Below are 121,977 nucleotides of genomic sequence, written 5' to 3' on the forward strand. Positions count from 1 at the left end.
CATGCTGGCCTCTTTACACCTCTGGTGTTGGAAAAGGAAGTGAAACAGCCAGTTCTCATGTGTACGTTCAACAGCTTTGAAAAGCCCCCCGATTGTAGAAAAACGGAGCAGAGCTGCGAGGTCTGGAGCTGGTTTCCTACCCAAAAGCCAGGCAGGATGCTGAATCCGTAGCTGCAGTTTGGTTTGACAGAGGGCCAACTCCAACACCGCAATTCTCATCTGCTTTAATGTCAGCTGAACATTTGTGTGCCTTTTTGCCATCCGGCACCATCCAAGCCTATACCAAAGACTGAAGTCCCCCCAGCTTTGCGCGGAGAGGTGGCACAAATTGCAGCATATTTTTGACACCGGGATCCAAATGAGGACCCCAGTCCAGCAGCTACTCAAGGACATGTCCCATTCCAGCCTCCCTTGGGCTGTACATATCCTTAGTTAGGCACATGTTGAAATAACTGACTACAGCCATGCTTAAGTGTTGAGAAAAAGTATCCAGCAGGACAGAGAATCGGCTCGATCAACCATACACAATGAGATGTGTTCAAGCCAGCTAATGGGTAATCCTGTGTGTACGTACCACAAATACACAATATAACTCACTCTCCTTCTTGGCAGAAGAGTGTTATTGCCTCTTGGGAAGCAGGCAGTCCTGATCAAAGGCTATCCTTGTAGAATAAATAATCAAACCACACTAATGTGTGTGTATGTGTGTATATATATAGTTAACATGGATTTATGTGACATTGCATATGCTAATGTCAGTCCATCTGAGGGGGTAGAAACTGATGGGGAAGTTGTAACTACATGGAAAGAACAGGAATTTTCCGGTGAACCTCAGCGTGGCAGAGAGACTGTTCTCGGAGGTCGTAAAAGGCTTCTGCAGCCTGCTAATTATACACTAGACAAATCTTATTACAAACAAGTAATAAGTATAGGCACGTTTGTTGGTTTTGCTAATGACATTAATGTCTTTTTTGATGATTTGCAGAGCTACAGAGGGCCAGAGACTCAATTTGTACTGATCTATCTCCCACTCTGATGAAGCCTAGGGAACTCTGTTGATGTTTGATAGCTTTTTGCCATCTATCTTTAGACAATCCAAGGTCTGTTTTCTGTACTGTAGTTTGAGCTGCTTCTTCTACCGTATAATACTGACACACACTCAGAACTCTACTTAGTGGATCTGTGTATTATTTTCTAGTACATAAGTGGTGGTACGTAGAATTACACATTACTGTTGTTAAAGGGAATTTGTGCTTTTACTCCTCCACCGTTTCCTTATCTCCTTTAGCAAAACGGCTGTGACACTGAAGTCTGCTGTGTAGATTCATTTATCTTTCCCCTGTGGAGTCCCAGAGAGTTCAGATACCCTGGTTAAAACCACTGACTTTGCAATTTAGGGTAAAAGTCAGTCAGTCATCCTCAGGGAGAGACAGACTTGGAGCTGGTTAAAACACATACTGAAGAATTACCAGGATTTGCTGGGCAAAGACAAGTAAAGTTTTTTCTCTCACGCACTATGCACATACCTCTGTGACTGATTTGGTTTGAGTTTCAATGTCTGTTTGCACAGACCTGGTCATCGGTCCCACTGCCCTTCTCTGCTTCCTGTCTGAGAACAAACCGAGACAGTCAGCAGAAGCAACCTCACGTCCTTTAGTATGAAAATCACTGAACACAGTTTGTCCCGCCAGGGAAATCAGTGCTTTAAGTATGTGAGTAATCCACTGACTTCATAGGAGTATCTCTGGATGGATTTTTTAAGCATGCTCTCAATGGCTGCAGCGACAGAAAGACACTGCGCTAAGCACACGCTTGCACGCTGCAGGCGAGTGCCAGGGAGCTCTGCGTAGGTGCTGCTGGCCCGTGCTGCTCTTTGGGGAGCCCTGACACACTGGGGCAGCGAGCTCCTGCCCCCCGGCTTTCGATCCATCCGTTCCTAGCATTACGCATCCCTGGGAATACACTCAGAAAATAGAGATGAGGTCATTCCCAAGAGTCTGCTAAGGTATTTGGGGCCCTTGACACTGAGAGGAGCTAAAATCTTATACTCTGTGAACAGTTTTTAAAGGGAAAGTGGAACTCTTTTTATAGTACATTAGCCATTTGTTAATCTTGCATTGGTAAATGATTAACTACGTTACAATTTGTTTATCCTTATTGTTAGACATTGTGCTAACTTATGTTCTTCAACTTTATTTGCTTCAGGAAAGGCTTTGGGAGTAACAGTTACCTATGCACAATCCAAAATCAAATAATGAATTAGTATTGTTTATGCATATTAACAAATTTGAGGCTGATTTCATCTCTGTGCTGTCCTTTCAAGAGATCCATCAAACATGAAAAGCAACAGTTTGCCCAAAAGGCCGTGAATTTGACTTGATGCTCTAACTTCAAAACTTTTGTCCAGGAAATTACACCACATGCTCCTCTGTGGGTCCAGAGTTAGAACAACAAGCACAGCGTGCAAAGATACATCACCAGTGAGGGTGGGGGGTGACTCTAGCTTTGTCCTGTGTCCAATTTGTCTTGCGATAAAGAAGAAGAAAGTGCAAGCTTACCCTGGAGTCCAGGACAGGTACAGAAAGCCTTCTTCAGAGCTACTGAATCAACAATCACATCCCCCAGCCCATGACCTTATGATCCTGTACTTACGTGCTCCTCTCTCCCAGACACTTGTACTGGGCTTCCCACCAGGTGTGGGTCTGGCGACAGCATACCCCATCAGAGATGGCAATTTATTTTCAAGTCACAGTTTATGTGCTGACAAAGAACTCTCAACTTGTTGTTCAACCAACATAAACCTGCCCGAGTGTAGATGGTGCTGAGCTGACAAATGTGGGTTTCTTGATGCAAAAGGATGTGCTGTGCTCCAAATGCATCATCAGAATCACAGATTAGAGATGTCTTTTTAAAAATGTGCTCTGAACATGAGTTTTTGCTTCCAAAAATAACTTGTATTTTGCTCATATTAGAAGAGCAGGATGTTCTTTCCTGTCCTGAAGGGATAAGGAGGAAATGACAACTATGGGGTTTTTTATATGATATGAGCTACTATTCTTCTGGACTAGTGCTGTGAATCTTGATTTTTTTTTCCCCCAGCCTTAGCATTTTATTCCCCATGGACCTCATTTTGCTTCCATTCATGCTGATGTTACCCCAGTGAAGCGTTCTGATTTCAAAGGAATTCCTCCATATTTACAATCTCTTCCATCCTGAGGCAGTAGGCATCAGAAGGGAGGCAACTTACTGAAGATGACAAATGCTGAATGTCTCAAATCCCTTTTCAAATGAGATAAAGTCAGTTGACAGACACGAGTGGGGGCAGAAAGTATCCTTTCCTGTCCTCTGCGTTTGAAGGAAAGAGACGGCTGTTCGGAGGAAATGTGAACGTAATGGACTGTACATTTGTGTCCCATTGTACTGAGGTCTGACAGGAAACACTTGGGGTTCGATTCAGGAAAAAGTAAATAGTATTCCTTTATAATACTCTCATAACTCCGGTTATCCTGCAGTATTTGACTACATCCCTGTCTTCATATATTCTCACAGCTCTGTCCAGAAGACCAGAAGGAAATCTGGCCACTGGGGAGCGGGGGAGGCATGGGAAGAAATTGTGCAGCAGTTTCCAGCCGACGGCCCTCCTAAGTGACAGCAAAAGTCCAGCAGCTCTCTCCCTTTTAAACCAAAGGGACTCCAGAGCAGCTGCCATTATTGACTGTCACCATGGCAGTTCCTTACAGGAGGAGAGCTGCAAATACCGAACTTTGGGTAATTTCTGAGCAGCCTCCGCCAAGCCCGTGAGAGGGCTTTCTCGCCATCAGCTCTCACCGTAATGGGTAGATGGCTGCAGCGAGGCCTCCCACCACGTGCGTGGGTCTGCAGACTCCTCAGCAGGTACTGGGGAATCCCTTGGCCAGAGGTTCACCCTGCAGCAGCATTGAAAAGGCTCCAGCTCTCAGCATTTAGAAACTTTGCTCCTCATACAGCCAGCTGAACCAGAAGGGATCTGTAGGACCAGTGCTGGTCCCTGGAAATGCCTTTCATCACTCTCAAGGGAGCCTGCCTCCCGGGGTGACCAGGGTCAGGGAGCTGTTACGGTCCTTTGTCTGTGGGGAACATGCAGTGCCACCAGTGTTTGGCCTTTTGCTGTACAGCTCTTGAAGCTGCAAAGATTGCAAAAGAAACCAAAAACCCCCACATATAACCCAGAAGAGACGGATTGAGGACATAATGCCCTTGATTGAAAAAGGAGGCACCCAGGAAACCTTGTGGTATATATATATATATATAACTAGAGCTAAAGTAATTTGGCATGCATGTCCCCTGAGCTGCTTCCTAAACCACAGCTGCATGAGGAATTATCTAGCTCTTAGCTGAAGTAACTCCTTAAAAAAACCCTCCAACATGTAGGTCATTAAAGTGCTAATAAAAAAATGTTGATGAATCTCTGAGCAGTGCTCTGATTATCTCTCTGTGGGGAATGAAGAACTCATTAACATGAGCTCCATGCCACTCCCTCCTCCTTTCTCAGAGTTTGGCATAAAGCAAGGAAACAAATGTTTGTGGTTTGGCCAAGTTTCTAATGAGTAGCTCAGCTAGGTCCCCTGATTAGACACATGGCTTTACAGAGGGTGGAAAGGCTGCAGTAAAGTGGCAAAGTATTTCTGTCAGATCGGGTCCCCAGCAAGGAAACGCTTTACCTGTTGTGTAGATTTTTTGCAATGTATTTAGCAGGAAACGTAGAGAGAGAGGGTTTCGTTGACATGGCAGACAGGGAGCAATGCTGTGAGGTCCAGAGAGAGTAACAGAGCCGGGTATATGTCTGAGGACCCACTCTCCAAAAATGCAGTGCTGTGGTAGCTTGCTATGGGTTTGGTTTCACTCGTTAAGTGGTTTTTTTTGATACTAAACTACAGTCTGACCCCAAAAGAACAGTCCTGGCTATTATCTGTCCTCCCTGCTCTAGATGTTACCTCTCCTACTCCACAGAAGGATGTCTATGCAGTGGCCCCCAGGCACCGCAGGAGCTCGCAGGCAGGCAGCACAGGCAGAGATCTCCATTTGCTGCACCATCTGCAGGAGCTGCAGCACGGAGACCTGCCTAACTAGAATTGGCTGAGGCCAGTGACTCTCCAGCAGCACCTGGCAGTTTGGAAGGAGGGAACAAAACCTCCAGAACTAATGGGAGAAGTCTCTTCCATGCAGGGAAGTTTCTTCTTGATCCTGCTTGTAATCCATTTATGGCCTGAATCATGAGGACTTGTCATCTCCATAATGTTTCCAGGACTAAAGTAAAACTCATCCACATGCCCAGGAGAAGAAAACTCACCCTACAATAAACACGAAAGACATCTTTACATGCCTGAAAGCATACTGCTGATATAGCAACTGCTGCTTCTGAAATTCAAATCTCAAGGAGCATGATCAATGTCACGCAGCACCTTAGCACTCAAATCAAGCTCCTGAGACATCAAGTCTGTCCCCTGCTGTTGCAGACAATGCATCTTATAATGACTTTAATAAACTTCATCTCCAAAAGCAGTGAGATTTTTCCATTCCCAATACCGCCCCTGGAAAAGGTGGAATTTGATTGCTCTAATGGTTAACAACCCTCCTCAAGTTTCCAGACGAAATCTGTGTGTGGCCAGTTCATACCAAATTGCTCTTGTGCCAGCACTGTCTCTAGCTAAGCATTTGTCTGGGCCAGAGCACAGAAGTTGAGGCAAGTCCCGATCCACTGATTTCATTGAGCCTCACTTTCAAAACCACACCTAAAGTTTGTAATTTCTTGGCCTTTTCAGGTTGAAAGTTTATTAAAACATGATACAGCTGTAATTTGTTCTAAAAGGAAATAAAAAAGAGGGGATGAACATGCAAGGAACAGACCTACTAATTCCACGAGTGTTATACTGAATAAATACGCAAATTGGAGAAAGCCAGTTGCTTCAACCTTCACAGCACACTCCGCATATAGGTATATATTCTTCCTGTGCCCAAGGTAAGTTTTAGTTTCCTACAATCACCAGATAGTTAGAGGTCTTGTATTAAATAACAGATGCTCTACGACATCATCCCATTATTAGTGGCTGGTACCTACAGGTTCCCATAGCACTTGTCCGGTCAGGTGGAGCCATCTCAGCACTGAGTATATATTTGCAAAGTTCAGACATGTTCTTCATCTTCTCCCTCTCCAAATCAAATAACCCGTGGCTGGATAGTTTGGTGCCTCAAGCACTTTTTTCTCCGAGGACCTCTCTAGCTCCCAAGGGGCCTTGCTTGCCTTTCCGTGATGGACTTGTACCTCCTATACTGATGTGGTAGCAGCAGCCAGCAGGGCTGGAGCTTCTTCGGTGACTCCATCAGAAGAGGGTCTCAGGCAGGCAGTGTCTTCACCCTGCCCTTGCTCCAGCCCTGCTCATTTCTCTGTGATTACAGTCCCCGAGAGGCTCTTTAAGAGTGAGCAGTACACAGAATTAAAAGGTTTTGTCCCCGAACCTACATGAAGTTAGTTGTGTAATTTTACACCTGTAAGCAAAATTGCTGATTTCAAAGGGAACTTTTAAGCCTTTCAAGCATATTTTAGACAACTCCTGAGTTTTAGAAATAATTAAGAATATAATTAAAATATAGACTTTTTTGCATATAAAGGACAGCTGTCACCCAGTGCTTCTGTAACTTCAAACAGCTGGCCAGAACCGCTCAGATGTAAGCAAACCAGCCCCGAAACCAACAAACTAGTAACTTTGGGTGGGGAACCAAGGCAGAGATGATTTCAGCCGCAAAGCAGAACAATTACAGAAAGCCAAAAAAAAAAAAAAAGGACAGACAGCTTTTGCCAAAATGAGATTTGCATTTCGTGCAGCTTTTTTTTAGCCAGGGCTGCTTTCTCCCCGCCGATGGCGCGAGAGCCTTCTCTTCAGCAGCTCTGCTGAGCTCTGCTGCCTTCCGGCCCCAACGGCTGTTTAAATCTCTCAAAATTTCACTTCAGAACAGGTCTCTTTTTTTTCGGCTGGGGTTTTGTCAGGGTTTTTTTTTATTCATTGTTTCCACATACACCTCATTTTATTCCCCACCGCCACCTCAGCTGCGCACCGGGCGTTGCAGCGCCCATCTCCTCACGTCAGGCCCCGCTCGCCATGGCCCTCCAGAGATAAACGTTCCCCGGAGGATGCCTCGCCGGGGACGAGCGGCCTTGCCCGCCCCGCACTGCAGGTACAGCCGCGGCCGAGGCGCGGAGAGTTGGGCCGGGGACAACAATGGAGGGCGGCCGGGGAGCAAAACATCGGCGGTGCCGCCGCCCCTCGGCCAAGTTTGAAGCCGGGGGAGGGTGAGGGGGGGGCGGCGGCCGCCGCCCCCCCCTCACCCTCCCCCGGCTTCAAACTTGGCCGAGGGGCGGCGGGGGAAGGGAGGCGGGCGACTCCCCGCTCGCTGCCAGATAGTGAGCCGCAGCGGGCGGGCGGGCGCGGGGGGAGGAGCCCAGGTGTCCCTTCCTGCCACATAGTGCGCCGCCCCTTCCCCGCCCGCCCGCTCGCCGCGGTGGTGCTGGGGCTCCCGCCGCCGGCGAGGAGGGATGGACTGAAGCACAAAGGCGCGGGCCCGCTGAGGTAACGCTCCCGCGGTGTGTGTGTGTGTGGGGGGGAATCCCCTCCTTTCCCGCCGAAGGCGGGCGGTAACGGCCGTTGCGGGGCTGTGGCCGAGCCGCTGCCGCTGTTGGGGAAGGGGGAAGGGGCGGCTGGAGGCCTGGCGCGCTCCCCTCGCCCCGTTCCCTCAGCCGCCTCACGGCTGTGAGGGTAGCGCGGGGCCGCGGCTGCCGGCGGGCTGAGGCGAGGGTGGGGGGGACACACGGGACTGCGGTCGCCGTGGGGCGAAGGGGGAACTTCTCCGTGGGTGTACGCCAGCCCTCCGGCCGGGGGAGATGCTGCAGTGCTGTCTTTCTGCCTCAGCGCTGAGCTGAAAAGGAGAGGGCTTTAAATAATGCGCCTCTGCTCGGAAACTCTGCTAATCAAATAAAACCTCGAAAGTAATTATAATAATTACGGACTGTCCCTGGTCCACCGCAAGGCTCCGGACTCCCTACGAGTCTCGGGAAACTTCTTGAAATGTATATTCTTTAGGCTTTTTATATGTTTAATCGCGCACGGCTCCACCTTTGCCGTCGATAATGGTGCGGGGAGGCCGGGAATGGGATTTCCAAGTGCAGGCACACGCATTCTGGTCACGGCAATGCGTACTTACCGGCGTGACGAGCATCTGCCCTGCGCCGCTCGCTCCTGGGGCATCCACTGTGGTCACGCAGCGCGGCGTTTTGTTAACGGTTTGGCGTTATTTTCATTGTGTGTTTAGATTAGCAAGGACAGAATTCGAGATTGCTGCCTTGAACTTTAGGCTCCAGAAATGAGGATTACGATGGGCCTTTTGGGAGTTTGTTCCTCAGTTTTGGTCTCGCCCCGAGACAATTTTCATCTCGCATTAAAAAGCTTATTTAGGAACTCGGAGCGGATTTATCAATCGGTGTTCAGCCCGGACTTCAGGGCGGGCAGGCAGGCAGGGTCTGCATGGCCGAACGATGTGATTTCAGCAGGGAAGCCTTGGACTGGCTCTGTAAGGAGGGTAGAGTATGCCTCAAAAGCAGCAATCGCCGCAGCCGGTCATGGGGGTGGGTCGTTTCTGTTTCTGTTTTCTCAGCATCGTTATGTTACAGGCGAGTTGAGGCTGAATCTGCTGGTTTTCATCCCCGGGTCCTGGACTCGTGTCTGGAGGGTAGTGATGTGATACCAAGAAGAGGAAAAATGTGTAGGATTATGCTTCATCTGCATGGTGCCACTATGTGGAGGAGTTAAGTTTTAAAACAAATAGATGAAATCAATGGCAATGAATATCTGGGCAGAAAATAATTGGCCACGGGTTACCAAAGCATGAATGTGTGAAATTGCTGAATTACTAATTGTGTGGGAGAAGTTGTTGCTTAAATCAGCTTTCATACTAGAGGAATGAAGCTGATAAATGTGACCTTAGCCTTTAAAAAAGGGCTTTGGCATGCCTGGGGCAGCTTCAGGCTGTCTCACCTGCCTCCTGGTCCGGTTGCTGGCGACTGGAATAAAGCGTAGGTGTGGCAGATGTATGGCTCTGTGTGATCTGCTGGGAAGGGACAGTGGTGGCTTTTTGGGGGAGCAGCGCCAGCCAGGGCAGTTCTGCGAGTGGCTGCTTTGGCAGCAGATCTCCCTCTCGCCTCCCTGCCAGGGTTTGCCGGCACGTCTCTTGTACTGGGGAGCTCTCTGGTCTCCACATCCCATCATGTAAGTGGCCTGGCTGGAAGCGGTGTGCAAACTCCTCGTTCGAGCCTCCTTGGTGGTGTCCAGTACTTACAGGGAAAGAAAGTGTGAACTCTGGGAATGCTGTGGGCTCTCTGGCTGTTATCGCACGAGCTCCTCAATGCTGCTTTGAGTAAGGAGTGCGTGTGCTCCTCAATGAAACAAAATGATAATTGTGTGATTAATAGCGTGTACCAGTTTTAAGTTTAGAAGTTTTCATGTTAACACTTCTAGTGATATGTTGTTTTTCAGAAGACATTATTACTCGCGTTTAGTTTTTGCTGGAAGAACTTGAAGCCCTAAGCAGGGAGGAAGAAGGGGTGGGCTATTTAGGGGTTGAGTGTTCGATGATCAAGGTTAGTACGTGATGATGATGATTAAGCACGTCCTTAATTCTTGACCAATAGATGGAGTGCTGCTACGCTTTAGGATATCTGGGGATTTAAATGTCTCTTGGTTAAATCAGTCATTATGTTTGACTTTTGCCTGAGGATTGAGGGAGCTGACATTTTTATTTAAGGAAATGATGATTATAGGGTGGTGCAGTTCAGCTGTCGTGTACACCGTGATCATCTAACCCAAAGAGATGGGTTAGGTCCAGGTGGTGCCTCGTACACCAGGGACTTTGCATTGCTTATGGAGAGGGTGGACTTGAGCAATCTGGGTGAATGGGGATGTTTCACTGTCAGTCAGCGAGGTGTTCTGCAGCTCTTCTGTCAACCCTTTGCTGGTTATGAAGTAAGCGCTGGTTGTTCGACAGGGCTGGATGAACCGAGCTGTGTTCAGTGTAACTGTGCTGGAACTGTTCCTGTTGCATGTGATGTTAGAGGTGACATTGCACGCGGGGCTGCCTGCTTTTGTTCGGCTCAACTTGTTGCAGGCCGGATGACCTGGCATAAGACACTATTTGCTGTGAAAATCATCAGAAATTAACATGTAAGAGATGAAAAATGAAAAATATTTTCAGATAGGCCAATGTTAGTTTGTTTCCTTTTGTAAGTGGAATGTTTTACAGGTTGGAAACTGAAATGAAAGAAGGCAGAAGGCTGCTAGTTTTTTTCCTTGTTAAAATCATTGTTGCTAGTTAAAACTGTAACAAATGTACTCGCCACACTGTGGATGGTGTTGGAATGGTAATGCTTTAAAAAAAAAAAAAAAGAGTTTTAATTTAGGAGAATAACTTGTGTGACTTTGAGCTGGTGCATAAAATTGCCTTTGATAGCTTTTTTTAAACTAGATAAACATTTTTGTTTCTTTAAAAAAAAGTCCTGTAACTTCAGCAGCCATAGCAACCCCTGGCTATTATTTCTCTTGTAAATCAATTTTGCATTTTTGTAGTGCTGCTGTTTCAAAAACCAAGTTGGTCATTGTTTTGGTATTGACTTAGAAGAATGCAATCTATATTATTTAATAACATTGCTTCCCGTTACGTCACAGGCTTTTCTTCAAGCTATGTTTTGAAATGCTGGTTGCTGTATGAGAGATGGTGGTAGATGGTGGTGTGGCTTCTGGCAGGGTTCTTGGGGGGTAGTTGTCTTTTGTGTAGTTGTTTTTGGCAGATGAAGATGAATAAAAGCTACTTCACCCTTAGGGAACAAGCAGTAACTTACTCATTGTGTGTGTTTGTTAGATCTGTTTGCCACAGAGTCTACTCTGCTTCCTATATTAACTTTGAGTCACTTGGCAGATGGGAAACTCTTGTTTCTTTTCCATATTCAAGATAACACAAGTCATCGTATGTCATCGCAAATGAGATTTTGAGGTATTTCTTTTAAAGATATCCTAGCAAGTACATGGCTGTTTTGTGGATAATTTGTGGTCTGGGTTATTAGTTAAGACAAACCAATTTTAATAAATTTGTTTAGATAAAGCATCTTTAGTTATGGCATGCTCTTAATGTAGGCTATGGGGAGTGTGTCACTTCAAAATAATCAGTAAACTGGAAAATGTTTACTAAAAAGTTGAGATTTTCTTTGGATTCATTCAAAAGTTAGATAGTGAAAGAAGGCTTGAGAGCTTCAAACCTCAGTGTGAGGGTGATGGCTTCTGGTTGTTTCTTTCCCCCACAGATCTTCACAGTTTGGTAAATGTGATGTAGGTACCTATTTAGTTAGGACTCTGGGAGCATATTAAATGTAGCGTGTGTCTTATGGTAGTGATGTCAATTCTGCTTGACAAGGATGCAGTCAGCTGTTACAAAGTGCTAATTAGGGAAATATTATAATAGCCTCATTCATTGTTCCGGTCTCTTAAACTGTTCTGGTCTTGGCTTAGGAAGAAACTCTTTTCTTGCCTTGTATTGTTTAATGTGTTAAAATCCTAGTGACATCAAAGCAGCAGGTAGTTTTCATGCGAGTTAGCAGGTTGAGGTGAAGATCAGTAAATCGCAAACTGGTGTGAGAGCTCCAGGTCGCTTTGTAGATTTTCACGTTGTGTTTTTGTGACCCACAGCAGCTAACAGCTGGTAAATCCCTTTTCCCTTGTGCAGTCAGAACCTCCTGAAGTTACTTCTCCAGCTGAAGTACATGGCAATCTTGGATATCATAGAGTTGATGGCAGCTTACTGCTGCTCTTGTTCAGGACAGTGCAGCGACAATGAGTACTTAGCACAGTGTTGGTGTTAATGGTAGCTGGCACTTCAGCCAAGAGCTGAACTGTCTGCTCTGTTGGTCGAAGAAAGAGGATTCTGATGAATTGCTTTGAAAAATCTGTGCTTGTTGTCTTCATCTATACCTGTAACAATTGGTCTCAAGATTTTTTTTTTTTTATTGTTGCATGTATTTAATTATTAAATGATGTGGGGTTTTGGTAGAAAACAAGCATTCCTATGCATATCATCCATAGCTATTACACTAAATACGACATAGTTTAGAGGCCAGTTGGACCTGCATCTGGTGTTTGTGCATGCACAGTAAATGTCAGTTCTGGAAGCAGGCTGCTTATCACCCGACCAAGTGTTACTGTGCATGTCCTTCTGATGGTAAATAGAGTGCAAAATAGAAAAGCTTACTTATTGGATAAAGCTTGCTTTACTTGTTCTAATACAGTAAAAACAAGAAAGGAAAAATATAATTTGAAATTTTTTAATTCCTCCCCCCCTTCCAAATGTGGACTGGCTTTTGTTGAAGAAATGCTTTTTTTGATAGCTTTAGAAGTCTTGACAGAATGCTGTGGAATCAGTTTGGTACTGAAGTTGTCTGTGTGATTCAAATAAATAATTTCTAGATCAATGAAAATCATAAGTTGCCTGGGTTCAGAGAGACTGCTGATATTAACATAAGTTGTTTCATATAATTCAGTATCCCAATACTTCCCTAGCAACCCATGTGATATTTTAGTCTTTATGGATTTATATACAAAAACCTCTGTATTTATAAAGAGCATCATTAAGGCCACAAAGTCAAGTATTTGAAAGCTGGGTAGTGCTTTCCAAAGAAAATATCCTTGATTTAAAAATTAAACTATAGCATTGGAGAGTATACTTATGAGCCCTCATGTGAGGAAGAGTAGAATGTTTTGGCTCAGATGCTTCAGATCTAGCAGACACTTAGGCTGAAGGTTGCCTCTGCTATCTTATGACAAATTAGGTGAAATTGAAAATAGGATTTTGGGACTGGAACAGCAGACAATACTAGGCAGTGCATCCAGCTCTGTCTAGAACTGAATACAATGACACAAAAGTAGTGACCTCACAAGTACCTTTGTGTTTTCCTGACTCAGATACACACCATTTTTAGGAGTGCTAATGAATTGCATAACAATTTCTCCAGGCTCCTGGTCAATGCTAAAACAGGATTAAAACACAATTTAAGCCAGCTCTCTCTTAATACACCAATTATTACTACACACCAGACAACCTACCATATTTGCTGTGTATCCTAAACCACAAAAACTAACCCAAAAAACTTCATTCTTAGAATGTACAAACTTTATTTGGAGATTGCATGATACAGTAGCCTGTGGAGGGTAAGGTCAAGTATTCTCTTATTATTGTTTTCAGCTGTATTATCTGCAATTTCCATGATGGTGCTGAAACTTAGGGTGCAAGAAGCTGTGTATAAAATTAATACCTGGCACTGCCATGTTAACTGAATGCAACATTAGCCTTTCTGATGTAGTATTACTGCCACAATAAATGAATAACTAGTCAAATATCTATTTCTGTTATTATGATTAAATTGTGATAGTGCCCACAACAAGCCCATCATCCTGTTTCAGATCTTGATTGTGTATGAAGTGTTGTACTAAATACCCAGTTAAGGAGTAGTTGTCTTTGTAATGTTCACAGGTAATCTGTGCAATTTTTGGCTTTCAGTGGCAGCTGGCTTTAAATGCCTTTTTGTCTAAAAGTACATGCAAAGGCAAAACTCTTCTGGTGACTCAAATTTTTTTTGGCCCAGCTGTCAGGGTAGAAAGCAGAAAGCGAAGATGTTCATGGTCTTTAATTCATTTACTAAACAGAAGCTGTTGTCTCTTAGGGCAAACTGTGTATTTTCAGGCCAAAGGTTGTGTAATTTTCTTATTCCTAAAATTATTTAGGTTGTGAAAGAATCCATGGGTATGTGTGGATTTTTTTTTTTTTCCAATCCCATCAATGGACATAATACTGAATACAAATCAGATCTCTTACTGACGTGCTGATTGTTATGGGTTGACTATCCAGAGCTATTTGTCTTTGATACATAGCTGACTTGGCATTCAAAGGACACATGCATGTTCTGTGTTAAATGGCTTAAGGACTGGAGTGACACAGTTGGAGAGCTTGGCAGATACCTCTGCGCGTGCATGATTTGGAACAAAAAACTCTATCCTCTAAGACAAAGTGTCCGAAGTAGATCGCTCAGTCAAATTTTCATAAATATTTTTATTGCAAAGATTTAATTCTGAGCAGCTGAGGAAGAAAAATGAAGTTGTGATACATGCTTTAATAATGGCTAGTACAATGTTCTGTCAAGCAAAGTATGCCTGTAATCAGAAAAGCTGTCTTTATACGTTTGGCTTGTTCCTTATCAATCTGATCAAAATCATGGGTCTGGTATTGAGCAAAAAATAAGAAATGCACAGAAGAACTTGCAAATACATTGAAATTTGTGGGGGTTTAAAATAAATTAAAAAAAAAAAAAAACAAATGAGAAACCAAACCTAGTGGTCTGGCAGTTGGGTTCCCCCATCCTTTTTTCACTCTGTTTTGAACTTTAAATAGTTTTGCAGCATGCAAAGAGATTGAATACATCTGTGTGGTGCTAGCATGAGTGAGTCTGTACTTAAAACCAGGTTAGTTAAAAAAATAATAATAATGATCTTGAAGTGAATCCAGGTAGCTTCCTAGTTAAAACGTATCAAATAACTTAAAGCTTGTGAACTCAAGACAACTCCGTTTAACTATATAAAATGGTTAAGCTGTAAAACATCAGGAGGTTTGTTTTTTTTTTTTTTTTAAAGGTGCCTGGATAATTTGCCCTTAGGTGGTAGAAGGGCAGTGTACGTTCCCTTTTTACATCAGATGTTTTCCTGTGGGCCAAGCACTTGGGGGAAAAACTAAAATAATGCTTCCTCTTCAAATAGTTGTTGCATACATGTTATGTTCTTTGTGTATGTTTGCTCAAGCTTAGATGTTTTTAAACAGCAGTGTCCCTAATTTTACATGCCCTAAGACAACTCCTGGTTAAGGGCTATATTTCAAAGACTGCTTAGTTCTTCTCAAGCACTGCACCATTAAAGACAGAAATTTTTGCTGTCTGGTCAGCAGAAAATGTTCTTTTTCTAGCCGTTCCTCTGTCTTTTCAGCGATGGACCCAAAGTGGCCAGTGGAGACCATTGAGGGTGGTGGGATGCCTTCTATACCACAAAAGTGTCCTCAAGCAGGGGTGGTCATCATTTCAGTCCTACACTTTGTGAAATCTTTGCTTAGATGTGAAGATTGCCACATCTTTCCTCAGTTGGCAATCACATACGACATAAGTCGGAGTGAAAGGGAGGGAGAGCTCTTAGTGGAGATGTAGGAGGTAGGAACGCTCTGCTCCATAGGCACGGTGAGCAGGAGCCCAAGCTCACCCAGTAGTTCTGGTGCCAGCAGTTTCAGCTGCCTGGTCTTTTCCTATAGCTGGAAAAATATGCCTAGCCCATATGTATCTGCAGAACAATGTGTGTATGGGCAACCCTTTTCAAGAACCTCAGTTGCTATATGGCACTTGTCTCTAAACTTGGGTCTGTGAACTGTTTCACAGGAGCCCATAAGACAGAACAAAGTATAGTAGTCTTATTGTCCCAATACTTGTGTTAGGAGATCCTGGCTCTCCACTGGAAAATTTCTCTGTTTTCTTGTTGAAAACTGTTGAAATCCCCTCCTTTGGGGGGCGGGGGAATAGTAAAAATTTTTAAAAAATCATATTTATTGCTTCCTTTCCTATTAATATCGGCTGGTATGTTGCATAAGACTCTACTGTATGTGCAATGTTGACTAAAAAGAATTAGTTAATGGTGGGAGTAAGAATAACAATGTCATATTTATAACCTGGAGTTAGCCTTTAACAAGAAAAAATAGCTTGAGGTATACCATGCTACTATCAAACATGCTGCATATGTATAGTAACAGATATTGTGTGCAGTAAATTTATCTTTGTAGTAGAAACCTGATGATGTTGCTGCTCCCAGGGGGTAAGTTGAATACATTATTACTGAGGCTGAGCTAACAGAGCTTTGCTTATAGTATACATACAGACAAGACGGTTCTTCACAGAGAGGTGACCTTTGCTGTATTTTGGTTTCAGATTTCACAAGGACCTATTTCAAAGTTTTTTAGCTTCAGTCCACACCCTGCTGGTAGTTAGCTATAAAACTCTCTTTGAAGAAAGTTAAAAGAAAAAAATAATCTGCCCTTTATTACTTTAATAAAGTTAGATAAAGGTCATTTGTTTACTCCTTTTGTAATATACACTGCTGCCACTGTTGCTTGTCAATATAACTGATAGTTCAAAGATGAAATTAAAGCTACAGAATTACCAGTTACAATGTGCAAATGCATAGTGTAAATAATTCTTTTTTATGACTCTTCTGTTTATTAGTTAACTTGAAGAATGTGTACTAGCATATATTTGTGCTGGGGAAACTATCATGGTTGACATGGCATAATGTAGTGTACTCCCTCCAAGGTTATTCCACCCTCTCTAAACTTTTTTGGGGTTACTCTCTCTCTCCAAAACCAATTTAAAGAAACAAATCAAAGCCCTGTAATCCTATTTAAGAACCCAGTCAAATAAGAAATCTGTATGTCATTGTTCCAATATATATATAATCACCTCTTTAATATAGTCATTCCTCTCTAGGACTCTGATTTCCATCTGATGAAAATATTTGGGTTGTACTTTACAACCCAGCTAAAGGGGATATCCTGCTCTTCCCTCCTGGCTATGTGGTCCTGCCTCATCCCCTCTTGTGTAAGCCCTGCTGCTTGCTGAACTTACGCAATTCACTGTGAATTGCAGCAGAATACCTCCTCTCCCCCCCTGTCTGCATTAGCTCTCTTTAATAAGCTGAATTAGCTCAAGAGAGGGTTGAGTGAGAACTAGAGTGGGTGCAAGGTGTCGAAGGCAGCGGTGAGAACCTGTGGGGAAAGGGGGGAATAGGGAGAAGGGGGACTGTCGGTGCTGAGCTTCAGGTTGGCCCCAGCCCCTTAATCCTTAAGTGGTGACAGCTCTGCAGGGTCCCACCTGCAGTACTGCGAGGCAACGCGAAAATTAAGTGGAAGGTGTTTGTGAGTTGAGCCTTCTGCAAGGGGACTTGTTTGTAGGAAAGAAAGAATGAAAAAGCTGTTTCTCTAGGCTTTGAGATATGATGTGGCAGCCACCAGGTTATGAAGTTCCTCTTACCCTCCCAGTACACTCAAAATCTGAGGGGAAACAAGTCATGTTTAAAGGGAGACTCTTTGGGATAAATGCAACATTTTGGAGAAACTACGTAGACTTTGAAATTATTTTAATTAAAATAATCTCAACATGCTGGTCTTAGCTGCTCTTTGGCTCCCATGTCATGCACCCATATCCCAACTCCATGAGGCTGCCAGTGAGTGGCAGTCCTGGGTGGCATGGAGGTGTTGGAAGCTTGGGGTTGCTTTCTGTAACAGCCTTCCCTTGTCTCCAGAGCCTGCACTATATGTGCACAGCACAAGGTGCACAACTAAATTTTCTATTTTAAAATAAAAAGGTTTTCACTATCGAACAGTGTGTACCATTGCTGCTTTTATTCTTTTGGTTCTATTTCATAGTCATGTATAAGAAATGGAGGCTAAATATTGCCATAGGAAGACTTCATTGTGTCAGGTAGACCACAGTGTCTATATGTTCAGGAACGTATAGAACAAATTATTTCTTTGGTGAGAGGAAAGGATGTGGTTGTGCTTGGTTCTAGTAATGAACTTATGCATATGTTTACAAGACAACTTTATATATAAAGAAGTAAGAATTACACTGAAGAAAATGTATACAAATAAATTGGTTAGCATAGCTCAGCCTGCCTCCCAAAATGTTGTGTAACTATAACTTGCAGTCTCTTACATGCCTTTGAAAATGGTATTGCCTCTCTTCTCCTTCCCTCCAGGTTCTCGTCAGTTGAATGATGTGTAAGAAAACGTAGTGTTGCTACCAACAAATTTGGCAGAAGGATTGTTTTAGAAGTGTAATGCTGAGTTTCCAACAGCAGAAAGCTGTTTGCTGTTTAAGTTGACTGAAATTGGTCCAGTTAGTCTCTGTGCAGGTGGTGAATGATAGAAATTCACAGTGTGAACAGCTGTCCTGCAGATAGCACTTTATGGTCTTCAGTGCTGGGTCCTCCTAGCTTTTTCCCAGACCTCTTTCTTTTCCCTTTTTTCTTTTTCCTAGCTGCAATGAAGTACCATCTTCAAAAGTTTATTTTCTCTGTTCGATGTCATTTGTAGGCTTCAGTGTAGATACTTAAGGAGTCTTATCAAAGTAATACTGGCTCAGTCAGTAAAGATGCTTTAGTTAAATAGACTATGGCTGTGTTTAAAAATAACAACTCTGGCTGTGTCAGCACGTTGGACAACCTGATACTGACTTCAACAGAAAGAGCTTCTGAAAATTACTTTGCCTGTTGCACGTATCGCCTCCAGTGTGAACTTGTTTTCTGTTGGTAGCGTTTCAGTGTTAGGTGAACCAAAACAGAGCCCCTGATTTTTAAATGTGATTAGCCAAATGGCTTCAGAGAGAGCTTGTTATACTGGGCACCTTTTAAATGCACAAACAGGAGTAGCAGCACTTCTGCTCTTGTTCTGATCATCAAAGCAGTGGTGTCTGGGGTTCGGTGCAAACACTGTCTTCATCTAAGCTCAGTAGTTTTGGGTTCTCAGCCATTTGATTTCTGTAGGAAAAAGGTGGTGTGTGCACTCTACCAGCCTGGGGTCTGTCTGTGACTGCCACACCTGCACATGTGTAGGCTGTTGCTTTCTTGTAATAGTAAAGCCTGCGGAGGAGCTCATTAGTAATTGCTGTGCAATTGTCTTGTCTCACCCCAGCCCTGGTTTGGGTCTGATTTCTGCTGCCTTTCTGAAGACTCATTTCAAGCATTAGTATTCTTAAAAAGTCTTGGTTAATAAGATATAGGCCATATGCAAAAAAAAAAAAAAAAAAAAAACGGTAAAACTTTTTGAAAATACTATGTGTATCTGATGTTTATTCCGTTTCTTATGGTTCTTGTTCTGTGTGGGTTTCTGTCCTTTTTTGTTTCTTGGCAAGGAAGACAGTATTACATTCTTGTACCAAGAGGAAGGGTATTAAGCTTACTCATAAAAAGAAGATTTATTATCAAATGTAGTTTTTCATTTTGTCCATTGGAATTATTTTTTTTTTAAACTCTAACCATACCCAGATTACTGGCTTCATTCATACAGTTGTTGTATCAAGTTTGGATGCTCTCTTTGTTAAATTATGGTTCCTGAGGGTTTTCTGTTACAGAGGTTTCTTCAGTCAGGGGAAATGAGGGTATAATAAAGAGGATCCAAGGACCGGACATAATGATTCTATATAACTGAAACAAACAATGCCAGATTTGGCTGATGGTGGATTTTCCATCAAACTTTTTTACTGGCATTTGTTCATTTTGCTTTAAGCAGAGTTTAAAACTGAGGCAGTGTGAGTGCCCAAAGTAACTGAAAGACCAATAGCAGACAATTTGGGCAATACTTTTAATCGCTGTATCCTATCTTCATGCATTTATCCTGAATTCTGGCTTACTCAGGAAGTCTCCTTGATTCAAATGCCACTAGAGCAGTAAATTCAATGGGAGACATCCAGATTCACTGAAAGGACTATAACTGAAGCCAGTATAATAGACCTGGCTGTGTCTGAGGTTCCTGAAACCTTGTTCCAAGTGTTCAGCTCGTGCTTGGTGGGAAGCAGTGCTGGTTTCTGGCACAGTGAGTACCTGACCTTCACTGCTGTTGCCTCTGACTTGCTACGACTGTCTGCTAGCTGTTAATGGTATCTTTTGCCTTCTACTACCGTTATAAAATATTATTAATTGTAATATGCTAAAATAGGGATAGAATCATCAAAACGTACTTCAGGATGCAAGCAGATTTGCTGAGAGATTCTATAAATAGATGACAGTGCCTCCCAGCCAGAAACACAGTGTGAAGCAAGAAGGCAGAATATGCCAGTGGTTTTCTTTCTGATGTTGAGCACTGCCAGAAGAGGAATGATGCTGAATCTGTTTCTCACAGCCTCTGTGATGCCAGAACATTGGTCTTTCAGGGTAGAGAGTAGGCAGCCCTGCAGTTTTCTGCAGATACTTCTCAAGCAGAGAGGAGGAAGAAAACCCATAGTATTAGCTTTGACAGTTACAAACTAATAGATACCACAGTAAAGCTGCTGAAGTCAAAACTGTAGCCATCGTTTTAATGTCCTTTTAATTCTTTTAGAATGTTTTGGAGCTATTTTCCCCCCCTTGTTATTCTCAATAACTTCTGTGTATTCACGCATTGGTGAAATTGGGTGCAACAATTGAATCGTACCCGATAAACAAAACTGTTTCCTCTCCCCATCTGTTTTTGCACATGCTCTTTGACGTACCTTACCCACTTCTTTATTCATAGGCATCTGGGAGAAACTTTCCTAATGGTCTTTCTCTTAGTCAGGTTCAGCTGCATAACTTAACTCCTGTTCTATTCTTATGTGTTTCCTACCCATGTTAGAAGCCACTCTTTAGTAGAAATGAAAGCCCTTACAGTGGCTAATCATGTAGCACTTTGGAAGATGAAAACTAGATTCCTCATGGAGCAAAAAGCTGTATGTGATGTGAGATTAGCAGTTGCAGTGCATTAGCACTGTGCATTATGGTCAAATTTAATGAACACAGCATTTTTAGTCTTTTATTTGTACCATAATATGCTTGTGGTACAATAGGATTCTGCTTGATGAAAAAAGAAAGCTGACAGAAGGGGTAAAATTACATATTGCCCCAAGGATAAACTTTTGGAAATATTTCTGTGGATTACAGCAATGGGTATTACGTAAGAAAGAAAAAAAGTTTGCCCTGAAGTGCCTAAATTATTAAAGCATTTGTAAAAGTAGGATTTGTCTGTCTAGAAATTTATTGCAATGTCCACTTCTGACCAGAGGCAAGACAAGTATGGATGCGTTGTAAAATCATATTCATCTACAGGAGCCTGTGGATTCTGAGGGTTGCAAGGTTGTATAACTTGGTGTGAAAAACATAAAAGGTTACAGCTGATATCTTCAAATTATTTATCTATCTTGCAGTTGTGTGAAATTAAGCTTCCTGAGAGGTCTGAGTGACAGTATGTAGTGTAAGAGGATCTGATCGTCTAGTTGTTTGTTCTTTGCAGTAAACTGAACTAGCACAGACTTGACTGAAAGTGTGCAATTGTGCAGCTTTCTAATTGAGCGCTCTCTTTAGCGTATTTGATAGATTGGGTGGGGTATAAAAGCAGAAAAGTAGAACTGTCTTGGTTGTGAGATGTAGTGATTTCCTTGTAGTATCTCATGGGGGGGAGTTTGCACTGGACTTGGATCCACAGCTACTGAGACTTTCTCTTTAGCCACAGCATCTTTCTTTGGCTCGGCCCATAAGGGAGCGGAAAAGCGGGAGGTATTCACACCACTCAGCTCGGCCAGCTGAGTCTTTCCCCTTAATCACATTCCTGCTTTGAATTGCTTTTTGGAGAACTCTCTGTGGATGCCGGAAGCCTTAAAACAAGGCAAACTCAACTCAGGCTTGGCTGGCTAATTAAGGTGCCACAGTAGAGTAGTGAATAGCACACTTGGGTTATTACGCCTGCATACAAATTCTTTGGATGGTGGGGCCTGGATACATGAGTCTTCTCGGCTCTGTGCAGATAACACCCAGATAACAATTCTCTGTTTAGTTCTCAGCTCGTTATTCAGATTGCTGTCATATTTAAATATTCCATCTGCATATTGGTTTAACCTCTGGAAAGACTTGGGCTGTGAGGTTTTGGTGTTTTTTGTTTTTTTTAAAACTTTAAATACAAGTTGTGTAAATGCTACAGTATGCTATCTTTTTCCTTTTAAGATATTTTATCCCATACTGATGCAACAGCTGCTGGTGTTCACCCTTTCTGGGGACAGTGAAACCCTTCGTGCAAAATAGTTGGCACCTAGTAAACGAATGAAGGTTTTGCCATTGATTTATTAACGTGTCCAGAAACCACCTATATGTTTTGGGTTCTCAAGCAGTTCAATTTTTTTTTGTCTGTCGTCTTAAAAAATAAACAAATGCACATACATCCTCATTTGTTTCTCCTAACCCCCCATCCATAGGTAGGCTTCAGAGTCACTCAAATCAAAATATTCTCAAATCGGGGTTTCTTTTATGTTTGAAGAAAAAGCTTTGCTAGCAAGGCTTCTGTTATAAATAGTAGGTAAGTGCACCTACCCAGCAGGGCTGCTCTTTTTGAGTGAGGCTGTAGCAGTTGAAGTTTGGAAGCAATTTTTAGGCACCAGATAGATAGTCTGCATGTGGGCAGAGCTGCTCGCCTGCATCACCCACGCTAACCGAAGTAGCTGGAAATGCTTGGGTGAGAGCATAGCTGAGCCTTGGTGCTCAGACGCTTCAACAGCCTCTCTTGCTGAAATAACCTTTTCCTTGTGCAGCAGAAGCTCACCTCTGGGCTCAGATTGCCTTGTTTATCCATCCTCGCCAAAGTTTCCTCTCTGAACAAGCTGTTAGGTCTAACCGCACTTTAAATCAATCTGATTCCACCACTAAAGACAGTGTTTATACAACTATATATATATTTTTAATCCTGTTGAAAATTATGCTAATTCAGATGTAACGGATGTTTAAAGTTCTTGTTAAAGGTCACTTGGGACATTCTAAATAGTTGTGAAAAAATCCAGTTGTCCAATCTTCCTGCCTCCAGGAGCAAATACAGTTACGTACCTGTTGATTAGAAATTGGCTGGTTGTGATAGGATTTTAAAATTGAAGCTCCGTTCACATCATCTGACACTGTATTTCTTAGGTGAAAATATAACTTTTTCCCTGCTTTGATTTTCATTCTTCAACTTTTTCATCATTTCATATGACCTTTTTAATGCTTTGCTTGGAAAAGACAGTCTAGATCAATCAAATACTTGAGCTTTACCAATAAATGTAGGTGCTCGTAAGTGGCAATGTCCTCTGAAAGAGTTATTTAGTTTTATTTTTCAAAGGCCCAATCAAAAGATAATTTGTAGGAGGGGGTTGTTTTCTTTTCAACTGTTGATTTTAAGTGATGTCACTGGTAGTTAACTAACCTAGCTTCAAGTACTTTAGTTCCTTCGATAAATACATTGCCAAGGCAATAACCTCAGTAACCATGAACCATTTGGGTTTTTACTAGTTTAATTTTATGAGCATGAACGTAGAGTGAGAGTAAAATGATTCTAGAGAGAATTTTTCTTAAACGTTAAATTCTCTATTCATATGAATATGAACTTGTCTGATCTAGTTCAGGAGTGCACTTGTTAAGAGGACTGTTCTTAAATACTTCAATACCTGGATATCAAATATGGTAAAAAGCTTCTGGGTTTAGATGTGGAATGATGCAGTCAGTCTTTCTGTGCTTTTTCTATCCTGTTGCAAAGAGTTTTATTCAAACTTTCTTGAGGTAAATTGATAGGATTTTATAAATCGGCAAGCATGAAAATTCTTATTCAGACTTTACTAATTTTGAATTTAAAACTTACTTATTTCTATTCATTTTGTTGATTGCTCAGGGTTTTATCAGAATTAAACTAACTTTTATGTTCTAAGCAATGCTAGAACACACCAATTAAATCTTTATCATATATTTGAGTTACCTTACTGAGAGCTCTAGAAATTGGTAAGAGATTTTAAAGACAAATAGTGATCAAAAAACTTGGGTATATATCACTTGATTTTTTTTTTTTTTTCCTTTCTCAAAACACTAAAAATAATTGATTAAAGTGTCTTAAGTTTCTCCAGTCCTGCAGGCAGAGTTGTAATAACTATTTTTGTACTTTGAAAATCAAATTACAAATCAGGTGCAGTCCTAGGTAAGCATTGTTTGTAGTAAAGAAGCTTAGTCTAGACTTAGTTCTAACCTGCAATGTTGCTTTCTGAGAGCTGGTATAGCAATGAGCTGCTACAAAGCAGTGTTTCTTCAGTAACATGTTCAGTTTTTCTTTGATAAGGGTATACTTGAATTATTTTTGTGGTAGGTGTGTGAAAGGGGAGGGTGTGTAACTTTTTTAGTTCTAGGAAACATTTTTTTGTGAGTTAAGAGACTTAGAGAAAATATAGAAGACAAGTGAAATCATTATACATAGAGAGAATTTTTCCTTAAACATTGGGTTCAAGATGTAGGCCACATCTGTAATCATGTTTTTAAAAATAAGTCCATATTAAATCGATTCTCTGCCAGCAGCATCTGGTTGCACTTTATGTACGTGTTTTCTTTCATAAAGAAAGCAAACCATATGACATAACCTAGTCAGATAAAAATGATTGTTTATAATACTTTGTTTATTTATATAGCACCACAAGATGAAATATGTCTTCATCTGAAAAACCTTACAGCAGATTACAAAGGTGAGCAGATGACATCTGCATTTCCAGATGGCCGGTCTGGGGTACTGTGTAGTGTGGTTAATAAGCTCTGCTTAAAGGGATATAAAATTAGTGGCCAAATTGCTAATCGAATGGGGGCTAATAGTTCCAGGTGCCTTCATGGGTAGTGTCCCACATCCTGTAGTGGCCCTGTGATGCTGGTAGCCCTCCAAAAGCATTGCATGAGGTCGGAAAGAGCAATACTGTGCAGTGACAAACCTTCACAAACATGGCACATTTTAGGACTGGTAGCAAATGCCTGGTACTGCTCACTGCTATGAGTAAAATTTGGGAGCAATGACTTGCTTTTAATGAAACAGACTGCATAGCAGTTGTTTGCATGAATTGTTCGGACTAATTTCAGCAGGTTGATCTTAATTATGCTCTTAAATTGGCTTCTTCGCTTACAAAACAAGCTGTCTGTGGGGCTTGTGAAGAGGTCCAGCTTGGATTCACCCTTTGGGCTCAACTTGGGAAACAGCCAAAAGGTAAGAATTGGAAATACCTTCTGAACATCAGAGGCATGATTTCCTGTAATAAAGAGTATTGGGCTGTGATGCCCTCAGAGCAAGGGGAGCTACACAGTCGGGTTTCGGCTGTTGTAATCCTAAACAACAGATCTCTTCAGCACATGCCTACCAAGGTATTTAAGGGTGTCAGCCATGTCTTTCCCACATGAAAGTTGGGCCACCTGCAGCTGTGGAAAAAGCTGTAGATGAAGCAGTGTTTAATCAAGCATGCATGGTACTATACTCCTGATTTTGAGACATTTGGAAGGAGCCATTTCCATATAGGCCAGCAGATAGTCAATTTGGAAATAGCTTCTTGTGCCAAAAACTTGATGGGAGCTTTTATGCCCTGCAAGACCTTGTGTGTCAGTGAGGGATATACTGGGGAGGGAGGCAAGTGTCATCTACTGTAGGGTTTATTTCTTCCCTTAACAGGCTCTGATTAAACATGCACAAGGAAAGGATGTTTTGACAATTTGTACCTAGATAAAATATCCTTGTGTGGTTAAGAGTCTCATCTGAGATCCAGGGTGTCTTTCATTTGGGATTTTTTAATTGATTATATATACATTAAAGTTGCTTAGAATATGCAGTATTCAACAAGTAATACTTTCTCTGACTCTTTCCATTGCAACTGATTAGCTTATCTGTTAACAGCATAAATTTTTTTTTTATTCAGTCATGAGAATGGCAGTGGTTAGGGTAGATTTTTGTTGCAATACCAGAACAAAACAGGAATTTAAATACTGTGGCTATTAGACCTTTTAAAATTAGGCATCCTAATTAACAGAGCTAAACATGACTTAATTACTTAATGTAATTAACAGAATACCTATTACCTTTTTAGTTGCTAGGCTAAAAGGTTTTTAGCCGAGTACAAGCTTTCGCTGTGCACGATGACCCTTTAAAGGCCTTTGGGACTCTATCCAGCTGGCAGCTTGGCATTGCTGAACAGATGTGGCTGGTCTCTGGAGAGCTGATCTGTACTGCTAGCTTTATTAATTCCTGACATTTGTATTGATCTGTGGGTCCAAACAAAAGTAAAGAGTTTCATGTGGAAGTGGCATAATGTGTACGTTCCTGTTGGTCTTTTCCTGATATGTTCAGGATATATTTTGGTAGGTCTAATATTAGTCTTAGCAGCTCTTATTTGTTGTTTGTACATGTGCATGTTTTACTGTTCCTTGGCTTCATGTTCTGTTCCTGGTGATTCATAGAGCATTAAAATGCACAGAAATCATGTTCTCAGCACTTTGGAAGACCTCTCCAGATAATTCTGAACACTGCTTGTTCACGGGAAGCAAGTGGGCGTGCTGGAGGAGCATTCAAGTTCCCTGAAAGTGCTCGTGAATACTGAGGAACTGCTTTGCAGCTCCCTTCTGAGAAGAGAGTTCTTCACTTCTTCCAAATAGTATTTAATAATTAAAATCTTGAGGTTGGGAGGAAGTATATTTTCCTGTAATAAGGACAGATGGTGTTGAAAAAGCAATTGAAAATTTGTGCTGATGGACTGGAGTTTGATTTCTCCTGGAATCTAATTTATATCCGCAAAAGGTGAGCTGTAGTAAATTGGGATTAGTATGACAATAAACTCGAATCATGAGTGACAGATTTTTCTCTTAGTCTGGGGAGAGTTATAGTCAGATGTTCTGTGTATGGGAAGTCTTTGTGGGCCACCAGTTAATGTAGTATTATCAAAGTACTAAACTGAAGATTTTTATTTTTTTTATGCTTACCAAATTTAAGAGGAAACTTGATATGGTTTTAGGAGTTTATGAATAAGAACAGTATGACCAGAAGTTGGCATGTTGGAGATGCTGATCACAGGCAGTTGCAGACGATGTTCGGATTATCTGGTTATCAGTGGAGGATGGCAGCGGGCTATGAATTTCCCTCTTCAACCACTCTCTAGCACAAATAAACATGGGAATGACTGCAACAAAGGTGCTGCACCAATGCACATTACTGACCTCAGCCCAAGAAACGTACAGCGCTAGCCAATTTGTGATATAATTGGGGGAAAACATTTATTTAAATACTTACTGAAAACAGATGTTTGGGAGGTTTTTGTGGGTATGTTAAAGTCTTTTAAAAAAAATTTTAAAAATCCTGAACTGTAATTATAATAGCTGATAGGTTATACCTTTCCAATCCTTGGTCTCTGAGGCTGTGCTTTGATAATTTCTCCAAGGGAAGCTCTTGCTGGTCAGAAAGTAGATTCAGGTTGAGACCACCCAATAGTCACTGGATAGCAGTCATGCCAATATGTATGTTTTCATTTAGTATAAACATTTTGAACTTAATGACTTCCTGTTTCTAAGGCTGAGAATAATCTTGCTTAAAAAGGAAGGGGGGAAGTATTAAAACAGGAAACTTGAGTACATGACTGCACTTTGCTAGTAAGCCTATAGGTTGGTGCAAACTCAGGAGAAAGTTTGTGAGATGTTATGATATTACAACTTGCAATTCCTAAGGTGTTTGTCAAGCAGTTATGGTTGTTTTCATACAAAGACACAAACTTGTGCATTTTGCTGAACAGAAATGGAACCAGCAATAAGAGTTTGTTGAATGGAAGTGAGGAAGGGGCGGATGGCTGGGAAGACAGCGCGGGGAGAATACAGATGGTGTGTGAAGTAGTGTATTGACTTAATAAAATGCTACAGTGGATAGGATTTCTGTTTCACTAGGTAACAAGTCTCTGTTTACATTTCCAAACCCAATCTGAATAGGCAAATATTACTATAAAAGAGTAAAAAGAAAAGCTTAGATAAAACCTCAAGATTAGACTTGAATCATTAAAACATTCAACAGTTGGACTCAAGTTGAAGATGTCAATTCTATCCTAGATTTGCTTTCTTTTCTAACTGAATTTGATGCACAAGTTCTTGATGTAGCAGTGTTGTAGAAGCAGCATATAAAAGTGACTATTTATTTTGTTTCTTGAGTTTAGCAGTGGAAGCAAATGAGTTGCAAAGATTGTGTAAATTGACTGAGGTGCATATACCCAGGAAATCTTACACTTCTGTAGTACTGTTTTGTTTTAGACCTGGACTTGGATTAATTCTGCTGGCTGTCGACATATACCTCGTGCAGTCTTGCATCACCACTTTATGTAGTGCTCTGTTTGATCAGCGCATGTTTTCTTCCCTTTTTTAAAGTAATTTTTGTTGGGATCTAAGTGTGTACAATAAATGCCCTTAGCCGAAGTTGAGGATCTTGTTAGAAGGGCAGCTACTGAGAGGTGAGGAGGGGGATGGCATGGTTTGATTTAACTTTGCAAGAGCTGGGAGGGGGGAATTGAAACCAAATGAGGTCTAATCTTTACTTTCTTGAGGGAGGAACATATAAAACTAAATAGCATCCTTTTTGCATAGCAATAATTTACATTTGTACTGTTCTAACTCTACACTTGAGTATCATTTCAACTTACGGTTTTGAAGGAGGAAAAACAATCCATCCCAAAAGGGCTTTCTTAGAAGTGTGCTGGAGGAGCCTGTGGAAGTGAGTCAGTTTGACTAAGTTGCAAATAATGTTCCATCTCAACTGGGGAAAAAAAGAAAACCCCTTGATTTCTGAAGGGGAAAGAAAGGTTAACTGGTCATGTTCTTATACCCTGATAACTTCTATTTTCGAGAAAGCTTGACCTGTGTATTGTGAAATGAAGTCTCTTCCAGAGTCAAAATGTAAGAATTTGCTTTTGCTTTTGGCAAAATAAATTAAACTAATTGAGCAATCTTCTGAAGTTTTGCATGGTCCAGGCATTTATCAAAGTAGGGATTTGTCTTCTGAATTTAAGTAAATTTGGGTATTGTTCTTGTTTACATCTTCTGTAAACTGACTGTAACACTTAGGTGTAGTGTTAATGGTCCTGGGTTTTTTTTTCCTTTCCCCCTTTGGAAAACTGGAATCCCTATGGTAAATGACAAACAAGGATTGCGTCAGTAAACTTTGTTATAGTAGCTGTTGCAGCAATATCTGACAGGATCTGTCTTTTTACTCAACGTGGTGATTCAACCAGGCAAAACTGTGCAACAGCAGTATTTTCATTGGACTGACCCCTAAATCTGTTCATTATCTATCATTTAAGAAGTTGAGCATTTATTTTCCTGTATTGTTATTTTTATAGAATTTCTTCATATCTTAGAAGTAGTATAATCTCAACATGAAATTTAGTATCTTGCGTTTTACCTGTAAGCGGCAAAAGATCTTAAAAGGCAAAGCCTGGGGGAGAAAGCAAACACTGCTGTGCCATACAACAGACGGACATTTTTGTTGCATTTATTCCTGAAATAGCTACTGTCATCATGTAGCCACTTAAATTCTTTATTTGTTCTTTTCCAACTGATAGCCTAAATTTCTTGAGTGGTGGAACTGTTTCCTTTAAAGCCTAATCTCCCCTTAATAGTACTGTCTTGAAGTGTGTTAAAACAACACATGCTGAAATTTGGCTTTATAGAATGGGCAGTGGTATAAAGAATTTCTCTAGTACCAGACATGAAGACGATGGCAGTGGTTCCTGCTGCCCCCCTGGCATGTCTAACCTGGTGTGCTGGTTTTGGCTGGGATAGATTTAATTTTCTTCACGGTAGCTACTATGGGGCTATGTTTTGGATTTGTGCTGGAAACAATGTTGATAATGCAGGGATGTTCTAGCTGTTGCTGAGCAGTGCTTACAGAGTCAAGGCCTTTTCTGCTTCTTACACCACCCCACCAGCAAGTAGGCTGGGGGGGAACAAAAAGTTGGGAGGGGACACAGCTGGCACAGCTGACCCAAACTGACCAAAGAGATATCCCAAACCGTATGATGTCATGCTCAGCATATAATGCTGGGGGAAGAAGGAGGAAGGGGGGTGACATTCAGAGAGATGGTGTTTGTCTTTCTAAGTAACTGTTATGTGTGATGGAGCCCTGCTTTCCTGGAAGTGGCTGAACACCTGCCTGCCCATGGGAAGCAGTAAATGAATTCCTTGTTTTGTTTTGCTTGTGCATGCAGCTTTTGCTTTACCTGTCTTTATCTCAACGCACAAGCTTTCTCACTTTTACTGTTCTGATTCTCTCCCCCATTCCACTGGGGGGGAGTTAGCAAGTGGCTGTGTGGTGCTTAGTTGCTGGCTGGGGTTAAATCATGGCACCTGGGCATTCTCATCTGCTTCTACCTGTTCAGTTTTAGCCCTTCTCTTGATTTCTGCATGGTTTTTGCTGTGTAAGAAAGACGTAGTCTGAAATGAAGAAAACCCTACCCGCTAAACATACCTGGAGTGCCTGTTAGGGACTCATTTCCACAGCAGGCATTAGGAGGTTAGCTACTTGCTGTGGGTATGCCTTTCTTCCTCTCTTTGAAGCGATAAGTGCCCCTCAGCACAGGAATTTTTGAGTACAGCCTTTATGGACATTTTGAATACAAAAACAATCACACTTTACTGCATTATTGTCATTCAAGGAAACAAAGTATTGTTGCTTCTACTGTTTTTAGCAAGGCAATAAGTGGCAGCGTTCTTCTGTTTGGGGAAATACGATTATTCATCTCTATTGGAATATCTTATAGAGTAAGTTTTGTAAGGAAAGGCTTTGAAAGTCAACATGAAAAAAATGCTAAATATATATATATATCCCATTGAATACAGAATGGTATTTAAAAGAAGCGTGTTCTTGCCAAAGATGAGATCAAAGTTATTTGACGTTTCCACATTGTGTTTACAGATAAAACCATTATTCTGATTTGCATTCAGCGTGATGCATGTGACAGGCCATTATCTGGATTATTCAATGTGTATAATTAGGCATTTACTTTCTTTTCCTTTCAGAGTATCTGTGCAAGGGTTTAAAAATTTGAAGTAATAATGATCTGTGCACTTTCATACAGCATTTGCATAATTAATTTGGGAGGTTGGTCAGAAGGACTTATTTTGAAGCTTTTGTGCTGAAAATAGGTTCCATTAATTTATAGGTAGAGATGGGTATTGACATGCAGTCTGCAGTGGAATAGCATAGTGAAATAATATCCTGGCCTGTGGTAACGTGTCCGGGATTTTAGGCCTGGGCTGTTATCTCTGGGCTGCTGGCCTTCAGGCAAACACTTTTGGTAGTAAGCTCTTAATACTGGTGTTTTGCGTTGCATTGGCTTTTCCTTTTGAAAGTGGACAGCTGTGCAAAAAGAATTGTCCCTGCCCAAACCAACGCAGCTCATATGCAAACTGTGGAGCATTCTCTCTGGAGCTGAAATTAGCTCACTCGAACACCTGTATTGAAACTGCTTTAGAAAGATTTTCTTTTCAATTCATGGTTCAGTTTTTCTCGAATGTAAAGGAGACCTGGATTTATTTGGAAATGTGCACTTAAGATAACTTTTTTTTCTTAAAAACCCTTTGTATACCCAGAGAGAAACTATTGCTGTATTGTGAGAGTGATGGATAACAAGACTTGTTATGCCTCTTGCAGATACATACACACATTGCAACTTCCATTGCTAAGCAGTGGGTTATGTGGCTGGTTGGTAGAAGGAATGTTTCATTTCAAAGTTTTGGAAGTGCACCACGTACTTACGAAGTTTTAAATTCTCCAAAGAATTCTGATTATTTTGGCTCGGAGGAACCAATCTTGTGGAGTTCCCTGGTATAGCTGCCCTTTGGGTCTGCCTGTGTCCTGACTGCGATCCCTGCACGTGGGGTGCAGCACTGGCTGGGGAGAGCATCTGAAGCAGCCCCATGTCTTCAGCTCCGCTGGTGGAGAGGCTCGGGGGGACCCCCTCCGAAGTCCAGTACTCATCGCAGCAGAGGAACCCGCTTGGGGTTCATGGTGTGGAAGATCCTGAAAATCAGCACCTTTTACCTGGCCCTCTTTGAGTTCTTGGAAAGAAAGAAATGTTTGCTGCCTCACTGGTTAAAAATTTGTTTTCCCTCTGAAAGAAGAACCATGAGATGTGGGCAGTTGGATTTTTAAAAAGTCATAGGGGAACTGTGGCACACATGAACGAGCAGACTATAGTAAGTGCCAACTGTATTACAGGTTATTTTTAGTGTCTCTTCCTGCACTGTTGAGAGGAGTAGACTGGTACTGGTGGTGAGCAGGAGTGCATCCTGCTTACACCTCTGTGCTCTCCCTCCTCAAATGGATGGGTGTGCCTCGCCAGTGAGGTTGCTAGTTAAATTGCTAGTTCAGGATGCTCAAGATTCAATTCCTTAATTGATTTGGAGGGATTTTGCTACATGCACCTTCTGCAGATGATGCCATTTGCTACAGAAGCAGCACAAACCCAAAAATTTTGTTCCCTCAGATTCTGCCCTGTTTCCTTAGAAACTGATTTCATACCATAACTGTGGACTGAGAATCAAGTCGCTTCATGTTCTCTCTGTTAGAAACACGTAAAATTAAATTGATGCACACTAAGTGCAAATATATTGGTCCTCACTTCTCTGCAGTGAATCTTCTCTTGCTGATCATTTGCCAACTCAGATGCTCTAGAGAACAGAGCCCATTAGGCTGTGATTGCTATTCCTTTGATTAAGCTGCGAGGAGTTGTCCTTGCTGGAAGTAAAACTTATTTTTAGTAGCTTGCATGAAATGTTCAGCTTGTGTCTCAAGAAAAGGAAGTTCAGTTGCCTAATTGATTATTGTCCATGTCTTCACTTCTAAAAGAAAAGAAATATTACAAATTCTGGGGAAAATTTGAACAGCTTGAAATCACATAAAGGGGCAAAAAAAAGTCATCGTTAGTGGAGGTATTGCTCAACTGGTAACAGATCTCCTGGTGTTTTGTTTCTGATAAATAATTTGGCAGTGCTTCCCTAAGGCAGAGATGTGTTGCATCTTCACTATGCTTCAGCTCATTTTAATAACGTGTTTATTTATACTGATGGTCCTTTGTGGGTTTTGGAGATGAGGAGGCAAAAAACTGGGAAGGAATAACGTTCAATCAGTCTAGAAACTGGCAACTGCAGAATGTTTGGTTTTGTTAATGTTGCATTAAGTCCTCATTTTGTGGATGTGGAAGAGGTAAATGTTAGCAAGGGAAGTGTTTCTGCCCCGGCTTTGTGCCCTTAATTATTCTGGTCCAAACATTTGTGCGGCCACAGAGCTTTACGCAAAATCTATTTTGCGTTATTTCATATGTGGTGGTATTTGGGTGAGTTATTTCAGTAGTTATTTTTTCACATAGACATGTTCCATGAATTAAAAATGTAGTTGTTATCTCTGTACTGTGTATTTCTTACTCTAATGAGTTTACGGTGGTAAATGTACGGAGGTGAAGCCTCCTGCACATTTGTGATTGAACTTCTACTCCTTGGTATTGCAGAAGAGCCATTGAAGAAACAAGAAGATACTTGACGTGATCATTAAAAATCATTATGCCTCTGGAGGGTCACTTCTTTGAATTAAATTCAGAGGTTCAACCTGAAAATAAACAACAGCAGGTAGTTCTCTTTAAGCAATTATCCCTCTAGAAAGGTATTTTTCTTCTAGTACTTGTTTTCTAATTTATGGTACAGTGTAGTTCTACGTTGGTGTTTTTCCCTTATCACAGGTATTAAATTAGCTCATTAAACTGAATTAAGTTTTGAAATTAATCAGATGTTTGAGTCAAGCATCACAAAGCATCGGGAATCTTCAATTCCTAATTAAAAAGTTAGCTGCATGTCATGCATTGCACATTGCTTTCATTAATTTTCTCTGTAACAAAGGGGCCAATCTGGCTTTCATTGAAACTTGATGCAGATTTCTGGTGCATGTCAAGTGGAGTAGAATAAAGCTGCAAAATAGTTTTTAATGTTAAGCTATAGTTGACTACCTTTTGATCAAAAGAGATGGTTTGCCTTGAAAAATAGGGTTATAAAACGCACTAAAAGGGACGCCTTATACAACAGCTCAGATAAAACCCACCTACTTTTATCGGGTTTTAAGAACATGTGGTTGAAAATAAAAACCAGTTTGAGGTAGTTGCTTGTCTTCTGCAGTTTGCACTTTTTCTGCAAGCATCTTTGGCACGTTTGTATCTGCAGTGTTGGGAGGGGAGTTGCGGCATGGATATTTTGATGAAAGGTGGAGGAACGGAGATGCAGCAGTCCTGCACTAGCAGTGAGCTACTGGGGGAGGGAGGGACACCATCAAAATGAGTACAACTTCAAAAATAAATGTTTGTCTATGTTCCTTTTGAATTTGTCTCTGATCTTAGTTTGGCAATAGTTCATTTTATTTGCAAAATTGTCACTTTTTGCTTTCTAAATAAACACTTTGGTGCAATTGCTACTGTCCTAATCCATCATATGTAAACTTTCATGCTGTTTGTAAGGGCTTTTATGAAGAGAAGGTGGAAACTGAGGGGAAAAATAGTAATTTCACTTTTTAAAAAGAAAAAAGGCAGCACTAGAAAATGGTAAATGAAGAAGTTGTCTGACATCAGTAGAGGTCACAAGGAAGACTGTGCAAGCTCCCCAGAGGGCACAATAATTTTTTTGAGAAAATAAGAACTTAGAAAATAACTGTACAGACAAGACGGGAAGATAGTAAGGGGATTTTCTTTGTTCATGAACAAATTTAACTTTCTTCTCAGTAAAGTAAATACAGTCCAGATGGCTGGAAAGTACAAGATGCTCCCAGGGGTTAGGGTGGAGGTTGGATGAATTAAGCTTTGTAGAAGTCAAAAGTGAACAAGTGAGATACAGAAGTTTTTTTTTAAAAAAAAAAAAAAAAAAAAGGTGTAATCGGTTTCTATTCTTTCTCAAGTTTGTGGTCTGGATTGAGCATTTCATGAGTGTGATTAAATTAAAGAATATAAAGAGGCAATGTTTCTGTTTATAATATCAGAATAGCGTAGGAAGAATACTGATAAAAATCTGTTTTTCTTTCACCAGTGGAGTTTGTCAGTTTGTAAACAAATCATAATCTTAACTTCTAAATATGGCTTGTTTCAATAAATAAGGGGTTTGGTACTTTGTAGCTGAGGAAAAATATTTAAAGATCTGTACGTGCACTGGTCATTATTAGTTTTGCAGCAATAGTGGCGTCATGAATCCAGCTATGGCTTTATCCATGAGTTGATACTGAAAGAAAATAATACCATACATTTGAAGTTTATGTTGTGAAATGTCTTCTGATCATCTGTCATCAGGCACAGAGATTCCTTCTGGGAGGTTGTGCTGTGCCTTGATGCGACTGGGCTGGTTGCCTCAAACACTTTTGGGAGTGTTGGGAAAATCCTGTCCATCCCCTTGAAACTTCAGCTGCAGGGCTTCATTTTTATTTCCATTCTTCTCTTCTTGTTTTTGGGCATGGTATGAGGCAAGTTCTGACTGTCTCAGAGAGATGCAGAATGCCAGTAACCTTGCTGGAAATGCTCGGAAGTAACGTTACTGAAGTAGAATGGAAGTAATGCTTCAGCTTCATAGCTGAAAGAGAAAACTGTGTGCTGGTGCAGGTGTAGAGATGCTGTAGATTTGATGGCTTAGAAATGAAAACAACATGGTATTAAAGGAAAAGGTGAGATTAGAAAGGAATTGGTGGCTGCTCAGGTGGTCGACGCATCAAGTTAGCTAGCATCTCTTCTTAGTAAAAACATCCTGAGTGGACATTTTTAGGAGTGAAGTGGCAAAGACAGTTTGCAAAAAACCATGCTGTGAAATGAAATGTCATGTGAGAATGTGCTAGATCTTATTGTTACTTTATATGAAAAAGCATGGAAAGATGCCCTGTGAAACTTGCCTTGCTTTTTATCCTTAGGCACACCACTATCGCTATACCAGTACTATAACTTCAAATGTTTAACTATATTTTTTTACGTGCAAGTCTAATGAGAATGGTGTATCAAATGCACATACCTGAGTGAGTTGGGAAGTTGGTCTTCTTTCCTTGTGTGAGAGGTGGAGCCCAAGGGAGCAGAGGTCTTGCTCCCTGAAGTGCCCATTCCTTTCTTGAAGCTTTGATGCTGTAGTGGGTGTCTTGGGCATAGCACGAGGTAGGTAGTCTGCATACAGCACCAAAAAGTTGCTTCCAGTTGCAAATTTGAGGTGAGTAAAATGTAAAAATGTTCTCTTGTGGATGTCAGATTGAGAATAAAAAGGGCTAGATAGGTGCAGGGCTGTTTCCTAGTGGTAAGCTATTGTATTTATGATTTATAGGAGGCTAGCCAAAGCAATGCTTATGGGCAATTCTCATACCAAGAGCACACATGGCAATGAAAGAGGAGGAGCGGGCCGAAGATGAAGTGTTGTAAGTGCAGGGGATGGTGCTAAAAACTGACTGCAGAAGTAGGAGCGAAGCATGAAAGGAGGGACCTGCAATGGGTGGAGGGTGGGATTTCTTAAAACCGTTAGCAGTCTTGGCATTTTTGAATGAATATGTATTGCTGAGGGTGGGATCCTGTAAACCGCTAGGTAGGAGTGGTTGGAGTGGATGGTTTCAGGTGAGAAACTGAGAGCAACTTTTAAAATGTGGAGTGAGTATGACATATTCATAGGTGAAATCTGATGACAGTAATGAGACTGTAGCAAAAGCTAATGAGTTGGAGTTCACACTGAAAGACTGGTAGAAAATGAGAAAGAGATTTTGTCTCAGGGACAAGAAGAAAGCAGGAAACCTGTGCTAACAAAAGGTGAGAAAGGAGTCACGCCAGGCTTTCACATTTCATTTTCTTTTTAAAAAGAAGGAATGTAAGATATATGTGGCTTTCTTGTTCCAGTAGAGACTTAAAATCTGAAGAGTCTGAATACCAGAATATACATAGAGTGCAGCAAAAAAAGTAGAGGTGAAAAAAGATTAGGATGCAAGTTCAGGGGCATTAAATAGCAGCTGGAAAATGCTAGGTGTCTTTTTTGTTCACGGTTACCCAAACCTTGGGCGTAGCTTGAAAATGACTTTGCTTAGACGTATTGTGTGTAGCTTTAACGTATGCTTTTTCATTTTTCATAATGAAGGCTAAAGGAACACTGTCCACCTCCCCTTGACAGGCTTTTTGAAGCCACAGTTGGCACTTGTATTTTGTCTGGCTTGAAGTACCTGTCACTGAAAGAGATGCAGTGTATTAACAAATATGAATGAATACAGCTTGACTAATGCCAGTCTCAGGAGGGACTCCACCTCATTTTAAGGGGGCGAGGGGAGCAGAAGTACGTAATGCTGAAATTTGTTTTCCTGAGGCCAGTTAGGATGCCTGTTGCCGAACTGTACCCAGCATCCAGATCCTTAAGACCATTCAGATGATGTCTGAAATTGCCATTTTCCAGTGCTCGGACTGTATTTATGTGAAAATTTAATAATGCAGTAATTAAAATACCCCATCTGAAACTATTTTTACAGTCTTGCTGAGACACAGTAATTAGAGTAGATACCAGACAGCAGCTATATTCTTTACAACACTGAATTGCTGAGCATTGAGCCTTTAGTAGTGGGATTTATCAGATGACAAAGGTAAAATAGAATAGCGAGTATTATTATTAACTATAAACCATGAGGTAAGTGTGAATTAGCATCTTCATTTTCATATGTATTTCATTCAGCCAGAAGTCATAATTAAAGCTTTTCAGATATTCTTCAATAGCTTTGACTTGTAACATTTTTCTAAAATCAATCTCTGCTTCCTGATCAGCACCAAAGCTTCCACTGATTGTAGTGCCAATTCAACTTGAGTACAAGTGTTACATAGACTCTGCCCAACAGTTTCTTGCCATTCTGAACATGCATCTTGGTGTAGCGACTGTAGGAAAAAATAAAAATGAACTGTGCATCTTAATGAAAACCAGCAAATCATTTCTTGCGTAGCTTGGTGTTACTATGTTCTAATTGTGGAAATATGCGGTGTGCTCTAACTACTGCCTTGCCTTAAAGTCTGCAGAGTTTGGATAGTTCTCTATAGCATCACCAGTAAGATTAAATTGAAAAGCTTTTGGTGCATGTTTTTCTCTAGGATGCTGACAGTAATAAAAATAAAAAATAGCTTTTGAGTAGTCTTCTAAATGCACAGATTTTGGCATATCAGCTGATGTGGTTTTTTGGTTATCTAGTTATGATAGTAACTGGAAAAATAATTTTCTGGTGTACTATTTGTAATTAAACCAAGCTGCTTCTTTGTATAATTTATGTTTAGATCTTTAGCATGATCTAAAAAGGAGGGGGAGGGTTCATATGTTTGTAACTTTAGTTCTAAAGTTGAATTCTGCAACACCAAGAATGTGCTGTGATGCAAGGTCAGCGCTTTGAGAGTTCAATGTGCATCTCTGAAAGAAAAAAAATCAAGAGATGCAATAGTTCAAACAAAAGCCTAGCTTGAGATTTTTAGCTTCCTGCTCAGTAACCCCTGCTAAATAGTTTTGTATGTGAAAATATTATGGGAGACTTGCAATGGCTATTTTATCACTTATTGTCTCAGAAGATAAAGTACAGTACAGACACGTTTCGTTTATGACAGTGACCTTTTCCTCCGCGGTGCCATTGGGATGAGTTTGTTGTCAAAGCCATCTGGCCCTGTTCGCCCGCACATGGGACACCAGGGCCATATCCCATTCTCCTTTTTGAAGAGCATGGAGGATTTTTCCATGTTCCCTCCTAAAAGGGGAATTCCAAAATTTGAAATCTTGTAATTCTAAGAGTGGTTTCCTTGACTACCAGGGTAATAATCCCTCTGCTATAGATTGTAAACACTCTTCCACACAAGCAAAGTTCTTCAACGTCTCTATCTGAAGTTGACACTTGTCTGTCTTTTCTACCATCCAAAATTCTTGACTTGTTTGGCACACTAACTCCATAAAGCTTTGTCTTTCATGGGTTTTGTTTGTTTTGTTTTTTCCTTCTGAAAACAATTTGGTCTCTTTGTAGCACATTTCAGTTTTGTTCTGTTTTTATGACTTGTTCCCCTTGCTTTCCTTCAGCTGCAATGGAGAGAATTAAGTACAGTTGTAGCCCTGATTAAAATCTTGGCTTAATTGAGTTGCAAATTTGCAATGACAGATACTTGTCAGGGTGCCGATTAGTACCTTTTAGCATTCCTGATGCCTTCCTGAATTCTGATGATACTCTGTTTTTACCATTGCTTATGTTCCTTCTCTTCTCTCGCAGCATGAAGCTCAGCACAGGGTGTAAATTGCTTTCTCCATGATAGTTACTTGTTAATTAGCTGTCAAGAAAATTAAGTCCTTTGTAATGCCTGTCTTGCCTTTCCCTTGGGGTATCTCTGATACTTGGTCTCTTCATGCAGGGTCTGAAGGCTGGTAGGCTGTGAGTGTGAAGAGTGCCATTGCCCATACCGATACACCAACATTTCCAGCTTCCTTTGAGGGGATTCATAGTGTCAGTTTGCATTGCTCAAACAATAATCCCGAACAGAGAAGTTGGTGAGGAAATCTATTCATTAGACTAACATGGGGGATATTGAGTAAGGTACAAGGGATATACTACTGGTAGTACTGCTTTTTCTTCCACTTGGCAAGTTGAGTAACAGCCAATGTTTTTGTGCCAGTGCTCCTCGCTAGCATCACCTGCCTTACTGTCAGGGAATGCTGCAGGACTGAGCCTTGTTACTGGTATACTGAGTTATGGTTGGGGCTAGGGGTCTGTTTCTGGTTGATAGGGATGCTAACAGTATTTTGGGAAAATCCAATAAATAAGTAGATATTGCAACAGAAAAAAAATTTTGATTAGACAAAGATGCTTGATAATTAAACAGAAGTTCTCTCTCTCTCTAACCCTTGGGAAATATTTTCTTGTAAAGCTTCTCAGGTGCTGAGTTTTAGTGAAGATACCTTATGGCCCTGGTACACTTCTGTATCCTATTGTAGCATCTATTTTGTATGCTGAGCGCTGAGAGTAGAAAAGATGCAAACATTGTTAGATTGTCAGTTGTTTCCAATGAAGAAGTCTCTGTTTGGTGGAACTGTTTGCATTCCTGTGGTCAGTGGTATAAGGAAATACCATGTTATGAAAAATTCCCAATTGTTTCCCTAAGGGCTCTTAGAGTTGCACAATCTTTTGATGGTTTTGTTTGTTAAAAAAAGAAATTAGTTGCCAACTGTTCAGTTTGGAATTCAAAATTCTCTTAAATATTTATTAGGGCTTTGCTTTTTATACTCAAGGTTTGGATTCAAACCAGAAGTGTATTTTCCTAATATACTCTTATCAGCCGTTATAATAGGAGTAGTTGAAGAAGATTGTATTTTCATTCCAGGAGGTGTTTCTTTGGGATATCCCATGAGTTCCTTGACTATCCATCATTGTGATTACTCATAGTTTCTGGATGCAGCTCTAAAATGTTGCTTCTCTGAGCAGGGGAGAGCTAGCTCTCCAATAGCACTTTAATTCTCAAGAAGAGAAATGGTACCTCTGACACACAAATCCTTTTGTCCTACAGGCTGAAGCCCTCATTTAACATTTAATTTGTACTTGCATTTTCAATATCCTGTTAGGATTTGTGTAATATGTCTGATTTCTGGCATATGCATTAATTCAGATGTATTCCAAATTTTTTTGAAGCTGCTCATGTTCAATATTTGTCTTACTGCTGTCATATCTTGAGTTAAAATCCATCTCTCTTCCTAATTTATTCATTCAGTAATGTCTTTCAGTTATTATTTTCCCTGATCTGAGAGCTGGCTTTGAGTTGGTTCTTTACTGTGTGACTGTTACTCCTTTTCAGATTTTCTTTTTCCCATTCTTGATACAATCTACATCCTTTGTTACTAGATGTATAATTTTATTTTGGCCACAGAGGCATTTAATTAATGAATAAGAGCTGAGAATATGGCCTAAACAATGCTAAGCACAGGGAAGACAACTGCTGGCCAGTGCCTATGTCAAAGAGTTTCTTGCCTATACTCAAGGGCTGGGTAGAATGGGATGAAAAGACCCCGATGGGTTAAGCAGAGTGAACTAGGTCATGGCACCAAATGGCATAGTAGTTTCACAATTGTTGGGGGTTTTTTTGTTGTTGTTTTGGGGGGGGGTTGTTGTTGGTTTTCTTTTTTTTTTTTTTTTTTTTTTTTAAATAATGAGAATTTTGATAGGGGGAGAGAGGAAGAGCTTGTGGAATTACATTGAGTGATACTAGGGAGAAAGGACGTGAAGAAGAAGAAAGGGATTGTAGCAAAGAGCTTATGACAAAGGGCAGAAAAAAATCTGCTCAAAAGCCTATGATGTTTGGAGTGTCACAGTTTCTGGCTTCAGCTGTTTCCCCCACTGCCTCCTTTTGCTGAGAGCTGTGGAGTCTTCAACTTCTCCAGTGCCCAGAGGTGGCAACACAGCTGAGCAAGCTGGCCATCGCTTACTTGGGGCTATGCTGGTCCCCATGGGAGTGAGCAGTGCTGTGCAACTCCAAGGGGGCTAAAGTAGTGTTAAACACCATCATAAACGGGCATCTCTACGTTCTGCCAACCAATGCTATTGGACCCAGAGCTGACAAAATTGGAGAGAATGTGAAATTTTTGTGTCTGTGAGTGGTCTACTCATGCCCTCTAGAAACAGTAGCTGCTAGCCTGCAAGACGGGATCTCTTCTTGTGGGTGACGGCTATGCTTAAAATAGTCTATCAGGAACTTGCATAGAAATAGCATTCCCTTATCTCTAGCAGTGTGAAGTAGATGAAAAATAAACCGTACTCATGCCAAGAATAAACAGTCATGTTAAAGTGTTTAAATTCCTGATGCTGTGGAGGGCTCCTGCTCTAACACAACATTTTGGTGCCAATATACTTCCTTCTCTTTCCCCAGTCACTGCCATCGCTTTGTATGCTCTGCCAGGGAGCAGTTGGCAGGACAGCAAAATAAGCAAATTTGCCCAAGCCCCACACAGAGCACCTGGCTAGAGCTGATTCTGTCCCCTAAATCTGTACTCCTGTCAGGTCTAAACGTAGATGAAATAGTTTTGTGGCTGTTTACCTGTATTAATACTGAGTATAAGTACATTGTTCATTCCTAAGTATGAACTTGCTGAAAATAATGCCGTATTTGTGGCAACATTTATTTCTCAAGTGAGCAAGGAACTGACTTTCTGTAACAAAGTAATTCAGGGAAAATAGACAATTTGAGCACACATGCAATAACATCTTATTTTAACTGTGGTTCTCTTGGAAGTTTTGGGTTTTTGCTTCACGGTATCATATGACAATAATGTCTTACAGTAATTTTGTATAATTCTACTTGCCTTCTTTTTGTGGACACTGTTTTTTTGGAAGTCAATTCTTTACTGCTGAAATTCATAGAGAACATCGAATAATCCAGCTTTTAGTGATGATGGGGAATAGGATAGCCAGCCTGCTGAAATGCTGAAACTGGTGAAGTATATGTAGTACAATATACTGAGAAGACCTAAACAGTAATGCTTGAGGATACTGTGTTGACGTCATGAAAGAGTAAAAAGGAAAAGCTGGTAATGGTTGAAAGAGGCTGTTACAACCTGATGCTTAAAAATGGGTTAACAGGTTGGTGAGAAGTACTGCCTGTGCCTGATGGTAGGCTGAGCTCAGTGTTTTCACAATGCATAAAATGCCTAATTTGCGATGTATAGATCTTAAAAAAGAAAATGTAGCATATGTTTTGTATGCATGTATGAAATCAAGGAGTCTGGCCCTCTTCCCCCAGGAAATAACTGCTTTTCCTTGTAGGAGTGGTTGAGGGGAAAGGGAAGATGATGGAAATAGATTTGTCAGGTTTGATTGAAGATAACTTGTGCTCAAAGACTGAGAAGACAAAAGGTGATAGAAGTAAACAATTGCTATTTTATTTATTCATTTTACTTTCATGTTAGAAGATGAAGGCAAGAGGAAAACCCATAGCTGCTCAGTGGTGGGAAAGGGTCAGAGCAAGGCAGTTGTTTCCTTATGAACTTTGCACACCAGCAGTTGTCAACCTTCAAAGAGAGGTATTGTGTTCCTTTCTCCGGCTCCCCACCCGACCGGAGCCTGCCCACTCGGCAGTGTAGCGGCTGCTCTGGAGTCCAGCTTCTGCTGGGCTAGAAGAGGAATTGTGGATTGTGGCTGTTATGGTCTATTTTAAAAATGCAGTAGGTAGGCTGGATTTTACTTTGGTTTGTAACTTGGTGTGCATGAGGCAAAATGGGGAGATTCCCAACAAGGCTCTCTTAAGTGAGACTTCCCTTTGAGATTTTTGTATATGAAAAATGCATTATAGGATAACAAATTAAAACAATTCAATGAAATATTCTGAAAAAAGAGATCAAGAAACTAAATGATGTGTTAATGCTTTCTTAAGTTTTAAATGTACAATGTATTCCAGTAACATTGCAAAGCCTACCAGGAGTCAGTAATCTTTGTTTTATTTTACAGGTCAGCTACATTACTAGAGGAAGGAGAGCTGTGGAAAAAATCAAGGTACCTAAAACATTTTGCTGTCTGAATTCTTGGCTGTGTTCTTGCTCATCATTTAGTGTAATGATTTTAAGGGAGAGGAGGGGAACTGAATTGGCAAACGGCCACTTTAAAGTGGTGTTTTTAAAAAGCACAGACAAACCCCACAATAACTTCAATCTCATTAATGTTGTGTAAAATACTTTAGTGGGATGAAATTGTACCTTAGCTTTGGTATGTATGCAAGAGTCTGAACAGTACTGCATAATATTTGCTCTAAATATGTAATGGAACGTCTTATGTGTAAGGGTATTGAGGTGTCCTGCAAGTTCCAGCCACAGTGAGGTAGATATTCCCTGTTTGTACAACTGGGTACACTGACCAGCTGATGATAAGTATCATTGAAGATGAGTGAATGTGGTGCTTGCAGCTTTGACATTCGTCACAGTAATTAGCAGACTTCAGCACTTTATTTAACCGTTACATGTACAGTTCGTAAGGATGCAAAAGGGGGAGTATGAAGACAGCAAAACCTGAGCAGTAGCCTATATTTCACAAGTGAGGAACTCGGGTTTTTTTCATACCTTTTTCAGACACTTCTGACTATTATGTCTTACAAGTCTTACTGTGATATAGCTAGCGTATATTGTATTGTAGTCTTTGTTTTTATAAAAGGCGGCAAACATTCTTGCAGTGCAGCCTGTTAGGGATTTCAGTGCCTAATCTCTCATCTGAAGTTTTTTTTTTTTTCTACCGGTGTTTTCTATAGCTCCCCAGTCCTTCATTAAAATAAGACAGTGTTACAACTTACATTTTCATGCCTGTTATGTAACTAAAAAGACTATATTAAAATAATCCTGTTGCTAACACCTGGCTAGGATTCTTTTTGGGTAACTTTTTTTTTGCGTTGGAGAAAGTTTTTCTCCTTTATTTGCTGTGAAATATTGCCTGTGAAATGCTACACGTACCTTGTAAATGCAATGCTATGAGGCAGAAGTAAGGAAGGAGTCAAAACATTATCTCTTTATCAAAATGTAAAGAAAATGGCTTTTATTAATAAAGCTTAGTGCATACTTCTGTGCGCTTCAGATTGAATAGTGCTAAGCTGCCTTGTTCCACTAAGAGTGCATGAAATTGTTACTTGTGAGTGATGATGTAGTGAACTCTGGAGTTTTCTGCCCTGTTGAGTTAATGCTAAGTTTGCATATTTTTAGCTGTGTAGGTTGCTCATGCAACACATGCAAAAGCAGTTTGCTACAGATAAGAGTACAGTTTATATAGAACTAATCTCTCAAATTTCTACTTTTAATACAGACTGGTTATATCAAGCATTTATCTTTGTGATTGAGGAAATATAACGGATGTTTTCTTTTTGTTTGGTGTCTTCAAGAGTGTGGGAATTTAAAAGAAAGGGCAGAGCAATTTACAGTGCTGGTAAAAATGAAATGTGTCTGGTTCTTGGCCTGCTGGTGGATAATTACGCTTACATTGCAGGTATTGCAGAACTTCTCAGGTTAGTTATTTGTACAGAATTGAAAATACAGGAGAGAAATCCTGTCCCAGAGCGCAACAGTGATATTGGCAGTGACATGTTCATTGATAATGCCTTTCATTTCAAGAAACAGAATAATTTCTTGGTCCTTTGACTTTTGCTTTAAGATCGTTCACACAATCACTTCCATCTTTATATTGAGGTCTTCGGTGATGCTTGGGGTGTTAAAAATACAAGTTGTTTTCCTGGAATCTTGGGAGATGGACTCCTGTATATGGAGCCCCAGCGTGGCTGTGTTCCCTTCGGTGCTGGACTAGCCTCTCCTGCAGGCTCCTGGTAAGATGAGAAGCTGGCAAAAAGCATAAAAAGGAATTCATGTGTGGCTGGAAAAAAGATATAAGGGAGTCCGGACTTTTTATCTGGCGTGTCTAGTGCTGAAGGAGAGGTTTCTATCTCTTTGCCCAATTTAGACAAGAGATTTTACTCCAGACATTTTTTTGCCCCTCACTGTGCAAAACCTGTCAGATCCTTTTCCTGACACTTTCTCCCCCGTCAGTCCCTCTGAAAGACTTCAAAAGAGATTTTTCCCTATTGCAAAAGGAACCAGACATGGCCTTTCTTACTCACCCTGCATTTGAAGCATTGATAAGTAACATGTGGCTGGCTCCAAACTGCAGACTTTCCCAGCCATTTAAGAAAACACTGTTAATAGTTAAGTTTTAAAAGAAACTATAGGATTGTTCTTCCTTCTTTGCAATTGCTCTTTTGTGTAATATATCCCAAGAGTTTTGATTCTCTTCTCTCTGAAGCAGTCAGAATTCACTACTGTCTTTCTGATTAATGCATATTGAAAAGAAATGTCAAATTTTAAAAATTTTTCCATATGGGAAGGGTTTCTTTATTCATAATCTGTCACGCTGTTTAAGCTGTAGCTTTTTTTCTTTAATGCCTTTGGATCATCACTGTTTGGAACATTTTTTCAGGAGTGCCCTAGCAGAAAGAAAAATATTATTTTTTAAAACTTGAGACTGAGTAAGAGGAGCCTGGAATCTAAATCCACTGTCTTGTGTAATTGTTTAAACCTGCTATGCAGTTTGGCGAAGGTATGAACTGAGAGGTCTTTTCCATAAAATGTAGCTGGGGCTTCATCTTCAAAGACGGGGTATGCCTGAGGACAGCCTCTGGTCCTTTTAATAAGAGTAGAGCTCACTTGAAAGGCAAGGCTGCAGATGAAGAAGAATGTAACCTGGGGGTTTATGAGCTTATTCAATAACTCCAATCTGGTGCATCGCATTATAACGATGGGAGAACATGGTAAAACGACTGCCTTTTTATTTCCTGCTCTGTCTAAGGAACAGTCTGAAAGCAAATGGTACAAAAATACAGTAAGATGAAAGATTAGTCTAAATCTGTTCAAATTTATCACCTGAATTGATTTTTCTTAAAAAATAACCCAAGCTCTCCCTGAAATACAGAGAGGCTGGATGCATTACCCCCAACAATAAAATTGTATTGGCTCTTAGCTGTTTGGCAAGCTGCATTCCCTTCAGCTTCTGTTGTCCCACATGGTTCATGTGAGGAGGGCTCAGACCTTGAACTGTTAAAACATTCAAGGGACCTGTTGGGGCCATTTTCTGAAACGATCTCACAAAACTCTACTTTAAGATTCAGCAAGTTTGTAAAGTTGATTTTTTTTTTAAATGCTTTTTTAATGTCTTTCTCTGATATGAAGCACACTTCTACACCCTGGTTACTCATTTTGCTAGAAATTAGACTTTTAAAATCCCCTTAGACATAGTACTGAGGAAGAGATCAAGGTAGGGCAGAGTAGGACAGTTACCAAAGTATTTTTGCACATTACCAATGTAGAGTTGACCAAAATTTGTCTCTACTCTACTTAAAGTGTTAGTCCTTAGTGTCCCATTCCCTGTCACGTGCACACACACAGGGAACGGGGGCATACCTGTTTTGCAGGATGACTGTAGCAGCACTGGTAAAGGTCATGTTCCTAACCAGGCTGCTTGGTGCTTTTGAGCCCCTGGGCTTTCTAAGCCTAGAGACAGGCTAGATGGTTTTTGTGAGACTATTTTAAGCATGCTCTTGAGTGTTTTTTGTTTGGTTTTTTTTTTTTTCCTCCCCAATGCATCTTTCAACACATCTGTCTCCATTTTCCTACCAGCCTTTACCCTTCCAGTCCAGCAAGGAGGAATTGGGATTAACATTGGCTTGAAATCTGTTTAGGCACACCCCTTAGTAGGCTTGAGCAAGGGAAACTGTTTAATAAGTGTTTACTCCTGCATATATAACATTTCATGCAAATGTGGAAAGATTATATTCTGTTATATCAGTTACCAGCCCTGACAGAATCATACTTTAGCATCCTAGAGGCCTGGGATCCTCCTGTTAAATGTGAATTTACTGTCCCCTCTGAGCCTCATGGTCAGGGTGAACTTTCTTATCTTGGTCAGATTTTTAATTGGGGCCATTTAAGTCACCCAGGTGGGGCTCTTCAAATGTTGGTGACTCTAGATAATCCTGTCTGCATGAATGATGAAACAGAATATGTGATCCAAGTGTATTTCTGACTTAAATGCCTGTTTCCAGTAAATACTCATAAAAAGAAGTTGGTCTTGCAGTCTGATAACAAAAACAAAATTAAACACACAGTTGGGCTCATGCATATTTCATAAGAACATGTAATCTGATACCTTGTTCTCTACAGTGAAGCAGTTTGAAGCTTTTTTTGTTCCTAGCGTGAGAAGTTTCAGTGCAGAAAAGTTTGAGTCTTTGACTTAATCTTCTCACTAAATATTTGTAGTTGCAGACTGTGATATTTGTTCATACTGTATCTGCACTCTGCGTTTTTCTCATTCAGATTAGAAAAAGATATGTACATTCATCATGAAGACAATTGTATTTTTCTGGAGACCTTCATTTGTTGAACTCTTTCTTTCTTGTTGAGGTTGAAGAAACCTTCTGGAACTCAGTTCCTGTTGCCTGGTCTTAGCGTTGTCCTGTACTGGACGTGACGACAGTGCTGTATCTCCACCTCTCTAGCTTTCCCTGCTGGTGGTAGTGCTCACACTGAACTGAGTTGTTCACTGTGACCACTTGCATCAAAGCACTGGAGCTCTGCCCAGACACTCATAAACAAATGAAATACAATGTGGGATATATATTGTGCAAGCTAAAGTAATCAGAGAATATAAAAAAAAGACAAAAGGAGATCCTGTTCAATGTTTCTACAGTTGTTGCCTTTCTCTTGAAAAAGCACTTGCTTTGTGTGTAGCTCCTGTTGCTTTATTACACATGTGAAAGGGTTGTGTGGTTGTTGATTGTGGTTTTAATTATTTGAAAAACACCATAATTTTCAACATTGATTGCTGTTACAGAATAGAACCTGTTCCTCTGTATTCTCAGCACCAAGCTGATGATTGTCTTGTCTCAAAAGAGCCAAAACCAAAGTTTCTCTGGCATGATCAGGCTAAGCTTTTGCACTTGCACTGCTTCTCTCACTGTGATGGAAAGCTGGAGGAGGACAGCTTAGTAGTTGAGGATGAGGAAGCTTTTAAAGTAGAACAGCAAAACATCACCCTAGGATACTTTCAGAATTACTGCTACTTCTGTGATCCATAGTAGCAAGGAAGGCTTATCCAAATTCATGCAGCCTTTCAAAATGTGAGTAGGGTGCTTGAAGCAAAGATCCTGCTTCCTCAGGCGTGCTGCTAATCCTTGGGTTTGTGCAGAATTTCTGTAGATGTTACTTCTGTTGTGAATTTATGAAAAAGACATTCAGGCTTTCCCAGCCAGCCTATCTTTTGAAGGCATTATTTTAATTACATTAAAATCCTGAATTGTTGGTGCTGCTCTTCCCCCCTCCCCCCCTTTTTTTTTCTTTTTCTTTTTTTTTTTTTTTCCCCCATGAGTGCCTGGAACATGCTGAAGAATGTTGGATTGGTCTTCACTGTTTTCCCTTTCCTTTTCCGATGCCCCTATCATGGAAACAGTTTGCTGGCAGCAGATAAGTTTCTGTATCTCATTCCCTGTCAAATTCCTCAGTCCGTGTGATAAAGCAGTTTCATGTGAGGCAGGAGGAGAGGAGGAGGAAGAGGACAGCATTCGTGTAAAGTCTCTGATTGCAGCAGGGGTCAGAGGAGCTTGGTGGGCATGTCCAGAAGGAATTGTAGGGAGTGGGTGCTGCTGAGCGTGGGAGCTGTGACTTGTCCTTTTTCAATTGCCACAAGAAGCAGGCTGTTAAAAGGTCATAGTGCAAAATGTGTTATCAAATCCTGTTAATTATGAATTAATGAAAAACAGCTCTGCAAAGAAAAAGTTGATATAATTATTCAGAGCTTGTGACATGGTGATCAGATTTCAGCTCTTTCTGTGTGATGCTGGAATTAAAGCTGAAAATGCTGATTAAAACTGCAGACTGGCATATTTTAAATTAGTAAGCTCATAACTACAAGAGAACAGATCTAGCTTAAAATTAAATACCATTTCCAAAAGGCAAAATCATTCTATTTTGCTAGCATTATAACTATTAACAAAATGGATTTAAATATGTCAGCCTATCTCTAACACATTGTACTTAATTTTTTAAATTGCTCCTTAGCTTAGGAGTAAGTCTGTACCTGATAGCTTAAAAGTGGTGAATCTCTGTGAGCATAAAAAAAAATGTAGCTGGATGTGTATCAGCTCATCACTGTGACTTTACAGTGGAGATTGTTGGGTTTTCATCCAGCCTGGTCTGGTTTGGCTTTATTCATGAGCTGAGTGGAGTGAATGAGGAATAAGTGTTCAAAAATTGAACTTTTTCCAAAGTAGTTATAGGCCTTAAAACTCTCTCCCACTCAATACTGATTTAATAATTTCAACAACAGCCTGTGTTTTTAGGATTTCTTTTTTCCCCTTCACTCTTTGAACTGTATTCAGTAATGATGACCTCCTTAGCAAATGTTGATATTTAGAAAGTCAGTTTAATAAACATAGAGCTTTTTGTTTCCCCTCTGCTGAAGCTGGATTTATTTCTTAATAGTTCAGTTGTAGTAACATGACGGGTTTCTCTGTCTGCTAATGACCAGTGACTCTTCATAGAAAAGGATCTGTTAAACGTGGAACTAGTTTTAAGATTTGGCTTTGTTGTGTACCTTGGCATGTCAGGTTAAAACAATTTCAGTTGAGTTATTTGCAGCTGACGCTGTCTTGATTCTGTTCCTTCTAAAGGGCTTATGCTGTTAACTGAGAGTTTCCAACACTACAGTCTCTGCTGGTTATCAGTGTGGAGTGCTAGGAAACAAACATGATTTGTGTTGTGTCATCTTTAGGCTGAGGAGAGTCTTGGTTGAAGGGGATGGGAGTAAAAAAATCTCTAACATAGCGTGAGTGCAAGTCTGATTGCTTTATGCTCTGCATTTGGGAACTGTTTTCAGTGATTAACAGTTGCTGCTATTGCCCAGTGTCTACACCTTGACGTAGAGATATGTAGGGTTTCATGTGAAATGGTTCAGTTTGAAGCTTGTCTATACAAGTAATTGGAGTAACCTATAATTAGTTCTCTTAAATTTAACTCCAATTTATCCATGTTTGTGGATTAACAGTAGTGCAACTACACAAATCAGTGAGTGATGATCGCTGAATCAAATGTATTCATTCTCAGCTTGCAAGGATGGCAATAGACCATTTATCCTTGACATAGGCTGTAACTTAAGATCAGGTTAGTTCTTCTAATAAGCTAAAGCGGTCAAACCCCCAAATATTACAATTCTGCATTCTGTTTGCAGTCTTTGAATATGTGTTCCTTAAAAAAAAAAAAAAATACTATGAAACACATGGTATTATGAAACATATTGTAATTCCAAGAGTTCCAATCCTAGTTATAATACATTGAACGAATCACCTTGATGTTTGGAGCAGTAACCTGCTACCACAGAGGTATGGAAGGAGGTAATTTCATGAGCGTTTTCAAAGGAGGAAGCCTGTTAATACCAGTCTCAAGTTTGTAGAAAGCAGTGACTTCAGAAAGCATCAGTGTCGCTTTCAGTACTTTGGCATATGGGGTCTGGGATAGCAAAGCTGGTTCTTACCTGGCTCCCAATAAGTATGTTTGTATGGTTGAACTGAAAGTTCACTGTTAACATCTGAGCTGGGGAACTGAACACTGTGGTTCCCATGCCACCCTTCTGCCTTTGCCAGTCATAAAAGTGAGAATGCTTGTTATAAGGAAGTTGAAGCTTGCAGGTAGTAAAGCGGCTCTTCAAAGACTGTGAATTAGAAGTTGGATAAAATATATACCATCTATCAAAGACTTCCAGCTTTTTTGTTGTTGTTGTTGCTATGTTTTATTTTTAAGAAGTAAGAAGAGTTATATAGCAGAGTTAAGGAATCTCTTGGAAACAAGGAGACATCTTTCAAAGTTGAATTTTTTTCCAAAGAAAATAGAAAGGAGGAAAAAAAAACCCCAACCTCCTTGCAAATTAAATTTTAAAGTATAAGAAGTTTGGCCAAAAGATACTCTGAGAAACAATTTGCTAAAGATATGAGAGCTTACAATAAATCATTTAAATTGAATCATTTCAAGTAAATCAGAAATGGACATCCTGCCAGACAGACTGGAGAGCTGATAGATGACTGAAGTGTAAAAGAAGTGCTCAGCGAAGATAAAGCACAGAATGAAAGCTAAATCATTTGTATCCACGTTGACTTTCCTGAGAGATTTTAATGCAGGAACTTCATTTTGTAGGGGATATTTTGAGAATTGGTCTCAAATTGAAATGTTGGTAGAAAAAATTTTTAGAACTTAAAAAAAAAAAAAAAAAAAAAAGAAAATAAAAAGTAGCAAATTGCCAGGAGTAGATAACATTTGCCCAAGAGATCTGAAGGTAACCATACCTGACAACGCTGATCTGGCAACTGTAATCTGTTACTTAAAATTGTAGCAGGCTCAGAGGCAGGGAAATAGGCAAACACAATTTCAATATATTAAAAGCATTCCAGAAATAGTCAGCGTACCACGGACCAGCAGGTCTGTACAGGCAGGTTGGTATGTTTCATTAGGAACAAAGACCACAGAATTGGTAAACATGTGGGCATATATAATTTATCTCATGATTTGAGAAAAGTGCACATGTACATTTCAAATAGGTGGTCTTTAGGCTTACGGTGGGACACACAGTTAATTGGGTCTGTTCTTTTTCCTCTCCTTCAGCTTGCAGACTTGAAACTGCCAGTGGTGTCAAATGCAAAAAAACAATCATTTGTTCTGTAATCATGTAACTTCGTGAAAGATATACTTATTAAATAACCAGAAACAGTATAATATACCACAATGTAACTTTTTGTTAAGTTAGATGGATGTCAATAAATAATTGGATCATAAGAAATAGTGGACTGAAATTGACTGTATTGTGTGAAGTGCACTAAATGACCTGTATGTAGTCAAAACCTGTGACTGCCAACATGCACTAATTTAATGTGAATGTTTGTTCAGTTTTGGTCAAGTTCTGGCCACAAGATGTAGGTGAAGCATAGTTTGTGGTGAATGTGGCATCACCAGTAAGCAGACTACTATGAAATCTGCCAAATCTGAATTTTCTCCTGCCTTCATATGTGACTGGCACATGTCAGACTGGATGTGTGTGACTTTTTTTGTTTGTTTTTTTTTTTTTTACATTGCTGATAACACACACTTCTTGATAAGAGGATACAAAATGAGTAAGGTATAGTGTCATCCTGGCATCAGATATAAGGGTTCAGGAACAAAGATTCTTTGGACTAATAGTGGCTTCATGCAAGTTATTCCATGGGTAGAGCCTCTTTAAGGTGCCTAACTGCATGCAGACTGAATATGTTTTAAGTTTCTTCAGTGTAAAAAGTTTGCACTGGAATTAATCAGTTTTTTCCTAGTAGTTCATCATAAGTATATGAATTCATGAGCTGAAAGAGGAAATGGGCATTTTGCGAACTTCACTTTCTCTGCAAAAGAGTAAAATACCTGATTAAAATAAAGAGCTGTTTGATACACTTGTTTCAGTGACGTTGCCCTTGAAGGAGTAAGCAGTTACACAAAGCAATAAGGCTGTGTGCTGTGAGGATTTTTTTCAGCTACTTATCCTAAGCGGGAAGAACTTGTATCTCACCAATTGTGTATAAAGTTGCTGATGACCTCTGGATGTTTGAAAAGCTAAGTAACTGCGGGAAAAAAAAACCCTTAATACTGATTCATATAAAAATTGTAATGCCTTGGTGAAGTGGCTTTACAGTGAAACAGATACACTAGACCAGCCGAAAGGCCTTCTCCTCATCTGTCAGCTGTATACCAATTTTGTACCAAGGAATCATAAAATGAGGAAAGGTTACCAAAGAGGTCAGGTTACTTCTACAGAAACATTGTCTTTGACCAAATCTGTCCTTCAGGCTTTGGGGAGATACACTGTAGATAAATTTATTCTATTCTCTTTAAAGCATAAACCACCAAGTTTGCACTGTTACTTTGTGCATGTTGAGTCATATGGAAGAAAGCATATGTTTGTAGGTGGGTACTGATAAGCTTGCATGATTTAGAAAAGTATTCAAAAATCCTTTCATCTTCACCATAACTTACAATGTTGCATGTTTGCCATGAATGGTGCCAATTCAACCCCAGATCATCTAGCTGTCATATAAGGAGGTGAGCTTAAATTAGCTTTTACCAAATACGCTTCAGTGCAACACGTTCAATATATTTCACTGCAATAAACTGTATTGCAGTGAGTATAGCAAGGCATTTGTAGCGGGCTTATGGATGCGAGGGGTTTGTTGCTTTAACTCAACTTTCAACATGGACTGCTAAAGTATTTCTAGTATAAAGGAGTGCTTTGCTTATTTTCATGTCATGCTAACATTGAAATGTAAAGACTTTAGTACCACGTTGATATCCAGAAGTGTGAGTTGCGTAATGCATTTGCTAACTTTTTGGTTCATTTTTCTTTCTTGGTAGCAATAATAAAATACAGAAGACAGTCTTCGAGATGTACACTAGCTTTAAGCATTTACTGGGAGTGGGAGGGAAAGCATTATCATTGCTTTAAAAATCTTTTATGGAACTTGTTAAACATCATTTTCTCAAACTTGTACATCCATGGAGACTACTATAAAGCAAACATCTTCCTAATCAAGTAAACCTGTATTTTGATCACAAACCCAATAAAATTTAAATGGACTACATTTCCCCCATTCCTTCTCCTCTCACTTTTCCTCCCGCTCTATTCCCTGCATGTTGACCTTTTTTTTTATTTGTATTTTTTAAGGAATCAGACATGTATCTTCACTTAACATTTGTTATGTTAGCAGCTCCTGCACTTGGTATTCTGAAAGCTTGTTTGTGCCTGGTGACATTTTCTCACAGCATATTTTAGTCTACAGTCACACTGCTGTTGCCAGATCTTGGTATTTGCTTGGTACCACTAGGTACTCATTTTATACTGTGTTGTATTGCAATGCAGAAAATTAGTATGTAATATGGCTTGTTGACTGGAGCAATGTAAAAGACCCCTTTGCCTCTGAAGTTAGTGAGATGCATAGAAAGCACCTGTCGTGCTATGTGAATTGTAAGAACTTAATGAGTAGGCTCTTGTTTTTAAATCTACCATTTGCTGGTTTTTTTCCCCTTGGTATTCAAAATAGCTAAGTGATCTCTTATGTGTTTCCTCGGTCTTGCATGTAGCTTGCTAGTGTTTTAACGCAGCATGCGTCTTGCATAACTTGAGATGTCTGCAATATGGATGTCTACTTGTGAATTATGTGCCTCTGTTGTAATCACTGTAAGTCCACAGTGCAGCCAATGAAGTCTAGTAAACGACTCACTTCATCCTAGAGAGAGACTTTAATTAGACAATGAATTAAAATGTTATGTAAATATCTAAAGTTAGGCAAAAAGAATTGTGGTCTAAGACCTAATGAATTCATGAACACAAATGTTGAACATGAAGATGTTAACTTTCAGTAGTTCGAAGATGTTAACTTTCAGTAGTTCGAAGATGTTAACTTTCAGTAGTTCGAAGATGTTAACTTTCAGTAGTTCGAAGATGTTAACTTTCAGTAGTTCGAAGATGTTAACTTTCAGTAGTTCGAAGATGTTAACTTTCAGTAGTTCGAAGATGTTAACTTTCAGTAGTTCGAAGATGTTAACTTTCAGTAGTTCGAAGATGTTAACTTTCAGTAGTTCGAAGATGTTAACTTTCAGTAGTTCGAAGATGTTAACTTTCAGTAGTTCGAAGATGTTAACTTTCAGTAGTTCGAAGATGTTAACTTTCAGTAGTTCGAAGATGTTAACTTTCAGTAGTTCGAAGATGTTAACTTTCAGTAGTTCGAAGATGTTAACTTTCAGTAGTTCATACATAGTATGAATGATAAACGAAAACTATTACTTCAGGACTTAGGAATTTTCCTTTCACACTGGGAACTTTGAGACATTGAACAACTTTGTTCCTGATTCAAATTCCAGAGAGAGAAAAATCATCCCAAGTGACTCACAAATTATTTAACGATAAAGCATGAATTTCTCGTGCAAGTTCAGATGGGTACTGTTTATCCTTAACCATTATGTAATGTAAGTATTTCTAGGCACTATCAAGCACCTTCTGTATTTCAGTAATTATTCCAATGTAAGTGATATGTATTGCCTATTCATTCATGTGGGCACTTTCTCGGCATGAGCAAATGCAACTTCCTCATGTTATGGCTGAATGTGAAAACTAGGGATATTCTAAATCCCTTTTGCATTCTTTTTGTGTGAAATTCTTTGCTGTGTAGCAAATCTGAGCGCTATGTACCACTTAAAACTTCACTACTACTCACGTGTAAGTCTATTTTGGGATGTAAGTGGTACGCAGGCTTGGAGTCCTCTCTGCATCTGAATTTTAGCCTTAGTCACTTAAATGTATTTCCAGCTTGAAGCATCATGCCTAAATTTAAATGGTAAATCCTTAAGAACAGAAGAATTGTGGTATTTACTTCTGGGACACATCTTCCATGCTTTTAAGCAATGCATAGATCCTGGATAGGTTTGCTGCATAAGAAAGAATTTTGCTCTGGAGAAGAAAAAGTAAAAAGAGAAGATACTAGTCAGTGAACAGTTGTGTTTCATTAGCCAGTTAGCATACATACACCTGAAAGATTCACTTGAACATTTTCTATTTGTAGTGCTCAGCTGAGTTTTACTGATGCAGTAAAACTTAGCCTGTTGTCACTTTTAACGTCTCATCAATATTTTCACAGCTTTCTATCAAACTATTGCTGAAAACAGCCTGAGAAACAATTTTGAAATCAATAACTACTGTTTTAATACCCAGTCTAATAAGTATTGGTGTGGTGAGAGTCATTTTTAAGCTACATAATTTCTTAAAGCCGCTACAGCACTGTCACCATCCCCTAGTTTGCTGAAATACCTTAGATTTTGAGGTAGGTTTAATAAAGCCTTTAATCCTTCTGGGATTTTTAGATTAAAATATTCTCTGTGTTTTGCTGTTTAAGTATAGTTTTGCCTTGTATTGCCCAATATTTGGAAAAGTAATAAGTAATATATATTATTATTATTATTTATATTGCAGCACTTCATGTGAAAAGACCTAACAGTCTTGGAGAGCTGGCCTATGTGCCTTGGAGGTCTTGGCATTGCTCAGTGCAACTGTTGCTGTGTGCCCTTGCTTCCACCTCCTTCTACCCGTGCCTTCTTCCCCAACGTAAAACTGGATTAATCACATACAGAAACTTTCTGTGTATGTTTCTAATACTTGAGAAAGTCAGATTTTGCTGTGGCAGACAGTAAGCAACGTAAGAAATCATCCCCCGATGGATTTGCCTGATGTTGGGCAGCTAAAAGTGAAATTACAGGAAGAATGAGTTTGGTTCTTGCTTTCAAGCAGCAGTGGAACTATCCCTGCAACAATATAGTGAGATTACTTGCTGTCTAAAGTGTGCTATACTTCTGATTTTAAAAAAAATGTGCTGCTTCTGTTTACCCATAACTAAGTCATTGGTTCCAAGGGAGTAAAAAGTATTCTAAGCCATTCATACAAGTTCATACTTTCCAGTCAGCCACAGGATTTGGATTTACTTTCCTTGGGAAACTGTAAATTACTGAAAGTGCTCTGTTTTTAGTATTTTCCCAGTGATAACACTGCATACTTGTGTAAGTGTTTAAGATGATACCAATCTTCCTGAAGCAGGGGTCTAAACTTTAGATATCCATATTTTGAAAAGTAATGTTTAAATATTTCATCAGTCTTTTTTGCTAAAAGAATATTGTTCTCATATTTGTTTCATTACTGTATGGACACAATATCACAGTCTTATTTCTGCAGAGTGTTTTTCTTTTCACTCACTGGGACACGAGTTTTACCAGACGTAATTTAGTCAGCAAAATATGCAAGATGGTACTTCAGCGTGCCTTTCTGTAAAGGGAATAGCCCTTCAGTAGTTATTTCTTACCTTAGGTACTGGTCTTGAAAATTGTCAGGTGCAAATATTTTCTTGTTAGTGTTGTTCTTCTGAATACGTGTGCAGTTTGAGATGCTGCCCCAGGCTGAGTGGTCCAGCAAATCAAAAGGTGACGTGCTGTTACTAAAGATCAAAGGAGCTCTTTTTAACTGGTAGTGTTTGAGCTGAAGAAAAAATGCCAGTAATATATATTAGAAGAGTCTTGCTCTGTGTGGCTTTACCCAGCAATAAGGAATCCATATGGATAATTTGGAATTTTTAAATGGGGGCTGGCTTGGGTTAAGGGAGGAAAAAATACATGTTGTTTTTGTTTTTTTAAATATGTTAGAGGAAAAAGGTGAACTGTGCATGTAGCCTGGTGAGTTTATTCCAGAGTGGGATGAAATTTCCAGGCACTCAGCAGAGCGGGGTTTGTAGATGTTACTGGTAGCATCCTCCTTTTATATACTCTGTGCCTTTCCTGAAATCCCAAGGGTGGCATGAGGGGATTTTATTCATAGGAAAGACTCTAAAGGGCTGAATTCTGCCTTAAGTTCTGGGGCTTCGGGGCTGCAAGCATTGGTAAGATTATTTACCAATAAGTAGTAATTACTTACCAGTAAGTCTTTCTTACTCTCGTATAGATGGAGCCAAGTCTCCAGCAACTTCATTGTAAAAGCACTGATCCCAAGTAAAAGTAACAGCTTTTATGAAGTGCCCCCAAATCTACCTGTTTGGCATCAGCCAAGGTAAAAACAGCTTGGCAGAGCTTGTGTACACTTGTGGGTTTCTGAGGCTGTCCCACCTTGTCTTTGCCAGTAAGTGACAGTTGTGTCCATCCTGTGCACTGAGCCTGACTTTGCCGGCAGCTCCCCATTCCCATTCCCCCCTCCCACCGCCCTCTCCCCCAGATAACTTTATCCTCATAACACAGACACACAGTGCTCTGGTCTGGATTTCATTTCTTCTTCTTCAGCTCTGTGCGATCTTGTGTGCATTCCTAATGCGTTACCAGCAGCCTGCGTCTCTGAAAGCACCATATCAGCTTTCAGTGGCAAAAGCTGGGAGAGGAAACAGGCCCGTTCCTCCATGCACAAACAGCTGGGCAGTTGTGGATGGAATTAATTGCTGATATACACTGGCTGTGTTTTTCTTCTCTTGTCATTTCCTTTGCAGCTGTGAAAGGCAAGTTTTTTAGGCTTTGAAAACAGCACAGACCTTCTTAGCAGTAGTGATGCAAAAGTACTGAAATATGTACGCTTATTAGGATTTGCATACAAAATAAAACCTCTCCTAAGCTGTTAACATCCTGCACTGTTGACATTGTTATTCAAATTCCAACTGCACCTTCCAAAAGTAACTTCTGACTTTGGATTTCCAGCTTGAAAAAATCTGTTAGGGCAGATTTGGCTTTCTGAAAGCAGCAGTCAGTATTTTCTGAAAATAGGAATCTGAAGTTGAGCATTGAAAGTAATCTGTTCTGAAAATGATTGTCTTCCATCTGTGGTCTTGGAGCTATTATATTAAATGGACTGATGCTGCTTTAGCCAAATGTGAAACAGTCAAGTTGCTGAAAGTCATATTCCAGGCCAGCAGTTATGGGAAATTTATCACAGGGTTGGAAAATTCACGTTATCAACAGGGCTGCATGTCTACTTTGAGGCTTCACCCAGCCCATAACAATGCAAAAACAAACCGCCCATCACAAATCAAAAAATGCTGTCAAAAGTAAATTCTGAGCACTAATGGTGTCAGAAGCTGCGGTGTGCTGGGTTTAGTTGTAAAAATTGGTGGAAAAATATGTAGTATCTATTGTTGAAGATAATATTTTGTTAGCTTCCACCCTGTAAGTCCCACAGATATTTTTCCCCTTGTTTATTAAACTGTTCTAAATGCACTTTTGTTTTATGGAATTGTTACACCTCCCCTACTAGCAGGCTTATGCTGCCATGCAATTTACTCAGGGGAACATCTATAAGCTCTTTTGCCAAAATAACTACAACTACCCTAGGGATTTTACTGATACACAGTAATTGCATATTGCATACTTATAAATAGTCTGATTTGTTGAATGGATTGTTTATTTAAACAAATGCTAGAGAAAGCTTTTGTTGTTTTAAGACCTGGTCCTAATAACTAAATAAATGAAGTTGTACAAATATGCTGAAAATGTCCCCACCAGCTTGTGTTGTGCAATTACTTCTACCACAGGATGAGTATTTCAAAGGTCCCACTGAAACCAGGGCTGTTATTTGTGGTAAGAAATACTGTGCAGAGTGAGGAAGGGTTGACAGAACAAGATCTTTAAAAAAAAAAAAAAAAACAAACCAAAACCAAAAAAAACCCCAACACAACTCTGGAAAGGAGCCAGGCTTTCAGTGACAGCACCTGCATCAGCCAAACTCTTGCAGAGACTGCTGCAGAGATCTGTGTGACTGTACTTGCAGCAAATACAAAGGAGTGCACCCTAGTTTAGCCTTTCATGCAAGGGATTTCCGCTGTGAACTTGCATCTGTCATGGCTAGTAGCACGCAAGGAGACAGACACCAAACCAAGCCTGGCTCACATGGCACGCAGGAAGTTCAGCTGTAGTAACTCAACTGTAAATCTGAGCCAGAGAGTCAAGTATGCTTGAACCGTAGCTGTTACTTCAAAGAATAAAAGCTGCCTCTTTCAAAGGCTCCTAGTTTTTATAGCTATACAGAAGTTAACTATCACATAAGTCGTATGTTATACATACGTATATGTGTGTGTATATATATGTATGTTCATACTTTATTGTAAATATACATGTATCATAAGCACCCTTTCCTGTATATGTCATGCTAAGTACTTTTTTGGCAGGTAATGGAAGTTATGGAAACAATTAAAATTCCTGTGCAACATTGGATTACTTATTTGTTTGGAAGAGTGGGTGATGTTTGGGGTAGGAAAAAAGGGCAGATCTGTACTTTAAAACAAGAGTGTAAAAGCTTTCTGGAGTGTTTTTACCAGAAGGTAGGTCCTTTTGTCAATCTGTGTTTTGACAGAAAGGACTGAATATCAGGAATACAGTTCTGGGTTTTGTACCCTGGTGTATCTTATTAGTAAATATTTAAGAAATGATAGAGCTGCAGTTGTTTTTATGGCCCATAACCAGCTGTGTCCATTTCAAGGCACTAAACAATGTATGAGAACAGTGCTCGGTAGCGCAAGAAGTTGTTAAATTTTAGAAACTTTAAAGCTTTCTGCTCTGGCTTCTTGTTAGTTCCTAATTCACTTTAATCTAGTGCCTGTCTGACTGAGAGATTAAAAGTAGCAAAAAAACCCAACCAGTTTTTAAGAACTGATATAGTAGCTGGGCAATTTAATTTCATCCAACAGTGAATATCTTGATCCAGAGAGTCTGCAGCTGCGTTTTCCTGTGGGTTATGTGACAGGTTGGTGGCATGATTTGCTTTGTAAACCTGTAAATGAGTTTGTGTTTCTTGTAGCTGTGGTTTCTTTCTCCACCCTTTTCTCATGAATAAACTTGAAAAATATTTAGGACAAGATTTCTCTGGACTCGCCACATCTGGTGGTATCTTTTTCAGCTATGGTCTTTGTATATATGTACTTCTAAAACAATTGGGAGGTGTGGTGCAATGTGCTTCCTTGGAGGGAGGAACACTGTTAGTAAAGATTACTAATTCTGTGAGAAGAGTCAACCGCACAAAATGCTAATACTGTAGCTGGGAGGAGTCTGTGGCTTTGGTTCTTAACTCCTTTGGGTTTTGCCAGTGATTTGGAGCAGAGAAGTGTTTGGTCAGTTATGGTGAAACATTGAAAAAATTTTAATCATCCTGACAACTACATATCTTAACATACTAAAAAGTTCAGTGTCTTAACCACCTGACTTACTACATGAAGTAATTACATGTAATCAATAAAAATTTCAAATTGTTCTGCGTGTGACTTACAAGCTATAGTTGACTAATCAAATACACAATTTGGCAGTACTAAAGCTCGAGACATCGTTGCATGAACTTTGTGTAAGAGTGGGTTCATTCAATAAAAAAATAAAAGCAGCATTTAAAGAGCCTTTTATTCCTGTCATAAAGATGCTTTGTGCTATTGCCGTTGTGTATTTGACAGAACGGTTGGGGATGGATGCTGCAGAAAGTTGTCTTGTATTTTGATTGTCTTCTATCTGAGACTTGCATGATTTTTATCTTCAGTGTCGTGACATGACTGGTGAGTTAAAATTTCTGTATTTGAATGGGGTTTTCCAGTGTAATTAGTATCTCTGTAATCCATAAATCAGTTACTCCGTTTGCCTTAGTTGTTGTGCATATTACTTTTTTGTGGGTTTTTTTAGGAAATGTGGTCTGATTTTGCTTCTGCTTAAGTCAAGGAGAACACCAGCCTCAGTAGGACTGGGCTCTGGGGTTTGAGTATATGCTGGCAGTTAAAGTGAGCGCAGCCGCATCGGGCACAGGGCTGATTCTGCTGTGGTACAGTGCCATGATTTGCTGTACTGGCCTTAGAGGTTTTAATTTTAACTCTGTGAAATAAAATAAATCAAATATGTTTGGTTTGGTTTTGTGGTTGGTTTGTTTTGTTTTGGGTTTTTTCACAGCTGAGCACAAATAGATAGGTAATCTTGATTTAATTTGGAAGATAGATTTTTAACACGCGGCTCTAAAACGCAGCACCAGTCATACAGTTAAAGCAATTGTTGCACTGTAGTTCCCTATCTTAGTTTATTGTATCAAAGTAGTTCAACTTCTGTGAGTATGTGTGCTAATGGACTTTTATCATGTGCGTGAGTAGTAGCAGACTAGACATTCTCCTGTATTAGTCATTGCAGTGGGAGATAATAGAGAAGTCTATTCTCATTTAAAGCTATAGCAGAATGCATGAAGCAGCCTTCGTTAATGTATACTATAATAGCATTGAATGTCTTGGGTTACATCAGATAGATTCTTATGATAAACACATGACCAACTATTTTTAAATCGCCTATGAAATTCAATTTTCTAGTGTCAAAAAAAAACCCCAAACCAAACAACAACCAACCAACCAACCAAAACCCCCCAAAAGGTAAAGCACCCAAGTATTTTAAAATATATAAAACTTGAACTGAGGAGAAAATATGAAGGAAAAGCTTCTAACTTTTACTTAATCATGCTTTCAACATCTGGAATTAAGGTTTTTCATAAACACAGTTTTGAGATACACAGTATTAATCCCAAAGTTTTGTGAGGGTACGCAGAGCTTAGCCTAAGAGTCAGATACTGAGTTCTGGCATTAGTTTTTTGCATTGTTTCCACATTGTGGCCCTCCACTCTGTTTCTTCGCCTCGCTGAGCACTGAAAGGGACATAAATTGACATAACTAGATTTTTCAGACTGGTGCAAGGGAAGAAGCCTGAAAGATAAACTTTAACCTATCATCCTGTCAACAAATTTGCATTGTTACAAAAGTAAGAATTTATATACTTGTGGAGTCAAGAATAGTATGCAGGGACAATGCATTAAGATAAAGAAAGTGCATATCTGAAGTTGTATTTTTTCAGCCTAAAAATAGGAGCTAAGCATCCTACTATCTGATTCGCTTTTCCGTAATTTTGGCATAAGAAAAGTTCTGAGTATTTTTGCTGGCCTAAAGCGAGGAAATCCTAACTACGACAAAAGCTGAATGAATTAATGGGAAAATTATGAAATAATTTGGCCTGTCACTGTAGTTTTGGGATGGCTAACTTCTCTTAGCAGTCTATACTGTGTCTTCAGCATGCCACAGTTCAGTTACGCAACCTTGGGAAATTTCTCTCCCACTGAATGTACTCTTCCTTCATTAAGGCTAATGGGAGTCATGTGTCGTGTCAGTGGGAAAGCAGACCCTTACAAATCTTTCTGGTAGATTTGGTGGAAACAGAGCTCATGTTCATTATTGCTGTGTTCTGGGCAGTCGGATGTCTCATTAGCAGGACGTTAATGATGTTCAGTGTACTACTTTATTGGACAAGAGGATGTGGTGAAAATATAAAACGAGCAACTTCTTGATCTTATAATTTCCTGTATCGTTGGATTAATTTCTGTCTGTTGTGTCCTTTCTCCCATCCTAATACTTAAACATTATTACCTGTAACCTGGTGGATGTGAAGCTGTGACGCTGGGGGTGCTCCAGCCCTGCTGTCAGGCCACTCTGCCCTGAGCCCATGCCGTGCCTCCCTTCTCCATAGAAACTTACTGCAGCTCAGTAGCAACCATTATATTTTTCAATCTTTCTACAGTTTAATGCAGGGAGTGGATCATAAATGCTGATCAGGTAGGAGCAAAATTTTAGCCGTGTGACTGTCAGTGTAGTATCTTTATAGTGATAGCCACATGCAGAGGGAGTAAACATGGTTTTGCACAGATCTGTGGGGAAGGGCCTGCAGGCAGTGATGGGCAAGAGCCACACCACTGCTCCGCTGAGCAGATGTTCCTGCAAACTGCCCTCTAACAAAAACAAACCTGCCATTTCCCCACTGAGTCGTGGCTTGGGCTGGCCCCCTGTGAAGCCAAGCCCTTGGCCAATGTCCTGCAATGCACAGTGGGAATTCGCTTCCCCTCAGGAAACCCCAGCTTTCTTGTTTTATCTCGCAGCGGCAACTGCAAGGAAACAATAGGCTATTGGAGCATTAGAACAACACGGGCTGCAACTGACCCCCTCATTACTTCTGTTGTGCAGGAGAGGCTAAGAGGAGAGGTTGGTTGGCTGCCCTCAGAGCTAACTTGTTGGCTGGTGTGTGTGGGCCTGGGCTGGTCATGAGTGTGAGGTGAGGGTGGTCATGAGGAAGCATGGAAGGCTTCCCCTTGGGGCTGCCCCCTGTGAAAGGGAAAGAAATAAACATAGAAACAGTGTTGGCAAAGTAAAAGCATTTGGTTTGTTTTTCCTTCCTGGTACAAAATCTGTCTTCCTTAATTCTTCAGCTTTTGAGACAAAACTATTACTTCATTGATTTTTGTCACTGTGACTGTGAGAGTGGCTAGAAATGGCTGAATCGCAGGTGAAGTGTCCAGTCGCAAGCAAAAAGGTGCCTGCGTCCCCAATTCTACATGGAACGGGACAGACAGGCTTTCACTTCCCACGCAGAGTCCGCAGACCTGATTTTATCTTGAATGCACCCTTTGGAGCCGTCGTCCTTTCCGAGACTGTGCACATCTGTAAGCAATTAGATAAATTATACCATTGACATCTCAGAAATTAGAGTCAAACTTGCTGTACTAGGAATTTGTTGTTTCAGAGGAATAAGGATATAGGGCAATGCTTTAATCTACAAACAAGGTACGCTCCAGCTATGTGTGCCATTAGTCTTAAAGGTGCACTTTTATTAGGAGCACTCGTATTTCAATGCTGGTAAAATATGTAGAACTGCAGAGTGGACATGCATTTTGAGGAACGTCAGATGGGACACAACATTAAGATGTTTGTCAGTAGCTCCTCCTTTGTAAAACAGAAACGAGTTTCTTAGTCCCTCAGCTTTCACTTGCACACATGCCCCTTAACAACAAAAAAAGAAATGAGCCCTCCTGATGACATTTCAGACTGTCTTGGATAGAGTTTTCCTGCCTCTATGGCTGGGGGAGGAACCCATCCAGTATGTGAGTTGTTTGTAGATCAGTTGATCTTTCCATGATGGGAAACAACAAGGTGATGAAACTAGTTTTCTATTCTGGACTGGTGTACCTGTCGCATGCTGAGAATTTTATGTGTATTTCTCTCAAAATATATGTGTTTTTCTCAAAATATGTAATAATGAAGAATTGTGGCATTCCCTTTCTGGGTAGTTGTCTACTCATTATGTAAATGTATTCCCCAGTGTCCTGACTGGAAGCCTGCTGGAAGCTTCCGAGTCAGTGCCCTCACTCTGCAGCTCCTGGCTTGCATCAGAGGGTCCAGTACCAGAGACTTTGCCATCAGTTTGATGGGGGCCAAAACGGGTTCTCCATGTGGGAAGAAATACTTAAAAGTTAGGATGTGCACCTCTTTTTTTAACAGTCAAGGAAAAACAAGCGATGGCGGCAGCTGTGCCATGTGAGCGAGTGTGTCATGAGCCTGCTGGGCAAGGCATAGTGAAGGGCATTATTCTGCTGGGAGGTTGGCACTGGCCATGGCCCTCCAGAGTTGCCACAAAGGATTTTCTGTTCAACATCTAACGCAACAAGAACATTCATATGTTTGCAGAGGGTTTCCATGGAAACCGTGTAAACTGTGATGCTAGCAGGCAGAGGCAAAGGTTATACTATTGTAGAGGCCCTTTTGTATTCTCTTTAAATGTTTCAGAGCAGCTACATTTCTTAACTGATACTCTGAGCCTATCTAACAATTCATTCAGATTTTTGTTTTGGTTTGGGCTTTTTTTTTTTTTTTTTTTTTGACTGAGCATTTGTCATGGTTGTGCTGAGGAGGTCAGATGAGCTGCAAGGATAACAATGAAAATGTGGTTTGTTTTTTTGTTTTTTTTTTTTTTTTACATAGAATCACTTGAATGTCATGATTCAAATTGATTTATCTCTTTATTAGTGATGATGATGCAATTGGAAATGGAAGAACAGGGCATGAAGGAAAAAATTTCAAGCTATTCTACCCCTACTAGTACAGGTCCCAATTCTCGAGTACTTTTATCGCTCAGGTAGAACTAACTCTTTCAGGTCATCATTCACTGGCACTTGGGGGAATTTTGAATGCTTGTCTCCTCTCAGAAGTATGAACCTACCTATGCTATTTATAGATACCTGTTTTAAGACAGGCTAGCCTTTAGTGCTCTTTGACAGTTGGTGCTGTCTTTAAATTTATACTACAAATTTAAATTTCCAAACTTATCTAGTGCTTTGTTTGTTCATGCTTCAGGAAGTACTACCACCATGGGCACAGACGCTACTTACTATTAAAAGAAAGAGAAGTATCAGCTCTTCTATATGATTATCCAAGTACCCATTTGACTGTCCACATTTGCAAAATTGTGCTTGTTCATAGGTTCAGCTTAATTATCATGGGAGGGTTTTTTAAATGACTGAACTCAGTTCTGTGCTTGTGTCTGGGCTCATGCTGCATGTTAGTGAGAGATGCAGGTACTTGCTTGTTGTTCACCTGCTGCTCTATGAAAATGAGATCCTACCTGATCACACTGTGCACATATTCACTCCCGCCATTTAACTTTTGAACCTCATAGTTACTTTAAGCCAAACTTGGTATAAAGATAAAAAATAATTCTTTTGCGCATTACAGAAGTTGATATCTGCTTAGAAGATAAGGATGTAGGATTTTGATGCTGAGGTTGAACAGATGTAAAAGTTGCTCATTCCATCTGATCATAGGGCAATAACTAAAAAAAAAAAGTCCAGTATAAGCATACATAATTAATTGAACTTGTAATCAAGTTTGCAGAACCAAGAGACAATTTAAATTCTCAATTTTAAAGTGTTTTATACTTTGCTGCAAAAAGTACAAAAACCTCTTTGGTGTATAAGATGTTCCCATCTAACATAGAAAAGTAACCTAGAGACATTAATTGCATTTCCAAACAACGTAGTTTTGAAAGCATTCACAGTTGTGCTGTCACAATACATGAAGCAGCACTTAGTGATTACTTTTTGTGTATGTCCCATACAAGGATGAAACAGCTGACTTGGAGTACTTATGTTGTGGGCAATAGTTTCTAATGCAGATTGAATAGGTGAAATGCACCGTTAGCTCAGGATAGCTGTTGACTTACTTTTGGGCAGCTAGGCATGCCCATAAACTGCTACGCCATGCCAGGAGGGGCCAGGAAGGGATGGATTTGTTTTTTTACTTATTTATCTTTCTCTCTTTCTCATGTTTTGTTATTTAGATATCAGATGTATAATTATTAAAAGCTTTGTATCCAGTGCTTCATTAATGTGACAGTTAAAAATAACTTAAAAAAAAAAAAATCAGTTGGAATAGCTCCATCCATTTTAGTCTTCTAGAAACCACTAGTCTTCTGGTCCAATATAACCCAATTACAAACACCTTGAATATAACATGAAAATAAGCACAGGATAGACATAATGAAAACCTATCTTCAAGTTTCATATAGCATAATTGTATAATTGTACTCTGTGAGGGACAGGGGTTGTGCACCAGGTAGGAGTGTTTTTCATTATGAATTCCAGCTTTCCAAATTTGAAGCGAGAAGTCTCAGGAAAAAGTCTGTTCATATAGCACAAACCTTTGCATGCTTTTCATCACTCCTTCCTGACTGCTTTGCCGTACCAACTCTGATCAGTTTTGATAACTTATCACAGAGAGAGAACGTAGTACTGATGAGGCAGGCAGAAATCAAAATCCCATAGCAATTTGCCAGAGGATTAAAAAGAACAAAACAAAAAAACCCAGCAACCCGCAAATGGCATCTTAAATGCTTGTTCCAATACTGGAAGTGTTACACAATAATTAAGATTAAAAAAATAGAAATCCAGCTATCTCCCTGCCCAAAATAATGCAATAAATTAGTAAGTAAGAACAATGCATCTTAAAGGGGAAAAAAAAAAATCTAAATACTGCCCAACTCTAAAAGCAGCATCCACTGCTATTCTTCCAGAAACCTTTAAGACCAGACTCCTGAGACCTGCAGGTCTTTTCCTTTTTGGATTAGGAAATGAGTTCCAAAAAAGACGCGGTTCATCCACGTCCCCACTGGGGCTAATGCAGTGCTCTGGCTGCCCTGGGTCAGTGTTGTCCTCCACAGCATTCCAGCATGTCTGTGGAAGTTGTCATGAATGAGTCTTTGGCAGGCGTCTAATCACCTATTATTCAGCACTTAATTAATCAAGTTTGGTGGTATTTTTTGGCATGTTCTTACATTAATACAGAGATCTTTAATTCCTTGAACAGTGTTAGGTTTTTACAGATATTTAAAAAACTGAACACCCAACACGTAAGTGAACAAGATAACTGAAAGACATAAAAAAAATGTAATTTACTTTCACTCCTCAACCAGATGTAATCTGTATAGCCTGAGATATTTTTTTGTATCATCAGTAATTTTCTTATGTTATAAACTGAAATACCGTGTTTACCTAGGATGATTTCCATGAGTTATTCAAAAATAAGCATTACTAAAGCTCAGAACACAATGTTATTTTTACAGCAATTGTTAATTGATTTTTAAACTGGTTGCATTTGATTCATAATGATATAATTGAGAGAAAAATTTGCCCCCACATCTCTCTGTGCTCAGACTCTGAACTCCAGCACGAGTAACATGTCTGATACTTGCATTCAGTATAAAGTATAAGCAGGTTTAATTGCAAACAGGCAAATACCATTTTCAGGCAAGGTTTACAAGTGAGCTTTGGAAATTCAAGTAAAACAACTTTTGTGTTATTTTATGAATTTTTGTCATAATACACGATGTTGAAATAGTTTTATCTAAGACACAGATCCATCTAATATATTTGTTGGCTTCAGAATATTCTTGAAATTACAAACAAAAAACCAATAGAAGTCAAAACTGGAAGAATTGTTTGGGGAAGGACTTCAGGGAGAGTCTTTCATGCTGCATGTGTGACTGATCAAATTGTGCCTTCAAAATTATAACCAAGGTCTTTGCATTTGGTCTTCTGAGTCGCTGGTGCTGCAACTCATGCAAGTGCCTAGTTTGTTTCTCCTCTAAGGGCAACCATGAAGAAGCTTTTCTTCACTTGCATGACTGCTTTAGCAGAAAGTAAGTGTCTTCTGAAGTGGTCTGTGGTGGATGGTGTTTGTTTGTGCCACCTTGGCTGCTAGGAAATTCAGTCCCTGGTACATTGGTCTGGCTCCTCTTTAGACATGAAAATATTCATGCTTCATGCAACTGCTTAGGACAAAAGAGAGGACAGTTTAAATCTCGAGGAGAAGTGTTCAATGTCAGGCTGGTTTTGCGTTCTAGAAACAACCATCGCAGATGTTCGCAAGTCCCCAGGATTTTGTGTAGCATGCCAGGATGCATCGATGCTCTGTGATACTGGAGTAGTTTGTTGTGGAGTGTCTTTTATTTTATCCAGACTTTCAGTGCTTATGAGTGATGATGGAGAAAGAGAATTATGGGATAAAAGTAGGTAATTGCTTGCTTGCACTGGAAAATAATAGTAACCTAATTATGAAATATTTATATAGCCTGCTTTTGACTTTTAAAAAGCTACTCTTTCTACTGTGCTTAATGCTGACTTGTTATACCCCTCACTGTGTGTCCTACCAAAGCTTTTGTTAGTAAGTCTTCAGCGCTTGTTCAGGGACGTGCTGGCTACTGCTCTGGGCATATCTGCTTCACTGTTCAGTGCTGTGGTTAAGTCCAAAATGACCCTCTGACTTCAGACTGGCTTGCTTGAAATTGAGTAATTTTCCATTCCTGAAGGTGTAGAAGACCTTTGGCTCTCTAAATTCAATTTGCTTTTCTAGTACCATGAGCAAAAAGTGGCAGAGACAAGAAGCAGGTCAAATGCAGGCCAAGTCAATTGAGATTAGTGTACATATTTATATAGGTTAAACTTTGACTGCAAATGAAACTTTTTGTATTCGCTAGTTAGGTAGTTGGTTGGGTTTTTTAAATTATTTTGAAGCAAGCTGAAGACAGTATTAGCAGTGTGGGTAAACACAGAAAAAGTGTTGCTGCACCACCATAAATTCTAGGGATTCCTGGGAAGGATAATTAAAGCAACATGCTTTGGACACAGCTAATTAAGTAGCTGCCTTTTGAACTTTCAAGAAGGGCCTGGCTGCCCCCTGAACATCCATGTGGCCCTTCTCTGCTCCATACTTTCCCTTGCCCTCCTCCCCTGGATATTTTTAACCCTGATCTCTTTGTGTATCCAGTTTAGACCCTAGATTCATGGAGAGATGTGCTAGCACACCTAGGGGATGGCATTTTGAGAGGTGGGGAGCTGAAACACCTGAGTTGGGAGGGGCAGGATTGCCTAAAGCCAGCCAGGAAAACATGAAGAACTGTAGCATAAGATGTGCTTAACTTAAGTCCTCTAAAGATGATAATTTAGTATGTATTAAGCATGCAACCATAACCTCAATCAAATTCTGCATATTTGTTAACTTTTTTCACGTTATGTTTTAACATACATCAACACTTATGTTTGCAAATGGACAAGGAGGGGAAAAATTGTCCCATATGTTAAGGCAAAACTAGTTCTGGTAATGGAGAAAAAAAGCAAGATTCTTTGGAGACTTAATGAGGTGAGAAAAGACAGTGTCAGCATAATTTGGGAATAGCGATTTACAGGTTTTTGTCCCCTATGCCATCCCATGGCTGATAGCAGCTGTTAAAGCCCTACCAACAGAGCCTTCCCTCTATGCCTCAATTTGTAGCTTGCTTTTTTTGAGTATTTACTAGAGTAAATGTGTAGCTTTTTTCTCGAGTTGCCTGGGTTTTTTTCCATGCTTCTCATGGCCAATCAGTGGCGATGTGCTTGCTGTACAGTCAGGCCTGGGCTTGGCTGGCATCATTTGTCTCACACTTTCATTGATGCTTAAAATTACTATTTTTAAACTACAATTAAAAACCTTAAGGCAACAATAATGTTCCCACTATGCCTGTTCTTCATATGTGAAATCAGTATATGCAATTGTGTTGTTTTATCTAAAACATTCTTAGTTTTTTACTACAACTATCATAAATCAGCTTTTTTGAAATGCTGTAGCTTTCTGTTTAATGTGAGAATGTATGTATAGGTCAGTAAAATGTTAAAATTCCTTTTTTGAGAAGCTACCCAATTTATTTTGACATGGTCAAGCTGATATTGGTGTATTAATGTGACTTGTGTTATTGTTCCTTATTTAAAATTTATAGTAGAGTGATTCAGAGATCCTACGATGAACTGGGGGTAATCGTGCAGGGTGTGGTACATAATACAAATAAAGATACAATTTGTCCTGAGAACTTTATGATCGAAGGCCTGGCACAATTTCACCTTTTCTTCAAGTCTCCAGTTACGATGTCCCCACTGAGGTTAGCTGTTGGCCAGGTTTCCCGTTCCTCGCTTACAAGTTACGGAGGGTGTTGAGCTGCAGTTGTGTCCGGTCACTGCATGGTGGTGGTCTTAAATGGGGTGTAGACTGAGCTGTCAGTGGTGGTAAAGGTTAGGATTTGATGTGAAGAGGAGGAACTCCAGGGGTTTGGGGTATAAAAAAGTTTGGCTGTGTGCTGCCATGCACGAGATCGGTTGTTCGTGTAAACATTTGTAAAATCCAGCAGTTGCCTCGTGTCGATCATCAGGGTTGCCCACTATTGCAGGCTCTGACCCTCCAGCAAAACCCAGGAGGCAGCTGCTTTGGCCATGACATTTCTCAGGATAATCAAACTGCCATAAATCAGGAAGGCTTTTGATGTGCCATGGGATCAGTAAGACTTCTCCCTGCTATCCAATGTCACACGTTGTACCAGTGACCGAGGAGGGCTCTTGCAGATTGCCAGGAGTAGCCCTCGTTACTCCAAATGGTGCTTTCCACGTTGGTGTAAATGGGATTTTTTAAAAAATTATTTACATAACAAACTTGGTTCTTCTACTCCATAACTCTGTGTAGATCTGCGTAAAGAGTGAAATTGTTTCCCCTTGCATCTGTGTAGCTCAGAGGCAGCTCAAGAAAAAAGTCACCAGAGGAAGTTGGAGGCTTCGCATTGCAAAAGAGGGAGAGGAAGAGCATTGCAAAATGTGAAAGGTTTTGGCTGCAATCAGCTTTTCCAGTTACATGTTTTTTTCTCACAGATAAGTTCTTAGTTTATACTGTGGAGGAACCTAGGTTTCATCTTTTTCAAAGGATTTAGGGAGATTTTTCAGCCATTACTTGTCTATGTGTGGGGGTTATGTGTTTGCGTACTTCCACAGCTTAATATGGATAAGTGCTAACAGAACGTAATCTTTTAATTTAGCTCTCTGTTGTCTACTGACTCATGAAATATTTTTAGATAACTTAGCCACAAGTGATTATGTAGCTAAGCAGAGATAAGTCTTAAAAAACAAAAAAAAAGGGGGGGTGTGCTTTTTATTGTCTTAAAGTTGAAATATTTTGGAAAACACTACCCTACTTTTTCATTACCAAGGTCCCAGATATCTCTGAAACCACATGAATTCAAAATACTGTACTTCCCCCCACCCCCGCATAATCTACTCTGTCCCTTTGTAGCATGACTATGAACAGGCTCATGAGAACCAAAAGTTGGAGTTGCTTTGGTGCTGCAGCATTTGCATTTCATCAGAATCCTTAAAATCAAAAGCAAAAAGTAGTTATTCCTATTGAAAATTGATATTTATGTCTTACATCTTCATTTCTGGTTTTATAATAAAACTGAAATACACATTTGGGGTTAAATCTCCCTGACATTATTTTGAGGGGTTCCCTGACTTACATAAGGTCAAACACAAATAATACAATTTTTGCTCTGCAAGTATAGTTTACTTGCATCCCTTATTGATACTAACTCTGCAGGGTATCAGTTAGTGTCGGGAATGGATAAATACAGGACATTAATTCCCAGTAAGTGCTGAGACCACTGATGGATTCTTTGAAATATGTAAATATTTGCTAACAATATTTATTACGTTTGTTCCAGGCATCCGAATGGGTTTGATTGGGTGGGTAAACGCTGTCATCTGTAAAAGAGGGGTAACAAAATAGGGTCAGCAGGAACTGAAATGCACTGCCAGTCTGGGAGAGCCCATCAGGGCCGCGGTGACCCATGAGCCAACTCTCTGAAATGGGCTGCGCTGCTGGGAGACGTGCAGGAGTGTCTGGACCCCCCTGTGGTCCCGTGGCCTGCTGGCACGCTGGAGTTAGGCAGGCATTCATGTGCTTTCATCAGCTAGAACTACTGTTTAGAGATGACTGTAATAGGTATGTTCTTAATATGCTTCTAAAAGTGATTAAATTTGGATGCATAGTTTATTCTCTATATCTAAGCTTCAAGGTAGCATTGGGAAAGAGCTAGTGCCTTTATTTTCATTTGGATTTGCCAAAAGAAACCACTTCCAGAGGAGACTTGAAGTCTTGCAAGTTGAGCGCTCCTGCTGCCTGTGAGCTGGCTGAGTGTGGTCATGAGCAAATGCTGCACCAAAGCAGTGGCACTGCTGCCATCGCTGTGCTGGCTGGCTCCTCTGCCACAGGTCTGCTGCATTCAGATCCTTCTTCTTTGTAGAAGTCCTAAACACTGTAAGGGAATACAGCTTCAGAAAGTTTGCAGCTTGAAAATCTGCAGTAATTCATGCTGCTGTGGTCCTTACCAAATCCTCTGGAGCAGTGGAAGTGGGAGGAGGTTTTCTGCGAGCGGCAGGTGAATTTTTTCCCTGGAGGAAAGTGGAAACGAGCAGAAAAATGTTAAAGGGGGGGAAGTAACTTAATTTCTGTTGGTTTTCAGTGCTTTGTGTGAGAGCAGCATTTTGCATGTACCATAGGGAGAGGTTTCCTTTTCCCTTGCAGCTTCTGTACGTCTCCTTAGCTTTCTGCTACAGTGAGGACACTCTTCCCAGACAGCAGTCTTGCCTTTGTGTAGAAGCAGGTTAATTAAGCTCGGTGTTCAGGTATTTTTTGAGTGATCTCATATGTTGTGCATGAGATTTTAATTTAATGCTGCTATAGAAAAACATCTTAAACCAAGAGAAACTTACATTCTCATCATGGAACTAATTTTTATTGTGCTTTTTTGTGAACTTCAGTATAACATAGAAGATGAAAGAAAAACGGAGGAAAAGTGGCTGTGAGGTAGGACTGACACGCTTTTCAAGTCTAGTGAGTACAGAAACTATTTACAGTTTAACAAATAATTTAATTTATTAGCTCTTCTGGTGTTTTTACTCAATTTAAGGAGGTGCTTTTTTTTAAATTGCCTTAGAAATAGTCCCTGTCCACAGACTCCACACCATTTCGTAGGACCGGTCACCCTGTGTACCCAAGCAGAGGTGACAACTATCAGCACTCCAAAGTGCAGCTTAATGTTGTTTCAAAGTATATGCATATACTTACATATGTAAATAAAATGTACGTATGAGCTAAATATAATTCGGCTTTAAAACTGTTCCTGGTAAATTGCAGTGAAACAGGTAGTTATTAAAAATAACAAATAAATAAAAGGGGGAAATATAACTACCGAAGGGAAAACTTTCTTTTAAAGGAACAAGTTTAGGGAAAGAGAAGAAACAAACCATCGTGATATCTGTGGGTGACTGACCTCTTCTCTTAAAGTAAGGTTTTAGTGACAGAATCTATTGTGTCTCTTTTTAAAGTTACAAATTAATTGTTATTATTTGCTCGTATCATACTGTTACTGATAACTGCTGTGGCAAACTGTGTCCAGCAGTAGAAGAGGATTTATAGTGAATAATCAACATGTCACATGAATCGCCCTTTACCACTCTGACATTTCAGTGCTTTCTCATGTTTCTCATGGTGCAGCTGCCCCCTTCCTGGTGCGATGCAGGAATACCTATATGCATCATTTCACCAACAAACTCTGAATTCCTCCTCTGTTAGTTCTCTCTAAACAGGTCGCTTGTGTGACTGGATTTGTTCTGACTTTAATGTTTTGTGTGAAGAACAGTATAATCTCAAAATGTTCTTACTGTCTGCACAACCTTAACAAAGTAAAACAATGCTAGTAAAACAAGAAAACATCATTTTATGGAGTGAAGCAAGGAAGCCCCTATGCTGCTGATGGCTCAAGGGTCACACAATACAGCGATGGAAAGAGCCCAGTTACATACAGGCTTTCCTCAGCACAGGAGGTTTGATAGTGGGCAAGATGGACCTTGGATCTGAACTCCAGAGGTTGTCGTTTTGAGACTGGTTTTGTCTTTTACCACACTGTCACCCAGAAAAAGGTAACTGGGTAACTCGTTCATCAAGGATTCTCTCCATCATTAAAACTGTCATGCAGCAGTGAAGGAATAACAAAATGTGAATGATTAAAGTAGTTTGGTTCTACGGGGTTAAGCATACAAGTTCATTTATGAGACTTAACACATGCAAATAGCATTTATGGCCATGTGGTAGAGCATATTGGATACATCAAACCATCATTCTAGGCTTGGGTTTTGTTTGTTTTTTTTTTTTCCCCCCCATTGCTTGTACTGCAAAATGTTGGCAGTCTGGCCTGCAAATGTGGAGGTGCAGACTGCACCTGCTACAGGATGGGTGCATTATAAGGAGCCTTCCTTAACAGAGATAAAATGTCACAACTTCAATTAAAGGTAAAGGTATAGCCCTCATGTTCTGGGTGGCTGTCAGCAACCCACTATGTTATCTCACTTTTTTGATAGTAAAGAGTAGCTGGCTCAGGTCCAGTTTACACTGAGTAAAGTGTGAGTTGCGCAGCTTGAATATTTATGTTGACTTTAATATTGCACTATATAATTGGGCAAAAATAATGCTTTAGATTTAACACAGAAACATAAAAACAAGGTTCAAACACACTCAAGTTCTTATTTCTTAGGAAAAATGTATACTGCTGCGACATAGTCTCTTTAATGTGGCATCTGAAAGGAGATGATTATTTTATTAGCTTACTCTGTTTAAAAACAGAAGGATTTAAATTAAATACGCAGCGCTGGATTAGAATATTTGATTTGTAACCAGTTTGGGCTGACAAATTGTTTATGGCTGCATTGCTACTGGAAGAAGCAGTATTAGACACCCCCGTATCATCACTGTCTTTGTTTCAGAGCAAACATTTGCGTAGCTATGCAGTTAACTGGCTGGGCGAACTGATGCAGCTGAAAATAAATCAATTTAAAAAACCCCAAAGTTAAAAAACAACAACAACCAAACACCAAAAACCACCAAACAAAACAAAACAAAAAAAACAAAACAAAAAAACCCAAAACCTTAAACTCGACCAAAGAGTAGTTTCTCCTACCCATTCCACCATCTGACCTTACAAACATTTGCTGATATGAATCTGAAGAGGTGATACAGGGAGAAGGATTGAATGGCTGGGAGGGTTGGGAGAAGGTATGACTAATTTATTTTTTAATGCAACTACTACCTTGTGTCAATTTAAGGGTGTAGTTTGACAGTTTGACTTGAGTGCTAGTGTACAGAATCACTGTATATTAGTAAAATCAGTTAATATAATTTCGAACAAATGCTACCTATCTAGTGTAGCAGAAGTATTTTCGGTTCCACAAACTACATTTACAAAATGCTAATGTCTGAACATACAACTTAGTCATCTTACCAGTGTGTAAGGTGAGACTGATAAATGAAACCCAAACCTGCTGCAACATTAAAAGAAAATCTGTTGATGCATTGTCAGATATTTATGGTATTTGATGTCCTGATCAGGAGAATAATAAAAAAAAAAAATTTAATTTTGAGGTGTTTATCCAAATAATTTTTTTGCCCTAGAACAGATGCAATTACTCAATTATATGTCATTGCTAAAATTTGTAGGAGGGAGGATGAACAGTTGACTTTCTAATGCCAGAAGATCGCGATGATGACCCTCATCTTGGTCCATATTCTCCTATGTATTTTCCTGTCCCTCTTAACCATTCCCTCATATTCCTTAAGCGTGCTTCTTTCTGCCAGTTTACTTATGTAGCTGACAGCGTTGGCTAAAGCCAAGTCTTTGATTCAGACTGGAACCTGCCTGTTTCATAGGGAGGCTGGAACTGAGATCAAGAGACACCCAGTTTGCTTCCAACAAGTCTCCTGGCAGACAAGATACTGGAGGGGGGAAGAAAGAGCAGACTGTTCCTTAAAAACAAGCAGGCAAGAAATAGCAAGAGCAGAGTAACACAATGTGCTCCTTAAAAAAGAAATGCTCAGATGCTGTATAGTCTAGCTTGAGTGCTCAGACCTGAAATCAGCCATACCGGTTAATGATATGGTGTGCACACTGCTGGTTTGCAGTGCTGGAAACTCTCAAACAGATGGATTGTACTGCATAGAGAAAATGAGGATGTCTGAAACCAGCCTTAAAAAAATCAGCATAAAAGGTAGGTTAATGATTCGTTGCTAGGTGATTTAATGATTTGACTGCTTTTCTGTTGGTCTGTCTTATGGTGGTATTTATTTTTACATATATTCTGTATGTTATGAAATATATAAATAATCAAGTCAGTGCTTTCTGGGGTGTTCTTTGGCAAGATAAATTTTCCTTGCATCTGGTCTCTTGCTTTTTTCTTTTTTTCTTCAGTACTCCTGGTTTCTCTGACCTCGTTATTATTTTTGAGCTGCTTTTCTGATTTGACATTGAAAACAGTTATTCCAACAAAAGCAGCACAGCATGTTACTTGGATTTTACAAAGTGTCAGGTGGGGATGCTCAGGTCTTAATGTTGCAGCCTAAAATCAACAGTTCCAAGTTCCTGGAATAAATTGGAAGCTTTTGTTAAATAAAACTTACTTCTAAGCGGAGAAATGTATAGCCTCCTGACAGAGGTGGAACATTCTACTTTCTCTCTGTAGCCCAGTTACGGGTATAAAATACAGAACAGAACATGGAGGCCAAACCCATGAGCTATATAAGGCATCAAAGCATAGGAGGACATGACCTGTTCTCTTTTGTAGCAGTATCAGAGTTCAGTTCAGCATGAACCAGGAGGGCATAACTAGACAGGAGGAAGCAAGAGTTAGATTAACAAGTTACCCTGTAGTAAGAGCTTTTAAGCCTCTTTGTTTCACAGGTCCCTAAAAGTATTTTCAGCAGAGATGGGGATTCTGTATAACAAAAACTTACACATGCTGACTTGCTCTTCTTAGTTTCTTTTGCCCCCCATTGGAGTAGTTGAACCACAGGTGGGAAAACTGCTCTTCTGTATACTTTGAATCTCTTTTGGCATGACAGCATATGCATGTTAGGCCAAAATGTGGGCTAAAATGTGTCTCAGCTGAGTAAGAGCGATGGCTCTCACTAGATCAAAATCAGATCCCAGTTTAGGTTTGATTTCTCTGTGTATCTTTGTCCTTTCTGACCAGTGTAGATACAGTGTCTTGTTGCTGTAGGGGTGTATGGTCTCTCATTTCCACCTGTGCCTCAGTTTCTGGAACCACTTATGCCATATAGCATGCATAAGAAACATCAGCTAGTACTGCTCAGGAAGATGGTAGCTCATTTTCTGTAATTCGTGAACATTGTTGGAAGGGGGTGGAAGCCAAAAGTAGGCTTGCAGGAAAGCTGATTTTTTTTTTTTTTTTCCTATTCAAAAGAATCTTGCCAAAAAATGTGGAGGGGGAGAGAATCCTCTATCACAATTCATAGATTTTGAGATCTGGATTTTCTGTAAATACTTACTTCTATGTCATTGCCAGTCCTGTGCTGAGAAGGAGGTACAGATTTTTAGATCCCCAAAAGCTGAGCACATTTTTAACAAATATCCTCTTTAAAAAAAAAAAAAAAAAATCAATGCAAGATGCAAATAAATAATAAAAGAATGGCTGATTTGTTTGAAAATTTTCCAGTCAAATAGTAGGGGTTATATGAGAGTCAGCCTGGGCACAACATAGTGGGCATTGAACTGGACCTAATAAGAACAACTGGACCCAATACCCACATTATGTTCAGTAATGGAGGAGTTTTTGTAGTCCAAAGACTTTAATGTTGTAATCTTAATGGCTAGAGGTAACAAACCAGTCTGAAAGGAAAGGGGAAAAAATTAAGTCTCAAAGCAATTAGAAAAATTTCTTTTGTGGATTTTAGGTATTGCCAGCCACATTTGTGTCTTTTTACAGATGAATGGGCTTTTTTGTCACTGTAAGAATGAATCGTAAAGTAACGGACTTGAACTAATTATGCCCTGTAAACCTACAATAATAACTATAAAAGTTTTTTGAAGTTCAGACATGCGTGTAGTTGGTACAGCCAGCCAAGTGGATCAGCAGTTAAGCGACAGTTTGCCACTTGGGGTTAACGGGATTCAGGAGCATTTTAGGAAAAATAGTTGGATAAGGCAACTCCTGGGAGGACGTAACTGAAGAGCAGGAGTCACCGATTCAAGCAAGGTTCTTGCCATCTGCATTTCTAGATTGCTTTCAGTTACCAGCAGGTGCTGGAATGTGTCTGTTCTGACTCAGATGGAGGTATTTACCCCAACACAGATAGAGAACAGTGTAGGTTGAGAGGTCTGGTCTCAAGCTCTTCGTAAGTTGTGGCATTTGGAGAGTGTGCCCATCATCTTGTGTCTTCTCATGATGCTTTTTTCTTTTGCTTTTTAAACCCTGCCATTTGGGGTGGGGGAAGACCTAATATACGGTAACATTTATAAGGGTATCTCTTCTAACTTGAACAGAGGGAAGCTGAGCTGTGGTCATATCCCCAAATGCTGTCCCAAGAGGTTTATCCTTCTGCTTCAGTGCTCCCAGCTGGAAAAGACAATAGTTCATTCTTTAGAAAAACTTTAGCCCCTTTTATACTTCTACTAGATTTTTCCCAAACCCTCACTTAGCAGGCCCCTTATCTTCTCCCCAGCATCCCCAAATTGATCACATGTAGAGGGCTTACTGGTGGTCAGTCAGCAAATGCTGAATGAACTTGTACTGCACCCAAGCAGCAAGTGCAAAACTCACCAGTATGCTTCCACAGCCTCCGAAACGAAGTCATCAGAGTCCATGGAGCTTGTCTCCAGGATGCGAATTATACATCCCAGTACATGGTACATTCATTCAGCATGCCAGGTACCTCCTGGAAGCTCTGTGTGTGCAGCTGGATAATGTTGCATCCCAGATTGTGTTTTCTCCCTCAAAAAACAAAAGGGGGGGGGGGATAAGAACAAAAACAATTACAACCTGTAGTGATTGTTTTTTTAGAAGGGTGTTAGTTGTATTTCATCTCAATCCCAAATTTTATTGTGATCTGTAATACATGAGAAAATCATAGATGTGGTTTTCTTACATCTTACCTGCTAATGCTATCCCTGTTCTGTAGCTGGTATGTGTCTTGTTTTCTGTCTGGGATTTCATATTTGGTAGCAGGGCTGCAGTGCCCCAGGATTTCATCCTTGCGCTCTCCCTTGCAGCGTGCCAGCAAAGCCGTTTGGGTGTCAGTGTGGGAAGCTGGCTGAAAACCAATTTGCATCCTCCTGCCAGCCTGGTTCATGGCATGGCTGAGCAGCCGAGGGTGCAGCATAAGGACTGAAAGGGCTTGTTGCAGGCAGAAGGAGGGCTTGGGCTGCTGAAACTGGTTTTAACAGGGCTTCTAGTTGTTTCGTCTGGAAGATACGCGAGGTTGTAGTTGGAGGAGCTCAGATGCTCCATGTCAGTTTGCTATTCGCAGAATACCCCAAACAGTAGTTGTACTGACCCAAACAAGGAATGGGTGAACTGTGCCATGGAGCAAGGACACTTTAAACCACTGATACCGTAATGTCAAACCACACTGCTTAATACTGCTCGACAACTCTCATTCCTTCATGTTTGGCTTTTTTCCCTCTGAAGATGTGAATTATTTACATACTAAATACATTTGCATGCAAATATTTTTATATTAAATATATTATTGAATGCAGATATTTGCATGTTAAAATGTATTTTCATAATACGCTATCTCTTCCTACAAATCTTGCTTCTCTGTTCCTCAAACCTGAGAAAACGTCCTTCTTCAGTACCCATTTGAGGAATGGTGTTCCTGAGTGTGCTTCTGAGCCTGATTCTTTGTATGAAAATTCAGGTGTCTGCTTTTTTGCTTTTGATCCAGTTCTGTTTGTGTTTACAAATGCTTATCAGGTTTTTTTAATGACGTTTTAAGCGTAGCTTTCTATCAAGACATGAAAGGGGGCTTTTGTTGTTTTTTTCCTACTGTAACGAGCTTCAGTGAGAATCTTTACATACAATTGCACACAAGAGGAGAAAATCTAAAACTCGGCTATTTGCCATGGATGTAGCCTCAGTCCTGTGCAACCCAACATACAACATACATTTTGTGCAATTCCCTCGGTGTCTCGAGTGTCTCCTGAAAGTGCAGGCACCAGCTGGTACTCTGCAGAGATCCCCTAGCAGCCTTTCAGTGGCCCAGTGTCTTGTCTTTAAGCTGGGGTTACGAGATGCTTTGGAAATGCTGTATGTGAGGAATGTCTTCATTCGAGTTGGGAGATGAGCTCTGAGCAGATTTTAAACAGAGGCCCCATCTTCTGGGTGTGTTTCCTTGAACATGTCAGGAAGGAGAGCTATATAAAAACCTTGAGGGGGTGATGAGTGCAATATAAAATGATACAGGAAAGTTTGTTGTAAAATATATTATGGTCATTTCAAATGTCATAATTTTTAATTGTATGCTGTTGATTTTTTTTTATTTGAACTTGAATAAAGACGGTGAAGCGGTATCAGAGAACTCATTAATGGTTTTTAAACACTTTTCTAGAATTTTTCCTTGGTTTTCTAATAATGATAATTATTCACTTGTTCTCCTTTCATTTTAGATGTTGTTCTGCAGAGATGAAAGAACATTATTCGTATCCAGACCTGGAAGTTAGTTTCAATGCCCTCCTTTGAATGGTTAATCATTCTTCCCTCTTTTTTATTTGTTTCAGGTGAAGTCTACCATCTGCAGGGTTGAAGCATGAGTACTGATGCCAGTCAGGTGGTGATCACTACTCCTCCCCCGGCCACAATGCCTCACAAAGAGCGGTACTTTGATCGCATCAATGAGAATGACCCAGAGTATATTCGGGAGAGAAATATGTCTCCTGACCTGAGGCAGGACTTCAATATGATGGAGCAAAGGAAGAGGGTCACTCAGATACTGCAGAGCCCTGTGAGTGGGATTAAGGGGGGGTGAGAACAAGAGAGTGTTATTTTCTGAGATTCCCGATTAACTTTTTGAGACTTAGAAATCTACGTCACAGCTAGCTAGAATATCTCTGGACCATCCTCTAAGAAGAGTCACCAAACAGATTATCCAGCATTTTGTTTGCGTAGTGTTTTGTCTGTGAACAAGCAGCCTTTGTTGTGTTGTTTTTTTCTCCTGATGCTTTTATATTCTTCATTGCTTCATTGCAGTATTACAAAAAGATCTGGCTGGCTGCAGGGCACTTAATTAAAACTTAGGGGCAGGGAAGAGAGTGAAGGAGTCACTGGTCAAATAGGAACAAATTAGGGCATTACGTGGTGTTCTGCTTTCTGTGTTTGAATATTAACCTATCATTTGCATCAGGAATGCTTTAATTAACATTTATAATTGGGTTAAGTTTGTTTAAAAGCTAGACTATGTGTTCTTCTCATGTCCCTGGGGGTGATCATACCTATACTTGGCCGTATTAGCACTAATCTGCTGGTTGTGTAAGTTCAGTACTTGTGTAGGCTACATATAAAACTATTAAATCTGTTGAACCACTTTAATATTAGTTTTAATTTATATTTTAATACATGTATGCTTTGGGTTTAACCTGATGAATGCATTGGAAAGTAATACTGTTGCCTTGAGTATTTTGAAGCCATAGGGAGTGACTAAGGGCTGCTAGGGTGAGTCTTTGGGGGTGTTGGGGTGTAACACGAGTAATGAGGATAACAGGACTGGGAAGGGGTTAAGAAGCTTTACAGATTCTTCTCTCTTCAGTTCCTCTGTAAGTTGGGGTGCTTCTTCTGTAATTTTTTTTTTTTTGAAGCTTTTCCATATGTAATGAGATTGCAAACAGCTGTTAGTAATCACCCTATTATAGTCATCCATGAATAACAGGATTGTTTGCTGAAGTGTTGTGGAGTGTCTCTTGGATCTGCATGTTGCTCTGAGTATAATGTGAACCTGTTGACTAAGGAATTTATTACTTTCAAGTCAATTTGTGCAAGCTTGGTTTTGTAGCCAAGCTCTTTTATAAAGAAAATACTCTAAGGAGGTATTGCATAATGCTTTAATCATGATAATTTTATGTTAAACATGCAATTGTAAAATGTGATCTCAGTCTGCTCCTTTCTGTTAAAATATTCACATTATGAGTAGCCAGGACTCACAGGAAGGACTAGATCTTTAGCCTAACAGAAAAAAATAAGTTAGATCTTGTTTAGGTTAGTATGTGTGTTATTTTTTGGTCCTTTCGATGGCAGTATTGAATCTGATGAGCATAACTGTTTCCTTAACATTTTGGGGGACCTTTTGCCAAGTCTGCCAAACGCAATAAATATACCATTGCCGCAGCCTCTATGGTTTTTTTAATAGATGCAGCATCAGCATGCAGATTTTAGGAAGGGGGATGAAGAGGAGCAACCCCTGAGTCTAGGTGACTGTTTTAACAGAAGGTTAGGGGACAAAGAGCCGCTAGGCTGCTTTTAGTGTCCTGCTGCAAGAGAAGCTGAGCCCAGCACTTTTTGGAAAGTGACTGTTTGGAACTGCCAATAAGTTGAAAGTTTTTGTTGTGCAAGGGAACAGTTGTCCAAATACGCCAGGGGCCTGCTGCCTGCTTGGCTTTTGGCATCTGCCAGGGAGAAGCAGGAACAGGGGAGCTAAGTGTGTGACCAGGCAAAAAGAGGAGATGTCTGAGCTACTAGTTCCCCTCAAGTATCTCCTTTTATTGTTTGTTTTCTTGATACAGAAAATTTAGAGGAACCCTGCTATGATTTCTCATGTGAGGAAATAAAAGCATTTTTAATACAGTATCTGTGACTGAATGTCCATCAAACTTTACGACTGATTTGGGGATAGAAACTGCATTATTTCTTCCAGGTTCCAGGTACGATGTGCCATAGTGTTCCTGAGAGTCAGGACTGAAAACAATTACCTTGTCTCCTCCTGAATATAATATTTGTCACAAAAGAGCCAGAAAGCATTTTTCCTGTTACTAGTCGGCATAACACAGATTCAGAATTGAACTAACAAGTATTGTGCGCAATGTTTTTGTTCTATAGCTGCAGAATTACATTGCATTAGAAGCTTGCACAGAACTTTTTTGCTTCTCTGGTTTATTCCAGTCAACAAGGAAGAAATGGTTTGAAGGTGTTTGGAAGAACAGGAAGAGAGGTTATCAGACACATTTTAAAGAAGAGCTTGCTTGCTGGTCTTCACCCAGTCTTAGATACATGCATTCAGATCAGAGAAATAGTCATTGACTCATCTTCTGGCAAGTATTAGTAAAAATGAGGTGTAAGTAGCAAGGATAATACCTTTCTTACACAAGCACGTATGGACTTGCGATGAGCTTGTCTGAACATGCACCTTCTCTGAGCAAAGGATTATGGTGTAAAACGAAAGGGTTAATCACTGTCATATACTAGGAAGCTTAGGTACTGATTTAATCTGTTTTATTAACAAGCTTTTTTTGTTTCTTTCAAGTAGGAAAATCTAAATCCTTTAGCAAGAAAATAAATTAGAGAATATATTTCAGGAACCACGGTATATTTTGTGTAGTGCATGTTATCGTAAGGGCTACAGCCCTGACCAGACATCTTCAGACATCAAACTGCTGCATCTCTCTGATGCGCTGTTTAATGCACATATTGATGTGCAATCTGACTACTCCTCTCTGATGTGCAATTTCCCTTTCCCAAATTAAATAATTTAAAAGCTACTGGAAAGCTATTCCCATTACCTCCGATGTTTGCTAATGTCTTAGAGCCTGTTCATAAGAAGTCTTAAACAAATTATAGGAGTTTTATGACTGCTGCCCATGAAGAATGTCCTGATGTTATCAGTGAATTCTCAGACATGTTTGCTTAATGCTGCATGTAACCTGTGAGCATCTGATGGCCTGGAGAATCTGATAGGACCGGTGCCTTTGTTGTTCTATGTCTGTTAGAAAGGTGGAAATAAAGTAAGATCAGCTGGGTCTGAGCAGCCTGATAGTATCCAGAGGTACTGCTGGCCAATCTTTAAGATAAAGCCATTTAAGTTTATTTCAGTAATGTCTGCACATTGAAAAGGTTCACGTACTGTGTCGTTATTTTTAAAGGACAGGTACTACATTATGCAGTGGATTAATTTTATTGCTTTACATGGTGTCTGAGATACTTGACCTAAAGTACATCCGAAATTTGGAAAGATGGGGTTGTGGGGGTTTTTTTGTTGTTTTTTTTTTGTTGTTGTTGTTTTTTTTTTTTTTTTTTTTTAGATTTTCCAGCTTAACACTGAAATTAGAAACAGTTTTGTCTCTTTATATGCTAAACAATAATATATTGCTTGTTACACAGAGTAACTATCTCTTTCAAAGAGTGAACACTTGTTGGCTGTATCATCAAAACCCTTATTTCAGTTACGGTATACAAGTCCTCCTGGCCTTCATTTCCTCCTGGAATTTCTCTGGTGCCCTCACCATGGCAACCAGAAGCTTCAAAAACACTTTTTTTAAAAAAAAAAAAGGCAATGGTTGCGCAGTTATGGTGTGTGAAGACTGAACAGTCAGTTCAGCATTGAGGAGCTGCATGAACATATAGAAGGGAGAAACTCCTTGCAGCCCTTCTGGAGTGGCCAGGGAAGGTGTTGGGTGTTTCTGCAGGCAGGCAGCAATGCCACACTGGTTCCACTGAAGTGAGATCATGTGAAACAATTATCTAACCAGCAGGAAAGCTAACTCCAGGCCTTAGCTAACAGGACTGTGTGTGTAACCTGACAGGAAATTACGATCACTGCTTAAACTGCATCGAGGAGTACCTTACATCCACTTTGTATCACTGTGTTTGAAGAAAAGCTACAGTTCGGAGTGGAAATGGGAGAGGATGCATTCTTATAAATAAGATGTACTGTTATATGAGATATATTTCAATATTTCTACTGATGTAAGAAAAAGTTGGAGTAGTCAAATTTGTGTATAAAGTGATGAGTTGAACAGCTGAAATATGTAAACATAAAAATGCCCAGTTATTGGAATTTAAATGCCCGGTTTATGTTTTGAATTTACCAGTGAAAATTTCATGTGGCTTGTCAAGACCCATTAAATGTGCACTTGCTGTTTTTACATATGAAACACAGTTATTTGGAGTTTGTTTGGTTTTAAGTTGAGCAATTTGCTGGCAGGATCTCACCATGCATTGCTTTAATTTCATATTGGATGTAGAGAGCACTTACCAATCCATCATGGCTCTGCAGGGTGTTTGGGGCAATTCTGGCTTGGTGCTGCCATTACATGAGAGCACTGGTTCAGGTCTAGCCATCCAGATTGCAAAATCAGGCATTTTTTATGCTGAGGTTAAAAATGTACTTCTCTCCTGTGCCTTTCTTCCTTCCTGCCTTGTATATGCACACACATCCCTGCCTCCCACGCCAGCTGGTGTTGCCCAGGAAAGTGGGGAGATAACAGTCCAGCTTAGCACCTCATCTATTCAGAGGTCTGCCTTAGTATGCAGGCAGATTTTTTCTCCTCAAAAACAAGCAAACCCACCCACACTTGCATCTTTTTTCTATGTTATCTATGTTATTTTCAAACCATCAGGATCAAGATGAAGGATGGTTTGATTTATGCTTTTCCCCAGCTTTTGCAGTTGTCTAGCTTACTTTATTTTCTATTGAGTGACCGTGCAGTATTTTTGCAACACCACTCCCTTTTAGGGCAATTTATTTTCTTAAAATATCGGAGTCCTTTCAGTTCCTCACAGATTTCAGCTTCCACTGCTCTTTCCTCACAAGTTCAAAAGCCTTTCAGATCCTTCAGGAGAGTCACGCTTTGGCCCTGAAGGGTTCACAATCTTCTACATACCCTGGGGACCTCCTTGCTGGGCAGACCTCTCACATTGCAGCTCTCTCCTCTGGCTTCGGTCTTCTCTGACATCTTCCTGACTTCCTACTGGGGAATAGCTCATTTAATTGCATGCTTTCGTCATACGACTAGTGCAGCATTTCGTTCACCAGGGGAGATAAGCTCAGCTTGGCACATCATTTAAGACATGCCACAAAATGTCCCTTAAAGATCCCCTCTGAGCCGTGACAATATCCTGCTGAGCCCAGGGCAGACTGGGGGGCCAGGCAAGTTCAGCATTTTAAGTGATGGGGAATTTATGCTCAGTGTAATGCTGTCTTAAATCAAGGCCATCCACGCAATCCTATTGCCTAACTTCCATTTCTATAGCTGCGACAGTGCATGGTCAATTCATGCCCATGTCCTGCACCACAAGTGCAATTGTGAGGTTTTTCCCTGCTTCCTTACACTAAAAATGAGTTACCTTTCACTCCTCTCTTATTTCCATGTTGCTGCTTTCCATTCAGTTTGCACTGTGGTTTTCATTAGATATAAATGCCAACAGCTTCCAAATTGATTCCACCCCGCCACCACCCCACCTCCCCCTATTTCTAATCTTCCTGCTGGTTGTTGCTGCTTGGGTTTGGGTTTTTGTTGTCTTGGGGCGTGTCTGCAGATCCTGTTGTACTTTTGGCGCCATATTCTTTAGATTATTCATATCATTAAACAATCAGATCCATCTTCCTTTGCCTGATGACTTTCCTATGTTCCTATAAATTTGAAGTTATTAACTGTAAATAACACTCTGATCTGAATTAATTCCCTAGGTAAGTGATAAGGAGATATAAAATAACATGCATTGTAACAAAAGCCACCATTTTTCTTTCATTCACTAATCATGTAAATTCTGTCCAATAAAGGCATCAAATTGGTCTGGTGAGAGCAGGAAGAGGGGTTTCCATTGCAGTAGAAGTAATGAAAAACAATTAAAAGGACTACTTAGCGGTATTCATTTGTAAGTCCTTTTTTGTTGTTGTTGGCTGTTAAATAATCCTTTGGTTTAGTACAGGTTCTTAACAGTCCCTGGAAAATCCTGGAAAGTCGTGACTGATGACTTTCCTCCCTGGCTGCAGGAGCACGTGCATCCAGAACGCCCTGCAAGAGCTCTGCCCATCATCTGTCCTGGTGCGTTACCACCATGTGTGCTCCTGCCCTCCCTACTCCTGCGCTTACTGAAAAAACAGTTAATTATGCTCAGAAATGAGTAAGACCCCTGACAAGCTGAAATTTTATTTCTTCTAGCGTTTTAAGTTTCAGCGGTTATATTCCATCTAGTAAGACACATAGTGTGGCTTTACTCCATGAAAAAACACAAGGGAGAGACCCAGAACTCCCATTCATGGCAGCAGGTGTGTGAGTGTGGAGACTGCTGGTGCTGGGACTTCGGAAGCTGAGTGTGCTGAAGATGGGCTTTGCAAAGGAGTTTAGCGCGTCAGGTTTTGCTTTAATCGTAGAGTATCTCTAGGCTGCTTATTGCAAGAGAAAACATGCCGCTTCAGCTCAGGAAGGGAAGCTAGTGTGCACCAGGTTAGAGGAGCCAGAAAAACCGGCGCAGTCTGAGCTCTCTATGGGGACTGACTTGCTGCTGATTGAGTCGCTGAATCCAGCCCAGATACTGCAAGTGAATAGATTATTATAACTTTACCTAATTCCCCATATTTATTACTGAGCCTATTTCTTTCCATCTTGACAAAGAAGTTTCCCCAATCCCCTGTTTTGGGTTTGTTTTTTTTTTTCATGGGGTTAACAAACACTTTTTGTGACTCTTATCTTCTCCCTTGCAGCCTTAACTCACTGGCGGTTTTTTTGTGGCCAGCTCCACCCTTTTCCACTTAGGGCATGGGTTGTTTGTATCTAAACTCCAGTCTTGAAACAGCCTGTTACGAAGCCGTATCGGCTGTTTTGGTGAAGGTCTTCCTCTTCGCGGGCAGCTGCGTTTACAGCACAGGACTTAAAATTAAGGTCTCTTCGCTCTCAAGAACAAAATACCAGTTAAGTTTTGAAACTTTTCTTCAGTGGTGGTGATTTGGCTTAGAGACACTGCGTGGGTGCATTTATATGTAGATAGGTTGAATTAGACCTTTTTTAAAAACAGATTTAAGACATACAAACATTGATCAAAAATGGGCAAAAGTGAAAATGGGTGAAGGGGTTTGTTGTATTATTCTGCAGCTTTTAGGCTAACAGCAGTGCTGCTATAAAATGTAGGGACCTCACATATCTTTTCTAGCCACTTTCCTGGAAACTGACATATCAAACTGTTTGGACGTTACTGTAATTAAGTAAGTGTGGGGTATTTTCAGTGTGGAGTGTAGTTAAGTAAGCGATGGTGTGGAGTATTTGTAGATGACCTGTATACCATTGTTTTCTCTATTTACAAGGAAATTTTTTCTCTTATGATTTTATTTCTACTACTTTTGGGTGGATAAGGACTACATGGGGAAATCAATGGTCAACAAACAGGAAACAGCATAGAAAGATAGTGAAAATACTTCTGAGCCTGCTTACTTCTTAACATCCTCAGAAAGCTGCCTACCAAGATGAAGAGATTAATACTAAAATTTTCTAGCAACATTATTATTCTGTGCTATATAGAGATGTGTATACATGTAAAATAGGTTATTCTAGCAAGTTGGTTATTCTAGTTTTTCTGCTTATGTTGACTGAAAGATACCAGTTGTCAACTGCTACATGCAAATGTTGCTTTGATTCTTTAAAGCCCCACTTTACACTGTCAGCTCACACTTAGACTGTCCTGAAAGAAAATGAAAGTAAACAAGTCAGAACTGAGTCTTGTAACTCCACTCTTGAGTTTCAGAGAGCCCTTGCAGGTCTAAGTTGAAAGATTTTTGCATCTAAACTGCTTGAGTTTATGATGTGTATTTGGAAGATGATTGCAAATATTTCTGGAGAAGTAATTTTATGATATTAGAAAGGCCTTGACCTAATCATGCAACTAATGACTCTATCAAGAAAAGCTGTATCTGTTCTGCAGGCTGCAGTACCATGTGAGGCTGTCTAAGCTGGTGTAAAAGAGCTGGCTGGAGTTTTAGAAACAGTTAGTTTATTAGTTTAGAAACAATGGAGTTGTAGAAAGGGTTTTAGGAACAGGCTGAGCTGCCTTGTATATTCTTACTGGTGAGTTGTGAGGAAATTCACGTCTCAGTGCAAGGTAGTGGAGTGGCATTCAGAAGGTGGGTGAGATAGCAGAGCAGCCAGGCATCACCAGCTCAGGGCAGTCAGGTCAGCAGCTGGCAGGCTTGGCTGTGCAGGGGATGCTTTGGTTCATGGTGTAAATGCAAAACTATGTTTTCCTCGGGTGTAACTTAGTGTAGTTCAGCTCACTGCAGTTTTGAAGAGAACAACCTCAACTGGCAGTTGTGGAAGGGGAGTTTGCAGCCTGCGAGGTCAGGCTATTCGCTTAGGTGCCTCTCTGCTGCCAGGTGAGTAAAAGCTCTGCTCCTAGTTGTGCATCTTATCTGAAATGTTGCTTTACCTCATTTCCAATAGCTGTCATGGGCCCGGTTTTCGTACCACAGGCTGTTTTCTATTAAAACTTTCAGCAGGATGCTTGAGGTGCTGTTCCAGCAAAAACAAGGGCGGATACTGCTGAGCTGGGCAGGTGAGCTCACTGAAGGCAGAAGGATGCTTGTGCAAACAGGAAACAATTCTCAGCTACGGCGGGGTGGGTTATCCAGGCGGTGGCCTTGCCGTAGCACTGGTGCAGCCACAGGCAGGTTGGCCGAGTCCAGAAGTGGTGCAGCTGTGTTGACTGGGCGACCGTGTTGACGGGCAGTATGGGCAGCCATGAGGTTCTGTGCTTCTCAGTTTGGGACTCGGTACCCCACTGTAAAAAGTCAGTGCTCTTATTGTATCATCTTATGTCTAAAGTTCTAGTGTTTTAAAACAAACCAAAAAAACCCACATGTACCCAAAGAGGTATTTGAATCCCAGAGCTGAAACTTTCTTTTTATTGAGTAATGCTGAGCATACAGCTGAATAATTTTTCATTCATCTGACAGTACAGTTTTTCCTTTGTCAGCATTTTCTTGTTGAATACTACTTCTGAAGTTACTAGTGACCTTTCCGCTTGAAAAATCTCTGCTTTGTGTCAGAGTGTTTGTCGTCTTTTTGAAAACATCTCTCTCAAGCATGACTTTTACTTGGTCACTTGTGGGCAGTTGCAGTGTAATGCCATATATATATATATATATGTATATAGTCTCATGAATTAAAGCAAAACCAAACTGCTTGGTCTCCAGGCTGCAGTTAGGTTTTCAGAAGCAGATTCCTGTTGCTGAATGGATCAGATCCCCAAATTGGAGCCCTGCATGGTAGTGGTTTTACAGAAATCAGTGCTGTACAGTGAAAGCTCCAATAAATATCATTCATTTAATTGCTAATATTTAAGGTAAATTGTTGTCCAGGAGAATTTGATGCCCTTCATATGAGCCCATCAGGAATTATCAGAAACGGAGGAAGGTTGTGTTAGCGCATGTGGGATGGTTATCTAAGGACATAGAGATCTGAGTTTTAAAGGTCTGTAGCAGTGAACGAAAGGTATTGAAATATTCATAAATATGCATGGAGGAATGTGTGTGAGTCATGTGTGACACACTGAAGGCTGCAGTCTGCTAGAAAACATTGTTGCGCACTGGCGTATAGATAAATTGCATGCTTTATTTCATGCACTTCATCCATATCCTCGTCGCTGTTTTACAGCCTATCCCAAACCTCCATGTCTGATACTTGCCCTGGCTCTTACCTATCTTCTGTTATTTCTGAAATTATTTTTAAGGAAAGCTGCTTGTTCGGTTTAACAAAATTGCTGATACAACACTAAATCCTCATTTGTAGTAACCTCAGCAAGCGTATAATATACTACTGTTAGCATCAGAGAGCAAAACTAAGCTCAGAAGAATGAAAATAGCATGATCAGAAAGCAGAAGAATTAAAAATACAATAAGAAATAAACCAAAAAAATCTTTTTGTCAAAAATTGCCTGAAATACATTACCTTTTTTCTACTATAGAAGTAACATTACTCATACAGGTTTAAAAAAAAATAGTCTGAATATGACTAACGAGCTTACTGCAAATGTTTTTGCAGAATCTTTTTATAGTCCTTGTTGAATTGAAGTGAGAGTGATTTAATGTAATACAGTTTTTCTCCATCTCCTCCCAAGCAAATACTTCCATGAATTTCGTGAATTCTGTCTTCCATGTGGCCCCTGGGAGACTACAGATGCGCAGTTTCCTTATATACATGTTGTAAACAAGAGTGAAAGAGCATTTCAGCCTTGCAGAGTGTGAAATAGCAGAGCTTTCTTGCAGGGGGCCTCTTTCAGGAATATTTGAGAAGTAACCGAATATCTTGGGATGACAGAATTTGAAAATCAGTGTTAGTATAGCTTGTTGATGAAATATATGGCCAATCGTCTCTGCAATCTTAATAGATCACAGTAATAGAAGGAGAAAGTGCCATAAAAGCATAGCCTCATGGTGAACCGTTAGCAGAAAAGCGAGCTGGCACTGGGATGGCTGGTGCTTGAAAGTCTGTTTTATGTGGTTTGGGTCTTTTTATTTGGGGTGGGGAAAGCCTTCTGTAACGTGAGGGATGTGCAAAGGGCCAAGGAAGTATTTCTGTTGTTATTTTACATTTTTTGCCCTTTCAAGCAGGTTGGTAGAATGTAAAGGTTGCTCCTTTTTCTATGCATTGTGAGCTGTTTGACCACCAAAATGCTTTCTTCTAGTTATGTGAAAAATCCTTATGTCTTCTACATGGGATTGTATAAATCACGCGCATCTGAATTTCATTCAAAACCACTTTGGTTGTAGTGAGAGTTGGTCAGATTCAGGTACTAACCAACCTCAGGGATTTAAACCGGGCTGTCATGGGTGATGCTGAATCATCTGTTTCCTGGTTTTTCCGATTGTGATTTTCTGTGTATCCCCCTTGTTACCCTGAGGTACAGCCACACATTAAACACTCAGTGCTGCACTTGAGTTTTCACTGAGAGTTGTGCTTTGAGTATGTAAGAAGCTACTTACCACCCAGTGCTCTGCAAATGGGTCTCTGGGCCTCTCAGAATGAATGTCCCAAATTGGTGGAAGCATCTGACCTAGACCTCCTTGCTGCTATTCTGTGGAAACGATGACAGGGCCCTGCTGCGCCTTAAAGGCATGTTTCGGGGATTAGCGAGTTAATGCTTGTGAAGCACTTGGATTTACAGCAATTATCTGCCCAGAGAAAATCTTGTCAGATAGATAATAATTGTCATCTCAACAGAGTACGAGTAGCATGCAAAAAAGGCACAGGGCCACGTTCTGAGCCGTGATAAGAGGAAAAAATACTGAATTTATTTTCTAGTGAGAACTAGCCACTGTGTGCCAAATGAGGCATGGGGACAGGATGACTCTGGTATGCTTAAAGATTATCTTCTGTGTGTAAGAGGAGCAAAGAAACATCCTCTGCATGTCTGACTTCCAGCAGTCTGGGCTTGCGGCCACAGTCGGGTTCCAGGCTGGGGATGGTGCTCGTTATTTTGTCAGTAAGGGTGGCAGCCACTTTGCCATTGGAACACATGGAGTCATGATGATGATGATAGCCATCCTCAGAGCTGAATCAGATTGAAGCGAGTAGGTTTCACAGTCATCTGCTGATAGATGGAGGATAAAAGTCAGGATGTTTGCTCCAACCACTTGCTGTTTCCCACAAATCCTTGTTTGCCTTTCTGGCAATTACCTGCCATGATTACCTCCCATTAGTTTCCTTTACAGGCTCCCAGTGTTGATGCACCTCCCATACCTCCACTTCTTTTCTCCCAGTCCCAGTTAGTTCCTTTCCTCACTCGATCCCCTGCTTCTTCTTTCCTTTTCCCCATCTGCTCCCTTTCCCTGCTGCATAGATCTTACCTACAGCAGCCACTAAAGAGAAGAATCTGACTTTGGCTGTGTATCTTCAGGCTAGCAAGAGGTTGTCCAGCTGTTTGAGGGATGCTGTGTGCGTAGTCTGGTCTACATGGAGAGATCCGTGTAACAGATTACTGCATAGTCAGTCCATGTGAATTTTTAGAGGCTTTACTTGTGGAAATCTGGCAAGTCTCAGGCACACATGATCCTGACAAAATTACTCCAAGGAAGAGCACAGGTGTCTGAAAACTTAGAAATTAAAGTGTAGTTATGGATGCTCAGCTGTCCAACTGAGAGGCTGTATCGAGTAGAGTCTTGAGGATGTTTTGGGGGGGGTCTGGTAGCACTCTTTTTTAGAGTCAAAACCTGTTGATGAACAGACTATGTCATGAGATTGGTGGATTTTACCCAAGAAAGTGGGTGTTTTGGAGGACTGAATTAAAATTCAGTGAAGAAATTACATTTGTTGTACAGAACTATTTTCTTTTTTAAATTGAGAGCAAGTACTCTGCTAAGGAAGGCAAACTGAAAGGAGCAATTACATGCAGGGAATAGCCTGGAGTTATAATAGGAGTCAGCTGCGTGGTAGAGACACCAAATGTCTTTCTGGAATGAACCAGCAAGAGCATTTGCAATACACCTCAGCTCATGTTGTGTGCAGCTTTGCATACTGCTGGTTCAGACAAAAGCTGGAAGATGCTGCCAAGAAATAATGAGAGGTTTAGAAAATACAGCCTACAAGGAAAGTTTAAAGGAATAGAATTTACTTTATCTAGAAATGTCAGAACTGAAGTAGTCCTAGGACGGGCATTTGTCGTGGATAGTGGTTAACCTGTCTATCATCTAGAAGGAACACACATCATCCACAGTGTATAGTGTATTAAATTTGATACCGTGAAAACCTTTTTCATGATATATTCTGCAAGAGTTTATCTCTTGGGGTTGCGGACATTTTATACAGGAGGAGAGGGAAGGGTTTTTCCCTTTGGGAGAAGGAAAGAAATAGAGACGAGGTGACATCCTGGCGTTCCTTCTAGTTTTTGCATGGCTGTGATACTACTTGAGTATGGATGAGCTCCAGTTTTCCAGTTGTTTATAACTTTATCAAATGTGGATGGATTTTCAGAGGGGTTACAGAATTAAAAAATATCCAGCACTAAAAGCAACACATCCTGATCGAATTTCAAGTACCTCTTCCAAAATATGGAGGACTCTTTAATTATTGATAAAAATGGGGTTTGTTATCATTTACAAAAATGCATTTTATCTTGTTTTGTTATGGGAAACAGTTGACCCTCTGTGACCAAACGCCTTCCTCCCTCCCCCAGATTGCCAATACTTAGCATACAAAGTTTAGGCCAGATGGTTAAAGTTTGGCAAAGTTATAAGCAGCTAAAAACAAGGTCTAAGGGGAAGTTTCATGTAACATTAATAACAGGCAAAACTACCAGCCCCACCTATAATAATCTTATTTCTATCAAAGCCAGGTTTCCTTGATGATTCTCAAATGTTTCTGCAGGCTTTTAGAGAAGATCTGGAATGCCTTATTCAAGAACAGATGAAGAAGGGCAATAACCCCACTGGACTGCTTGCGTTACAGCAGATTGCTGAATACATTACAGCAAGCTCTTTTGCAGGTTTTTCCTCATCTTCACTCAGTAAGTAAATTATACATATAATTGCACTTTTTCTCTTCTTTTTTTTTTATCATCACCACGGCTTAGCAATGGTGGGATCCCCTCTTTCTTTGAATGAAGTTCTGTCAGAGCTTGCTTAAGCTGTGAATTACTACAGATGGTGGCCTCAACTTTCCTTTTTAGGCTTCTTTCAAATTCTTTGATTTGTATGATGATATCCAAAATGTTTGGAGTCCTCACACTCCGTTATTCTAGAATTTGCTAATAGAAGTTTAAATGAGATAGGGAGCAAAATGCTGTGCCCTATTACTATCAGCAGTTTAACATGAGCATAAACTGAGATGTGAAATATGTAACCATTTAGATTATTTTTTTTTTAATAGCAACTTATATGCAAGAGTAGAAAAATAAACAATGAGGGGGGAGAATAGCCTAGCAAACTGAATTGTTACACAAACAGCTCCCACAGTTAAAAACAGCTTGTAGTATGCACTGTAGTTACAAAGATATCACTAGGATCTTCCACTTAACACCCAAGTTCTTCTTTCCAAGTCATGAAGCACTGAAATGTTAAAGTTGATTTAAGTTCTGTGGGTGGACATCATATGGGAGCTTACAAGACTGAAGTACAGTGGCAGCTGTCAGCATTCAGCATCTTTTGAGAATTGGTCCCAAAATGGCGCTTCAGAATTCATTTAACGAAACAAGTGGAGGGGAACAACAGAGAGCCCAAATAATCTCATCTCCGCATCTCTGGTTGGTTGGTGAGACTGTGGGTCCGACCGTTGTCTGTGCTGCGTTTGCCCAGGGACTCAGCGTGACTAATCTCAAAGTGCATACTCTTTTTGTTGAAAACCAAAATGACTTTTGCCTCTTCTGGTTGTAATGTTCCCTGTAAGCAAAGGCTGTAGCTCTCAAAAGGGATAACATGCATTTGTGAAGAGGAGAAGGGTATGTTTGTGTAGTCACAAGTCAAAGAGATCAATTGATCTTTGTGATTTCTCTGTTAAGAGGTGATCTCTTCTGTGTAAGGGTTTGAGAACCCTGGCAGTAATCCTCATTTCTTCATTAGAACTGAATTAAAGTGCTAAGGTTGAGAGATCTCTTCAGATTAGTTATACTAGTGTCGGAAGTCCAGCAGGAATGTTTCTTCTGTAATTTTCAAAGTAACATGTAAAGATACTTCATTAGTGGCAAATGTCTTAAAGCACAGTTCCAGTCTTATATAGGATCTTGAATCAGGAGAGAGCTCAAAACCCTAATGGTACTTCAGAGGAAACCTTTTTCAAGCACAAGAGAGGTGAATTAAAGAGATGAAGACTTAAATCCAGGGTATGGTTCCTACTGTCTTCAAGTAACAGATGTTTCAGTAAAGGCCTTAAAAATCCCAGCAGTGGGGTTCCAGTCTAATAATTGCTGGTACTGCTATGCTAACAATTTAAATACACTGCTTCTGGAAGATCATGACATAGGTAGAAGTTATTTCATTGTCCAACTGGCTGTCATCTTTCTTTTTTTAATGTTATTTTTCAGGCCATGGAATGATTGCACCCATCAATGATCTACCTGGGATAGATACTTCCACATTTGTTAAGGGAGAAAAACTTACGCGTTGCAAGTTAGCCAGTTTATATAGATTGGCTGACTTGTTTGGGTGGGCACATTTGCCAAATGCCTATATCACAGTAAGTATTTTATAGAATAAAATTTTTTACTTGGAATCTTACCTAGTCATTCAACTAAATTTTCCCCCTAAATATATAAATTCAAAAATAGGTCAGTAATCCATTTTATTCCTCCTTTGCAGGTAAGAGTAAGCAAAGAACATGACCACATTCTAATCATTCCAAGAGGTCTGTCCTTTTCTGAAGCTTCAGCTTCTAATTTGGTACGTGATTCACCTGCTGTAATAACCAGCAAGGCTCAGCCTGTTTTCGAAGAGACTTTTGTGGCTGCTAAAATGGACTTCTAAACTATAATCATGCTGTTATTTGTTTTTTAATCTTTACCCACCAGTTGAAAAGCTGATTAACTATTTAGATACTAGCATCCTTTGTCCTCAGCATCTCTTTTTGGGTTTAGCTTTGCTTTCTGTTGCTTTGTCTTCAGCTTAAATGTGGAGCAGCAAAGTTTTGTTTTCCTGTCTGATGAAGCTCATCAAATAGCCTCAGTGTAACAGCAACCTTTTATAACCTGACAATATGGTAATACATATGAAATTACTCTGTAGGAGTAGTGTTAGTAGAATCAGCTCTTATTTTTATAAGTGGGGAAATAAAGATGAGTAATCTTCCCCAGGCCCAACAAAGGAGCTGGGTGAAGTTACAGATTGGCTTTTAGGCAATGGTAGCTACTAAATCACGTATCTTTTGGTGCAGAACCTGCCATATGTTCTTCATGTCAGTATGTATCTGTAAAGAAACTACCTCCAGTTGAAAAGGGTAGCAGATTGAGATTGATAGCATTACACCAGCAAACACAGAACCAAAATACAAACATGAGAACAAGATCTGATATGACCCTGTTGTTGTTTTTTGTTGATCCTGGAATAACTGTTATAATGTTTCCATGAAATTGAAAATTCCCTATGCATTTAATTTTCTTATTGGAAATTTCTCGGAGGCTGAATTTTCTTCATATTTAAAATGCAGGAAATGTTAGTGAGATGTAGGAAATGCTAACGAGACTCATTTTGAAAGTCATAAACAAGGAAAGGTCAGCTAGACCAAAGAGGAATATATGTTGTGTCAGGGTCTTATCTTTACTTCTTCCATGGTTGGACTTCCAACAACTATCAAGGCCTTGGACACCAGGATAGTTTATTGACACACAGATTCATGGCTGCTCTCCTACTTTTTTTCATGCTCTGAGCCCTAAGTATGTGGGAGGAAATTTGGAACCAAGTAAGAAAGGGAGGGTAGTTTATAGGTAATGGCAGTTGTTGCAAATTTTTTTAATATCGTTCCTTTGTTTGACTTTTCCAGGTTAAAGTAAACATCCTAGGGGATGTAGTTGACCAGGGAAGTACGACTCTAAGTATTGACAATGCAGGATTCAGTCCACATGTGGCCATCTACTCCACACGCCCTGATGTCAGATGTGTAATACACATACATACCCCTGCAACAGCAGCTGTAAGTCTTCCTTCTAGCACAAAGAGTAAAAGAAACTTGGAGAACATTTCTGAATCTGAATCACTGCTTGTGGCAGTTTTATTTTTGTTTTTAACATAGACTCTACAGTGATAAAGAAAAGTGTAAGGTTATCAAATAAGCAGAGAAAGAGGGCTGGGCCACCACAGTGAAATGGATAGGAATAAACTGATGCTCAGATACAATTGTACTCAGGTTGAGGAGGCTGCAACACATCTAGTTTACACAGGCTTCATTTATAATGGCTTAGACCATATAACGTGCTGCATACATCGTCATGTGCATTATGCAACTCTCATTTTTAAGTGGCTTAATTATAGTTATGGTCAGTTTGGATTTATCTCACTATTAAAAAGACATCGTTAACTTAAAAAAGATCTATATAACAATGATGAAAATGTAAGGAGGCTTGAAAGAATTGGTTTGAGATAAATAGATAAATTTCTTTTATTTTATATATAAATGCATATATGTGCATTCCTTGACTACAGACAAAAAAAGGAATGGATAACTTCTTTTATACTAGCTTTTTGAAGTTATAAATGTGGGAAAGAAGGAAAAACTATTAAGTAGGCTTATGCGGAGAATTAAAAATGGATAAAACTCACTAAAATTAACTTAGTTGGGATAATTTGTCTTTTCCTATAATGCATCTGTCCCTAGGTTGGGTAGCAGCAGCTCTGTCACCCTATTGCAAATTAGACTGGGGGGGGGGGGGGAAAGGTGTTATATCTAAGCTTTCACTATGGAGAGTTTTCTCTCTTCTAGCAAAGATACAAAGTACATCCTGCTAAGGCTTTGTGGTTGAGATGTGGGGTTTAAGAGTTTAATTTTTTCCTAATTATCAGTACTTCATTTTCTTGAAACAGGTTTCATCTATGAAGTGTGGCATCCTTCCCATATCACAAGAGGCCCTGATTCTGGGAGATGTTGCTTATTACAACTACCAGGGATCTCTTGATGAACAGGAAGAGAGAATTCAGCTTCAGAAAGTTCTTGGACCCAGTTGCAAGGTATTCAACCTCATTCATGCTCTTCATAAACAATTTTCATGTACTGCGCCAGTTTCTACCATTTAACATTAGTGTCTTCATTTACTAGGTATTAGTCTTGAGAAACCATGGTGTGGTAGCACTAGGAGAGACACTGGAAGAAGCATTCCACTATATTTTCAATGTGCAACTGGCCTGTGAAACACAGGTGAGAGGGACTTTATCTGTATTTAATTTCAAACACTTATGCTGCTGAGTTACAGATTACATCCCAGATGGGAAGATCTCTAATATTACAAAATACTTGGAGTTGTGGAATCCAGTAATCATATGCCAGGTCAAAGTTGGAGAAATTGGAATAATCAGGAAAACATAGAAGGAACAGCACAAATACTGTATCGCTCTTCCTAGAATGAGTATCAGTGTTGTTACACTCTGAAGGGTACGGATTTTGTTCCATGCTGCGGAGAGTGAGCTTCATGCAGAGAATCTGTCAGATAATAGATCTGGTGGTACTTGCTGCATGTGGAAGTGTGACTTAAGATCTCTCGACATCCAGCTCGTTTATCAAAGCTGAATGTTGTGACAAGAAGCTTCTCCCTTTGATCACAAAGATTTGTAAAACCAAATAAACAAAAGGTCTTTGGGGCAATGGTAGAGGGTAGCATATTTAAAAATAACTTGAGTCCCAAAATCAGTTGTTTCCGTTTTGTCTAACTTTACCTAGTTAGGTACCTAGATATTATCTTTAACCTGTGGAGAGAGACCACTAAAAGTGTCCTCACGTTCCATAACTCTTAAGCTCATCACCAGAAACTTCCTCACTTTGCTCTTACTTGTTCTCCAGTGATCCTTCCCTCCCTTGTCCTGCCATTCTTTTTGAGTTCAATCACTCGTTCATTTTGAAATGAATATAAAAATAAAAAATTTTTAGTCTTGTGATGCAGAAAGACCTTAAGGTACTCTGAAAGATAGTGTTTGAGTCTACTCCTTTTGAAGTGCAATTATTAGCAGATATTATCATCCTTTCCATACAAATTACTTGCTATATATTTTAATACATTTTTGCACAGTAGAAAACTAGCCTGAGAAATAACTGCAGCATGTGTGTAAGTATGTTTCTCCTATGAATTCAGAAAAGCAGAGAATTCAAAAGCTTTTCCACAAATGAAATACACTCATTGATGTCTCTAGGTTCATGCATTAGCTGGAGCAGGTGGGATAGACAATCTCCTACTACTGGATCTGCAGAAGTTTAAGCCTTCCACGCACGCTGTGGCAGCAACTGGAGGAGGTGGAGTTAATATGGCTTCACAACAAAAATGGAAAGTTGGGGAGCAAGAATTTGAAGCGCTTATGCGCATGCTGGACAACCTGGTGAGAACACGTTGATGGCGTTGTCCATGTAGTCTCTGTAAGCTTCTGAGAGTGTAGGATTAGCTTCTGTAAAGCAAATTATTTTTTCTGGTTTCTTTGTGAGTTTGAAAATGAAGACAGAGTAACTTTTATGGTATATGAAACCTCTTCTGCTTGGTTTAGTTTTTATGTCAGTGTATCTGACAGTAGTCTTGATAAGAATTTATGTTTTGAACTTGATTTTGTCCAACCCATCTCACAAACATATTTGCTCTTCATAGAAGCTTAATAGTAAAAATGTATTTTGATCACCACCTAGTAAATAGACATAGCATATTCCCTCTATATTTTGGTATTAACTCTAATATTAGGAAATAAGGTGATAATTTGTTGTTTGTTTGAAATGTCCATTTTGCTGCACTATGAATTCTGGAACAGCCTTTAATACAAATAGAGTGAGCAATGGGGGAGTGTCATGAACTAGGATGTGCCATTGTGCATACAGATAAATGTCCTCATGAACGCTGCCAAAGTCATAACCTGAGCAGGGGGTCATTTCGTGGTCACACGTTCACAAAGGTGGGAGGACTGTGACGAGTGAGTGAGGTCCGTCCAATTGCTACTGTACTATATTTTAAATGGGTCTCTTGAATGTTAATAGTGTGAATGAATGATGGATGACACCACTAGCCCGTTCTCTGAAGAGCTCAGTGGACCTGTTTAATGCACATAGGGCAGCACAAAATTGCCATGACTTCGTTGAATAGCCTTTTCTGATTTTTATTTATTTATTTTAAACAATTTTTTCTTTTTTTTTCTTTCCTCCTTTGTAGGGATACAGAACTGGCTATGCATATAGGCAACCATTAGTCAGGGAAAAACCCAGACATAAGAGTGATGTTGAGATCCCAGCCACTGTGACTGCCTTTTCCTTTGAAGACGATACAGTCCCGCTTTCCCCCCTGAAATTCCTGGCACAGAGGCAACAGAGGGAAAAGACAAGATGGCTGAACTCTCCAAACACATACTTGAAAGTTAATGTGCCTGAGGAGTCCTGGAATGGGGAAACCAGTCCCAGGACTAAGATCACGGTAGGTAGATATTTTAGGCAGTCACTTGGTTTTTGCACTACTTCAGAGTAAATTACGCACAATTTATATGAGGAAATCTTTAATAGGATTAGCAAATAAGTTTATCAAGCAAATAAAAACAGGCTTTGGGGAGACTAAATGATATTAGTACTAAGGCCCCCCTCTGTTTGGGGGGGGGTGTAACTGGAAGAGTAACAGTTTATGATAAAATTTAACAATGATTTCCCTTTTGTTACAAGCTCTTCTGATTCCTGAAGTAGAGAACAGTTTTTCTACCATATCTCTTTGTGCTATTAATTATCCACCAAACACAATAAGATTTTTAAATCACCCATGGGTTGTTTTCTTCTCTACATGAGGGAGACACAAGCTCTAATTAATCACTAACTGCCCCTTTCCTGTTTGTGAGTCTCCTGAAAACAGACTTCGAAGAGTCTGTTCATGCTGCTACTTTTAATGATCAAGATTTTTCCTCCTCCTTCGGCTCACCACCATGCTTCCACTGTGTTTCCAGCCTGGAGAGAGGTGGCTCTCGTGGGACTCTGAAGCATGTTATTTGATACACCTAGTTGCATAGTGCAATTGTAAAAGCATCAGCTCCTCCTGCTGGCAGGCTAGCGAGTTTCTAAACTTAAGTTTGGAAGAAGCACCCTCAGCAACTGATTTAAAACCCTGCTTACAAAGGAACAATACTGCAGACAAAACGTGGGGTTAGCAGAGGTGGAACTTGATTGCATGAGCAAGGACTCTGGAGCTGGTGGATTGATATGCCAGTTACTGGAAGTGTGATCCTTTCTAAATATGACTTCATTAGTAAGCACTTTGTACTGCATTTTTCAGGAGTGTATTTCAGTGTTTACAAAAAGTAATCTTGATGATACGTGTTCAAGGCAACTTAAAGCCTCTTGGGCAAACATACAAACTTGTAAGGAGTTGGGATTATTTTGTGTCATGTGGAATTGAAATAAAGTCAGGAAGTCCTTTCTTTATATCTCTTCTGTAACAGTAAGACAACACTGAGAATTGTTCCTGCCCATCATGCTGGGGTTTTTAGCTTTTTTTTTTTTTCTTTAAGTGGATGAAAGCTGATGACTCCTCCAAGACTAGTGGAGGAACACCAATCAAAATTGAAGATCCAAACCAATTTGTTCCTCTAAACACAAACCCAAGTGAAGTGTTGGAAAAGAGAAATAAGGTAAAAGAAGTGTAACAAAGAAAACCATAACATTTCCAGATAAAATTGTATGTTCAGTTGATGGTTCAACACGGTGGTAAAATAACATTTTCAAGTGTTCTGATTTTACTAAGTAGTTTCTTACACTGTATGTGATTTTTGGCACTAAAAAGCATGTATTTAAATATATGATATACATGAAGTCTGTAGATTCATATGCAATATATATAAATTTTGAATGCAAGTTTGATGAAGGATGAGTATTAACTCTGGAAATGATAGTTTGGAAATGATAGTCCCTGCTATTTAGCATTATAATTAGTGAATAATTAGGTGTCAACATGAACCGAATTGCTGTGCGTTATCTACAGCATGGTTCAATCTCAGATGGTAATCTCACTCTGTTCTGTATTAATCCTACTAGCACTTACTAAGCCAGAGTTTCTATGGTCCGGTCTACTTCCTAATGGTAGTGAAAAAAATGAGAGGTTATTGTTGGACCTCTCTGTAAACACAAATATCTCAATGCTTTTCCCTTCCAGCACATAAGATGCTGACTGTCAGACTGACCAAATACTCCACCCTAGACATAACTATATTAACAGATATTCAGGATACTTTCCGTTTGATTACTTTTTTTCTTTCTTTCTTGGAAAGCACCATATCAGTATCCGTGGGGACTGAGCTGGAGTCAGAAGGAGCAACTCCCTTCCTTAGAACAGGAAAGGCACTCTCTAATCATCTAGAGATTAATAATACAAGTCCCAGACAATGAATTTTAAATTCACGCATGTCACTATCTCTTTAGATAGTTTGCTCATATTTTTCTGCTGTAGAATTTTTTTTTATCTGATCATCAATCTCTTAAGCACTGACAATGTGAAGCTAGGGCTGTTGGCTTGGGCAAAAAAATGAAGTATTCACAGAAGGAAAAACTTTACCAACCTTTGTGATCAGAGATCTCTCTAATAGCTTAACATGGGTCACTTATTTAGGGGGGATGGAGAGGACAGGTTGAGAGACATGCTATTCCTTAGAGCTTATTTCTAAATACTGGCTTGTGTGAAGTGCAGGAGCTGGGGCTAGCGTGGATATTTGGGAGTACTTGAGGGGCTAAACAACATATGCAGTGCACTCAGAGGTGGAAGGAGAGATGTTAATTTTTACGTGCAGCAGCATACAGCTTGATCCTCCAGGCATTCACTGCTGCCTGTGTTACTGGCTTTGCAAAGCTGATGGGTAAAGGATTTGTTAAAGAGAAATACCTGTTTCTAACCCAGTTTCTTTTCTCCATGTAGATAAGGGAGCAAAACCGATATGACCTAAAGACAGCAGGACCACAGTCTCAGCTGCTTGCTGGGATTGTTGTGGATAAAAAGCCGAGTCCAGTGAGTAGGACATAATTAATTGATATACATATATTTGGATTATTTGGCTGCCTGTCTTTCAAACATCACTGTGGACCATTTTCTTTCTAAATGCTTTGTTAGAAGTGATTATTTTAATGCCAGGTTTTGGATGTGTGATACTTATTATTCATGCTTCATTTCAGAGGTTTAAAATGTTAGTTTCAAATGGAGATATGCATGGTAGGTTTGCCTGCCATTAATATTAATGAAGTAGGACGCCTGTCTAAGACCATTTAAGCTAACGAGTGATGAACTTTGCAATGCATGGTGCCAAAAATAATCCTTTCATCAGTCTGTGGAACCGCTGCTAAAGGAAATGATTGAGGCCCAGAAATAACTGAGTTTAAAAGGTAGGATGGGACCATGTAGAAGGCAGCTTTCATTAGAAACAAGCTTCTTATTGAGAGGGAGGGTTTTCAGTTTCTTACCTGTCCACACCAACTTGTCTTGAGTAGAATATACTTACTTCCAAACAGTACAGATACCCCTAGTAATGTACCTAACAAACTGTGCTGAATTGTAATAGGGATTCTGTAGTTTCCCACCAGCCATGGGTTAGTGCATCTGTTTCCTCGTTTTGGTTTCCAGCGTTCTTTTGAGATAACACTGAGTTTGCTTATTTATTTCAGGCAAAAAGAATATTTTCTGAATGAGTTTTCTTGCAATATGAAAATTATTTTTTTTGTCATTGTAAGTTTCATCTCAGAAGAGCTCTTCCAGTTGGATTCCTAAATTGGAGCATGAACACAGTTACTTTCCTACAAAAAAAAATCCTAGAACTTGAGGCATTTGCAGAAAATATGGGAAACCTTATTTTTTAATCCCTGTTGTAAAAGAACTTTCACTTCTCTGAAGAGTATATTAGTCCCTGAAGTATAAGCTGTTGAGGCAGGTCTCTACTCCTGAAGCTGTCCCCCTTGATACAAAAAAACCTCAAATAATCATTGTGCTGCTGCAAAAGGATGGTGATTTACAGCTCAGTGGTCAGTGTTTATTACTATGTGAAAGCATATTAAATAGGGTAGTTTTAGTCTGGATGCATATGTGTTTTTCTTCTGTATTCCCCACCAGCCTGGTGTCACCAAACTTTGGGCAAAAAAGAGACATTAACCATGTATATCTTTCTTGCTTCTTTTTTTAACGGTTAAATTTTGTGGTTTTCTCTTTTCCAGCCAATGCAATTTGAAGATGATGAGCACGCACCACCAGCACCACCCAACCCATTCAGCCATCTCACAGAAAAGGAACTGGAAGAGTACAAGAAAACAATTGAGCGCAAGCAGCAAGGGTTGGAAGGTCAGTAGTGTGTACATGTTGGGGTTTACATTTTAATAATGAGTTCATTCTTAGTTTGAAAATACCTACTGTAAAAAATGTATAAATGTTAATTATTAGCATATACTGTTGGCAACTACTTGAGAACTAATCATTCCTTGAGGTGGTAGATTTTTTGTTAAATGTTTTGGTTTTTTTTTACTTCGGTTACTGTTAAAATTAAAGCAATGAAAGGTTTGCACAGAAATGGGGTTGACAAAAACACACTTTAACATAATGGCTTTTTTTGTCAGAATCATAGAATAACTTGGGTTGGAAGAGCCCATGAAGGTCATCTTAGGCCAACCTCATCCTCAAAGTTGATACCAAAGTTAGATCAAGTTGCTCAGGTCTGTGCCCAGCTGAGCAAAAGTTTACTGAGATGTTTGGTCTTGGCTTCTTTAATTTTTCTTCTGTTCTCCCAGTGTGCAAGACTTATCTACTTTCGCTTTTTACATCTTCTTCCAATACTACTGTTCCACAGGGAATTGCTAATTCAGGGTTGATTTGATTTGTTTTATTTTTATTTTTTTAACAGTAACGCTATGCATTCTTCTTCACTAATATTATGTAATAAAACAATTTTGCTATATATCACATTCAGGTCATAGCGTAATAGCTTACTATAACGGCAAGCTGTGTGACTTACAGCTAGATAGAACCATGGGGCATGCTACTTGGAATGCAACCCTGCCACCCTTTTTAGTGCTTTCTATTAAAGAACTAATATAGAATGATTGTTAGTAGATAAAACACGTAAATCCATAATTCTATAGAGTTTAAACTGTGTATTGTAACTTCTTGATGTTGTCAGCATGAGCAACACAATGCTAGCAGAGTTGAAAATCTTGTAGCACTAGCACTGACATTCTTGCTTGATTTTTACCTTTGCATGGCTACTAATTCAAATCTTGTCCTGCAGATGCTGTACAGGAATTACTCTCAGATGACGGTTCATCTGTGTCACAAATTCAGTCACAAACTCAATCCCCGCAAAATATCCCAGAAAAATTAGAAGGTATTCCATGCAATTTCTGTACAATGACAATGGCTCTGATAACCCGAGTCATTCACTCTTGTGCTGCATTCTTACATTTGCATGAAGTCAACTGAGCCAAAAAGAGCCCTCTTTTTACTAAGTCTGGGTGGGACTCTGTCCGGAAAACTGTTTTTCCCAATTTTTTCTAATACATAATTCTCACAAATAGAAAACAATGCAGGGCAAACATAGGTATTAATAAGGTGGAGGAAATAGATATTATATTTTTATTTTACTGAAAGTGTTAAGATTAGGGTTTTTGCCGAAGACTTTTCCAGCAAACTCTAAGAAGCCATTTTGAAAGGCTACTTCTCCAAAGACTTCTGTATGGAGTGGCTGCATTTTCATAAATCAGTGTCTTGCGGTAAAGCATAATTCTGAGTGTGCTTGGGACTGTATATGTATATGCTGTGTAGACTGTATTTGTATATACTGTATACAGCTTGAGCTGTGTATATACCTGGCAGAGATATTGTTAGCTTTCTCAGCCTGTTTAATGACATTTTCACAGTATTGTCTGCTTACAACAAGTAGGAGTATAGATAAAGGGGAAAAAACCCACATCTAAGCACTTTGGGTTTCATTCTTTGGATCACAGTCCAGCCTCGCAGACTTTGTTTCAATACTCATTTTTTGCATGATAGTGTACCTAAATAATTGCAAAATTGTCTGTTCTTTCAGAAAATCACGAAGATCTCTATACCCAGAATGCTAACCTGATATCTGTGGAGTTGCCAGTTGTGGTGGTGAATGGCAAGGAAGATGCACATGACGTGGAAGATGATCTCACCAAGAGGGTCAGTCAGTTAACCACTAGTACTGTGGAGAGCGTAGAGATTACGATTAAAAGCTCTGAAAAGATAGAAGAGACCCTGTCCCCTGAAGGGTCACCTTCCAAATCCCCGTCAAAGAAGAAGAAGAAATTCCGCACCCCATCTTTCCTGAAAAAGAGTAAAAAGAAGGAGAAAGTAGAAGCATAAGTGCAGTTCTGCTGTGAGGAGACATTGCACATTTTAAATGTTTAAGTTGACCATTAACAGCATAGTGTTAGGGGTGTGCAGTAACTGGACTTTTAACCTAAACAAAAAGGAACTGGAAGAGGTTTTGCTTTAAAAAAAAACCAACCAACCAAAAAAAAAAAACCAACAACCCTTTCGTGTTAATTGAAAATTAATTCATCTCTCGCTTAACTGTGTCCAAAATTGCTATGAGGGTTGGAAACATTCATTAGTTTCATGTAGAACTACACTGGCAGGTGCTCAATTACCATCATAGCAAGATCAAATACCATCATAGTATGCAGCAGCAAGTTCTGCTTGGAGTACTTTGCAGACCTTAAAATTTTCAGTACAGTTCAAGTCTTTATTAAAGTTACTGTTGAGTGATCATATGACTTTTTAAAACTGCTGTCTCATTTGGTAACCAGATCATACATTTTTGTATTGTGATTTTGACCATATATTTTAAGTTTCTGTACCCCTGTTTGAGTGGGTGCATATTAACAGCACACCTTTAAATCTTTTTTAAGATTAGATCATATAGAAATATTATACACTGGCACATAATATTAGGGGGAAGACTGTGTAAGAGAAAGTTTATTTGGAATTATACAAAATGTCTAAAGAATTCCATTCTTCAATAACTTTTTTGCCAAATACTTCATTTTAGTGAAATATAATTTTTGAAGACTTCTTTTTTATTCTATCAGTTGGGGGGGGGAACCCTTATTTTTCAAGAAAGGGGATTTTATACACTTAACATTGATAATTTAGTTTAACTGTCAAAACAAAAAGAAGATTTTATATGTTCAAATGTTTGTATACCATTCAGTATAAAGGTATTATAAGCATGTGAACCAAGCATTTAATAGTAGAGTGTATTTAAGAATGCTTGGTTTAGAGTATACTTAAATATAATTCAGGAATCCAGGGACTTAGAAATCAAAAGATAAAAGCATATAAAATTGGACTGGATTCATGTTTAAAAATTACTTGTGGGGTTTTTTTTCTCTCTCATGGTATTGCTAATGAATGAAGAAAAATAATCTCTTAACATAACCAAATGAAGGAAACAAAACTGTTAAAAGGGAAAGTGAAATAGTAAGAAAATAGGAGGGGACAAAGAAAGTAAAAGTTTGGTGATTATTTTTTTTAAATATATGATATGGATTGTGGGATATTTTTATTAAATCAGCAAAGTGACATTTCCATATTAGGCATTTTAAATAATTTGTATGGATTCATACAGAGTGCAACACTTCGGTTTTTTTCTTCACTTTCATTTGAATTGTAAAAGGGTCTCGTGAATCTGTGTTGTCCTTTGGATGAACCCAGAGCAAATCAGAGCCTAGTGTCGCGGGTAAGGGTGGTACTGCCACTTACTCATTTTTACTGATATTGTCATTTTAGTACTTTTACTGTATTGTAAATACAAACTAAACATAGAAATTAACATAGGGTTTTCTTCGCTGTGTCAAATCGTCTGTAAATCAGTCATCGCAATAGGAAGTACATTTTAAAGATCCATGTGATTCCCAAAATGCCGGTTGAAATATTATTCAATATATAATTGTTAAATATGGCTGGAGAGTGGTTTGGCATGCAAAAATGTTGATTATAGCATGTTTGGGGGCTGGTTAGCTTTGACCGTGTAAGTGTGATAATGCAATGTTGGAATGGATCCTGGAAACAATTTTCTAGCTATCACTAAATACTGGAATCAGTGTTTTTAATCATAGTGGAAACTTTCAGTTGCTTACTTTGTTTTTTATGTTCTACATTATTTGTGTTGTATTACAACATATGTAGAAACAGTAACCTGTGAACTACGCTTTTCATAACTTTTTTAAAAATATATCTAAATGAATGCAATGTGCATAAATATTTTTTAAAATGCAACCGTGAACTATTTGCACCTTTTGCTAATGCCTCTATTTACTTGCTTTGGCATAAAGAATGAGCCAGCCAACTCTTGTGTCCTGTGGAAAATATATAAATGTTATCTGAAATTGCTCATAGATGTAATGCTAATTAATGTTAAATCACAAATAAACAGTATTTTAAATAGATGGATTTTGTATAGCAGCCTTTTGTTTATACGGTGCTCTTACATCTCTCGCTTGTAGAAAAGATGCTTTGATTATGCACATTGCTTCTCAAGAATTTATTCTGAAGATGGCTTCTTGCTTGTGCTTATTCTGAAAGCTATGCAAGAAAATAGTCTGTTCTTATTAGAGAACAGTTGTCTTCTCTGTCACAGATCCTGGAGATAAAAGAGGATAGGCCCGTGGTAAAATACACGGTGTTGTCAGGCAGTTGTTTTGAACCCAGTTGAGTTTGTGCTGTGGGCTTTCCTCTCCCAGAGCACGCTTCCCTGTCGTCTTGTTCTGTGTATTCTGCTCTGCAGCATGGGTTTACATGTGATGGCCTGAGACATAGGACTCAAGTGGTTTAAGTGCTCTGTAAGTACACAGCAGGGAAGTAGCTTGTGGAAATTACTATTTTTTTCATTTTATTAATGAAAACAAAGGGGTTCGTAGGGAAGGCTTTTAATGCAAATTTATTTGAAGACATCTGTGTCATGCCCTGCCAGCATATGGTATACCTCAGAGTCTCTGAGGCTGCAGAAGTTGCAGTGTTTTTATCACTATATCAACTCTGTGCAATGTCTTTAAGGACTTTGACAAATGGGTTTTTTCATTGTCCTTCCACAAATCGGCCTTTTGTTTCTGTTTACAAGAAAGCCAAAATCCAGCCCTCTGAGTCTGGTGGCAGTTTCATGAACTCAGTCCCCGTGTGGGAGGGTAGTTTTGGTTCAGCATTTTAAATAAATCTTAACCAAGATTCGAGTAATTTTCTTACTATCGTTTATCTCCAGGCGCATCGACAGTCTGCTTAGTGCTGCACTAACGTGACACTATATTGACACGGAAGAGCTTACACTGCAAGGCTGAGTGCATCTGTAGTTTTCTTCTTTGAACTCTCTTTATTCTGAAGAGTGTACAAACCACAGCAGACCCTTCATTTTCACTTAGATCTTGCTCTTTCACAGTGTTACAAGAAGGATCTGAGATTCTGCAAGCCAAAGTGTGGAAACAGGTAGATGTTCATAACAGGCATAACATACATGAAGGCTTAAATCCTGGGAAGTAGGAGCCCTTGGAAAGACGAGCTTCAAAACAGATCATAGACATGATAGGAAATAATTATTACCATTAGGATGCTTAACCCAAGAAAGAGCAATACAGAGAAGCAGCGGTGTATGCTATGAGGAATTACATGCAAGCTATGACCCAAGAACCTTATAAAGGAAAACAAAGGATTTGTAAAGTTGTACATCTTTCTACCTCACTTTTGTCTATGCATGGCCGTACTAAAATCTGTATAGTGATCTGGGTGATCACCTGCCGACTTCTTTTAACAGACTCTCACCAGTTCTGGAGACGAGTGTTGCATAGCAAACCAGATTTCACTTGATTTGCAAAAATGGCAGAACAAGGTATACTTTAGATCAGGCTTTAGATGCTGCAAGGAGGCAGGGTAATGTCATGGTGAAGGCTGTAATAGGCCATTTTGACCGATATTTTCCTGCCTTGCCAGTTAAGTTATTGTACACTGTTGAACGTGTAGTATAAATTGCTGTTTTCTCTGGTGCTCAGTAGTTGAGGATTTTCTGTTTTCTGGAAGTCCAGTTTGCAAAACTGAGTTTTCACTGTTTCAGCCTGTGGAAACTTCTCCAACACAATGTACTGCTAAGTAGCCAAGGACAGGGAGAAAGGGCCACTGTGTCCCAAACTGGGCATGCGGGTCCAATGGAAACTTCCAACATGAGCACTGATGTTCCTCCTCTCCCATCCTGCAAACTGGCAGGGAAATGCATCCCCTCGCCCACAGGTTTGTTGCATGGATTGGTGTTTGCTCTTTCAGAGGCCGTTGGTGATCCTGTATGTTAAATGAGGTGGAGGACTCATTGAAAAGCACTAATTAGAAACTGCCTGGCGTTGTGTGTGCAGGCAGCCGGAGCGCAGTCAGCCTGGCTGTGGGCATTGCCATGTGCATGGCATGGCTCAAATGGCGTGAGCAGCCCGGTGGGGAAGGCCAGGAGGGTGTTCGGGGGAGATGGGCACTTCTGACATTTTAGCTGTCACAGAGCCTGTATAAACTCCTGGTTTTAGCGAGTTGCAGACTGGCCAAACTTGCACAGACTCTTCGAGGAATAGTAGAAAGCCCATCCCTAATATAAAGGTTGCTCAGTCCATTGCCACAATTTCTAATCTCAGTTGCAAAGCCAGCAGCAATTTAGGTTTCTAACAGAAAAGATTGCTGGAATGTAATGTGGAGAAACTTGTATTTTTCCACATCCTTGTTCTTTGGAAGTGTTTGATAACATTAGCTTTACATTTTATGTGGGCCGGCAGTACGTGTGAACACGCCCAAGCAGGTTTCACTTGTTCACTTGGACCAGCACACAGCATGGAAAGTTTCAGTCAAGTTTGATCAACTTGTAAGCAAACAAAACAAAGCCTGATGATGAGAACTGGAGGGCAAACAAGAGCTCACGCTCTGCAGCCGTGGTTGAGTCCCAAAGTCAAATGCAGCCTTTGAAAGGTGAAAATTCAAGTGGCCTTTAGATGGCATCAGACTTTCACATTTGCTGCCTTTGCTCCCTGCAGTCAGAAAGCCATTAACAAAGAGCTTTCAAAGAAAGTATTTTGGTGGAGATTTTGTGGGCTTTATTCCAGTTCCAGCTCAGCAAGATGAAAGCAGACATCTGGCTGTCGGACTCATTTTCTTTATTGATTCATTTCAAAATCCAGCAATGGAGCAGGCTTTGTCCAGAAGGCAAGACTCCTCCGGCTCCCCTCGGTCCTCTTACGCTTTTGCAACTAGTTAGGGGGCTTTTTGGTTGGGGTTTTGGGGGGTTTTTTTTGCACTTGTAAACTCACTCCACTGAGCAGAAGAATATCCTTATGTTCAATTTTTTCTCTCTAGCAAGCTTACCCACAGGCTAGAGGGCTCTCAGCATTTCTGGATGGTTGGGGCAGAAGTGACAGGAGTCCCTGATGGAAGGTGTGCAGGGGGGACAGGGCTGAGAAGAAGCAGAGCTTCAGATGTCTTGGGGTCAGGGCAGAACCTTGCTGATTCCCCTTCGGGTGAGCTGCGGGTATGTGAATGGAGAACCAGAAGTCATGGCAGCTGTGTCTCTAGGAAGGTCTACAGTGAAGGAAGATATTTAAAAGTATGAGAAAAACCTGCTGCTTTGGAAGTTCAACCATGCCAGTTTGGAAGATTGTACTAAATTTTCATAACTCTTTAAAAGAGAATAGCGTGCTTTGCCGCTGCTGACCTGTTTGTGTCTCCTTGCTCTTCAGCAGATACATTCTGCCAAAGGCACACTTTGGCACCTTGGTCTCGGTCTTGGTCTCTGAACTGCACGTTGTTGGAGGCTGAGGGCAAGGTCTCGTGAAGCATCGCTGCATACTTGCCCTCTTCTTATGCTTTTCTGCAAGTGTCTTTGCCTTTGTGGGAAATGGGATATTGGGCGAGCTGGACCTTTGTTCTGATTTGTTACAGTTGTTTTTCTGTATTAGTCAAACTTGGGAAGGGAGGGACTTACCTTGTTTGTGCTGTTAACTGTTGTGCATGAAAAATCGGGGGGTGGGGGGAGAGGTCAAAGGGACAGATGCCCTGAGTTGCCTCCAAGAGCAAAAAAAGGCACGTTTGGCTTCTAAAAAAAAGTGGAAGGCCTTGTCAGTGTGTTACTTGGGGTCTGCCTGTAAATGAAGCATGTAAAGGAAGAATGATGGCTGGAAGCATCTGGAGCATGTGTTTAGCAGAACTTCCCGGTCTGTCTTGCCTGACTTTTCTAGTTTCTCCTTCCTATCCCTGGTCAACATTTGTACTGGATCAAACTCGGGCAGAGAAAACCAAAGGCTCAAGCTCACGTGAGCCAGATGCAGGTGTTTTCCCCTCTAGGATCTTATGCTTAGGTGTGACATTAGTGCATCCGTATCACGCGGGTCCTCAGCCTTTAAATCAAGCTGTGCCGTGCCACAGACCTAGTGCCGTGGGCCAAACAGGGAAAACCCATGGTGTTATCCTGGCAGAGTCCCAGGCTGCATTCCACATGGGGTCTGACCACACAACAGGGTAAGTGCACGGGGTCACTGCCACAGCCTGCGAAGACACGTGGCCCAGACGTGCTGCACGCTCGCCCACATCAGCAGGCGCAGGCGCCGTGGAGGTAAAGGTGCCGTTCGCCCCCGTGTGCGGCTGTCCTCCCCCCTCTCCTGCCGAAGCTCTGGCCAGTGCAGGGGAGCATTGCTCCGGGAGTCCGGCCCGGGTGAGCGGAGGCCGTGCCCCTCTTGGCATCCCACCTCTTTGGCCACCCCGGAGGGTGGCTGAGCCCCACGTGTGCCCAAAGGGGCCTCGGCAGCCGCCGCTAAGCTCTGTCCGAAGGCAACGCCGCACCCCACCATTCATGTTGCTTTGCTGCCAGCAGCTCCCAGCTATTGTTTTATTTTAAGGTTAGTTATATTAAGTGAAGCGAGAGGGAATAAAGTTTGGCAGCCAGCAAATGTAGGGCTGAGGTTCGCTGCCCACCCTGCTGCCCACCCCTGCAGCTGTGCCGGGCTGCCTGGACTCCAGGAGACACGTGTCAGCTCAGATGGCATCCCCAACGTTCAGAGCAATGGAAATGGGCCAAATCCTGCTGCCCCGGCCAGCGGAGTACCCACCTGGCTGCAGGGCCCTCCCAACGCCAATGCTGCGAGGCTGCTCTCTGCTGTTTGATTTTTTTTTTTTTTTTTAATTTTCTTTTCCCTCCTGTCTTCTCCGACTGAAGAAGTTAAGCGAAAAACGCCTTGTCCTTTATAGTTGTGTGAGAACAGCTGCGTATCAACAATGCAAAAGGGGGGAAAAAAATCAATTAGGGGCTGAATTGGCTGCTGGCGTGTGCACAAAAGCTTCCCACTGCAGTTGCACAGGGCTGGCAGCGCGGTGGTTCCCCCGCAAGTGTCTCTTCAGGCTGACTCCACTTCATTTTTTCATCATTAAGATGCTGCCGGAGTTTTTGTGAGGGGTTTTGTGATTCAAATGCCAGCATAGCAGTCAACGGCTGGCGCTCAGGGCTGGATCCTGAACATCCGAGCCGAGAGCTGGGCTGAGCTCGGGCTTCACCGGGCGGTGAAGCTTGCTCTTTGGTTTCATGTTTTAGGAGCTCCAACCTACTCTTGCATTTAAATTTTGCCATGGTCTGCACTGAGCAATCTTTTGCCAAACTCCTGGGGGAGCTTTTGTTTTGGAGGGTTTTGGAACTAGGGAAAGGGGACGTGTCGGCTTCAGCTGCCTGCGGGGGGATGAGCGCCTTGCCTGGAGATATTTGCTGTAACTGGTGCATGGCTGCCATCGCCACGTGGGGAAGGTGACGTCCCCTCCTGGCTTTGTGTCCTTGTCTTCCTGCTTTTGGAGGGAGTGTTTTGTGTCAATCCCAGGCGGGATGCGGGGAGCGACTGACTTGAGAGGTTCGTCCCAGCTGTGCCAGAGCTGCCTGGCCCCTCGCCTGCCCCAGCCAGAGGAGTGAGGGGCTGCTGAAGGCCCCTCCCAGGGCTCCCCATCTCTCCAGGGGAGATATCCAGTATCCACCGATGCCGAAGGATCCTGCACCTTTCTGTCTTGCTTACTTCAGAGTCATAATTTCCAGGCACCTTTCCTTTTGCATTTGCAGCAGTAGCTTGGTACAAAACTGCGTGTCTCTGGACGCTGCTGTAGCTTTTGCAGATTTTTAATTTGCAAATGTTATTTGCAAAACCAAAACTTGTGCTCTGGGTTATCTGGACGGTGAATAGTTAAACTCTATAAGGAATAACTGAAATGCTCTGGGGCGGTGACATTGTCCTGCGCATGGCTCTGAGCAGGAGCCTTCTGCTCCCCAGCAGACGCTGCTGGCTGGTGCTGGTTTTGACCTTCAGCACATCAGCTGCTGGCTGCTCTCTGACCTCCTCACCAGGCACGGCACTCATCCCTTTCCTCCCAAAGGTACGGCAAGTTCAAACATCCCCTAAAATGAGGTGCTTGAATTAACAGCCTGATTTTTCTCAAAGGGCTGAGCACGTTTGCCAATGCCAGGGAGAGCTGCAGAAGAGCAAGTTGCTCGTTGAGCCCTCAGCTTGATGCATCAAGAGCCAAATAACCCCTGAGCTGCAAGGGGAAAAGCAGCCCCCAAGACCCAGCAGCATGGTGACTGTCTGTCGTGCCTGAGGACCTTACGGGGATCGAGTTTCCCGGTGAATGTCCCGGCAGCCGAGCCCTTGCCCTCTCCTCCGTGCCCCTGCGGGGATGGGAAAGGGGAGGTTGCTGCAGATGGCTGATTTTCTGTATCCAAGGTGTTGAGAGCAGCTAATTGACCCTCGATGAACGTGCCTTTGAGTTAAGGGTCTCTGAGCGTTAATGGCAGTGTAGGGACCTGCCCCAGCGTGTCTCACAAGCTGGCGCTTGGTGCAACGGCACTAAGGCGTGGGGACGCTTTGAGTCCCCGCGCCGACGGCCATGCGGTGCGATAAAGCAGCTGGTGGGACGTCACCTCCTTCCTTTTCCCTCTGTTGTAACAGCTGAATAACAGAGGTTCTGCAAGCTTTCAAAACTTCATTAAACTTGTATAAAATCAGTCCCAAGCTGTGCCTGCCTGTGAAGGTAGCTTGCTTTTAAAATACTTTTTATAAAGAAATCTCTCTAACCTGAGGCGGTGGGATGGACTTGCCTTGCCTCTGCACCATTGCCTGTGTGTCGGAGGCCGTCACCGTGCCCCTGCGTGGGCTGAGGTGCCGTCTGCCTGCAGGCTCCTCGGGCATGAAACCCCACTCCCTTGGACACCAAAGTCCAAACATCAAACTTGACTAAAAAGAAATTATAGTCAGTGCCTTGAGAAAACTGAAAAATAAATACATTGAATATGTGCAGTTGCACACGCATCGGCCACACAATCACATGGTATCTCCCTGTCAGCAAGACCAGGCACAAGGACTAATTCTTGCCTTGCCCACACCATAGCCTGAAGCCCAGATGGGTCATGAAATGGAGGACGTTTACCTTGCCGCTTCTTGTGTGCCACCTGCGAGGTGTTTGGGATGGAGAAGGGAAGGCAGTAGGGGCAGGTAAGCCCTTCGCAGCACAGCTTGCCTAGTTGAAGGTGTCTCTGGGGTCTGCAGTACAAGCGACCCGTGCAGAGGGCTGTGTGAGCCAAGCAGAAGCCCGGCAGAGCAGGGAGGATAAACGCAGCTCGGACTCTGCTTTATCACCTGGAGTGATAAAGTGTGGATGTGTACCCAGGCAGGTGCTGCGTGGGGGCCTCAGAGATGCTCCAGGGGACCAAAGCCTCATCGTTTCCCAAGTTATGGCTTCACTGGGAGCCAAAAATGACCTACAGGAGATGGTGTGAACACACTGCAGCAGCTGCGGTTTATACACAGTGCTTTGCCCTTGGATGTCGGATGCTTCCAGCCCCAAGTCCTCTTTAAGTGGATGGACAAAACAGAGAAGTTGGCTGTCAGATCCACTCAGCAGAAGGGGAACATGGGGCAGTAACTCTCTTCCCCAAACATCAACTACCATTTTCTTATTCCAGTGACTTCAAACATCCCTCTCTAGCGGGCAGGAGCAAAGTGTTTTCAGTACTTACTCTTTCCACGTGGCTAGACAACTCTCTCAAACACCAATACCTATAATTACATATATTATGTATATTTGTATATACATATTACACATGCTAATTATATCTACAGAGGCATTAAATCATTTACCTTACCTGGCTTCAGTTTTATTTTAAAGTCGGTAAGAGTCAACATTCAACCAGCATTAGGAATATGCTGTATAAATAATTAGAGTTTATTTAGATTTATTCAACGGTGTTTACATCTAATAAGTAACCACATCAATTTAAGCATTGGTCTCCTGGCTGGCACATCACCTACGTGTGATCATTCACCTTCAGCTGGAGCAGCTGGTCCTTCCTGGATTTATGTAATGGGGCCAACTTCACAAATGACCTGGAAGAGGGACATTGGGCAGACTTTGCTCTGCCATGGTCTGGGTAATGGGAGAATATCCAGGTATTGGAGTGATTTTCTTATAACCAGATGTTTTGGGCTGACTTACTGCATTTGGCTTGATTTCTGCCTCTCCAGTTGCTTTATGGTACTAGCGATGCCGCAAACGCCTTCTCAGGGTGAGGATGAAGGGACCATGTCAGCGTTACCTGGACCATCCTCCCAGCACCCTCGTGCCTGCCGGTCTGGCGAGGATGCCTGCAGCACCAGCTGCTCGCTGGGGGCTGCTGAGCCTTTTATGAACACTTTAAGAAATAAGTGTTCTGTCCCTTCCTTTAAAATGAGCTTTGCGTGAACGAGGGGTGGCAAGGGGAAATATTCTTGATGATTTTCTTACATTGGGCATTTTAGGCTTGAAAGCAATGCACACATGCGAAAGCCTTTGCTTTTCCTTTCAGCCTCTTCCTCCAATTTAACCCACCTGGGCGCTGATGTGAACACCACGACGTGCACACCGTGGCACGCTGCACGGGGCAGTAAGAGGCATCCAATTTGCCTGGAGAGATCAGTGCGTTTTACACAGGGGATCAGCACCTTTATCTGTGTGAAAATAATCTCGTCTGAGCCTTCGACCTGCAGAGGGTTCATGCGAGCAGGTCAAAGGCTCCCCTGGAGCGGGTCGGGCTCCCAGACAGCACCTCCAGCCCCCCTGAACCCCACAGCGGCATGGCACGGCTCGCTGAGGCTCGTCGTGCACCACCAGTTCCTTTTCAGGGTGGATTTTGGCAAGCCACACACGTTGCATTAACCCCCTGCGAGATCAGGATTTGGCCTTTAATCCCAGTGCACCCTGGGTGCTGCCCTCCCCAGAGCAGAGGAGCGCTGCTGCCCCCAAAATACAGTCCCTGCTCTCGTTTAGATCTAAACAAGGCTGTCAATACTGCTGATTTGCTAGACACTCAGAAAAAAACCATTTACTTTGAGAAATCAATATTACACGAAAGAACCAGAGTGGCGTCTGGGTGAGTGGAAGCACGGTGCCGCGCTCCCTCGGTGTCGTATAAATGCCGTCTGCACCGCACGCAAAGCAGCACCTGCCTCGACAGAGCCTTAGACACCACGCAGAGGTGTTAAAGAAATGCATGATACGTATGCGATGCAAAGGCGCGCCAAGCCTGCGGAGGACACAGGCTCCCACAGTTTTGTCTCCGTGAGTCAATAAATTCGATGGCTCTTTGCAGTGGCAAGATCATGAAATGCACAAACTTGTCATCTTGAGCATCTTTAGCGTTTTGACTTTCGTTCCTAATGGAATGAGGGGATGCTGTGAGAGGCGGCTCCGAGCCCTCCTCCCGCTCGGCTGGGCAGGGAACTGATGCTCCTTGCCGGGAGCCTCTCCGTGCCCAAGTAGGTGCTTGAAGGAGAGGCTGCAAATTATCCCTGCGTGGTGATCCCAGCTCTGGCAGTTTTTGAGAGAGGAAAAGTGGTTCTTACTGTAATTAAATAACTTTGAACAGATGTCTGAGTTCTGCAATAGAGCTGTCAGGGATGATTGAGCCTCCTCCACCGTACAATTGCCATCTGGGCATCGCGCTGACCAGCCAGCGTGTGTGGTGCAGCCCCGGGCACCCCGGGCTGCTGTGGCACAGCTGGAGAAGCGTTAGAGCAGGAGCTGCGGTGCCCAGCTCCCGTCACCGTCGTCTCTTGGCTGCTACAGACTCTGAAGCCAAAGCTTAGCCGCTGCGGGAGGAGTGCCGGGCACGCTGCCCTCCTTTCTGAGCTGCTCTGGGGCACGGGCAGGCAGAGGCAGCCAGAAGTAACCCATTTTTAGCCAGGTTTTAAAAGGGCAAGTTCTTCAGATTAATGTCAGCAACAAACTTTTCCCCACCAGACGAACCACAAAGGAAACTCTGCCTGCCCTAATGCCCAAGTTTCTGTAGCCCACAAATGGCTTAATATCTGGAAAATTCAGATTAAAAGGGGCATATTCCCGTAAGGAGAAAGAAGGTCTGGCACGCAGGGAGCATTCCCCGATGTCAGCCTGTACCCAGCGTATGGATTAAGTAGCTTTTGCTGCGTGAAGCCAGCCGGGCTCTTAGAGGAACATGAATGCATGCGTACGTGCCATTTTTGGCAGCTGCCTCTAATTTGATAGATGTGATTACAAATTGATTTTAGGATTAGACATTGTAACTCCCCCGGTCCTACAGGAATGACAGCACCTCTTAGCTCCCGTGTTAACCAAAGTGCTGCCAGGGCTGTAGCCAGGGGCTGGGACGGCCACTCCTGCGCTCCAGCTCCAGCAGCCGGGAAGGATACTCCTCCCTGCCGGCCGGCTGCCTCGTCGGAGAGCCGGGGTACGGCGGTGCCCAGCGGGCAGCAGGGATAACGTCAAGTTCCTGACGGCTCCTTTCATCCCATTGCTCTTCTATTGGCACGGTGTCTCTTTTCTGTCTCTGTTAGTTACCTTGATGGTCTCATTAATTCTGCATGCTACTCAAATTCATCCAGCTGCAGTTGTCAGAGAGAGCATTTAACATGGATAGGAAAAATGGGAGTGTGTGTTTATGGGGGTGGGTGTGTACATGTGTATGCAGATACCTGTATATATGCACTGAAGCTTCTAAAGTTCTCAGCAAAAACAGCTTTGTCATTTCCATTTTCATTTCATCTTTTCCAGGACTGCTGTCTTCCTCAGCCATGCCTGCTGGGTAAAATAATGTTTGTGCAAATGTGGTTTTTTTAAAAAAAGAACATTTGAAAAGTGAGAATAATCTGTAGAAGAATTTCCATTACATAGATTTAATTTTTATATGTGTATAAAATTGCCTTGGGCAGCAGGGAGCTGCAGTCACAAACTTTCTTTGCTGGGGCCTCATTCTGCAGGGCTCTTACCCATGCACTCGGCTTTCCCCACATGGCCTTAAACACCTGGCTAACTGATTTTCTGGGTTCCAGCCGTGCCCCTCTTGTCCCTAAAGCCAAGGCAGCGGAGCAGTTGAACCCTTGGCCGGGTCCAGACGCAGCACTGCCAGCCCCTGTCCCCGGGCCGGGGCAGAGGGCTCAGCTTTGGCGGCTGCTTTGGCTCCTGTCCGAGGGCTGAGTGGCAGCGAGGGGGACGGGGAGGGACAACCCCAGCTTAAATAGTTGGGGTGGGTGCTTTTCCAAAATGTTTGGATTGAAGAAGATATTGATGTTCCTTCTGACTAGGGAAGAAAAGGTAAGACAGGACTGAGATGATCATCAGGTTCCTTCACTGGGGCTTGATGGGGTCCTCTTTAATTGACCATCCACCGCAGCTTAAACTTTGCCCAGTAGAGCATGCCGCGAACCAGGGTGGCTGGCTGTGTCTCCTGGCCTTGTTTTAAAATGTCTCGGAAGACGGGTGGAGAGGTGAAGGGCCCCTTGGCCGGGACCGTAGCGAATGAGAGCTGCTCCGGCGGCACTGCCGAACCTCTGCCCGCTCCGGCCTCCGCTCCCGCGCTTGGGAAACAGCACTGGGTCACAACCTGCCACCGGCCATGGCTCACCTGTACGCTCCCTGTATGCAAGAGAAAAATCATTAGAAAAGAGGATGTGTGGTACGGTCAGACAGGTCCCGGACACCCGATGAGCAGGAGCGAGGTTTGCTGTTGCATTGCCGGCTCTGAAACATGCTCAGGGCTGCTGCTGCACGGGAATGGGAACCTACCCCCAAACCTGCCCACCAGTGGGTGCTCCCAGGGAGGAAACATGCACTGTGGGTGCTGTGCAGCTCTTTACCATTGCCAACGTGGAGCTTTTGGTGCAGTGGAGCTTTGGAGGAAGCCGGCGAGCATCCCATGCCTGCCTGCCAGGCGTACGGCTCTGGACAGGCAGCGGAGCCGCATCCTGGAGAGCCCCCGGATCCCACGGGCTGAGCGCTCGGCCGGGGCTCCCCAGCAAGCCCGTCCCGCCGTGCCGGCGACAGACCGACCCAGACTCCATTTCTGGGTGGGATAAAAAACGCCCACCCCATTGTTCGTGGCTGTCCTCTAGAAGGTTATAAATAAACCCCGTTTCCCTGCTGGCTTTGTGCTTTTCCATTTTGACGCACACTTGATTTCCTCCTGTTCCAGAGACCTTCAAA

The 121,977-nt window shown here is 40.8% G+C and overlaps 1 protein-coding gene across 10 annotated transcripts; it reads left to right on the top strand.

Moving 5' to 3' along the window:
* The first annotated feature begins 7,190 nt into the window (after positions 1 to 7,190).
* ADD3 (adducin 3) lies at positions 7,191 to 109,895 on the top strand. 10 transcript variants are annotated; one of them, XM_052798939.1, is made up of 17 exons: positions 7,484 to 7,604; positions 36,039 to 36,129; positions 43,186 to 43,230; positions 81,627 to 81,850; positions 95,184 to 95,322; positions 96,835 to 96,986; positions 97,109 to 97,189; positions 98,286 to 98,435; positions 99,323 to 99,466; positions 99,555 to 99,653; positions 100,640 to 100,822; positions 101,635 to 101,892; positions 102,968 to 103,087; positions 104,365 to 104,454; positions 105,648 to 105,771; positions 106,712 to 106,807; positions 107,510 to 109,895. In XM_052798939.1, the coding sequence occupies exons 4-17, from the start codon at positions 81,656 to 81,658 to the stop codon at positions 107,806 to 107,808; spliced, it is 2,130 nt and encodes a 709-aa protein (XP_052654899.1). In that variant the 5' UTR covers positions 7,484 to 7,604; positions 36,039 to 36,129; positions 43,186 to 43,230; positions 81,627 to 81,655; the 3' UTR covers positions 107,809 to 109,895. The 10 variants fall into 10 exon arrangements, with proteins under 10 accessions (XP_052654900.1, XP_052654899.1, XP_052654901.1 ...); XM_052798941.1 differs by lacking the exon at positions 36,039 to 36,129 and adding an exon at positions 61,268 to 61,370 and having other exon boundaries at positions 7,485 to 7,604; XM_052798940.1 differs by lacking the exons at positions 7,484 to 7,604; positions 36,039 to 36,129 and adding an exon at positions 7,191 to 7,212.
* Positions 109,896 to 121,977: the final 12,082 nt, after the last annotated feature.

The sequence above is a fragment of the Harpia harpyja genome, chromosome 10 (genome assembly GCF_026419915.1).
Source record: "Harpia harpyja isolate bHarHar1 chromosome 10, bHarHar1 primary haplotype, whole genome shotgun sequence".
In the NCBI taxonomy this organism is placed as follows: Eukaryota; Metazoa; Chordata; class Aves; order Accipitriformes; family Accipitridae; genus Harpia; species Harpia harpyja.

Excerpts from the sequence above, each read along its gene's own strand:
- ADD3 (XM_052798940.1), top strand. The coding sequence starts at position 81,656 with ATGAGTACTGATGCCAGTCAGGTGGTGATCACTACTCCTCCCCCGGCC. Across the intron at positions 98,436-99,322 it reads ATACCCCTGCAACAGCAGCT|GTTTCATCTATGAAGTGTGG; the intron begins GTAAGTCTTCCT and ends TTCTTGAAACAG. Across the intron at positions 103,088-104,364 it reads TGTTGGAAAAGAGAAATAAG|ATAAGGGAGCAAAACCGATA; the intron begins GTAAAAGAAGTG and ends TTCTCCATGTAG.